The following is a 140821-nucleotide window of genomic DNA, read 5'->3' as shown; positions in this document are numbered from 1 at the left end:
TATAATAATGTATCATGTGTGTGTGTGTATATCGATCGTCCACCCGAAACGGTTAATGACTTGCATGCGAATACGAAGGAAGGAATGAAGAAAAGAAGTTGGTTTCGTACAAAGCCCCCAACTTTCGACAGCGATCGGCTTTTCGTGTGCCTTAAATGTCTGCCTTTTCTTAAACATGTTCATGATACTAATGATGCCGTCGCAAGGAAACACAGCGCAAAAAAAAAAACAAGTAGAAGACCCTTTTCACAAATCTCTTCTTGACGAGGAGAAATGCTATTACTATACAATCAGCTTATCCAGCATTCCTGCTGGATAGTGCCAAAACCTTTGAATGTGCCCTGGAAGTTGGAACCCAAACAGAAGATTGTGGGTTGAAATCAGCCCAGTATAGACTACCTTCATTTAGTGTATGGCCCAGGACGAAACTACTTCACTTGGTGTATAGTAGCCTAGGGCAAAAATACTTGACTTGACACCGACCCACGGCAAATTCGATTGAAAATTTCGTACGACTTTTTACATTATATGATGTACGCTTATATACCTTTTATTGTATTTATAAATTTTATTCATATACGCGGTATCAATGCATAAATATGTCTGTCCTTGGAAGCGTATATCACATTGTAGTACACCAATTGTGTACCTAAGTGGATCTAAATCAATTGTACTTGCCCCGATTCCACTTGATACATAGCATCACACGGCTACAGAGCTGGGAAATTGAGTCATGACAAGGCGTGATTATATCTTTGTGCAAAAGCAACTGATCTCGTTGGAGGTTATTTTAAGGCGTGGCTTCAGTTGTCACAATTTATACACGCTTTTTAAGTGTTCAATATTACAGCATCAAGATGGCGCAGCTCTTGCTTCACTCCACGTTTATAATTAATTTGCAGTATAGTTCAATGCAAAATTCTACTCTAGAAACAATTGACAACCCACTCATTGAGTCATGACGAGGGGTCGGCTTTCTTATAGGATTTACAAATTTTACATCCCGAAACACTGCACTAGAAAACATACGCAAACAAGAGAAGAAATCCACAGATGTAGGAGACGTTAATGTCCTAAAACATTATCATAACTTGCATCAGCCCAAGACCCATCCGGGTATTTCTTCAATTCCTGAAAGCTCCTTGTATGAACTTCGCAGATGTTCTGGACCTTCTGGTTGGTTCGCATCTACGCCTTACAATTCGGATCGGATGCAAGGCTTGTTAACCAGGTTGAATCTGCTATAACTGCTTCATCATCATCGTTCCTGTGCCATGTCCATCTTGCATGGGTTGCATTTATTACCTCAAACTCCCCGTGTCCAAAACTAGCCTCCCTGAAGGCAGAAATTTTTGGCTGCGGGTCGATGTACCTATTACAACAAAGATGCATAAGAAATGGACCTGCATTTCAGTTTTCAAAATCCGGGTGCAGAACTCAGTTTTAGGCCAACTTACTTTGTAGCTAGGCCTTCACGATTTCCACCATCCCCGATTGTGATGTGCATTGGTCCACACTCATTAGCTTCATTTTCATAAACTCGAGTCTGATATTGTAAACAATTAGGAAAACAGGGTTCGGAAGAAGGGTTATGTTACGTTAGTGTATTAATGCATGTGGACTCTTTTTCCATAATTTATCATAGTAGATGCAATGCCCATTAAAATCAACATATAAGATATCTATCTATCAACTGACGGAACTTGAACTCTTAACGAATTGATGAAATTTTTGCGCTGATATGGCATGGGAAATATGAGGGACGGGATTTAAACTTACAAATCTTTCGTATGCATGAACATGCCCTGCAAATACCACATCGACTCGAGCTTGATAAAGCAAGCCTTCCATGGCCGCCTTCATATTTACAGATTCAGCTTCCCCCTGATGAGCTTTATTTGAATTATACCAAGGTGCATGTATAAGAACAACCAGCCAAGGCGTCCTACTTCTGTCGACCTTCTTCAAGTCTGTCTGAAGCCACTTGTACTGCGCTGAGCTCGGATCAAACTCAGTATATGAACCCAACATAATCACATGAACACCTGCGACTTCAAAGGAGTAGTATAAGTTGGAATCAGAGCCGCTCTGCTCGTATGGCATATCCCATCTTGCATTGTAGGCCGTGAAGGGCTGGCTGTGTAGTATGGGGATTTTCTCAATCTCATGGTTTCCTTGTGTTACCATCCAAGGCCGCTTGCTTGCTAGGGGCTCTACCAATCTCCCAAAAGAGTCCCATGATGGTTGGTCTGTATCAGCATATGACAAATCCCCAGGCAATAGTAACATATCATAATTTGATTTCCCAATGTGCTCAAGAGTTGAACTGGTCCAATCTGTCTGTCCTAGATCACCTGCAGCATGAGATATCGCAAGGACAAATAAGCGTGACATATTAATGCCTCGAACCAAAGCAAACCAGAGTAGTTACTATCTCAAATTGAGGATGCCATGTTGCAAGCTTCGTCTACCTGCGACAGCAAATTTGATAGGAAACTGTGCCGGCGGAGTTTTCAAATTGAATTCAGGGCTTGAGTCAGATCCACAGCGGTAGTAGTATTCTGTGTTCGGCTTCAAAGGACCGATGACAACATCATGTATTTCTCCGGAATCATATGTCACATAGGTGTATGAGCTGGTGCTTCCGTTGGCCGAAAAGCCATAAGATCCTGAAGACGTACCATATTCAACAGTAGATGGACTAGGGTCATTGGTAATCCATGATATCCTAATCTTATCTTGTCCAACAAGAGATATATGCACCTAGAATTGTAGAATGACACTGGCCTTGTCAGACACCGGCTTCAAAATTGACCAATAAATGAAACAATTGCAAACAATTTCAGGAGCGAATTAGAGTGCTGTCAGTAATTCAATCAATCCGATTCATGACTTTTCTTTCAAATTTGAAAAATTCCGGTTCAATGCTATGGTAAGGGGCAAAACAGATAAGAAACAGGCTCCATGAAGCACTCGAACTGGCAAAAGTGAGGTTCTTGAATTTTTCCAGCAAAGCTCAAATAAAGTAAAAAAGCAACACTGAGGTTATCTCTATCCAGAGGTTCGAGGGGTCAAGATAGCAAGTGGCATTAGTTGAATTTTTCTTGTACACTTTTCCCTGGTTGGTAGTCGGAACTAATTCGCATGAACTAATTGAGACCGTGGTGAAGACGTAACTTGGAACAGAGATGCATGAATAGTTCACTAAAATTAAGGAATGGATGGCATCCATTAATTTATTAGAGTTTATCTCTTCACCGCCTCCCGCACTCCCATCGAAGTCGCTGGAAGCAAATGTAAGGTTTCGACAACAGGTGTCCAAAATTTCAAGCCGAAGTAGGAATTGACAGCAATTCAAAAATTTTACAGCATTGCCATTCCTCGCCATCAGGGGTAAAATTTAGTGTTCTTACAAGTTAACAACTACCCAAGAAGGGTTTCCTGTAACTGCACCTCGAAATAAACGGCGAGCTTCAATCTCATTTTCGTCAAAGGAAACAATCGGTTATTGGAATGTTGGCTCAAGATATGGGGCAATCAGGCCGAGTCCGACAAATTAAAACTTGGTGTTCGAGACAGGGAAATCCCCTAATAATAATAATAATTGAAACATATATAGGGGGTGTAGAAGAAATTAAAAAAAAAAAAAAGGGGAAGTCAAGGACAGGGGTGGTTGGGTAGAATAATTACCTGTTGAGGAGAAGTAGAATCAAGATCCTCAGAAGGTGCAACAAAGAGGGACTTTCGAGCAGGCGGTCGATCATAGGCTAGTGCAAACTGAAAATGAAAATCTCCGGCAAAGACCAGAGCCAATGCCAATGCCATAAACGGCCCCCTAATTGCAGCCATGCATGCAAGACCGGAGAGTCGGAGAATAGATTGGGGACAGAGGCTAAGCCCTGGAGTAAATAAAGATACTCGTCGCAAACAATAGAAGTACGTATATAAACGTGAGAGAGGGGGGGGAATTCACAGGGCTCATAGTCAAGGGTCTATCTTCCTACTAGTATGAACGGAAGTATGACGATAATTCCTAAATTTGGGGTCAGCGAAAACTGCAACTGCAACTAATACTTGTTGCGTTCTCATATTGTATTGTAGCACAGTACATTCCGAATTCTCTTTACGATACGGTCTATCCTCCTCAAGTGTCGTAAAGCCTGCGGCAATATCAGACAGCTGTCTGTATCTGAAGAAGCGAACAACCCATTAGAGCAAAAGGATCTTAATTCATTACAAGAGCTGCTCCTCCATCTCAAGGAAAATAAGTTAGCACTACTACTTTTTTTTTTTTTTTTTTTTAACTGGGTGGGCGAAAAAAATACATCTGAAAATGTCAGGATTTTGCTTTTGGGTTTGGTGCATGTTTTGGCATTGCGGCCACGGCTTCTCTTCATCAGTTATGCTACTACGTAACCGTTGAGTTATGCTATTCTACATGTCTTTGAAGAAGGGAGGAGTAAGTAATCAAGTGATAATCATCAACTTTGGTATTATTACTATGAGACTCTAAAAAATAATATTATTTATTACTAACCCGCTAAAACTCCACCCGGAATTATTATCATTTTATGTGATCTCAACCCCTTGTCTTCTCCTTAACCCTTATAAAGTTCAGAGTCTCTCTTGAATTTTAAAAACAACAAAATTCTACCTTTTATCCTGCGTATGGATGAGAACACATAATAAAAGAACCCCAAAACACATACTCTGCATGAAATTGAAAAAGATGTAGGCATGTGCTAGTTGTCCGTGGGTTTGGTCCGATGACGGTTCAAATTCCTCTGAATTTTTTATTAACCCCTCGAATCTATGTCTTTTCCGGAGTCTAGGGTAGAAGTACGAGTAAGTGTAAAATCTATGTGTCGGCAGACAAAAAAAGAAGTGCTAGTTGTCCCTGGGGAGAGGCAACCTCGCCTTGTCAACCATGAACTACCCGCGTTTAGCGTCTAATCTTCAGCCGACCTAATAGATCATGTATGAGCACTAACGACTCATAATGGGGATTATTTATTTAGTGGGTGGGTAATACAGTGCCGATTTTTCATTGTTTGATTCCCTATCACTGATGATCAAGGCAAGTCTGCATGTGTGCGAATTTTCGTGCACGTTTTTGCACAGCTTGATTTCACATGTACAAAATAATTTATTTGTAAATACTCCTGCCTAATGGAAATTGACAGATACGGAGTGAGGTCAAAAGAGAGATGAAGCTTTTCAATGCTCAAACAAGAGGGAATTCTTTTGAGTTTGGTTTGCTAATTAATCATTCATTACTAAAGCATCAAAAAGCATATGGTGTTGTCAATATTTCAAATTCGATGGAACTCATCTAAATCAATATCAAATTTAAAATAATATGATTAAAATCTAAGTTCCTTGAGCTTTAATCGAGCTCAACCGGATAATTATAATTTCACCTTCAGCTGCAAAATAATATGTCTTTTAATTCTTTTTCCTTTGATTTCTTCCTTGGGCCCCATTTACTTCAGTGTCACTACTGGCCTGCGCGATACACAAACGATGCTTTCCGCTCATTACCCACACACTCTGACCTCAAGAATGGGAACATGGCTCAAACGGGTGGGTTTTTAAAAGTTTGGTTACGTTACGCCTTCAGCCCAATGTCATAGCTTTCACATTGAACAATTAACAATTCTTTCCTTGCACGGGAGCCTGATCTCGTCACCCTTCTTGCCCTTTCGTGGTTCAGACCTGTCCCAATTTTCTGAACGAGTGTTTGGCTCATACTGGAATTCAAACAATTTGGAATTATAAATCGTTACGTGATTAAATGAAGTTTTCGTCTATTTTTGGTTTGGTAATATTTAATTTCGTCGTCATCGACAACAGCAGCCGCTGCTGCCGGGATGGTCGGAAACAAATTTGATCTAGTCTTTGTTCCAATGAATGAATTGTTGTTGTTTGGTAAAGGGGTGTCCGACACAGGATTGGATGTCAAGTTCAATGATACAGATTCTTCTTATTGTTTGGAAGGCATCTATGATTATTAATCTATCGTTTCATTAGCCCCTTCTATCACTTTTGTCATTAACCACCAAATAGGCCACTTTCAAAATGATTCCGCCTTGCTGTTCAGTATTTTCTTCAACTTTAATTGGTTAAAAAAAATTGATTCTCCTCTATAAACGATTTCAAAAATGCTCGTGGAAGCTTAGAAGGATGATGTAATGAAAATTCCATCGACGTATGGCTGCCGCCATTGATGGTTGAAAATGTGGTGGTAAATGGGTAGGCCTGTCAACGGGCCGGGACCGGGCCAGAATGCATATATCCGGACCCGGACCCGTTATACTAGATTAGTTCCGGATTCGGCCCGAATACCCGACGGGTCTTCTAATCTGTCACCGGACCCGTACCCGACGGGTCCCGAATCCGGGCCGGGTCTACCCGCCAATCAGACCCGTTAAAAATCTGTTCAAGTAACTTCTGGAAAATGCAAACTATTGAGAATGCAAACCTGTTCTACGGTAGTTTTACCGTAGTTTTTCAACAGAATGCAAACTTTTGCAAACTATTGAGAATGCAAACCTTGTTCTACCGTAGAACAAGAAGAAAACAGCATGTAGCAAACTATTTCATATAATCTAATCCAACAAACACAAGGATTTAAAAAGTCCAACATCCAACAAATTACAATTTCAATAAAGCCAATATTAGCAACAAAGCCAATATGACATCCAACAAATTACAATTTCTAAAAAGTCCAATCAAACATAAATTCCAAATACATCAACCAACTAATGAAGTCCTGTAGATTACAATAGTCTTCATGGCTCTCATGTTTCACAATTTTCTGCAACAAAAACAAGGATACAACATATTTGTAAACAAATTACTAACTAATACAAAAAAAAAAATAGGTAAGAAAGAAATCAAATTGGCCTTACTCAAATACATCACCCTAACTTGGGAACTTTAGAAGAATCACCCAAATCTTCTCCAAATACTTCTAAGAAAACAAAAAGAAAGAAAGTAGATTAGTCTTTCTAGAGTAACTCAACCAAACAAACTTGTAATATGGATTTAAAAAGAAAAAACAACAAAAGAAACATAAACATGAAGGACTTACTTCTTTTCTTTTTCAAAGGTAACCAATCTCCAGTTGTTATCAAAGCTTCGACCACATCAGGAAGCAAAGCAGCACGGGTCTCATCAATTACCCTTCCGCCAACGCTAAATGCTGATTCCGATGCCACAGTAGTAGCTGGAATTGCAAGAATATCACGAGCCATCTTGCTAAGAATTTTGGACTGTTTGCCTTCCACCAGCCTAGTATGTCAAAATCATCTTTTCTTGGAAATACAGGCTCGTCCAAGTATGACTGCAATTCAGATTTTTGGCTAGCAAGAATAGTAGAAGAACATGATTGCTGATACCATTTGTCAAAATCAGACAACTCATCATCATCATCTTCTACGTCTATATTTTTGTTACCACAACTAGAAGTCCCTTCTCCTATATTATCTCCAACATAACTCAAAAAAGGAGCAAGGTCACCTCCATATTCACCAAACAAGTCAGCAATAGCATTACGAACTCTATCCACATATCTTTCACCACCTTCTCCATAAAGTTCATTGTAATAATACTCTACTAAAGCCAACTTAAATCTAGGAGGATAACAAAAGAGAGGAAATAGAATAAGAAAAATTTAGAAAAACAAAAACAACAACAATCTTAGAATCCATATCTGAAGTATAAAATTACCAAATACTCTATGGGCTTTGTGAAAAACCCATTACCATTGACTAGTTAATCACATTCATAGTGATTGTGATAGACGAATTTTAACCAAACGGCTCCTGAGTGAATCAAATAATGCTTAGAGCTTTGATTTTTTGACAATAAAAAAGATGGTATAACATAATACGTTTTGTCGGGTATTGATAAATTGACTTTTTTTAAGAAAACTCTTCTCACCTTACCATCCAACTTAACCCTTTCCTTCAATGCATTAACAATTCTTTTATCATGTAAATCATTACAGATTAATTTTTTTTCAAAATATTAAGCATCACTTCTTTAAAATTTTTAGTATATATATTTATTATTCTGTACCATAATATATAAATATATATAATATTATTTTGATTTGAAATATAATCCCGTGCATGGTACGGGTCAAAACACTAGTGGTATAAAAAATCAACGATACTCTTAAACGGAAAACTGATAATCAGCAGATGAAAATTGTCGTGTTATTACCGTACTACATAAACTTTTTCGGGCACGTTTGCCTAAAAGGATCAACTTACGAGTACGAAAGAGTAGAGTGTTATTTGCATTACCAAAACAGTGCAGCAAAATGCGTCACAATAATAATACACCAAAAGGAAAAAAAAAACTATGTAATGCAAAATTAGTGGGGAAACATCAAAGATAACATGAAAATCAATTGTTTGGATTGAATTTTTTTTAAAGAAACATTTTTACGTTTTTCATTATTACATTTTTCAATCACCTTTTATTTTACATGTATCAAATCGTTATAATATATTTTTCTACAGATATTTCAAAAAAAAAATAGCAATTCAGCCGTGGCTAATTCCTATATTGATTCGCACTCTTTTAAAGAATATCCCGCATAAGGCGGGTCGAAACTCGTAAATGGGTGATTTTTTTTGGTTTGGGAAACGGATGGCGATTTAATTAAGAATGGTGTGAGTTTCTAGGACGTGGGGCATGTGCTGTCTAAGGGGTATATGCGGTTGAATATCCTAAGCTCTTTGCTTGAACTACATGAAGATTGACTGACTATAAAGAGAAAATAGTGTTGTATAGGAATTTTTCCCGTACTCAAAGCCACTTCATCCACGTTGACAACTTCATGCCAAACAAAAAAGAATAAAAGCACCCTTTTCCTTTTCTTGTTTTGATGCCTTACCAAAATCGGTCACTGTCAATGAAAGATAGTAACTCCGGTGAAAAATTTTAATAATTTTTGAAAAACTCAACAATCCCTAAGATAAAAAATTGCCACACGCCTTTGAACTAAAACTCAATAGTACAACCTTTTATCCAAAAACCAGTGGCGTGCGTGCTTGAGGGAAGGGGCGCCACAGAATAATTCAGGGTTTTGATTATCTGAATGGTAGGAATGTGTGCCCGTTTCAATTTATAATCTGCATACCATAGTTTTCTTACACTTCTACTTTGATTGGCATCAAGTAAAATCAACTACTACTTAACTAAGGATGTTCAGCTTTTTTTTTTTTTTTTTTTGTAAATCTCCTCTTAAAGCATTATCAACTCTCGATAAGACTATATTAGACTGATTAAAACTATCGTATAATATTAGAAATTTCGATATTTAGCATTCTTGAGATTTTAAAAATATCACTTACCTCTCCTGATAATTGTAAAATGATTATATTAACTCTCATTTGATATATAATTCACATATCAAATAAATGAAGTTAAAAAAATTAATGAAAAAAAAAATAAAAGTCACTTTTTTCTCTTTCCCCTTTCTCCAACATTCTCTCTTACTCTTTTTTTTTTTTGGGGATGACTATGTGGTTTTTTTTTGTGTAAATCATAGCAAATTGAATTTTCTTTTTCTTTTTCTTTTTACGACTGTAATACAGTGGGATTTTCTTTGTTTATTTTGAGTTGATTTTTATAGTGATTTAGTATAATTTAAAGGCTTGGACCTTGGATTGAGAAAAGATTGAAAAAAAAAATAAGGTTCATGAGAAATTAGTTTTGACCATATAAAGTTGAATTGGTACTAGTGTATTTCTTTACAAATCTCTTTTCTATTTTTCAAATTTATATTTTTATCGACTATAGTTTTATGTTATGGTGGTACTATTAGAGATTGTTTTTTAGGTGACGATTTTATTTTGAATCAAAGAAAGTGATTTATGAGCATTTTTATTTAGCAAAATGAGCAAAAGGGGTACTTTAGGGTTTTTAAAAATATTGTTACTTGGGGAGAGGGGACGCTAGATGATATTAAGATAAATCTAAGAGGAAGTTTCCGATATTATCCCTAAAGCTATTGTAGACTACAAAAATGGCCAATTATCAGATGAGTTGGTCTACGCATGTACACTTGCTTCACAGCTAGCTAGTTCGACATAGCCAATCTTCGAACTTTTCCCCCTCCATTAGATTAAAGAAAGAAAGAAAGAAAAATGGTGTTTACACGTTCAGGACTGGCCATTGGGCAATAGAATAAGGGAAAGTCAGAGAAATTGATTTTTTTTTTAAAAAAAAAAAAGGAAAAAGCGGACATCTTTTTAATTAGGCCAATGAGATGCAAGCATAGAAAAGATAGAATCTCAGCAGTGCATAATGCACTTCACGCAGTAGTGTTATCCATCTAATATTAGTAAAAAATTGTGTTCCCGAAATTCTATATCCGTAGTTCCTCGTATGCATTTTTTTATATATATAGTGGACCACCAATGGCAGATCCATACCACATAACATACCGTACAAAACCTTCTTTTTCCTAGCGTTCATTTGATCTGATTTTAGATGATGGAAGTATCAATACGACGTCTCCATTTCTTCTCGCTGATAACTCTTTTATCCTTTCCTCGCCACCTCCATGCATCACCGGAATATTCTCGTCCCCCTCCCCGGCCGATCATCTTCACTTCACACACCCGATCAGAATCTGATCCTCAACAGGTGACTTCAACTTATTGGATTCATGTGCTCTCAAGAGCTTCCTTGTCTGTTTCTTTTTCTTCCCTGAAGTTGACAATGTGCTGTGCAAACTTTCCTCTTTCGTACGAAATGTGTACGTTAGGTGCATATATCATTGGTCGGAGTAGATCATGTGAGGGTATCGTGGATTACTTCTCACAAGCATACGAAGTCAACGGTGGAATACGGGAAATCACCGGGAACATATGAAGCATCCGCAACTGGTGACCATACCTCGTACCACTACTTCTTCTATAGCTCAGGTGAGATTCACCACGTCGTAATTGGACCCTTGGAGCCAAGCACAACTTATTACTACAGGTGCGGCGGTTCCGGCCCGGAATCTAGCTTCAGGACACCTCCCTCGGATTTGCCGATTGAATTTGTTATCGTGGGTCAGTGGTTTCTTTAGCCTATCATCCTGGAAAAATCAATTTTACGCTTTCCCTTGCATTATATATTGCGTGCACTTCTTTCAGATGCTGTTAGGTTGGTTAGTTTACTTCCTTAAGTAAGTAACCCAGAGATGATGCGCTATGCCGGACTTTTGCCGTGTCTTCACGCTTTGCTTGATGCATTTTTGCCGTTTTTATGCTTTCTGCTGCTTTTTCTGCTGAAGAAACATCCTTACATGGATAGGCAGACAATACGCAATTTATGTTTTGTTTTATGTGCAAAAACAAAAAAAAAAAATTAATGCTCCAAAAGTAACAATAAGTAATGTGTGGAAAAAAGAAAAAAGGCTATGGACAGGCGTGGGGCTATCAAGGGATTGGATGCCTCGAATAAAATTATGGAGTAAATCGGAATTTTTTTTTATTTTTATTTTTTGGTTGTGGTTTAACAGGGGACCTGGGTCAGACAGAATGGACAGCCTCCACCTTATCCCACGTGGGGGCAAGGGATTATGATGTATTTTTACTCCCCGGTGACTTGTCCTACGCCGACACCCACCAGCAACTCTGGGACTCCTTCGGACGGCTGGTGGAGCCATACGCCAGTCGGAGGCCATGGATGGTAACAGAAGGAAACCACGAAATTGAAACCTTCCCCATCGTATACCCCCACGGTTTCAGAGCTTACAATGCAAGATGGCGAATGCCATACGAACAAAGCGGCTCCGAGTCGAATCTGTATTATTCCTTCAACGTCGCCGGGGCACACATTCTCATGTTGGGATCCTACACCGACTTCGATGCTGACTCCGACCAATACAAGTGGCTCGAAGCTGACCTGGCCAAGGTCAATAGGACGACCACGCCTTGGATCTTCGCTCTCCTTCATGCGCCCTGGTACAACTCTAATGAAGCTCATCAAGGGGAAGGAGAAAGCATGAGAAAGGCCATGGAAGAGCTGCTGTACAAGGCCCGAGTGGATGCGGTATTTGCCGGACACGTGCACGCTTACGAACGCTTTGTAAGATCCAAATCACTTCCTCATTTCATTTCCATTCATGAATCATACTACTATATAATTTCCATATATTAATTACTTCTTGATAACACATATATTATCGGACCACAGAGTATCAATGCTTGAGTTTGTGGTCGGACCACAGAATATAATTGACTGGGTTTTGATCATTTCACTGCAGACAAGAGTATTTGATAACACGGCCGATCCCTGTGGTCCTGTATACATAACCGTCGGTGACGGCGGGAATAGAGAGGGACTTGCTCTAAAGTAAGTGGAGATCGATGACTTACGTATTGATTAAGCGCCGTGGTGCTTTATTTCTTTTTCTTTTTTCTGGAGTTCTCAAGTAAGCATTAATTTCACTGGACATAATATTAATAACTATGACATGTGGTACTGATTTGCGTTTTTGTTTGCGTTGGTATTTGAAGGTTTGAGAAGCAAAAGCCGTCTATATCAGTATATCGGGAAGCAAGCTTTGGACATGGGCGATTGAGGGTTTACAACCAAACACATGCGCACTGGTCGTGGCACCGGAACAATGACTCTGACTCTTTCGAGGCCGACCGGGTGTGGCTACAAAACATCTACGCCTCCGCCACATCATGCACGGAACCCACTCCTCAAAGTCAAAGGGATGAACTCTGACCAAGTCAAAAATTAAATTTACATGCAGATGCAGTAGCTAGGTCCGTCATACTTCATTTGATCAAGCTTTATGATACAGTTTCCTTCACTTCAAATTTCTTTTGTTTCTAGACACTCCTAAAAGAATGTGGAGGCGACGGAAGTTAGATTTGGGTACTTGAAAGTTGGAGTTGGTTACCGAGTACTGACTTTTGAGTAACCTTTGCTGGATACTGTATACCACTGTGTGCAAAACATACTAGCATGTGTAAGCTTCAATCTCCGAATTCAAACCAGGAAAAATGTTGTTGGCATACACCCTTAATTTGTTGCTCAACAACCCCATAGGAGGCTTCAGTTCACATTGCCAATTTGATTCCTACGTTCAATAGGTATATTCTTCATATTCCATAGGCATCTACGTCCATTTGCTTTCACTTTAATAACATCTCATGATTATTTTTTGTTATAAGGGTTTTTTCATTTTGTTTCTTTAATTTTCAATTGTTTCTCGTTCATAACATGAGAGCATAATATATATGGGCCACGTACGATGAAAGTCTGCAACAGGCCTTTGAACATAGAAGCCTATACTTCTCTAGTGTGTAATATATCTTCTTTTTCTGGTTTTATTGAGGCGTGTAATTTCAATAATACAAAAAAAAAAAAAAAGTTTAAAAAATGACAGTGCTAGAGAGCATGAGGTCTTAAGCTCGAGAATCAGACGATTATTACTGTGCTAACGGCCACAGTGCGGTACCAAAAGCTTTTGTTTTTATAACAGTGAATTTTTCTATTATTTTGTACCCCGAGGAAATATGACAAAGGCTGGACTGAACTCTATATTCTGCTGTTGTCTGAGAAATTCTAAATTTACTACTATAATATTTTGTTGTATGAGAAAACTCTAAAATTTTCCAATGCAAAAGTGGACGCAATTTACGGGTAGGGCATGATCTTTAAGACTTGTTTTTCTTCAATCTGATTCAGAAGATGGGAAAATCGCCAATTTAGTCTCTAAACTTTTTTTTTCCGTCAATTTAGTCCCTATACATTATTTATAGCCAATTTAATGCCTAAACTTATATTTCGATTCCAATCAAGGAACTTAGCGGCGGCGCCACCTCATAATTTCCATCGGCTTCCAGATCTAGGAACCCAGAAGGGGTATTTTAGGGACTTCCATATTTTTCATATTTCCCTTTGACTTTCATCTTATTTCTATATGGTCTTCACCTTCAACGACACCTCCATCTCCTCTATCACATCAGAGCGTCTACTCCGGGCTATGCAGAGCGTCTACTCCGTCCTCTGCTCCCTCAACCTCCAGGACAAGGTCTCCATCACCACTGCCCACTCCCTCGCCGTCCTCCAGACCTCCTACCTCCCCTTCGCCTGCAGGTTCCACCCGGACCTCACCCCCTGCTTGACTGCCATCCTCAACTTCCATCTCAAGACCGGCTCCCCTTTCCTCATCAATGCCTACCCCTACTTCGCCTACAAGGCCAACCCCAAGCAGGTCCCTCTGGAGTTCGTCCTTTTCCAGCCCAACTCCGGGATCGTCGATCCCGCCACCCCTACTGTATTTATTCCAGTGTAAACAATTATAATAAACCCCAGTTTCCTCGAAACTTTGTAAAAAAATTAAAGAATTTCCATCTTTGCCTCCTCATCATCGGGATGAATTATGCAGAGTTATCTCCTTCAAAAGCTTGTTAAAGTGCTGGGAAGAAGATCAATGGGGTGCGTGCCATAGCTGCTTTGGCATTGTATAATGTATAGTTCTAATATATAGTATATCCAAAGCCTTACTCATCATTACGCACCACATACAATTTGTCTGGTGCTCAGCGAAGAAGGGCCGGCTTAGATTATGGGCGCACCAACTACGAATGCTTTGCAAAGTTGAATTCCTTCAGGATTCCGCTATAGGAAACCCGCAAGCGGGTTTCAGGCTATTTAACAAATTACTTAAAAAAAAAAATTTTTTTTTACATGCAAGCTGCGTTGAGTTGCACATGCCCATCGGAGGGCCCTAGGATGCCCAGCAAACCTCCCCTCTCATCCTCACCCTTCAGGTGAGGGTTTGAGAGTATGTGTTTGATATAAATAGAACAGAAACGCAGCTTTTAGTCATTTTACATAAGGGGGAAACCCGCAAGCGGGTTTCAGGCAGGCTATTTAACAAATTACTTAAAAAAAAAAAATATTTACATGCAAGCTGCGTTCTTCAAAAGGGTATTTTCGTCTATTCACTCAGGAAACCCGCAAGCGGGTTTCAGGCAGGCTATTTAACAAATTACTTAAAAAAAAAAAAAAATTTACATGCAAGCTTCGTTCTTCAAAAGGGTATTTTCGAGACCGGCTGGCCCTCCAAGGGGGACACCGACGAGGCCGGAGCCACTCCGGAGAATGCCAAGAAGTACAACGGCAACCTCATCAACAAGCTGGTGTGCGGGAAGAAGGGGACGCCCATGAGGCCCAACGCCGACTTGAACATCTATGTCTTCGCCCTTTTCAACGAGAACATGAAGTCCAGCCCAACCTCCGAGAGGAACTACGGCCTCTTCAAGCCGGATGACTCCTCGGCCTACTACATTGGCTTCAACAGCACCGGTCTCCTTTCCACTTCCTCCAATACCTCCACTACTCCTAGTAGTACTGGTAGTAGCAGCAGCAGCAGTAGTAGTGTTCCTCTTGGCTCCTCCTCCTCCTCCGGTAGCACCACTTCTTCCACAGCAGTAGTAGTATCATAAGATGAAAGTCAAAGAGAAATATGAAAAATATGGAAGTCCCTAAAATACCCCTTTTGGGTTCCTAGATTTGGAAGCCGATGGAAATTATGCGGTGACGCCGCCGCTAAGCTCCTTGATTGGAATCGAAATATAAGTTTAGGGATTAAATTGGCTATAAATAATGTATAGGGACTAAATTGATGGAAAAAAAAAGTTTAAGGACTAAATTGGCGATTTTCCCTTCAGAAGATTTCTCACTGTTTTTTGAGACTTCAATCCTTATAGTCATAGGCTAGCTCTGCCTTGATTAATGCGAGTTTGATTGGTCATTTGTCTAATGATGAGTTTCACTGCGGCGCCCCAAGGAAACCACAACGTTGAAGCCCACACCCATTGTCTCGAAGAAGAGGAATTTAATGGTGGCGCAATATAACGAAAGCCCATTCTCTAAATGAATCTTCAAATCTCTCGATCACCATTGGAAATTGCCATTCAAGGGACAGTCAGCACACAAGTTTGTTATGCTGGTAACTTACGCTACATTGATGTCAGCTCATGAGTCCCATCAACACGCCTGGCCTCTGCAACATATTTAGGGATAGTTTCAGAAACCTCGCCTGAGTTTTTTGCGTTTTTTTGATAATTTTACTGAGCTCTCTTGAGATTTAAAAAATTACACATAACTCTCTTGATTTGATCATTTTAGTGACAAAACCTTAAAATAATATTGACTTGATCAAATTTTTATATGAATATCCAAAAATACCCTTGTGTAATGAGTTTTAATTTACTTTCCTATACAATTATAAGATTATCTAGTATAATTATAAGAAAATGTGTCAAATTTTTCATGTCCATACCTACTATTTGATAAACAACCATAATAATAATTTATCACTATGACAGAATACTTTTGATGGTATTTTATTATAGATTTAAATTTATAAGATAGAAAAGAAAATATTGAAATAATTTATTTAGAGTTTATAAATTTTTCGAATAGTGAGATTATCATAATTTAGTAGTGATTTTGGGCCATTTTCTTTTGATTTATTATTAATTTTAATACCAAAAAATAAAAAATAAAAAAAAGCAAAAACACTGGATTGCATATAAAGTTAATTCATAAAAAATATTACTAGTTCGACATTTGGTTACAATGGAAATTAGAGGTAATAGTGGTAGTTTTATAGTTTTATTGGCAAAAAATTTTAAAAAAAAGGAATAAGAAGGAAAAAGAATAAAAAAATAATTTTAAAAGTCATTCTAAGTATAAACATACCAAACAAGGGAATTTCATCAAAATATTTAAGGATAGTATTATCATTTTAAATGATAAGGGAGGTGTGTGTAATTTTTAAAATCTTGAAAAAGCTAAATGAAATTTTTAAAAAACTCAAGGGAGGTTTCTGAAATTATCCCACATATTTAACTAAACCCGGTCTACGACCCTATTTGGTTAATATACTCGTCAAAGCAATTAATGTCAGCTCCACACATGCGCCAGTTGGCAATCTGATCAGGTTGTGAATCGTGATCGAGGGCTATTCTTGGTGGCTTCCTTCAATAGTTGTATATTCACTTTTGAATATTAGTTTGTTTTAGGGTGTTTAGGAATAGTAACGGAACGAAATTGAGGCGAGAGAAGCTTGCTTCGTCCCCCTTGAGCGATTCTTGTCTTGTTCCTCTTAATGCTTATAAGTTATAACGGCTAGCCAGAATTATTTCGGATTAAGTTCTTTTTTCTTATACAGATAATTAATGCACGTAATATCAAACTTAAACCCCCAAAAAAAAAAAACTACTACAAATAGTACTATTACTACTACTAATAGTCTAACCTAATGTGCTATACAAATGCTATACAAAACTAATTAATTTTAATTACAAATAACTAATTAAGAATTCTATTCTTACTTTTATATACACATAACATTTATTATGTGACGCAAGGTCGAGGCGAGGGTATCCTCCCCCGCTCCTACCCTTTTAAAGTAGGAGAAAAGAATTTTTCTTGTCCCTATCTGTGCGCCCACCTCGTAATTCCCTTCTGGGAGGGGTGGCGGACACCCGCCCTGCTATCATCTCTAACATTATCATATTCCATGATTCGTCATTACTTTTCCTTGCATCATCATATAAATATGATTCTTGCATATATTATAAAAAACTTTAGACCAAATTTACATTAATAATTTTTTTATTATTATTATTGGTAGGGTTAGGACACCGTGGATTATAATGTTGCTTCAGCACAAGCAAAAATGAAAAGGTCACAAGAATTTTTATACTACTGTAGCTGATATGGTACGGTTGCGGGTCATGCTCATGAACGATTTGAAAGTCTAGTTTTTTCTTGATTTAGGTGCAGTAATTTTGAAAAATCTGGCAAGAGGCCCATGAATCGTTTCTATAGCACGTAACTAGTCATTTTTACATACTTTTGCATGAATTTTCGTAATTTATTGCCTACATTTTCCTGGCAGCCGGTCCGTGTGGTCCAGTGTATGTCGACAGTCGGGGCGGGAGGATACAACGAAGGGATTGCCTTGACGTGAGCAAATTCCCCTAAAATTCACTCGCAGTCCCTAAACCACGACATAATGACAGCATCCAAAAAAAAAAAGAAGAAATCACATATCAACAGGTAGGAATTATCTATCACGTCATCATGTGTACATGTCGGGAAATGTTCAATGAAGCAAGACTAATAATGTACGAGAAGCTTTCCAATTTGCAACCTCCTTTCTGTTTTGGCTTCTTCTTTTGGGGGAAGTTTCCCTTCCCAAACTCTATACAAACAACGTTGTTGAAATGACAATTTATGTATTAATTTATCTTCTACCATTGGGGATGTAAAACATTTTTTTGGACGCTAACATGTTTGAATATTTAAGTCCAAAAATTTTTGTTTGGATCAAAAATTAGTTTTTCAAATATTATAAAAATGTTTAAAAAAATTCTAAAAGATACTTTAAATTTTTTTTAATGTTTAAAAATATCTCAAAATATATTTTTAAAACTCTACTACTTTTAAATATCCCCAAATATATTCTAAAAACTCTGTTACAGTAACATTTTTTTAAAATATCCTTAAAGCAGCTAATCCAAACGGAGCCTACTTTTATGTGTCATGCACTTAATTTTTGGTAATTAGGAGGAAATCTTCACATTAATCGTATAAAAGAAATGATCTTAAATAATAATAATAATAATTCAACGTACTTGATGTTCTCTGGTGGTCCGTCAATTATATGTACATGAGGAGGCATAAAGCCCGGTTGAGAATAGTGAACGGCCATGGAACTCCATGGCACCGAATCGACGACACTTTTACGGTCATGGCCGACGAGATCCAATCCAATAATATCTTTACAAATATAATATAATATGAGCAATGAAACTCCATCATCTCCATCTCCATCTCCATCTGCATACCACGACACGCTGTAGACTAAAACTGGGTACCATTCAAAGAATTTTTCAAATTCTACAGGGTACCATTGACTAATTCTTTGTTTTGTTTGGAGGAAAATATTTATCTTCACAAACAAATCCTTAGTAATTGAACAGAGTGACAGGATGCGTGTGATAATTTATGTGAAGTGCCAAATGGAAATACCATGCATGATGGCCCGATTCATTGTTTGGTCTGCTTATACTGTGCCCCAAATGTGTCAATTTGTTAGTAATTGTAAGCTCAATTACGTTACCCAAGGGCAACTTCTTTTTTTCTTGATAATGACCCAAGGGCAACTTTTTTGTGGCAGGGACGGTAAACAAAGGTAATATTCGAACATTTATATTGAAACGTTTATAATTAGGCAAATAATATTTAAATTGTGAACGATTGATTACTTAATTTGACTATGGAATTCATTCTCCTTTACAAGGTTCAGAATATCTTTTAGAAGGGGAAGGGAAAAAAAAAATCATCACCGAGTTGTCACCATACTCATTCTAGAATAACTTAAGTAATTAACTAGTCCCGCTAAAACATGCATATTTTGTTTTTCCAATAGTTAGGGTACGGCGACCAAAAGGTCCTTGCCAACTAGGGTTCGAGTCCTGCGTGCAAATGCTCGGTGTGGAGTGGGACCTCCTCTCCCGAGTCGCAGAAAATTAGTCGAATCATTAGGTATTATCAATCCGAAAACCCGGATATCTCTGTGTACGGAAAAAAAAAAAAAAGAATAGACCTCTACCATGTTGATCTAGTAGTAGTATATATTATTTGTTACTTTTGCTGCCTCAGAACGGGAATATTCTATTGTTTGTGCATGGTGTGGAAGGCAACTGCCCAATTTCGACCGATGTCCAGGGTATTCTGTGTACGAACTTTTTACTTGAACCAGAAGTGACTGGAAGAACCTGCATGAGCTTTCCACTAAAGCTAAGAATGCTGGATGACTTGGACGTTGGCCTTTTGTTTACCTGCCACTATCAACGTGCAAAATTTTTTTTCAAAAGAGCAACATGTAAAATTAATGAAGGTGCATCAGCTGGTCTGTAAAGCTTATCAGTACACCAGTTTCTTTGCACCAAATATCAAACGGAACCTTTTTTTTTAGATGACAATAACTAATCTATCTTACTCGTGCTCCTACTCTAATCTATCGTAGAGAAGGGAGAGGCCCAATGGGATCTAAAAAAAATAGATCTAACGAGACCCAGAAAAACATAACAGAATATAAAGAAATCAACCAAAACTGAACCATCATCAAAACATTTTTTATTCGGAAAATAGAACCCAACTTTTTATTCGGATATAAAAACATAGAACCCAACTTGCAGTGATGTTACTGTTATATTTAGAATTGCTAGTTATCGTCTCCGTCGCAACTGTACTGTTATCTTTATCTCGTTACTTCCTCCGCCCTCCATTGAAATTCTCAAGCTTTTCGTTTTAAAACTCCCTAAAATATTTATCACATTAACAAAGTTAAAGCACTTTTTACACTCTTCTTCCAATATAACTCATTTTTTTTTAATTATATACATATTACTAGTCAAATTCAAAATTTAAATTTATGAAGATAAAAATTGAAAGAACAAGTACAAATATCACAACTTAGGTTCCGTTTGATAAATCTGAATCTGAATTCTGAAGTCTGAAATCTGAAATCTGAATACTGAAACAATTAATTTGCTGAATTTTAAGCACTGAAAAAAATATATGAATGTCTGAATTTTAATGCTAAACCTATTTATACTGTTTGATAAATATTTATAACTGAATGCTTAATAAGTTTAATTTGACAATTTTGCCCTTATATCCTTTCATTCAAAAAAGAAATAGAATCTATGATTTAATTAGTTTAAATTTTGTTAGGTATGAAAATGATAATATTTATTTTGAAATCAAATTAATATGAAATATGAAATATATTATATGAGGAGTATGGAGAAGATGTGAAAGTCATTAAAAAGGGAGAAAGAGAAACTAAAAATCGTTAGATAGAGAATATTAGGTTGTTTAATTAAATAAGAATTTTGAACATAATTAACAAACAAGGGTAGATTTGGTAGATAAGATAAAATAGTTGAAGTAATTCTATTGATTATTATCAGAATTAAGCATTCAGTTAGGATTCTTGTGCTGAAAAAAATACACACAGGTTCAGCACTACTTAACAAGTTCAGCAAATAGATTTTTTTGTGTGTTTGTTTAAAACTTTACTGTAATTTATTGTAGAAGCTTTTAAAAAATGTTTTGAATTGTGTTATTTTTTTTGAATATTTTAAAGTATATAAGATTTGTTTGGATTGCGGTTTATTTGCCAAAATATATTTGCTTACATCATTATTACAATTTCCAACACACTTTTTTATCTTTCCAATTATCTTTTTATCTCACATACATCACATCACAAAAAATGCTACATAAAAAATCTCTAATAATTCACAATCCAAACAAACCCATAGTTTAAAAACCTAATTAAAATTTTTAAAAATTTGTAGCAAGATAAACTTGACAAAAAATTTATCTTCAAACTAGGCCTTGTTTTCAGAGCTCGTTGTAGCAAGACCAAACTTTTTATACTCCTTTTATCACTCGAATGTCAACTTCTAAAGCCCGTCTCTCAAGTCTCATCAGCAGCTGGGAAGCAAGAACCAAAGGCCTCTTTCAAGCTTTATCCCATTCAAGTAGACTAGTCGAATTGGCGGCTCCTCCTTCCCAAACCCCCACCCCAAAACATCCCCCCGTCCTCCGGCCCCTTCCTTCCACTCCACCCGCGCGGCTGATGAGTCGCAGTTCTTCGAAATTTTGCTAGACATAAGTAATCAGCGAGTCCTGCTGACCATATCGAAATTCCCAATTTTTAATTCTTAACACCATACCATTAAATTTTTTTCTACAATCAAGCCAGACCACATAATAAATTATGCTAGTTTTTAAAAAAAGCGAAAGGAAAAAGAAAATAGAAAACTACAACTACGAGTAGGAGGAGGGGAAAAATCCGAAAAAAAAAGAAAGAAAGATAAAAGATATACAGCACATATAAACATTCACACGTGTCTCGTGGGACGAATGCCCCGATGTGGACCCGATTCTTCAATCATTCCCGGCCATCGTCTCATCTATGGTCCACCGGAGACGTGGAATCCAAGGGCTCTGATTATATCTTCTCCAATTTCTCAGCTTTGATCAGAGGATTAGCCTTGGCAATGGCCTCCCTCCCCATGGACTTGAAATCGAAAGAGCATCCGTGTTGCTCCGGGTACCTATGGGTCCCACAGAATGTTATCCCGCATCTACACCTAAATCCCGTCAACCCCACCTTCCTCCGGCAGACCGAACACCTATTAGGCTGTGCCACCGGCTGCACCGCCGCCTGGGGTACCAAGCCCACGGTTTCAGTATCTGCGGCTGCCGCCACCGCAGAATTATCCGGCTTGAGCGACGCTGATGTTGGTGCAGAAGAAGAAGAAGAAGAAGGCAAAGCAAACAACGAATCCATCACCGGCTTTGCTTTTGAGTCGGCCTCTTTATTAAGGCATAAGTCACTGTAGCACTTGGAGCAGAAATTTTGGGTTGCCGGGCTCCCGAAGAAGCCGCAGTTATTCGCACACAATCGATGGCCTTCCGGAGCCTGAAACCCGTGCTCTTCCGCCATTTCTGAGTTTAAAATTGAGATATTCTTTTGCTAATAATTCAGATTGATTTTGTTGCAATACAGAGAGAGAAAAACAATCGATTGATAGGCTATATAAAGGAGGGTGGAAGAATGGGCAAGTGGGTGGAAGGAAGGATTGAATTGGTTTCTGATGCTGATGAGGAAAGGAGGGGGGGGGGGGGTTGTAGATTTTTTAACAGGTCAATAGTGTTAGGGGGAAAGGAAGGGACGGTTGAAATGGAATCTTGAAGAAGAAAAGAAAGCAGAGAATTAACAAGGAGGAAGGGAAGGAAGAAGGAAAGGGGACAAGATTGGAACGGAATTGAATAATGACAATGATAGCGATGATAATAAAGAAATATCAGGGGGTAAGGGACAGCCTGGAATGGCCCAAAAAGGAGGCCGAACCTTTTCTGCACCCGCTACCGCTCCAACCTTCAGCTGTTTAATACTGCTAAAAATTAGTTATCTAGAAAGCAAACGAGATGAGGAAAGGAAAAGATGATGGAGAATTACAGCTTTAGTCCCTGATGGCTGATGTGATGCCGGTGTTATGGAAATCCCATTTCAGCGTAGGATAATTTATTATTTGCTACCTATCCAGGCAATCAAAAATCCATTTAGACCCTCACAGGATTCGATGTCAAAAAGAACAAATATGTAACTACCAAAGAAAACACTAGTCTACTAGTATTAAAAAACATATTCACGACTTCTTTTCTTTTGAAAAATTCTTTGTATTTTTTCTCAGCTTCTCTTCAAAAATATTGTGCCATTTGAATGTCCAATACTCGTCAAAAGCATGTATAACTTCATGTATGCATATTCTGAATGAACAGCTGCATTCGACTTCAAGTGATTTATATGTTCTTTAGCTAATTAAGCTAAGACTAATATGGGTTTGACAAGTTTATTTCCATTTAACTAGGAGTCGCTAAACTTAAGTCACTTGATTTATTTTTCTACTCCATTTTTTTAAAAAATGTCTCAATTTCTCAGGCATAATTTGCTAAACTTCTTCGGAATGACTTTGTTGGGTAAAAGTCAATATTGAAACACGTGCAGTAAAAACTGCCAATAAAATGAAGATATTAGGGACTTGAGATATTGCCAACTTAATGCCCGGACAATTAGAATGAAACCATTGTTCTTTTTTTTTTTCTACAATGAAACCATTGTTAGATGCTAGTAAATGTAAAAGACCAAAAAGTGAAACTCACCGAAAAATTTAGGGTGCATCCCATAAAATTGAAATTTGAAATTATCAAATTATGGAATTATTAAATACTAAATTTATTATATTTGATTATATATCACATTCAGTGACAAGTGAATAGTTTATTATTTATTTTTTTAAGTAAAATTTATCTAAAAAATTCAGTGTAATTTAATTAATTAAAATATTTAAATTTTTTATTATCAAATGCGTCTCAATATGTTAATATTTGAATTCATCAACTTTAAATCATGAATTATCAAATGAGAGGGTTTAGTTTGATCGTGATGGGGTGGGAGGCTTGGCTGAGGGTGGAGTCTGGGACACGTGGTGAGGGTTATGTGGTTTGCGAAAGGTGGCCCCAGTAAGAGAGAAGAATAGGTGGGTGGGCGGATGCGTGTCGAGTGCATATTGGTGGGTTATGGAGAATAAGGAGATGAATGTGAAGGTTGTCTTTTGTTTTCTGGTTACGGTTACGTGTTTTGCTTAGCTGTGTCCATCGTATCTGGGATCTTTGGGCCAATTTGTTGCAACTCACTTCCTGAAGGCTGCCGTCAATTTGCCTATGCTTGGGAAGATTGCTGACTCAACCCGCACGCGCCATCAAGCAAATGGTCGGATGATGATTACCGCGGATTCTCTACCGTATTAACAGCTTTCGAAGATCTTTTGTGTTTCTTTTTTTTTTTTTTTCAAATTTATATAGATTCTTTCTTTTTCCTCCTCTTTAAATCAACTTCATTTGTATCGGCCGGTGACATCAGCAAAAGTCAAATTTTATGCTTTTTAAGTCCCCATTTGAGATTGTGATTTTTTTAAACACTAAAAGTACTTTTAAGATATTTTATAATTAATTTTTCATAATTTATGGAGCTTAATTTTTGACAATTTAAAAGCACCTCTGTTAAAATTACTTTGTATCAGAAGTATTTCTTTATAAGGTACCATATTTTCAAAGGAGATCTAAATTTCATAAAATGTGTTCACAATTTTGACTTTAGAAGACTTTCATAAAGAATATAGAGATTTAAACAATAAGAGTATTATTTGACATTCGTATTTCACCAACAATATCTCATACGACATGACATAAATCTCACTCATTCATTACAATGTATAAATTTAGGGAAGATGAGATAAATGTGAGAAAAAAGGTAAAGAGGAGAGGCAGTGACACCCTTCTCCTAATTTCATTTCTTTTTTACTTTTTTAAATTTTTAGTGTGCTATACACAATAATGTACCGTCATTTTAAGAAAATTTTTAAACTGTGTCTGGTGTTACTCTTGTTGCACGTGCTTCACAAGTAAATTGATGAGCTCTCATTTTAAGACTCGAACTCAAGTTGAAATATTAATATTAACAAAATGCCGCGTATAGAATGTCCATCCAAAAAAGAGGAGAAAAAAATTAGATTAAGTTGCAATGGACAAATTAAGGTTTTGTTTGGATTGTATTTTTCTGGACTTTTTTGTAGAAAAATTACTGTAGCGATTTGATATATGTGAAGTAAAAAGATGATTGAAAAATATGTCCAAGAAAAACGTAGCAATTTTTCTTTGAAAATCTGCAATCCAAACACACCCTAAGTTTGCATGCACAGATTAACGTAAGAGTTTATTTGAACTGACATACATGATACATGTAACTTTAGAAATATTTTCAAACTTTCTTATGAATTGTTCGTGTGAAATTTTTACTCCCTGAGAACGTAAAAATTAACATCCGATAATTATATTCATTCCTACGGCTTAATTGCACAAGATGTTTACTGTTTTTTCGCATCTTTAAATCAAATTCTTTTGCATCTTTAAAAACTAAATGTTTACTTTGTTTTTTTTTTATTGCATACAATGATTTTCAAATTTACAAAATTTTTTAATAAATTATGTGCAGTGCCATTTACGAAACGGGGTTAAAAACTAGTAAAAAATATTTTCAAACTTTTATACGAAGTATTCGTGTGAAATTAAATTACTTGCTGAGAACATATAAATTTAGGAAAAATTATTCAAAACGTCTTTCACATTTTGCAAATTGATTTTTTTTGTCCTTCACTTTTAAAAGTGTAATTTTACATCCCTTATAAATTCACATTGGTCAAATTTGGTCCCTACTTAAGTTTTTGATTAATTTTTGACTAGAATCCATCACGTGCCTTCCATGTGAACATTTTTGAATGGCAAAATTGCCCCTTAAATATGATCACATGGCATGTTATAGATTTCGGTAAAAAATTAGTCGGAAACTTAGGTAGAGACTAAATTTAAATAATATAAATTTGTAAGGGATGTAAAATTATATTTTTAAAATGAATGATGAAAAAAATCATTTTATAAAATGTGAGAAGTGTTTTGAACGATTTTCCCTTGATCCCCGAGAGATTTATAAATGTGTTGAATGCGTTAAAGAGGAGAAAAAATGCCATGAGGAGTCATGGTCGGTTGAGCGGTTGAGCCACGTGCAGACTCCCACCCGACTTATTGTATTTGGACCTGTTGGCTAAAATATGACCGGTGGGTGACTTGCACCCCTTGCTCACTCGGCAGATATGGATCTCCCGCCATTATTAATACGCATTCCATCTTCTCGTTTACCAGAATTAAACGTTATCCTTTTTTTAAAAAACTAATTTCACTACTGTTGTTTACTCGGTAAGTCTTTCCTTTTGGCTTATTGAAATCATAGCATCTAATAATCGTCTTGATGAAAAGAAATGTCATGTAACTTTCTGTGGATCTCTGACACAAACAAGCTAAACTGGACAAAGTAACTGATACTTCTCCTGCTATATTCTTCCCAGATACTCCAATCACGCATGACAAAAGCAATTTATTCAGATTCACATTTCCACTACAATTCTATGCCTTTTATCATTGTTTCTAACGTTCTGTGTTCTGGGTTCCCGTCAGCTTGGTGAGCTAGCCTTCTTTAGTTATGAACTTCTCCAGGAATAAAGACATGTGGCGGCTAGTATTTTTGTTGTTTCTTGGCCAAGTGGTTTCTTTTGAAATGGCATTAATGAGCTTCACCTCTTCATTGATAGCCAGTCTTGGTAAATTTTCTTCTCTATTTCATATATTCTTCATTCTTGAATGCCCTTTGCGATTTGAGCAGGCTTTAGATTCTTTTTCTTCATGGCACTGCTAAGTTTCTTGTTTCTTTTAAAAAGTATCCCAGAGTCTACTGAGGATTTCGCTAGTTCTGTTTCAAGATTTTTCTGATTTTCATGGGATTGGCCCTTCTCAGTGTGGACAAATATCTGAATGTCATAACTTTCCGCTAATTTCTTATCGTCTTTGGGGAAATCGTGCAGGTGCAGATACACCTCTTACTCTATCATTCTTCTCTTACTCGGCCTTGACTTTGGTGTATGGAGGCATCTTGATTTACAGACGACAGAAACTGCTGGTAGAATTGGCTTGTTAAGTACTGTTGATTGTTGACTTTACACAGTATCGGTAGCTATATTTTCTTGACAATTGCTACGTGTTATGCTTCTATTTCCTTATAGTTTGAAAGTAAAGGTTCTAGCTAAATCATGCTTCCTGGGTATTAACTGATTGTGATTGAAACTAATTTGCTTGCTTTCATATGGTGATCGGCACATACCATGTTGAGTTTGCAGGTCCCTTGGTATTGGTATCTTCTGTTAGGTTTTGTTGACGTCCAAGGGAATTATCTTGGTAAGCAACAACTAATCCACCTTACCTTCTCCGCTACTCTCTGAGGCCTACAGCAAGAGTTGCAAATGACATTCTTAGCCTTGCTCATGTTCCGCACAACAATATGAACACAAATAAAAGTTCCTTGTTTGATACTGATGATTCCTACGTTAGATAAAAGGAATCTCAAATGATATTTCTTAGAGAATGCTTATGGAATGAAAAAGTAAAATTAAAATCTGTGAGAAAATAGCTGGAATTAGGACGGATGCCACAATAACACTCCATGGAGAGCTTAGTAATCCCATTCGTTCTTATACACGATAGTCAGTACTTGTTTTGGCTGCCAGTTTCTGCTGTGTTGCATTTGTGTTATGAGTGATAAGCTTCTAATGTCTCTCTTGCAGTTAATAAAGCATACCAGTATTCATCAATTACCAGCGTGACAATCCTGGATTGTTGGACAATAGCATGGGTAATCATTCTGACATGGACATTCCTCGATACCCGGTATAGCCCCTGGCAGTTCTTTGGTGCAGCTGTCTGTGTGTCTGGTCTCGTTGTGGTTCTTCTTTCTGATGCTGCGGTGGGTGGTGGAGGTGATATATCTGTTCTTCTTTAAGAATTTTTCCTTTTCTTTTGAGGTTCATAAATTGACTGCATTGTTTGATCACTTAACTGACTATACTGCATGATTACTTCTGTAAACATCAAGGTCTTCCTTTTTTTTATGATGTCCTTGCAAGGCAATCATTATAGTTAATGGAACTGAAGTGGAGTATTGTTTAAAGAAAGTGTAAAAGAAAGAAAAGGAGACATCGCAAGAATATTAAAACTGCTCTAACTTGTATAGCCACAATTCATTGTTAGTATTGCTACGACTACCATTGTGTTTTCAGGTGGTTCAAGGCCTATTCTTGGTGATATACTTGTAATTGCGGGCACAGTTTTCTTTGCATTGAGCAATGTTGGTGAGGTTAGTAAATACTGAACTTTCTGCATGATTGTGTGCATCATGCAAATATTAAGAGGATAACAGCTATCAATTTAAGATTAATAGTTGTTTTCACTAGATTTTTGCTTCTTGGTTACTTTCTGAAGTCTAAACATGCAAAATGTGAAGCTGCAGAGTTATATCTAATCTTACATCTTACTTGTACAGGAATTTTGTGTGAAGAAAAAAGATCGTGTTGAAGTGGTTGCCCTACTTAGTCTTTTTGCAATGCTTGTGAGTATTGGGGAGATGTATCCTTCTCTTCTGATGATACATTGTTCTAGCTTATGCAGTTCCATGTTATAAATTCTTAGCACTCTTGCTATCATCTTGATGGAAAGAGTTTCTCTTCGTATGTGTTTCCATAATCCTCCTTCAGAGCTGTCATGGAGCGTAAGAGTCTGGAATCTGTAAAGTGGTCTGCAGAAATTGTAAGTGAATTTAGATGATTTCTTTGTATTCAAGCATTATATAGCTATACATCTCCTTTCGTTCATTTAATTGGTTGACTAAAGAGCTATATGAACCAGAAACTTGAAGTTTGCGTTATGGTTAAGGATTCTATCTGGGATCGTATGTCAAATTTAGCCTATCATGTGCTTAATCTTCTCGACTGACATTTTACTGGCTTCAATTAATCGGCAAAACCCCCTTAGAAATTATGTGACAAAATATTTCTTGCCTTAGCTAATCCACAGTTTGTCTTTTTATGATGTGCAGATTTTAACTGATGCATTATGATGAGAGTTGCTATTTAGAACACGTTGGCTGTGAATTCAGAGAAATCACAAGTGCAACTTTATAAACAATTGATATAGTGATAAAATTTTTTCAGTTGTCATGGAAATTAACATCTGATTCCAATACCTATCTGCATATATATGGACAGAAATGATATTCAAGGACATGAATGTGCGTGCTACTGATGTGACTCGTGTCCAGTGAATGCAATGATATGCTATCCCAGCTATTTTTAATTAAATTTTTGAAGGCCCAACTAACTGCCAAATTTATATGTGAAGTTTAACGCTGTTATACTTCCCACTTAGAATTGAAAAATAGGGAGAGAAACGAAGCATATGCTTGTTCACTAAGAGCTCCAATTTCAAGCAGGAAAACTCATATGCATCGTTATGGTTGGTGAAAGATATTCCTTTCTCCCTAGTATAGAGTTAAGGCTGTATTGATTAGGCTATGTTCACTAACATTTTACGAAGTAAACATGCTTTAGTGTGCAAAAATACACCGATCTGAAAATGATTACTACGTTCGCATTGTAGAGGGGTGAGTAACTAGGTTTGCAGCTGCATTATTGGAGGATGAACAAGTCAAAGTCATGTGAAGGCAACCTTGGATTATTGCATATTCACCAGGAAACTAGTACAAGTTAGTTATATGAGGGTACAATTCATGCCCCTTTTGGTATATTCACATGCTTTGGCATGTGAAGATATATAGTCAAAGAGGAATAAGTGATTGATTGGATTATGAATGCTTGTTGTTCAAATTAGAGAATCAGTTGATTTGTTATTTACTATTTTCAAGCCAATTTTGTATCTGAGGTTCTTTTGACTGATCTTCAGATATTGGCCTTCTTTGGTTACGCAGCCGCAAGCTTTACATTCTACTCAGTCGTTCCTTTCGTCTTGAAGGTCAGCTTGATGTTGGAGTATAAGTAAGGATGTGTGTTTCTCTTATATATTGAATCCCATCTGCTGCTTGACATCATCTTCTGCTTTCTCTGTTGTTTTTGGATGCGCAGATGAGTGGAGCCACTCTCTTCAATCTCTCTATTCTCACGTCTGACATGTGGGCAGTTGTCATTCGGATATTTTTCTACAAGCAGCAGATAAGCTTTCTTTTTCCATATACTCCTCCTCTACGGATGCCCTTTCTTTTCTGCTCCTTGGTTTCGCTTGCTGGTTGATTTTCTCGTGAGACTATGACATGACTTCTGATAGTGATGATTGGGATATCCTATCCCCACTCTGCTCGATAGACAGCAGAGAGGTTTGCAACTCAAATCATTCATTCATGATTCTTTTGCTGTTGCAGGTTGACTGGCTTTACTATTTAGCTTTTGCACTTGTGTTTGTTGGCCTGATTATATACTCTAAAAGGTATTTCCAATCCTAGACTGAACTCTTAGTCTAAAATGGACATAGGCAAGCGTTCCTTCCTGATCAAAGATTTCATAACAAGTTAATACATATTCTTGCATGATCAATATTCTGTATACCAAATATCTTGACTTTCAGTATCACTCTATGCGCCATGTTTGGTGAATGTATACGAGTGTATGATTGAAAAAGGAATGAATTTTATTCTCGTGTTGGTTGTGTATATGAATTTGGTGTACATACAAGTTAATGAATTCGTTCAGTGAAGGAAAAACGTTTTACGGCAGTAACTGCACATTGATCTTTCAGCAGTTGAATGAAGATTGTGAGACAAACTCGATTTGTAGGATTCTATGTAACCCCTCGATTTGTAGGCTTCAAATGACATTTCTTTGAATATATAGAGTTGCATCTTCGTGTAACTTTCAATGCCTTGGGGGATTCAACAGTGAGAAGAATCCAGCTGCTGCTGCTGCTGCTGAGGATGGAGACCCCAACTCACAATGCCGGTTGCTTGATGAAGAAACCACAGATTTCAGGAACCAGGCCGTGTCTTCATGAATTTGAATCAGAAGAGGCAAGAAGGGTATTCTCACTGCTGATAGACTGGGGTTGTGTGCATGTCCTGTGATCGACTGGGGTTTTACATTTACCATTTTGATCGAAGCATTAGATTCATTTGCCTTTGGTCTTAATTGCAGGATGAAGTTCAAAGCTGCTGCTAGGCAATACAATATGAATGTGCCTGAAGATATGAAAGCTCGAATTGTTGTTTTGATTGATGTAGTAGTGCGAAACTGCAAATTATATATTTACTCGTGTTATTATCTCCGCACATATTCTTTTTGGTTCTGGTCTCATATTTAAGGGACTGACATATGAAAACAAATAGTATAGCAATTTGATGTCGAAATCAATTCCCATTCTTTCTTGGCTAATCCAACACGGTTAGTTTGCCTTTCATTTTGGGATAATTTCAGAAATCCCTCTTTAAGGTTTCTAACAATTTAACTGTCCTCTTTAAAAACTGTCAGGGATTTGTCATTCTTTTTCAAGTTAGCAATTAAACCTAATCCCAAAGTTAACCTCAAAAGCCGGCAACTCTTGAGGCAATCTTGGAGACTTAACTACCCAACCCTCAAACCCCGTAGAAGCGATGTGGGACAACGGGAAGGTTAGTAGGGAAGCCTCTACTAGGCTTTAACTAAAAACCCACTTACCCCAGAATCCCCCCACCCCCCGATTTACGTCTTTTGTCTCTTTTTGTCAGACTTTTTCAAGTTAGCAATTAAATCTAATCCCAAAGTTAACCTCAAAAGCCGGCAACTCTTGAGGCAACCTTGGAGACTTAATTACCCAACCCTCACTCAAACCCCTTAGAAGCGAAAAAACTGTCAGGGATTTGGAACCCAACATTTTTACATTAACTGTCCTGTCAGTCATTTTATCACTTTTTACATACAATAAACAAACAAAACACCCAAAAAAAGTAAAAATAAAAGTAAAAGCACAAACAGGGAAGAGGCGACGAACCAAAAAACAATAAAAACGATTTTTAAAAAAAAAAAAAAAAGGCCTAAGGGCATACAAATATAGACGCTAAAATCCAAACAGGCCACAGCGCTGATTCAATGGAGCAGCAGACGCCAACACCACCGCCTTCCACTCCTCAACCACCGGAACTTCCGCAGCAACCACCACCATCACCCTCTCCTCCTACGCCAACAACCACAGCTTCCACCGCCTCATCGTCCGCCGCTCTTCCACCACCCATCACCGCCACCACCTCCACCTCTTCACTCCCTTCCACAACCACATCACCTCCTCTACTTTCTTTGCCTTCTCCTTCCCAAAACCCTCAACCCCCAACATCCACCCCAACCCCCAACACCCAAACAAGACCAGCAGCAGCAGCAGCCTTCAATAGAGCCTGGCAACAACCTACCCCTATATCACACTTCGCACTCCCTCCTCCTCCTCTTCCTCTTCCCCCTCATCATCATTCTTCTTCTTCTTCTGCTTCTTCTACTGCTTCTGCATCCAATTCTTCTTCTTCTTCTTCTTTACTTGTGCCGCCGCCACCGAGGGGCGGGATGGCCATTGGGGTTCCCGCCCATCACCCGGGCACTCCTCCGCCCCCGCCGACTTCCTTTTCATCACTCACTCCGCCTTCTTTTGTGCAACCCTTTGGTGGTTTGGGCCGCAATGTGACTGATTCTGGGCCTACTTCAAGCTCTTCTCAGGTACCGTCTATAATTTATTGGACTTCAAAATTTGTCTGTAAATATGTGAAACTGTCATGTATTTGCTAGATATATTTATTGTAGTGCAATGTATAGGTGAGGCCAACTGTGGGAGGAATGCAGGGAATAGGAATGATGGGAACGTTGGGTTCAAGTTCCGCAATGCGGCCACCAGGGGTTCCGGTTAGGCCTGTGCAGTCATCCCCTAGACCGCAGTCAAGTCCCAGTATCCAGTCCCCTGCTACACAGGTCTGTGCAAGTATTTCAAGAGCTAAGTTTATCCTCTTTCATCACGTGGGATGGTTTGATACTTGTGATTTGCTCAGTGGTTTCCTGGTGATGTTGTGAATTAATTTGTCTGGGAAGTAGATATTATGCTGCCCTTTGAATTTCAATATTTGAGTGTGATGCTTTTGTGAACATCCTAAGTCCAGACTAAGAAATAGTGGACGTTTTATACTACATTGTCACCTTGGAATTTAAAGTACCGAGTCTTAATGATATTCTGGAGGAAGAAACATTGTTATATTTTGGTTAATGCGTTGATGCAAAAGGAGATCTTTGATGAGATTAATTGGTTGAACACCGGTATCTTCCTTGTAATAATTCCTTTGGAGTGCTACTTACTTTATTAATTAGTAAAATGCAAATTATCAGCCAAAACGAAAGAATGAAAGGAGGAGAGTGCGGCCATTCCTTCTTATGGCCCAAAAGGGATCTTCTGCATCATTTCAGTTTATTACTACTGACAAACAGGATGAGATCCAATCTCTGACCACGTTGTGCAAAACAAAAATAATAAATACTAAATCATGATAAAAAAAAATACATCTGTAATCTCTTTGCATATCAAGAAGCTAATTTATTGCTCAGAGCTAATGAAATGCACTGTTGGTTATCTAAATTAAAGGAACATGATAGGTGCTTAAGCTGAAACTGCTTGACATCTCAGACAGAAGTCTCTCCTGTTATTTTCCTGAAAAGAAAATTCATTCCAACTAATATTGGTCCTTTCCCTAGTCATGTGTTCTTTCTATTGTTAGACAGTTGCTTGATGGATGTGTTAGTGTGCATTTTAAATTGGTTACAAGCTATCTGCATCCATGACTTGGGATTTTGAAAAGTAGGGCATCTGTTGTGGCTATGTTGTTGCTTATTCTTGTCTCCTCCACTGGCAGAATTTTCAGGGTCATGGCATGTTAAGAGTTTCATCAGTAGGATCTCCAGGATCACCGTCACCTGGTAGTTCGCAGAGTCCACAGCCTCAGAATCAACCCTGGTTGAATTCTGGATCACAGGTTAAGCCTCCTTTGCCACCATCAAGGCCACAGGTTAGCCCGCAATCCATGCAGCAGCGATCTCATATTTCTCAACAGCATCACCATGCCATGACAACAACTTCCCAGCAACAGCAAGCATCTTCCTCACAACAATCTCAACAACCTTCTACCTCGGGGGCTGGGACTCAAGAGCATTATGGACAGCAACTTCCACAATCCAGGATTCAGCAATCTTTACCTAATCAACAGCAGATTGCAAGGAATCTGAGTTTGGGAACTCAAAGACCTTCTCATTCAACAATACCTTCCAGTCCAGTACAGCCTGGGCTCCCTAACCGGGCACCCAGTGCAGAACCTGAGGAATCTTGTAACAGGATATTAAGCAAGCGAAGCATTCAAGAACTAGTGTCCAACGTGAGCATTAACACTTAGTCTCTCTTTAACATTTTTATATTCTTTTTTACATCTTCTTTGACCTACTCAATCAATCTGTGCTAGCTTGAGTTAGACTTTTTCTGGCTGTTTCAAGGATCAGTATGGTTTTCATGCAATTGTTTTGGAAATATGATCAAGTTCTTGCCTCTTTTGTTCAATGGTTTGCCTTTTTTCAGCCCACTCTTCTCAAAGTAGCAAATGGTGAATTTTGCTACAATTTTGGGTTTGTCAGCTTCTTGTTGGCTTAAGTTGTTAGGAGTTTCTGAATGTATTCATGGTGCCTGCTGCCCAGTCCTCATGGGAACAATGAGAAATTTAAAAATCTGGATTTGTCATACCTAGTCAAACTGTGTATCTGTTGCCATGTATCGATCCTTTAGTTTAATATTTTAACTATTCAAATCCATTTTTTTCTTCTGAAGTGGGACAATTAGGATGTCCTAGAATGGCCAGTATCAGAATTCAGAAGATGTGATGTCCCTGTCATGCTTGATCACATGCTGAATGTTGTCCTCTATAACATTTGATTCTATGCAACCTACATTATGGTTGCAGCTAGCCAAAGTGTGATTACTGTGATTTGAGTGGTGAAACTTGCAATTAATCCATCCTTAGATTGCATGGGTGAGGAGAAGTTGGAGCAAATTTTGCTTGCCTTCTTTATTTTGCATCTGATATTCTTCTCAGTTCCTTTTTCTCTTTTTATGTTATTTGCTTGAAAAGGTCTATATATGAATTTGTAGATTGTAAATTGTGCAGTCTGACTTTGGCATTGCCTTGTTCATACACTGGATATGAGGGCACTGTTGAGTTGTTTCTGCATACATCAGCATTTTTGCTTCTTTGTTGATTGTATGCATGTGCTAGTGGCTTTCCTCTGTGATGGGCACTGTGATTCACTCCACTCTTGGATAGGTTGATGCATCAGAAAAATTAGATCCAGAAGTTGAAGACATTCTTGTGGATATTGCAGAGGATTTTGTGGACTCTGTAAGTTGACACTGTTTGCTTTTTCTCCGGCATGCTTGACCTCTTGACTTAATTTAAGTTTTAGTGTATTCTGGCAGTAAACAACATTTTGGAATGTTTACAATCCCAAATTGGCGACTTTCTTTGCATGAAATATATTAACTGGAGGCATTGGATTTTTGAAATACGTGTTCCACTTGTATGGTAAATAAAGAGAATATTATATCATGATTGCTCAAACTGTCAATCCTATGACTGTTTGGAGAAATAGGGTGAACTAAGCTTTCTTCCATATTCAGAAGCAATATATTGTCTCTGTCTCTTTTTTAGATCACATAGCAAACCTATTCTTTTCCCTCGTATATAACTTGTCAGGTTAGATATTTTGGAACTGTGCTCTTTTGAGCAGTAGATGGGTGGTTACATTCCCTAATTAGGTTCTTTTCAATGGGAAGTTGCCAAGTATCTATAGAAAATGCTACTTAAACTAGGTGAATTTCAAAGAAGCCCTTCTTTGAAATTGGAAAATTAGTGGCTGGCTAAATATTATTCTCAACATGTCTGATAGAATCTTACCTGCATTAAGTGATCTTCTTGTTGTTTACTATTATGCTTACCAGTGACTTATGATTGATTTCTTTTATTTTCTTTAATATCCGGTTTTTACCTTTACCAGATTACGACATTTGGTTGTTCATTGGCTAAACATCGCAAATCTGCCACATTGGAAGCAAAGGACATTCTTCTACATCTCGGTTAGTTTTGGAATTCCCTTCATGGCGGTTGACCAAAATGCAGTTTTTAACACTCTGTCAATCCTTTCATTCAGAAAGAAACTGGAACACGACTCTTCCAGGATTCAGTGGAGATGAGATTAAGACGTATAAAAAGCCGGTAAAACATTTTGACTGCTCTTTTTGTGCTGGCAGCCTATAACTTATTTTGTCTCTAGAGTTTAACATGAAATATATACACTTTGGTCAAATTTTGGTTTATGACATAGCTTTGAGAGCTTTTCTGATGCTGATCATCTTATGGTTTTGCAGTTTACAAGTGATATTCATAGAGAGCGACTTGCAGTGGTATGTACTGCTTCATTTTCTATTGTGATTGTAGACACTTTTCCGTGTTTATACATGAATTCACACATAGAGACAGCATTACCTCGTGTTTTTGACAAATCTATCTCCTTTGACAGATTAAGAAATCAGTTTTGGCTGGTGAGACATTGAATTCTAGGAGCTCTGCTGGACAAGCGGGTGGACATCCTAAGGGTCATTTAGCTAAAGGTCCTACAAGTATTGTGGGTTCCCCCCCTGACAAAAGGACGTGAACCTGGATGAGGAACCTTTGAACTGCTGGTTCCATGGGATGGAGTAAGGGTTGTCGCTTTTCTCAAGTTTCCTGAGTGAGGCAGGCTTTTTGCACCACCATGAACCTGAGCTTCTAACTAAAGAGGAATCAAGTTTATTTATGCTAATTGGTGTGATTATTTGGGGATTAGATTTTCATTTCTTCTTTATCAATATTAGCATCCCCTCATTTCCACCTGTTGTATCTATGTATGGTGCTATTAGATATCCAGAGTTAGTGGAACACAGCTTGATGAGTTTTATTCTAAGTTTAACCATGTCAAACCACTGTATCATGTTTCTTCCAAGAATTCTGTAGCAGAAAAAAAGACAATTGTGAGAACATTTTGCATTTGAAGTGCATGTGCAGAATGTTCTGATAGATGCATATCATTTTTGAGCTTCGTTATCAAATCTACATGGGCATTGTTGACTTAATTCATAACCAAGAAGATGAATCGTTACTTTAAGCTTGCATTTCTGCTACCTCAAGCGACAGAACTCTAATGCTTACATCCAACTTCTTACTGAGCTTCTGTTCTTGTTTGCTTAACCTCTTGCAATTTATTATTCCTTTTTTAAAAAAGTCTTTTTAAAAAGTTGAGAGTTTGGATAACTAAATTTTGTTTTTCTAAATGACCACTAGGTGTTGCTTCTAAAATTCGTTTGTTACAGCTGAAAAGAAGCTGTGAAAGCAAATGCAAAAATCAAATAAGAGCACCTTAGTGCAACTTAAAGGTGCTAAATGCAATGATTAAATCAACTGGGATTATGCCCTGAAGGGGAAGGATTGGCTATCTTGTGTTTCGTTGCGCATTTGTCTTTTGCACAAGCAATTTATATTCTGTCGGTTCCACCCTGGTTCATTTTGATTTATGTGCAGAGGTTTGTTCTAGCAGTTGAAGCCCAAGGCAATTTTGTCCACCCGGTGTTTTAGTTGATTTTGTCTTCAAAAAATCACAATGAAGGAGTGGGATTCTGGCACAAACTTTGCTCTTTTAAGTTCCTCAAGGAATTGTATAGTTTTAAGCACACTGTACTTTGTCTTACAGGTTCCTTATTCTTCCAATGACTGCAGGACCATTTTGAAGAGCGTGATCTTGATGAAGGGGCTTGATACTAACAGGAATTTGTGGACAAGATGAGGCAGAAAAAGAAAAAGGGAATTTTCATAGCTTTTTTATCATTAAACTTGAAGATCCTGCTAGGGATTTTTGGAAAATTGTAATTTGACTCCGGTCTGCCTTGCATTTTAGCGGGCATTTTAGGTTTAATGTTTGCCTAGATAGAATTAGCTCCTCAGACCAACGTATTTGAGTAGTTCTGGGATGCTATTTATTCTAACAAGCGAAGGCGAAACATTTAAATTTTTTTCAATCTTAACGTGGCTCTCCTCCAGAAACAGATTGGCATTTGTGCTTCCCAGAAGGAATGATGGGTTGGATGCTTGTATTTTTTCTTGCAAAGATTATGACCTGTTCCCGGGGGCCGGATTTAAGGTGGGGGTACTGGGGGCACGCCTCCACTGTCCCCTTAAATTCCTATAATACTTATACAATTTTAAGTGTATCCCTAGAGTTTTTTTTAGAAAGGAAGGACGTGGGGCACAAATTTCATTTGAAATAAGTTAAAAAAAGCCTTTTCATTTTAACTAGTAAGTACCAATCATATTATTCACTTTCTTTGGATCCCACTCCCCAATTTCCCTTCCCTCCTCTGGCCCCCCATTTTTCCCCCACAATGGAGAGTCACTACCTTCCACAACCAAACAGCTAGCTACTCTTTCCCTCGATCAATTCATCCAATCATATCATTCACTTTCTTTGTCTCCACTTCCCAATTTCCCTTCCCCCCATTTTCCCTCCACAACCAGAGTCATTCTTACTTCCACAACCAAATTAGTTATCAAAATATAAAAACTCGCAGTGAATTAGTTTGTTTTTGAAATAAAATTATTATAAAATTAATAATTTTGAATTTATCTTTTTATGTTTTTCATGGAATATATGTATCATTTGTACTTGTTGGTGAATTTTTTTTTTTTTTTTGCTTAAAAAACTAGAAGAATAGTAGGTAAAAAATTTTAGTATTGCTTTTGCCCTCATTAATTTTTTGGGAGAACTGCATCAATCGTCCCTCACATATTATAGATGTGAAAATTTAGTCCCTCAGAACAAAAATGATCAAATTTAGTGCCTAACAAATAAAAAACGATCATCTTTAATCCTTTTTCACTTTTCCAAACAAATTTTGGCCGGAACTCATTGGATCCACATGCAATGCCCAATTTTTAAAGGGTAAAAATGACAAATCACTGACCAATTATGCGAAGGACCAATTTTGCAAACCTTTAGTTAAACATTCATTAAAAAAAAAACATAAAAACTAACCCACCATTATTTGCAATTCATCTCAACCCAAAACAAACCCGAATTGCAAACTCCCAACTGATTGAAATTCATCTGAAGGAAATTGATGATTGAAGACTTGTAAGAGAAAGGCTAACCAAGCTAATGAATGAAAAAGACAACACCAGAATTCCAGATTACGATATGTATTTTTTAATCCTAAACCAAAGAATTTGCAGCAATGGTTGTAATTGAAGCAGCAGCATTTTTCATACTTTCTTCTTCCTCTTCCTTCCCGTCAACTTCCCCTAAATGCTCTTTACACTTCCTTAAACTTCCCATTTTCACCTGTGCCTTTTCTTTTTTCTTAAAATGTTCACTATTTCCCCTCCCTCCACTGCACTCACGATAAAACCAAGATTCCAAATATACTCAACCTCTACAGTTGAAGAAGTTGTTACAGTAGAAGAAAAAACAGAGCCAACCGAAGGAAAAATAGAGTCAATCCCACAAACCAATCAGAAAAGAAAGCTTTTTGTGCTAAATTTGCCATGGTCTTTCACCGTTGCTAATATCAAGAACCTCTTTGCTGAATGCGGCACTGTTACTGATGTTGAGGTACTTCCATGAGTTTGGTATTTCTATTAAAGAATTTACTTTGGATACTTTTGTTGAAGTTGAAGAAATGATTTTAGTTGGTTGTTCTTTTTTCTTTTGGGTCTGAATTTGTTATTGAAGTGACATTAAATCGTGGGTTTTGTTTGTCCTACATAATTTGTTAATGAAGTGATTTTTAAATGGTGGGTCTTGTTTATCTCGATGAATTTGTTAAAGGAGTCATTTTGAATCATGTTTTCTATTTTTTTTTCTTGGATGAATTTGTTGAAGAAGTGATTTTGAGGGGTGGTTTTTGTTTTTCTTGGATGTGGCAAGTTATAAAGCAAAAAGATGATAAAAACAAGGGCTTTGCATTTGTGATAATGGCTTCTGGGAAGAAGCTCAGGCGGCCATTAAGAAATGAAAGCGGTGGATAAATTTGGACGGCAAGAACTTTATACTAGTGCTAGTATCAGTACATGCTTTTTTATCAGAGATTGATTTTAGTAAATTACTTATTTACTTGAGCACGATGGTGAGATTTATTAAGGCCAATGCTATACTGTTTGAATTGCTTGGTATTAAGGCCTTGTTTGGATTGCGGTTTTTCGTCGGAAAATTACGTCGTTTTCCGTGATCACATTTCCCTATTACCTTTTTTCCTCACATACATCAAATCGCTACAATAATTTTTCCATGAAAAATCATGAAAAATGCAATCCAAACACAACCTAAGATTTTGGGTTGAGATGAATTGCAAATAATGGTGGGTTAATTTTTATGTTTTTTTTAATGAATGTTTAACTAAAGTTTTGCAAAGTTGGTCCTTGGCATAATTGGTCAACGGTGATTTGTCAAATTTACCCTTTAAAAATTGGGCATTGCAAGTGGACCCAATGAATTCCGGCCAAAATTTGTTCGGAAAAGTGAAAAAGGATTAAAGGTAATCATTTTTTATTTGTTAGGCACTAAATCTGATCATTTTTGTTTTGAAGGACTAAATTTTCACATCTGTAATATGTGAGGGACGATTGGTGCAGTTCTCCCTAATTTTTTCTGGCTCTGCCCCTGCCTGTTCCTCTTGTTTAATTGGGTTTTTTTGTTTTTTTGTTTACATGTTTGTTTATCAACCGGAAAGGAACAGGTGAAACTGCGTAGATATAGACTACAGCCTGCGATTATATCGCTGCAAGTGCAGGAAAAATTAATTCGCATTCAATAAACTTATTTTGCTTAGTTAATTGGGAGAATGAGACCGATCGTCCCTCACATATCGCTGATGTGAAAATTTAGTGCCCTAGAATAAAAATGATTAGTTTTAGTCCCTAACAAACAAAAAATGATCACATTTAGTCCATTTCACTTTTCCAAGCAGATTTTGACCAGAACTTACAGGGCCGACATGACGTGGCCAATTTTTAAAGGGTAAAAATGAAAAATCAACTTGATCAGAATTTTGAGGGACTAATGGTGCATATCTTTAGTTAAATATTCATTAAAAATTATATAACTAACCCACCATTACTAACAATTCATCTCAACCCAAAACAACCCTAATTGCAAACTCACAGCAGCTGATTGAAATTCATCTGAAGGAAATTGCTGATTGAAATGCCAAATATGTTGGGTTCAGAGATAATGATGCAACAAACGCAGACAGCCTTGGTGACCTTGGCGTGATCGACGGATGCAACTTCCACAATTTCTCCACCTTCCAGCTTTTGAGGCATCCTGACTTTGACGGAGAATGGGTTCTTCTTGGCTTCAATAATTGCACTACTGTTGTAGATCATGACAGCACCATTGTCGGTCAGCATTGCAAGTGTTCGTAAAATGCCTAAATGAAATGTCTGAAGCCGTGGAGCACTGGGGAAGGCTCTGCATTTGCCTCTTAAGAGCCGAAGTCTCCGAAAACCCAAGAAACTCAAACACCAAAGATAAGTCCTTAAAAATCATAAAATGCCAGTTTCTTCTTTGCCCCGATCATCAGCCGACCATGAGCAGAATCTTGAGCCCCATCAAAAGCCTTGTTTAGACATCACACTTCTATCACAAAATCTCACTGCTTTTGATCCAAAGAGTTTCTCAAAGACACATCCCATACAATCCATGCCTTCATCTCCTAAAACTTTTTATTATTTTGCCATTGTCCTGTTCAACAATCCTAGCTTGAAAGCGGCATAGTTTCTTCACGAAAGAAGGGAAATAGTCCAATGGCGTGTCACTGTAACAAGAAAAAGATGGAAACTTTGACAAACCATTTCAACCCCATCCCATTTTCACCCAAAAAAGTGCAGTCTTTAGATATTGCAAGCCACCAAAGTTTGCTCTCCACTTTAGGCCTATGGGATTTTTTCCATCTTGATTTTGACCAGGAACTCCAGACAGACTTGCTAGAATGTTTTGGGCGAGGAAGCACATTTTCATTTTTCATTTTTCATTTTTCTTTTTGCATTTATCTTTTATAGCACATTTGCTTGTTATTTTCTTGTCTTTAATCACGAATTTCCTTCGAAAGATTTTCAATCAACTAAGAGGAGTTTGCAATTATGGTTCGTTTTGGGTTGAGATGAATTAGAGATTTTCAAGTAATGGTGGAATAGTTTTTGTGTATTTTGATGAATATTTAACTAAATATCTGCTCCATTAGTCCCTCAAATTTCTGGTCAAGTTGATTTTTCATTTTTACCTTTTAAAAATTGGACACGTCATGTGGGCCCAGTAAATTCCGATCAAAATCTACTCGAAAAAGTAAAAATGGACTAAATGTGATTATTTTTTGTTTGTTAGGGACTAAAACTAATCATTTTCGTTCTACGGGACTAAATTTTCACATCAGCGATATGTAAGAGATGGTTGGTGCAATTCTCCCTAGTTAATTCAAGAAACATGATCGTGAAAGTAGTCTATGTGAATGGCCAGAAATTTGAGGCTTTTCGTGCATTTGCTATTGGGGAAATTTCGAGACGGCTGGGGCACTTGAGTAATTCCGTCGTATACCGGTGAGAAAGAAGTTTTGCATTCTAGACATTTCATTTATCCCAAAAATATTTTTAAAAAAAAAATAGGTGTGAAGATTTTTTTTTTTTTTTTAACGACGATAACATTCTTATAACCTAATTTATTCTATCGTATTTTAAAAGAAAAAGAATGTAAAGAGGTTATGTAAGAAATTAGAACCTAACCTATCATATCCTATTTTACAAGAAAAGAGAATTTAAAAAAATTATATAAGGAACTAACAGATTTATGGATCTGATTAGATCAAATAGATGCTCTCTCACACTTTCTTTGGCGCAGGTGAAATTCAAACTCTTAACTTACGATCCAAGCAGAAATTTAGTCGGTGGATGGGTGCGAAGACTAAATAGCGTCCATGGTCCTAACGTGGAGCCGAGTCAGCCCACGGCAGTCAGCACTGCATTTCGTGTTTAATTAACTAGCAATTATTGTGTGGGCCACGGGGAGGCGTGTAAATTGTACTATCTAATTATCAAATACAATGGGATCACGTAGTTTAGATAAGATGACTGGATTTATTATTAATCGTAAAAAACAACTGAAAAAAAAATGGTGAAAAACAACTGAAGACTAAGATGAGCCCTTGGCGGAGCATTTTTGGTTATTAGGATTATGAATTATTAATTCCAGCCTCCAGTCATCTTTTATTCGACAAAACTAAACAAACAACTTGGACGAATTAAGAAAACCGCATGCTAATTACGTAGTAACTATGCCCCTCCTCGTCCAATTGCGTATGCTTAGTTGCTTACACAAACCTCCTAACTTTTTGGTAGGGGTGTCAATTAGACATTATGAGCTAGAATTTGGCAAGCCCGAGCTTGACTCAAAAAATAGGCTTTCGGGTTTGGACCTAGATTAAAAGTTTCAATCTCGATTCATTATTTAATATGAGTTTTGGACTCATAGAGTGTTCGACTCAAGTTCATAATTAACTAGATAATTATACATAATATATTAATATTTTAATATTATAATCTGTATAACTATATATATTATATATATAATTTAGTATGCAATTTTATATATATAGAGACACAGAAATGAACTGGCCAGGTCTTAATTAGGTTTGAGTCTAATGAGTCATAAACTTGATTCACATTTAATTCAGATCTATTATTTAAGGTTAAACTCTGCCCGATCCTCTTAAACATAAGGCTTATTGGTCTTTTTTGCGGGTCGCACTTGAATTAACTCAACCTTATTGACAATTCTATTTTTTGGTATAGTTAAAAAAAGGAAAAAAATTAGGCGAAAAGTTTCTTTTCAGGTATCTAAGCAATATTAGTGGCAACTAAGGATAACATGATACACACACCCCATCCCAATTAAATCGCCAATATATGGTAGTATAGTTGTTAAGAACGGCCTACTTTTTTGTGCTGCTAATGTGAGAATTATGTTGGTGAACGATTAAAAATCTATGTAAGCATTCTATAATTTCGGAGTCATGTCCAGATCTCCAAAGCCACTCAAACTTAAAAAAAAAAAAAAACAAAAAAAACAAAAAACTATCCCAATTAATCCGCATATTAATCGATATGCTTAACAAGGAAGTAAGCATATTCTACTAACAAATCGACTATCACTAAGTGAGTTGAATGTTCGGAATTCGAGGACTCTGCCAAATGTCAATCATACTCAAGCCCCAATCCACGTTACTCTTGCCTAGAAATGTGACAGTCTGTAAACTATGTGGTTAATTTAGTTTGTCTTTATCCTCCTTTGCTAAACAAATAAAGTGGACGAGGGTATGGTCCAATCTTTAATGTTAGTTTAATCACTATTGATAAATTAGGTCCAACTAAGTATATTTATTTATTTTTGTTTTTGGTTTATCTGTTGCTGCCATTCCAAACACAAACATTAGGTAAACACAAAACAAGGAGGCGTGGTGCGCGATGGCGTTTTAAACAAAAAATTAGGAAACCCAAAAACAGTTTAGGAAAGAGGGCATTTCCATACCTTCTCGGCATCTTCCTCACCCAATTCCTACACTACTCTTCCTCCATCTTTCTTTCACCACTAGTTGTCTAGTCTCAAACAAGAGTTGTTTGTACTAGACAACTAGTACTTGGTTTTCTTTTCTCTTTGTTTGTTAATTACTATGAATTTGGTCCCCAGCGGCTGCGTCTTTGTTTTCCTATAATTCTCTAATTAAGTGTGTGCCTAAGGCCCGCACTCCAATCCCCCTCCCTGCTCAATTCTGCTTTCACACTCTCATCTACCAATTTTGTATTACTACTACCGGAAAGATTGCAATCAACTGTACTGTGAAAGGGATGTCCAATTCCCGTGTGGTTAATGGTGGGTGCGCTAATGGGTTGGTGATGGCTGATGCGTTGGCCGAAGATTTTGCCAATTCTGGTGCCATGAAGCGTCACAAGCTCATCATTGACACCGATCCTGGAATTGGTCAGCCTTTCTTGTACTAATTACTAACTCATGAGTTTCAGGATTTCCTTGCTTTTGTGTTTCGTTGTCTGAGTATAATACTAATATCAGTTTCAGATTGAGCCCAGCTCAATTAGTCTTGGAAAGTTGATTCGATTTACTGCAACTTTTTGATTTATAATGCGGTATCTTCCTCTGAGTTTGTGCGTTTCTTTCATTTTTGGTGGCTACAGTGGGCCTGGTTCTGGAATATAGTATTATGACAGCAAAGTTTGATTGAAAAAGTTACGTACTTTTGAATTAGGGAAAATGCTATGGCTTTCTAGATTCTTGTGGTTCTATAATCTATGTCTGTTATTCCATCCTTCGGCGTGCCATTTCTAATTTTTGGCATTTTCTTTTCCAAATTCTACCTCAACGGGAGAAAAGTTCCCTTTGTAGCGAAAAAAACATATGGACTAAAATCTATATATTTTGTCTTGCCTTTTATACCTCCTCCAATCGCACATAGATATATTATATAAACATCGTGTATTTTGTAAAGTGGGAGAGAAATTTTTTTTAAAAAAAATGGGAAGTAAATTTTGATATTGGAAATCTAAAGAAAAATTTAGTCTTTGAGTGCATTTTCTTCTTTACTCCAATCTTTCGTAATAGTGGAATTGAAATAAGCATTACTGATGATAATATATTCGTCTTTTGCTCAAGTTACAATATTCCTGGTTTCTCCATCTTCTTTTTTTTTTTTGGTGTTTTTTGTTGGAGGGGGGGGAGGGATTGGGGGCTTGGGGGTAGTTAGAGGTTTCGAGATGCTTTTTAAAGACTGTTGATCCTTATTCATGTACTTATTTTGGAATTATTAGATGGACTTATGTTAGGTTCAACGGACAATCCAGCAAAATATATTATCAATGAGCTTTTAGGTGATTAGTTTTACACAGTTAGATCACGTTTTGTTTAGCTTGTGCAAACACGTAAATAAGCCCCTATATTCCCACATCTCTGGCTGTTCTGATCTTTCGAACTTGAGATTGAAGTGTGAGTTTTGTTGATGTGCAGATGATAGCATGGCTATATTAATGGCATTCCAATCACCTGACTTGGATATATTGGGATTGACAACAATATATGGTAATGTAACTACTGAAGGTGCTACTCGCAATGCATTGCTTTTGGTATGTTATATCTGTACTTTAGTTCCTCTTCTGCATGGTTATTTATGCTCCCGAAATTTGCAATCTTTCCTGTTTTTGGATTGTGTACATGATCAAGTTCTGTTTTTAATGTGCAAAAGGATAGTGTGAGATTGCAGGATATCCAGGTGTGCCTGTAGCAGAGGGTAGCCCTGGACCTCTCAAGGTAACCACTTTGTGTCATTTGGGTCAATTAACTGTTTGGTTTTTTTTCTTGTGAGCATAGTCAGTGATCTATAGTTGATTATGATAACTCATAAATTATTGATGGCTACTTGGCTAATAGAATAACATTTGCTGTCAACTAAAAAAAAATTATTCAGTGTTAAGTATGCTTGTTCAGTTTTCAGCTTGAGTGGTGTATTTGATACATCCTGCTTATGCTCTTTCCTTTAGGGGGGGGCACCATGCATCGCAGACTTTGTTCATGGTTCAGATGGACTTGGCAACATATTTTTACCTCCTCCAAAATCTAAGAAGATTGAGAAAAGTGCATCTGAATTTTTGGTTGATAAAGTATCTGAATACCCTGGCGAAGTATCTATACTTGCATTGGGACCTCTAACCAATTTGGCATTGGTAAGTTTTTGGAAAATTTTTCCAGTGAAACTTGCCTTGTGAATTACTTTCTCTGCTTCAATTTCTACTTCATTTGCTTGCCTTACTACATGTTTATCTTTTCTTCATTTAGGCTTTCAAGCGGGACTCATCCTTTGCAAGCAAGGTGAAAAGAATTGTAATACTTGGTGGAGCTTTCTTCGCTTTGGGAAATGTCAATCCTGCTGCTGAATCAAATGTATGCAACACCAGCAGTGCCTTCTATTTGACTGCATTGATATGGAGATAGATCATTAACTCTTATCCCCTTTAGGGTGTGATAAATTTAAATTAGCATTTACAGTACTTTAGATGTCTAAATTGTTGTCGCAAAAATATGTTCATTTGCTATCAATTCCTTTAAATGTTAACACTGTTGAACAAATGGCTCATGTCTTGCTGTGTTTCTTTCCTCTTGACAAAGTCTGCTTGAGCTTCTGGTGCTCGTGCTCCTCCACCAATACAGGAATACTTGGGTTGATTCCGTGAATATGATATCTTCCCCTTCTTTAGTTAATTGATTTGAGAAATCTATTATCAACTAGTGAATGTTGTCTATTTATATTTCATTAACTGAACCATTGTCTTTTAGAGAAGATCTACTTGATTTCCTTTGTAAGACAAATTACTTCGGTGCAAAACATACAGTCTTTCAATTTCCAGTCAGTCAAATAATGTGTTCAAGCTTTTGACTTGCAGATTTATTGTGATCCTGAAGCAGCAGATGTTGTGTTCACTTCTGGGGCAAATGTTGATGTTGTTGGCATAAATATCACAACACAAGTCAAAATGACAGGTTTTTCTTCCCTTTCTATTTACCACTTGCCTATTTTCCCACCTGAATCTTTTCATTGGAAGTTACTCTCTCATAATTGTTGTCTTGTGAAGTTCAGATGCTGCCTTTGATGAACTAAGACAATCTCATGGAAAACATGCTCAATTTGTGTGTGACATTTGCAAATTCTACCGTGACTGGCATGTCAAATCTGACGGTGTCTATGGTAATTTGGCTGCTTACAACGCTAGTTTCAATTTGTCATTGACCTGCCTTATTTTCAAATTCTTTTTAGATCTTCTCTTTTTGATGGTTCACATATTAATGTTTAATACCGGCCTGCGCAGGAATTTTTCTTCACGACCCTGTTAGTTTTGTAGCTCTAGTCCGGCCTGATCTCTTCACATACAAGAAAGGGGTTGTGAGGGTTGAGACACAGGGTATCAGCGTGGGGCATACCCTGATGGACCAAGGGCTGAAAAAGTAAGCTTTACCTTGCTTGCTTTGCACTTCTCAAGTGCTTTTTTTTTTGGGAAACCCAAACTTTGGGTCGTCTCCCAACTTTTGGGCACGACACATTTGATGTTTGAATTAATAATTTTTGACCAATGTCATTCTCAAACGGTAATTTAGCCAATTTTTAACGGAACTAGTCACGTGAAAATCACATGACCGTTAAGTAAACTTAAATCACATTTTTAACAAAACCTGTCAGTTTCCCATAAAGAGCTAGTATGTTATGGGCAATTTATTATTTTTTTTTAACTTTCGCATATTTAATTTATGTTAAATACAAAACATATTAGTTTTCCTTTGAGCGTTACTTAACCAATTGTTCCTATAAAGAGCTGGTATATTTCTCATAAAGAGTTGGTACAAAACATATTACAAAACCTGTCAATTTTTCATAAAGAGCTGGTATGTTATGGGCAATTTATTATTATTTTTTAACTTTCACATATTTAATTTATGTTAAATACAAAACATACTAGTTTTCCTTTGGGCGCTATTTAACGAATTTTTTCTATAAAGAACTGGTATGTTTCCCATAAAGAGGTGGTACAAAACATATTACAAAACCTGCCAGTTTTCCATACAGAGCTGGTATGTTTTGGGCAATTTATTATTTTTTTTTAACTTTCACATATTTAATTTATGTTAAATACAAAACATACTAATTTTTCTTTGGGCGCTATTTAACCAATTTTTCCTATAAAGAACTGGTATGTTTCCCATAAAGAGGTGGTACAAAACATACTACAAAACCTGCTAGTTTTCCATAAATACTTGGTATGTTATGGGCAATTTATTATTATTTTTTAACTTTCATATATTTAATTTATGTCAAATACAAAACATATTAGTTTTTCTTGGTGCGCTAGTTAACCAATTTTTTTTATAAAGAGTTGGTATGTTTACCATAAAGAGTTGGTACAAAACATACTATAAAACCTGTCAGTTTTCCATAAAGAACTGGTATGTTATGGATAATTTATTATTTTTTTTAACTTTCACATATTTAATTTATATTAAATACAAAACATACTAGTTCAATGGGTAAAAATATGTTATGAATAACTCAAAGTTTATACTTTTAATAATTCAATGGGTAAAAATATGTTATGAATAATTGAAGGGCCAAATTTTTACTATTCAAATAGTTCAATGGCTGCTCAAATAATTTGCTCTTATATAAATAGTAAAAGTATGCAAAGTATATGTAATTTTTAAATTTTGAGGGGAGCTTTTTGTAACTATTAAAAATCTCAAGGGATGTTTGTGAAATTATCCCCTTTCATTTTTCATGCTGATTATTTCTTTTCTTGCTTATTTTTTATTTTATCCTTATTTTTAGCTTTCCCCCCCCCCCCCCCCCTCTTACGTACGGGACGCAAGTGTTTATTGATGAATGCTTAGTCAAAATTGCCAAAAGTTGACTAATTGCATTCAGGAAACTGGCAAGTTTTGTTAAAAATGTGATTTAAGTTTACTTAACGGTCATGTGATTTTCACGTGACTAGTTCCGTTAAAAATTGGCTAAATTGTCGTTTGAGGATGACATTGGTCAAAAATTATTAATTCGGACATCAAATGTGTCGTGTCCAAAAGTTGGGGGACGAAATGTGTCCTTACCCAGTTTGGGGATGAAAACCGGCATTTTCCCTTTTTTTTTTGGGTCGTAGGTTCTTGTTTAATTAACTTCAATACTCTGATACAGATGGAATTCAAGCAACCCATGGACAGGCCATTCACCTATTTCTGTAGCATGGACTGTTGATGTGGATGAAGTGCTAAACTATGTCATGAAAAGCTTGATGAAACCTTGACCATAAACATTACCTTTTTCTGTGCATGTTGGACCGGTCATGAAACTCCATTATGGATGGTTAATCGCTGCATATCTATGCGGCAATTGGGTACTTCTCTGTTCAAGATAGGGCAATGGTGGACTTATGCTGCTCATTATCTTTGATTTATTTACACCTGATACATGTTCATTTGATGACGTAATAAAAGATAATTTATCCGGGATATGTTGCAAGTATTCTTTATTAAAATTAGAGGTGGCAATTTGTTCCAAATCCCAATAGGTTACCTACGCCCATGGGGACTTTGGGCGATATGGGTACTGGAATTTGATGTTGGGTTTAAAATGGGACAAATCCCAATTGTACCCATTAATTGATGGGAAATTTTGGGAAATACTTGGGTACCCATTGGGTTCAAATAGCAAGGGCTCCGTTTGGATTAGTTATTTTTTGGAGTTTTTGTGAAATATTTTATTGTAGCAGTGTATATGAAAAATTTTTACTATAAATTTTTTTTGAAATATTTGATATACTAATATGGATGGGATGTTTTTTGAGTTATTATATATTACTGTAACATTGTATTTGAAAAAATTATTTTTTGAAAAAATAGCTAATCCAAACGGAGTCTTAGATTAAAAAATTATCTTTAACAATTTTTATAGTCATACCAGTGAATATAAACTAGCAGTCTTCCTAGTTATTATTCACAAGAATTTCCAACATTTCAGTCAGTTTAGACCTGTCATCCTTGGACAATGATGAGTATAAATATTCAACACCCTAAGTGCCTTGGCCATCTTGATATATATTGAAATATGGCTGTATATCTATCTTTTCCTTTATTGTTAATCCAATTTTTGGTCGGAATCTTGAGTATAAAGCACTTGCATGTTTATTTAATAAAACTAAAAGAAATTTAATAAATAAAAAATTAAAGTTATATAAAAAATTAAAAATAAATTAAAGGAAAAAATATATAAAAAATAGATTTGGGTATTGGGCGGGATCAATCTAAACCCATCCCAAAGTGATCCCGCCCAAGTTAGTCCCAAAACACATATGGGTAAGGTTGGGCCCAAACCCATATGACTCGGTTCCATCTCAAATTCAAGCAAATCCTGCCCATCCCGCCCATTTTGCCACCTCTAGTTAAAATACTATGCAATTGCGGATAGGTGGCACTTGAAATGGATGGTTTTTTTATTTTTTTTTTTCCATTCCTGTTGAGATGTACTACTTGTGGCATAATTAATTTACTAGGGAGGAGGATTAAATTTACATGTGTGCAAAATTCAAGAAATTGTGGAGGGTGAGAAATTAAAATACTTTGAAAGTAAAAGGAAAATGGGAAACCAGACTTAATGGTCTATAATCATTCACTTTGGTATGCGACAACACAAAAAATGGGGCTAGATAGGGGGTTATTCGAAAAAAGTATCTAGAATAATATTATAGCAATTTTTGTGATATGTGTGGGATATAAATGTGATTAAAAAATGTATTTATGATGCCGAACGAGCAATATTTCAACGGAGCCGTGTAAAGTGTGCTTCAAGTTTACATACCAACTTAGTATATGCACTAGAGTTACGGTGCGTTTGGTAAAATTAAAATCTTAAATTTAAAATTTAAAATTATTAAATTATTAAATTGATAAATACTAAATTCGATACATTTCAATGTATACTTATTTTTTGATACAAGTTTTATTTAGAATATTTAGTGTGATCTTAATAATTTAGATATTCTAATTTTTTTAGTTCAATGTAATGTATTAAGATTTAAATTTATTAAATTTAAGCACTAAATTGAATTATTAAATGCGGCCCCTCAGAAACGAGATTTTGGAATATCCGTTGGTCTGTCAAAATCCGAATCTGAAGTTAAACCAGCGATCTCTCACAAGATAGGTTTGAGTGTGACAATTTGGCAAATGACATTATTGGATTAATCAAAAAATTCCTGCTGGCACTCAGCATTCAGCCATCGTTCTGTCTGCAGGCGCATCATCATCAAGCCAAAGGTTCGCCATCACAGAAAAAAGCTGTGAATTGAAAAGTCAACCATATAATGCGGTTCCGTTGTTGTTACTACTATAAAATAACCTTCTTTAATTACCAAACATAAAAAAAAAAAATGCTCCAATGTTTGGAGTGTGATAAAACACCTTTGTCTATGTCAAATGTGACATTAGCGTATTATTAGTGGCATAATAATACTGCACGATTTAGGTATTCCGTTGCCAGAGCAGTACTTATTAAATACTCTATTATAGACTTGATTGCCAATTCTTGGCGTTTAAAGGAGGACGAACATTGTCCCCCACACCTCAATTCTAATTCATAAACGTCAACTAACAAATCAAATTCAGGACTCCCCCCCAAACCCCCCCTCCAACCAAAGAAAAACCCAATCACCTGCTCACTGCTTTTGTTGGGTGAAACTGAAAATTGATTATTGACCTGCGAATGACCAACTACTACTCCCATCTCACTATACTAACTAAGCTGGCCTGCTACCAAAACGCATCGTTAAAGGACTCTTATCTCTCTCTCTCTCTCTCACACACACACCCCCCCCCCCCTCCTTCTATTCTACTAATGAGTATATAATGACTTGACCCCTCTAATTTTCTAACTTGTAATTCCCGCAACAAAAAGTTGAAATTAGGGGCAACATTTCCTTCACTCTTTTGGCATCCAATCCTGATCAGTCCTCGTTCTCATAATTATCAAGAAACCGGTTTTGCAAGTCATGCACCCGTGTGGTTCTTCCTACATAAAAAAAAAAAAGAGTAAATTTTATATACACTGTGAGTGTATATACTATCATGATTGGATGGATGACACTTGAGTAAATTTTAAATTTTAAATTTCAAATTCAAATTTTGCGCATGTGTCATATATCTAATAGTGATAGTGTATATAAGATTAATCCAACAAAAAAAAATGTTTTACGTTCCTTAATTACATAAGTATTTGACAGTTTTAATATTTCCTGCGCGCACACAGAGAATCTGATATAAACAGTTTACTGATATCTGTAAACACAGAAGCTATGGCTAATTGTTGCAGGTAATGCGTTGAATGGCTCTTCATCCTTCTTTACAACTCCATCGAAATATGCCCACAATTGACATTCAAAGCAAATGGGTTATAGCCTTGTAGGAGTAAAGATTGGGGCATATACTGCTACTCCATATGTAGTACTAGTCACGGAAACAAACCTAAAAAAAGGTTGGTTGAGACTTGAGAGCAAGTAAAAAATGTTGAATGATTGCTTTATCAACTATGGTCAAGAGATATCTCAAGTCTTCACTACCATTTAATAAAGCAGTTAAACCAACTTTCCCTCCCTCATTTTATACGTTCCAATATTTCTTCACTTGAGACAGTTACCTACCACCCCCCAAGAAACGAACCCGTCTCAATCCTCTCCCTCCAGCAGGAACACTGCTGCTTAACCACTCCAATGACCTGCACTTGTACTCCAAAACGACCACCATGCCAAATCAAACATCATCATCTCTTTAGCTTACTTCGCAACAACAACATTAACTCCTCCTAATCCTCGATACTAAGAGTCCTGCAAATACTCTCCTCCAAGTGAGACAATTTTTTGGTACATGTGCATGCACATACTTGCTATAGAGAGAGAGAGAGAGAGAGAGAGAGAGGGAACAATCATCGCTACGAATTCGAGGAAGAGTTGAGTTTAAAACATAACATGTCAGGCCGCATCCATCCATCGACAGCTCTAGCAGAGACGGTGTCCTGGTACTGTGCCTTGTTCCTGGCTTTAATGTTGGTGTTAAGCTGCTGTGAATCAACTGAGGAGGAGTTTGAAGTGCAACAGCAGAAGCAGCAAATATTATCCTCATTACTACTTGAACAGCCGTGTGATGAGATTTATGTGGTACGCGAAGGAGAGACTCTGCATACTATCAGTGAAAAATGTGGGGATCCTTACATCGTTGAGCAGAATCCCCATATTCATGATCCAGATGATGTTTTCCCTGGGTTAGTCATCAAGATCACCCCTTTCACAAATATGTAGATGTTTCTCCTTTTAATTTATTCTTAAGCTCGTATGTTTGTTGCTCTTCTGTTTTGTTGAACCGGATGTTGAGGTTCAATGCCAATAGCCCCATGGCCCTCCCTCCTCTGTTTTTCTTTTTCAGGCAATACATTATTTTGATTGTGCGTGAACCACGGCCTGTGGCAGCTTGTCTTGCTAGTTTCTATGATGAAATATGCAATTGGATGTTACTATTTCGTCATTTTCAACTTTTTGCTTCTTTCTCGCGGGAAGCCATAATTTCTCGAGAATAGGTTCAAACTTGTACTGTGTTTTACGGTATTGTCCATCAAGCTTTTGCAGTAAAATGAAGGATCAATAGACATAGTGAGACAGAGTAACGAGCTCTTCTTTCGCTTACACTACTATAAAAAAAAAGGGGGGGGGGGGATTATAACAAAGTATGGAGCCACTATAACAACTGGCTTGAGTTCATTAATATTGTCAACAAAATGGCTACGAAAAATGAGTACGAACTTCGTCCAACAACAACATTTAAGAAGGGAAAACTATATCAATGTTTCGATGAATTATACGCGCTTCAATTAATAAGCAAAAGGTCAAACTCATATGATATGCTGCACAATTAGGTGATGTCTACTTGTATTCTTAACCATCTAGTACTACTTGTCAACATGGTAAGTTGTTTCTTCTACAATCCACACCCAAAATGCTTAAAAGGTAGGATGAGGGTTTGAAAATCAAAATCAAAATCAAAGGTAGGTGCTACGAGCCCAGGACCATCTCCCGCTCTCTCTAATCTCTGCTGGGCCCAATGTGTCCAAAGTGGCAAAATATTCGCCAGTGATCGAGTGGGCCTAAAACTAAGAACTGGGCATACACTACCTTCTTTAAAGCCCTAACAAATAAGCCTCTGCAACTTTCCCCCTGCTTCTCAGCTTATAATTCGCAGTTGGGATCGTTGGGAATTTCATTAGTACGCCGGTATATGCTTCCAGACGAGCGCCTTTTAACGCACGAAATTTCTCACATGCATGCAAAGACTAATATTTGTTGTTCTTCTTGAATTTATCACCCAAAATAAAAAAATACTTTTAAATAATTTCTTATTCTTTCTTATGCTTCTATGCACAATTAAGATGGACAAAGGTACGAATTTGGAACGAGTAATAGGGAGAAGAGTTAATTATTATGAAACAAATTTAGCCTTGTTTGATAAGTGGGTTTTTTAGTTGTTTGTCTAAAATTTTACTGTAACTTACTGTAGTAGAAGTTGTAGAAATTTTTTGTTGGATATTTTGAAGTGTATGATTTAAAATTTTTGAGAAATTTTTTGAAATTACTGTAGTTATAATTGTTAAAAAATTTGTAGCAAACAAATTGGGCCAAAACCTTTTTTGGCAAACAAGGCCTTAAAGAAACAACCACGTGTTTTTACATACGACTGTCTTCACACCAAAATATAGCAGATTTTACTTAAAACCGTACAAGTGGTATGTGTTGAAGCTTGCCAAGAAAAACAGGAGATTTAAACTTTCGAAGGGTGCCATTTCAGGCTTTTGGATTAGAGACCTCCTCCATCGTTTCGTTGTAAATTACCAGAAATACGTTCGGAATTGATTATCAGTATTTGAAGGAAGTTGTTTCTCCAGGCAGCCCGCCCCCTGCATTTGACTCGGATTGGAGACCTGTCTTGCTGAATTGTTTAATTGCACTGGGCCACTGAATCTTCTCCATTTTTCTTTCCTTTTAGGTCATGTTTGATAATCCCATTTAGCGATTAAATTTAATGGGTTCATGAATTCATATCTTAATAGGTTGTTTAGATACGTTTGATAACTCAAAATTAAGCATTTGAGTTAATTAAGTGGCACTGAATTTTCTAAATAAAATTTGCTTCCAAAAAATGAATGATAAACTATTTATATATCATATACAATTAAATGTATCAAATTTATTACTTAAGAATTCAACAATTTAATGATTCAAATTTCAGACTTCAATTTTCAAATTTTAGTTTGATCAAACGCTTCATTAATCGCCTTAACATTACAACCCAAAAACAATTACTCGACTAATAATTCACGCTCTTGGCCTCCGACCAAAAAAACCAAAAAAAAAAAAATGTGCTGATTGTTTCTATTTTGTCTTTCTTCCTTTGGGTCAAAGGCAAAATTAATCAAAGAGTCTGATGGCCATCCCTTTTTTTTATTTATTTAAATTTTCACCTCTTCTTCTACTTTGAACCTTTCCTAGTCCATTGGTCATCGTCTCCTCCTCTGGAATAGAATATTGTTGGCCTCAACTGGTATTCTTGAAGGTATAATACAGAAGACGCCTGATTTTATCAGCAGTATACGGCACCTGCAGCAAAAAAATTTCGAACCTCTTCTCACATTCTACATTCTTAAACGTTCCGACTACCTCTTTAATAGTCTGAACAGAAGCAAAATCACATGCACACAAACAACATTAAAAAAAGCGAAAATCACCTTCCAGATGTAGACTAATTGGAGAAGGTTGACCCAAAATGTTGTTGTTACTTGAACAGACAAGTTATCCGTTCAAAACAAAAATTTTTTAAAAAGAGAATAGAGAGGTTATTTTCAAAGCATTATCCCGACTTCAATTCACCATTACGTTAATATCATTCACCGGACGGCAAAGATTTCTACCCAACAAGCTATAGGTCAAATCTGCACCGTGGTCCATTTTCCCAGTACAGAATCGGGGTGAAAAAACGAAGAACACAACAAAAAAAAAAAAAAAATTTTTTTGACAAGACACTGCAGTGGACCCCAATATCGGGCCATATTGACCATGAGAGTTGTTCAAATCTTCACTCCCTCATTGCTGGCTCATTCTCCTCTTCTCGCGTGGTGTGTTTCTCCATTTCATCAGTTGTATTTAAAGGACCCGAAAGCACAATCGCAGTTCAAACTTCCAATTGCGATTTATTCCAATTCTCATCTCTAAACTAAGCGTACCCCTGTCGCCCCTTGCGTTATCAGGACCGCCTATTCAATCTTTCTGAATCTGAGGATGGGCCTCCCGAAGTTGCTCCTCTGCTCTTTTTTCTTCCTTTTCTCAATTCTTGCCGCAGGTACGCGGTACAAAATACGATTATAGTACTATCATATTTCCCTCTCCCCATATCATATCCTTGGTTAATTTGCAATAAATAGCTTTAGAATCTCCAATTTAGTGTCAGCTCTTTGCTGTATCCAAAATCCCACTAGTAGCAGCCTTCTTGATAATTAACTTGTACTAGTAATATGCTCATCATTTCATGCTCTCCATGCATGGTTTCCGTGCCATGTTAATTTTACACGATGTAACTAGGCCTGAGAAACGATAATTAATGCAGGTGTTTGAATTTTCTCTCTGTAATTTTACGAGCTATCATGGATGAACACCACCTTTTTTTTTTCTTTCTTCCTCAGGGAATGCCGGTGTCCATGCTTCATCACCTCATCATGATCGCCGTCACCACCACCACAAGAAGCAGCGATATGGTTTCCGACCCACAAAGCTATTTGTGTTCGGAGACTCGTACGCCGACACTGGAAATATTCAAAAGTCTGTAGGAAGTTCGTGGAAGGAACCATATGGAATCACTTTTCCAGGGAAGCCCGCTGGCCGCTTCTCGGATGGTCGTGTCCTTACTGATTACGTTGGTAACGCTTCAGCTTCTGCCTTTTCTCTTTCTCTTTTTACCGCTCAAGTGCTCATGGTTTATGTTTCCTTTGCCTGGCTCGAGAATTATTATTATCATGGAGTATTTTACTGTTGTACCATAGCATGGTCTGGAATGGGCTCTGTCATCATTCTGCCGCACTTTATCTTTCGCTTTCTCTTTTTTGGAGCATAAACAACTGCAAGCTTACTTTTTGCATCACATTTGTACTACTAAGTGATCACCATAGTGGGTTGGTTGTGACAACTGACTGGTGGTGCCCTCAGCCCTGCCCCCCCTCCCCCGTCCCTATCTTGCTTTCCTTTCTTTCCTTCATTATTGAACAAGAGGTTATCAGATTGTCTAATGTTTTCTTCTTTTGTGTCTGTAAATATTGCATTGTTGACTCCTGTCTTTTCCCTTTTGTCAGCCTAGTATCTCCCATCTTTCTTTATCTCACTATCTCACCTTTACTTTCTCACATGATCTTATTACTTTCGAAGATAAGGGGGAAAAAAAATCCATTATGGCCATAATTTTCTATTTTCTCTCTTTCTCGTTAAAATCTGGCAGGTTTATCTGCCCGTCTAGTCGTGTTTGGCGCATTTTCATTTGTTGTGGATATAATTTGTTTTTTGTTGTTAGGGAGCTAGGAAGCGAGACACCTAGGATGCTTATGCTCATAAAATAACACTAATCAATTTTAGTGCTTCAATGACTCGTCCAAATCTGTCCTAATCTTGATTAGCCTTTTCCCACATGCATGATTGTCCAACCAAATCACCCTTTCGCTATAAAATCCAAATCTTCATCCCTTTCCATGCTTGCTTGCGGTGTAATATATATCATTTTGCACGACATTTGTTTTTCAAATTGTGTTTTTGTTAAAACGCCTAGATCGCATTTAATTTACTACTTGAATACATACATTCACAATTATTGCTTCCTTACATTTAGATTTTTTTTTTTAATTAATTTCATTCTTACCTAAAAAGATTAACACTTAAAACTATTCTAACGTTAGCCAAACCCAACTTACATAGCGTAACGACTAAGAGATAAAAGACATCTAGTTTATTAGCGCGGTACCCTAACTTTGGCACTGATATCTAAATGAACTTCAAGTAATGGTGTCATGCACCAAGTGAAATATGTAATGCTTTACTTGCGATTCTAGTGGTGGTTCAATCATAAGCTAGTAAAGATTTAGGGAAATGATATTTGCGCTGCCTTTTTTTTTAATCTTGAACACCATTTTCACTTTTTTTATTCTTAGCAAACTACTTTTACTCTAAAGATGTGGAATGAAAAAACTAAAGCGGTGTATAAATACCATTTCTCCTATATTTAATTACTACTATCAAACGAAGGGGAAAGTAAAAGAAGGAACTGACTGTGCATGTTATTTTCACTTCCTCTTAGCATAACTAGATTAGGTAGGATAAATTTGCATGACAGGCAAATTGACCTTTTTTGTAAACGAAATTGATGTGAACAGCTAAATTCTACGGAATGAAGTCCCCAGTAGCGTATAGATGGATCAAGTATGCAGGAAACCGGTTGCGGTATGGAGTGAACTTTGCTTATGGAGGGACTGGCGTCTTTGACACTTTGGTTTTGGAGCCTAACATGACCACTCAGATTGATTTCTTTGAGAAACTTCTCAAGGATTTAGTTTATAACAAAACTGACTTGGACTCATCTTTGTTTCTGGTCACTGTTGCTGGCAATGATTATGGTGCTTACAATGCCAAAGGTGGCACTGCCCAGGTGAACTTACCATCTGCCTACTTTATTGAGTATCTATCTCTTTTAAATTCATTGAGGTTTTCTGGAGTACATTACAAGGCAAAAAAACATACAAAATAGAAAGAAAGAATATAAAACTACGGCCGGGAGGGTAAATTGTTTCTATTGTATATTTCATTTCATTTCTCACCATGTTACTCTAGTTGTAGTATTATTTAATTTAAGGGACTTGTCGTCCAAAAGTTGGCAGTCAGTTAGAATGAGAACTCTTAATACTGTTTTCATACTCCACTTTCCTTCACATAATATAAAAAGTTAGAATGGAGTTTCAGGAAACACGAACTCGCGTAAAGGAATTGTCCCTGGCTTGTAGTTCTGATTCTTACTTTCCAATTTGATCGAGTGGTAGGACAATAATTTAGTGTTTGAACTAATGTATCCTCCCTTAAACGTACAGGGTTTGCCTGCCTTCACTGCAAGCTTGATTTCCCAGCTTGCCGTGAACTTGAAACGCCTTCATGGATTGGGAGCCAGGAGGATAGCTGTGGCAGCTTTGGAGCCCCTTGGCTGTCTCCCTCGAAGCACAGTTCTCTCGTCATTCCAACAATGCAACGTCACGCAGAACACAGCCGTCAATTTTCACAATCTACTATTGAACCAAGCTGTGTCAAAATTGAATAACGAGAGTAGGGATTCTGCGTACCACGTTCTTGATCTTTATACCACCTTCACAACCTTACTAGAGAACAAAGGAGATGTATCAGGTAATCTCACAACTTCATTTTTACTCAAATGTTCATCTGATGAGATGTAGCAATTAATTGATTCAAGTCATGCTGCTGCTGCTTGTCGATTACTGCAGGAACTTTGAAGTTTGAAACTCCTCTGAAGCCTTGGTGTATGGGACTAAGCACTGCATATTCGTGTGGAAGCGTGGACGATAAAGGACGGAAAATGTACACGGTGTGCAACGATGCAAAGTCTGCATTCTTCTGGGATGGGGTGCACCCAACACAGGCAGGGTGGCATGCTGTATCTATGGCTTTGAAACCTTCTCTTCAGCAAATTTGCTAGCTACCACTTTTTAGTCATTAGTCATGAAATGTTGTGGTGTGACTTTTTTCCTTCGTTTCTTTTTCCTTTTCGGTCACTAGTTACCACTTCTTTTCTAATTTTGGAAATTGTACCTTTTCTAGCACTGAAAATTTGTTGGTCTGCATATTCTTGGACGATCAATTTAATGCAATAAATAAGGAGAGAACAAAAAATTTCATTTGGATTTTGTATGTGTCATCGTGCTTACAAAAAAATGTACGTGTCCTTGCAGTGGCTTGTAAAAATTGTTTATTGTTGTTGAGAGTCATGCTCAAGCTACAACTGATCAAACCGAGAAACCCAAAGAACACGTAGAAAACCAAAATTGCACAAAACTTGCCCAAATTATTACGTGGAGCATATTTCATGCTACGATTTTACTCTCCCAAATTCAGAAAGAATGGCCTCCTGTCTACCTTTTGCTTTTTTGTTTTAATGCCTAATGGAGCACTTATATCTTGCTTTTCATGTTCCTATATATGCTGGTGGGAGTGGGATTAGGTGATAACGAGTACATATTTTTTTCTTAAAAAAAAGAGTAAATTTTATGTATACTGACAATACATACACTATCACTAGTGTGAATACCCGTACTACGCACGGTATTGATATTATTGAAAAAATGAAAATAAAAGGGTCAATTAAAAAAGGTTAAAAAATTATACTAACACAATTAAAATATAATATCTGTCTAACAATAGTTTGAAATATGATAGAATGTATATATTATTCAAAAATTACCTTTTTTCGGAAGATAGATCCTGAAAAAATAATAGAAATTTATACTAGAAAATGAATGATATATGAATAACAATAAATGTAATTAAATGTTGTTAAAATGAAATACTTACAAATATTATGCATTCGATTTGATAATCTTGCACGAAGGTGCAAACACTCTTCACACCAATCATCTTTTAGTACGAAAGCCAAAATTGGTGATTTAATTAATTCTGTTGAATTTTGTGGAATGTGTACTACAAATGAAAATGCACGATCTTTGCATGAATTGATTCGTTGGTTAAACAATCTATCACCATTGTCCTGAGAATTAAGTATGTGCAAAATTCAAAATTAGTGTATTTTTTTTACATAGTTTATAAATAGCATTATAAAAAATGAATATATATCAAGAAATTCTACCTTCCTTTGTAATTCTCTAAGATAAGAAACATCACAACCAAATACGAATCGTGCATGTCTGTCCTGTAGATTAAGATGCATCTTACCACTGGAATCTTTAATTTGTATATTAACATTATACCTGTTTGACAAATAAAATATTATATACAATACAGAAAAATTTGTTGAAATTAAAGGTACATGAAATTAATTACCTAACAACAGTGTCGACCACGTCATTACAATGCATACACACTATTTTTGAAAAATGACCTTCACATAATTGTCCACAATTTTTGCATAGCTCATAGAACATGTTTTCTATGTTAATACTCTAAATGTAAGCAAGTATTCGAAAAAATTTAACCTAATAAGAATGAAAGAAAATATAGGTTAGGATTATAAATTTAAAAAATGTGTACAGTAATTAAATTAAATAGAGTAAGTTTACCGTATGCATGATTGTATATTCGAATATCCATATTCTCTTTGAATTTGCTATCAACAATGCCTGTGATGTTGTAAAATTGCTTGACCTCAACCACGTAACTAACTTTCGAGCACATGTATCATTTTCAAACTTACAATTTTTTGAAATACATGTTAATAAGAGTATAAAATAACATTAAAAGTTTGATGTAGTGTTACTGATGGAACTCACCAACTGTGCAGGCATCGAGCAAAATCTAAATTGTGATTGATATACAATTTGCTAACTCCAATTGTACAAAGTGATGGTCTTGCATAGTATGATCATATTCGCTAAAAAACTATTCAAATTATATAGAGTATAAGTAAAAGCATTTGATTTACCTCTGAAATTTCGTATGCAAATACCACATGCTAGTAAAATATTATTTTTTGTAGGAGACTGATATTATAGGATTTGTATTATATTGAATAACTTGATACTCAAATCACCGATGAGACAAAGTTTGTCTAAATAAGTTTTACAGTATCTTAACTCCTTGTAAAAACAAAAAAAAACACACTAAATAGTCCTAATTGGCATTGCAAGTTACGGTAACGTGCCAGTGGTATCTATGCCTAATTTTTTTTTTTGGGTCAAAATTTAGTCCTAATTGGTTCTGCTGTTTCTTGATCATGTTGTATGGTTTTGAATTAAAATTGTATTAAAATAGCATGTGAAAGAACATTTGTCTTTAATTAAGGAGTAAAAAGAATTTAAAATATAAATAACAAATTATAAATGGTTTATGAAGTAAATTATGGAAAAGTTTTAAATTTTAAATTTGACTGGTGATAGAGTTGGTTATAACCCATTACTTTTTATGTATTAAAATAAATACAAAAATCTATAACCCACTACTTGTTCCGTTTTTGGGATTTTTTTTTGGGTTAAATATAGTAAATTCCTTAACTTTACATTTAGCTGCACTTTACCCCCTCAACTTTACATTTAGTTGCACATTTGTGATTTTTTTGAAACGTGATTGTAATTTGCAAAGCTCATTTGTAGGGGTGGTTATAGGGTTAGTGTGGTGACAAATATTTCTTAATTATAAAAATGTAACATTGTATTAAAATAGCATACAAATGAGTATTTGTCTTTAATTAAGGAGTAAAAAGGATTTCAAATATAAATAACAAACTAAAAACGGTTTATGAAGTAGATAGTGAGAATGTTTTAAATTTTAAATTTGATTGGTGATAAGGTTGGTTTTAACTCACTACTTTTTATGTATTAAAATAAATACAAAAATCTAGAAAAAAGAATGAGAAGTTTGGAAACCATTGAGAGGGTTTCTGCTAAAAACCCCTTCTGTAATACATATAGATATAGATGGTTAGATGAATGTTACATAAGTAAAATTTTGATTTGAAATTCAAATCAATATATGTGGCATTCATCTGAACACGACAATATATACACTGTCAATGTGATGAAGATTAATTTTAAAAAAACTATATAAATCACTCAAATTTGCAATCACAATAAAACTATAAAAGATTATTATTACTTTACCCTCTTAACGTTTGATGTGACTAAAATATAACATTAGGGAATAAATTGATAGTAGTGATAAAGTTGGTATGACTGTCACAAAATATAACATTAAGGGGTAAAACTGATAGTAGTGTGACTAAAATATAATATTAGGAGGTAAATTGATAATAATGATATAGTTTAAGGGGATAAAGTGATAATAACCCAACTACCAACTATAAAGGACAAGGAGACTATATGAATAAAAATCAAAGTCTCGAATACAAGCGGGTAACGACACGCTATCTCTCGTAAGCCTGGTTTTTAAAATTTTTTTTAATAGTTAATGGTTTCCAGGTGTACTAAATGAAGGAGCATTCAAGTATTCCAAAAGAAAGAGGCCCGTCAAGTGGTTATTGGTGCCAGGCCTGATGTCAAGTTAACACCAACTTTCAGTGTCGGACTCAGAAGGCCCAATAACCAATCATATGGTAGTACCTCGAGATCAATTAATTTGACAGATTTTTTTTTTTTAAAAAAAAAACCACAGGAATAAAATTACGAAACAAAAAAAAAATCCCAAACAAACAATATTCATGACATTTGAATACAAACTAGGATATTGGTAGGTAGCGAAGAGGAATAAATAATTTATAAGGCGGCGGGGGAAATTTTATGTTCTCTCAGGTATATAAGAAATCAGATTGGAATTGAATCAATAGTTAGGGGATTAAAATTTTAATTACCCCTTTAAAAATGTGTGTTAAAGCAAAGACTTTTTTTTTTTAGTTTTTTGTTTCTCCTTCCCAGTAGTCGATGTTGACATCTCAAACCAAGACTTACCGGTAAATATTAATATGTAATTTCTTAGCCTATTTCAAATGGGAAAAGATTTAAAAGGCAAAGGAAAAAAAAATCTTGCAATTTTTTATATTTTTCTATCCAGAAAAAAAAGTACAATAAAAAACGAACTAGACATTGGACTTACGTGTCATAAGCTGAAGCTCTCACTTAATATTTTGATATCATCTATCTATCTATGGAGTAAGTTTAAACAATGAACCTAAAGGATTTTTTTTTTTTTTAAATCCAAATGGCCTTTTTTTAAAAATTCTTTTTAAAGTATAAGTGGTTGGAATTGAATTTTAAAACCTTTCAATTACATTCTCTGTCCATACTACAACCCAATTTATCCCCCAAACAACCTTGAATGCAATCAAATATGCAAAAAGACAACAACAAAAAAAAAAAATCTGATTATGGATCAAGATTACGTGTACACATCCAAGCTTGCAATTGTCAAGATACACAAAGAATTAAACCATTATACTTCATTTGTTAAAAACAAAAAAAAAAAAAAAACACCAAATAATTTGTTTTATTTATTACTTATTTGTTTGTGTTCTCTCTTCCTGAAACACAAAGCACGGACGGACGTTGCCTTGATGGACCCCGAAGGCCGAAAACGTACTTGCCACTCGTGAGTGTCTACTGTTTTATTTCGCAGAAGCAGAACAACTTGAAAGAAGCGCCACTCTCTGCTTCATTCGCTTGCAGTGGGACTGGGAGAGGAACAGATTGGTTTCCGAAGAGACAAGGAGTCAAGGGCAAGGTTTGGTTTTCAATTTTCATCACCATTAATGTTAAACTAGCATTATTGTCAACTTCTTCTCGATTACAAAGTCATAATTCTGCACTCAAAATATTCTGCCCATACTCGTACTACAAAGTATTCCGCACTCAATCATTCCTATAATTCTTGATATTAGCCATTATATTTTGTACACATTAATGGGCTAAATGTATTCTGATATCTTTCTTTCAAGTATTAAACATTTTGTTCAAAGTACTCAGGAAACCGCGATCTTCGGGTTTTTTTTTTTTTTTTTTTATGTACAACGTCCTGGTGTATTAGTTTTACTGTGTTTTTTTTTAGTTTATTTGTTTTTATCTTTTATACGTATGTATAAACAATTTGAAAATGGCATCTGAAGTTGTTGAGCTGGAATTATTTGATTAATGAGAGAGATTTGTTAAATTTGTCTGCAGAATTTGTATAGTTAGATCTGATTTGCTGGAATAGCCTGTGTTTTAGCTATTGTAGCTTGTTTATTACTGAGTGGTAAATTCTAGTTGTTAGATATGTTTTCTTATATTCATAAATAAAATGAGTTTTATTTTCCTGGGAAAAAAAAAAAAAGAATGCACCATTTACAAATGTTGGAGTCTCTTTTGCTAATTCTGTTTTCAAGCTTTCGATATATACCTGGTACACTAAAAACTATCCATGAAAAATTGTATTTCTTCATTGAAAGGGTTTGAAACAGCAATTACGATCTATCTGAGCTACAATTCAGATTTATCTTAAATGGGCTATTTTAATTCAGATTTATTGTATTTAGATTTATCTCAAGCGTAGAATAATTAATTTGCTATTTTAATGTTTCCATTAGAGTTTAGTTTATTCACATTTTGTACTGAATTAAGGAGAAATATGGCAATGACGCCTATGCAGCTGCCCCCATGGAGAGTCTTACTGTTAGTTTTTCCTTTCTTTCCAATTTTTTGTGCTTGTTCAGGTGGATCTATGTGTCTCTATGCTTTTGTATTTTGGATTCTTGCTATTTGAATGTGTGGATAACCATTTTGTTTTTATCTTTATTTATTGGCTGTAAATCTAAGAAGCAAAATTGCACTTTTCTGTAAGTTTTGAATGTTTAGGGGAACATGAGTGCCCTTAAATACTGGACATTTCATGTTACGGGTCAATGCCTGAAATCTTATTGAAAACTACGTTTTTCTTGATTACACTTCATAGCTTGTTAGTGAGGATCAAAAGCTTAAAAGTTTTGAAGTCAGTAATTAGTGTACATGCCACTGCCATAAGTTATCAATCGTTCACATTTCTTGTATGCAGCGTGTCGAGGATTGCATTTTCTTATCTTTAAGAATACAGCAACTAGTTTGTGCATTTTAGCTTATCTTGCAACTTAACTATTAAAATCTTGAAGTCCTTCTAAGTTGTTTTTTTTTTTTTAGCTTTATCTGCCAAGTGCACATTTCCATGTGCTTACTTAGCTAAGAAATGAAGAAGCAAGATTCAGTGTCTATTGTTCTATTACGTTCTTAATTACCTTAAACTAGATACCGCAATTCAAAAGCATATTCTGGCAGGGGATGGGCATATTAAGTAGCAAACCTTGTTATATTGTTTTGGCATTTTCTTATGTTAAACTCTTTGTTTTGTCATATTGAGCTTCCAGAAGACTGCAGAATGATACGCCAATTGTAGAGATTAATATCATTATTTATGCTCGCTAATAGTTCTCATTACTGCATGCACACAGAAACTGATGCTGTTTCTAGTACAATATTCTGATATAAAGCAAGCTTGATTGAGGTACACTCTATTCATATTGCGTTTTACCATAATTCTGTACTCTACTTTATTGTTGCCCACATGATCTTGAATAAAATCTCATCCTTTTCACTTTGTTTCATCTCTTCTTTAGTTCTTTCCTTGGTGTAATTGTGTTTGTCAAGGAAGCAAGGTACACTAAGGCAAGAAACCCTTTGATTTTTCACAAGGCAGGTCTAGCTCTTTCCCTGTGCAAGTTGTTTGCAACATGCAATATTGTTTCTTGTTTACTTGGTTGAATCCAACCTTTATTTTCTCTTTCCTTGGCAGGTAAGAATTTTCGTGTCTGAGTTATAGCACATTTTGTTTGAGGAAAATTATATATCAACTTGCATTTAATAGATGACTATCAATGAAGATTATCTAGACATATGGTTGGCCTCACGTGTGTTTTGGTTTCTGATTTGTGCACTAATCTGCATTTTCTGAATAGCAAACACAAGGCCTTGCCCATTTCTTTGTTTCTTGGTTCATTACATGTAGCTTATACTTATCCTTACTTTGGTCTATACTGCTCTCTTTTCGTGACTAGCCGCTACACTGCAGAGAACCGTTTCAATTGTTTTAGAAAGACTATTTTTGTTGGTTTCATTAGAGATCTTGATTGTTTCAGTTAGGTCTAAAGAATCTTATTGAAGCATCAATTTTTTGTGTCAAGGCAGAGAAATATACTCTAGTTCACATTATGGGTAGTTGTCTTTGATTGAAGCATCATCCATTCCTAAATAGGGACATCTTTGTCCACCTATGAAATACAGTTGCCAAGTCAAAATTACTACCACCTGTCATTCTTTGAAAATTGGAAGCATAAGAAGCAATGTCATGTATTTATATACTTATTTAATACGCAAACAGACATATAAACATATTTTTGTAAGTACTTGTGTCCACTTTCTGAACTACTTGATTGAGTGTTAAAAAAACTGTCGTTGTCTGCACATGAAAAGTTTATGGATCTAGTGTACTTGTGCTTTGAGCTTAATTAACTCCTTGGTTGGCGTTTCACCTCTTGAACTGTAAAGTGTAGAGATTTTTTAATGATCCAATATGGGAAGCATCTTTTTTGGACCTTTTGAAATTCTACAAGTTTTTAATCTTATAGTAATTCTTAAGTACCTTCGAGAAGTGCCTTGTCTGCCAGTTGGAAAGACTTTGCCAAAAGTGCATGTATTCTCTTGCTAGCCTGGATAAATATTAGAGATTGTTTCTTGACTCTTGGAAATATATAGCCCTTAAGTTATCTTCAGAGGTACTCTATATGATACAGGCATCTAACGTTCTTTTATTAAGTATATGTGGCTAGAGGTGGATGAGTAGACTTTGGTGAAAAATACACTGTCTTTATGATTATCAAGGTACATACAGACTTCTTGGTCAACTGTTTTTCGATGATTCTCCATAATTTTAACTTTTTAAGATATTTCCTTGTCTAAATTGTAGCTTTTGTTCATTGTTAGGCTCATTCCATAGATTAGAATCCCCTTTCAACCAATATGTAAAAGCTAAAATTGAGCAGTTAGTGTTGCACATAATAGTGGAACTAAAGCAATGTAGTCTGCGACTCCATTTAGTGTTGCTCTGATATAAAACTTTGCTTCATGAGTTCTACATTATACTTCCAGTTAATTCGGACTACAATCAACAATTAAAACTAAGCTCGAAACAACCGTTGAAGGCATGATGTGTGTATAATTATTAACTGTTGATTGGAAGAAAGTTTTTCAGGTCAAAAATCCATGTCCTGTATTCAGATGATTTGAAAATTATGTCCTATCTTTCAAACCTGTAAAAAGTAACTTACTAATATTTCTCCCTTGAGGACATGTTTGTTGAAGTCAGAAAATGGGACTGCTGTTGATGATAAATCATAGATAGAAGATATTATTGCACGCGATGCAATGCAAATAAATGAATAACTAAAGTTGCCTGTTTATTTTGTACTTCAGCATGTGTCTTTCTATGTCTTGTCTTAGAGCATTTGATGAGAACTTTCGAGAGAATCATATTTCTGATCACTAACTTCAAAAGAAAAGCCTTTGGTTAAAACAAAAGAGCAATTTTCACAGCAGAAAAACTTGTCTTGCTTGTTTCAAAGAGGTTTTGTGAGCTAACCACAAGACTTAATGATTTACATAATGGATTAGAAAACATGCCCAGCATATGAAGTTTCCTTTCAAAAAAAAAAAAATTTTATTTATGTAGTTTGCTCTTACAGACATCCTACTTACCTGTGAATATTTCACTTTACCAGTGTGTGTCTATTACTATTATGTTTTGTTCATATCTGTCCAAGAAGATACAGATCTTTCTTCTTGGTGGTTGTTTCTTTCTTTTTTCAGTAAAGCATAATTCACCAGCATTAAAGAGTATCTGTTTTCAAGGAATTCATTCATCAAAATTCATGAGTATAAACGAACCGAAAGCTTGTTTATGATTTTTTTGTCTTCCATTAGGATGGATAAGGATGTAGAGGTGTGATTTTCATTTCGTTGATGACATATTTAAGTTCGTTGCTGTACTTGAGTGGTTACTTTTCAGATCTGTCATGATGATTTTAGGAACCATAGCATGTTTTAAGACACAAATCAGCCAGAGACTTTGAACTTCGTGGAAATATTTGGGTGCCGTAGGATCTAAAACGTCCATCATACGATCTTCCTTTGAAAAATGGTGTCATGAAGTTAGGGTTTACGAGTCACGACCACTCATACACCTAATTTTCTATATTTAGAGCTCTTCATGATTTCATGCCTGTTTATAGAGGGTGGTGGCAATCAGTAGATGTATTAAATATTAAAAGTGTTGAGCCATTTGGATTGTGGGTGTGGAACGGCATATCTTATCTGATTTCTTGGATGGTAGAGGAGGATCCGATGTTGATACACACTTATTTGTCTCATCCTGAACTTCTCTCATTATATGCTAATGAATTCTTTCGTACTGATAGACACGCTTTTAAAAAAAAAAAAAAAAAAGAATGAACTACAATAGATGACGTGAAGTCAGTAGTTGAATGAATAATGTTATGTTGTTGCTGGTGTGGAGGTTAACGTACGGTACACATAATTCGTGCGTCTATTTCGGCTGAGCAGATACTTTGGATCGACATCTTCTACCTGAAACCTGCTTTGTCCTCTCGTTGAATGCTGCGTCATTTGCCGGCCTCTTTAAACTCCTGTTTTGGCGTTTGCTTCTGTGGATAGTCAGTAGCCCCTCATGTATTGTTTAACACAAGTGATTATTACATTAGCCAATAGATTTCTGGGAAAGTGGTAGGTCGAATGGATGCATTTTTTATGCAATGATCGGTTCTGATGCATATCATCACTATATACAATAAACAAAGAAGATTTCTTAGATACTTCTGGTAGCTTATGATTTGATAAACGCCATTGATAATAATGCCACTTTATCGCTCCCCTCATCGTAAATAGCGCGACACTTCTTCCGCCTTCTGTGAAAGAAGCGTGCTGCTTTCAAGTACGCTTTCAATTCAGAAGTGATGTCAGTTTGTTATCCTGTAAAACAGTTACTCCATTTTGGGAAGGTTGATTAAAACGAGTTTTCAACGCGCAGTAGCAGAAAAGGCATTGACTGAACGGACCAACTGGGGGGGTTGATTATTCTGGATTGGTCTCCTGCTTCAATTTTATCATCGTGGGACATACGCTGCCGTTTTTAGTAGTGATCGATCTTTTAGTGCGGGACAGGGTGCGTTTTTTTAAGATACCTTATAGGATGGATGCCATTTTAATATCTTCTGTAGATATGGCAGACCAGCCGTTATGAAAGATTGACGTATCCCATAACGTTATGTTGAATTTATGTGGCTAGAAGATTCACTCCTCCATAAAACCTTGGAACGGGGAGCGGGTTGGAGCAAGTGCGGGGCTCCGGTTTTTGTTCCATAAATAAATGATTTTGGTAAAAATTTCATTATATTTATATGTTCTGCGTTTGATAATTTAATATACCATTAGAACTTGGAGAAACTACAGCAGCACCAATTGCATTGCATCAAAAATTAACGGTAATGAGTCGAGGTGCCCTTCTCTTCCAGTCGACTTGTGGATTAGCGTTTATCCATTATTTGAGAGTTAATTGTAATATGATTTAGTTGTAAATCCTTTGTATTTGATCGCATCAATGTGGTTAATTCTAATCTTGATTAACCAGAAAAAAAACCTTTTCTTCTGGAAACGGTAAGCAAACAGTGGATCTCTCTGCTGGCCTACCGTTAAGCACATTCGACCAATCATATTTCCAGGTAGTAATTCATCTTATGGTATGGTGCTTAGGAAATGGAATAATACCTACAGATTAATTGTGAGTTGTGATGTGGAAAGAAAAATTAAAAACCAATAATTGGGATTTCTTTATGCAATAATAGAAAGGATAATGGAATATTCCAAGAGATGCCACAATTATAAAAATTTTCTCCCCATTGTGGAAAAAAAAAAAAAGGGTAGTAAGCTGATGTAATGTTGGAAAAAAAAAAGTTTTTTAATGCACTTGGAAAGTATTTTCCATTTCTTTTCTGACTGCCGAATAAGATGGAAGAAAATATTACCACTTGTCTCCTCTTACTTTTTTTTTATTTTTTTTCCTCGCTAGTAAGAACGTGATTTATTAATACAATGCCATTCTAGGATACGAGAGTGCACACCAACAAAAAAACATTAAAATAAATGAACAAATTATTTAGGTAGTCGCTAAACTTTTTTAATATTTAAGATTTAGTCATTTAATTATTAATAGTATATTTTTATCTATTAAAGTATTAAAAGTGTAAATTTTGGATCATTTCATTTGATTCCACTGTAAATTCTCTACCAGATCTAAGGGTCCGTATGACTCATGAGACATGTTATTAATGATTAGATCTAAAATTAAACGAAATGGTCCGAAAATTTACACTTTTAATGTTTTAGCAGATAAAAACATACTATTAATAGCTGAATAGGCAAATTTGACTATTCAGAAAATTTAACGATTACCTGGATAATTTGCTCTAAAATAAACTGTAAACTGAAATTATAAATTTTGCTAATAAATTTTGAGTGGTTAAGAATAACTCGTTCGTGTATATATCTTCCTTTTCATTTTCCTTAAAACCATTAGCAACCATTGCGATTCATGCTTTATAAGAAACTAAAAAGAACGAATCTTTCCATCTTCCGAATGTAGCAGTATCACGGTAGTAATAGCGACTCAAAAGATAAAAACATGACCTCGTTCAGAAGAAAAATCTATGGTTAAGAACACTCTGTAAAGTTGAGACATCCATCATGGATGATTAAGATAGAGGAGGAGTTAGTGGGAAAGACAATCATGTCATGAGTGTCGCTTTTCTCTCTTGGTTGATCAGCGTACATATATAACATATTCCTATTTTTACTGTTCATTTGGGTAATTGACGGTGCGACGTGTATCAATCAGCAGGAGCCCGTTTCTTTGTCCTACGTAAGCATGGATTCTTGGGGCATTCATAGTGCGTGTAATTCACGTGCTACGTTGATATTTCAATATATTTTCATTCGTAATGAATTACACTCCATATAGTATAATAGTACGAGTTCATAATTAAATCAAATATTTATTTTAACAATGTACAACTTATATCCTGTAAATGAATACAGTAATTTTTTAAAAATAATTTTTTTATTTTCTAAAAAATATTATTATTAATTTCTGAGTTTGAAAATATATCTTTTTCTGTCTCTCAAAAAATAATAAATTGTTATTTTCTGAAATTTGGGTAATTTTGGTGGTTTTGATTTTGTGAGGAGAATGAATTTTCTATATTTGGAACATTTAACATATTTCAAAAACTACTAAAATTATCATCCATAATTACAAAATATTGAAATTTTAGAAAATTGTGCAAAGAGGTTGAGAAAAATTAGTGAGAGATTAAGAGAAATAATAAAGAAAGATAGTGAAATAGGAAAAAAAGAAAAAAAGGTGTCTTGTATGTTTATATAGAGACGGGTGCAAACGAGCCGAGCTCGAGTCGAGTTTTGGCTAATCGAGCCGAGCTCGAGTTAATTTTGTGAAGCTCGAACTCGAGCTCGAGCTCGACGAGCTCAAAATATCAAGCTCGAGCTCGAGTCAAATTCGAGTCGAGCTTAAAAAATAAAAAAAAAATAATTATTATTTTATTTTTAAAAAATAAAAAATAATTTTTTAAAAAAAAAATGAATAAAACAATAATTTTTTCAACAAATAATAAAATATTAGGGATATATATGTAATTTTACTATTAAAATAAAAAATAAAAAATAAAAAATAAAAAAATATATATAATTGAGCTCGCAAGCCAACGAGTTTAATGTTTTTGAGTTTGAGCTCGAGTTCGAGATCGACTTAATTAGCTCGAGCTCGATATTGACGAGCACGAGTCGAGCTCGTATTCGAGCCGCTCGCGATCGACTCGATTCGCAAAACACCCCTAATAGAGAGAATCAAAAAATGACTGCTGAAAAAAAATTTGAACGTTAACTTGCACCATAAAATTTTAACCGTTATCTATGTTTAACCAAATTTATCCGTTGCACAAAGGGACTCACTATCTCCTCTTTTTCACCAGCATTTACACGCATCATTGTAATGTTCATTAGACGGCCATTGGAGTTGCTCCTTGGAAGCAAACAGGGGAAAAAAAGACATGGAGTAATTTTATTCTGGCCTCTAAGTAAACAGATTACTTTTGTCACTTTCCTAACTCACCGTGCGGAATTTTCGTCCAATCCCAAAGCTTATATTGCCCGTGCATTCTCGGGAATTAAAGACGACTGACAAATGGATCACATGTGCATGGACAAATTTTCTTGTTTTTTTTTTTATTATCAATTTACAAATGCTTTATGCTGTCTCGGTCGTCCTTTTGGATCTCGATAAATGTAATTACAAATTCTATCTTCAGGATTTCAAGGCACTAAAAAAATAATAATAATAAATTCAGTGTGTATGAGAAAATCGATGCCTGCGATCGACGTGGAATTTTTTTGTTTTTGTTGATTGGAAAAGTAGTCTCGTACAAACTGGAAAGCTCAAATTAAAGTCTTAAATCTGTTACAATTAAATACTGCGATCTGCAAATCGTTGCTCAACCACAAGAAACCCAAAATAAAAAATAAAAAATAAAAAAGAAGGTGAAGGTAGGAGTAGTATGTTTCAATATATATTTTTTTTAAAAAAAAATTTCATAATTTACTAATTATAGATGAAGCGTCAAATCAATTAAATTGTGTGCCGTTGTCATATTCTAAGTATTAAAGAGAAAGAGCAAATATTTCCTTTTATACTTTAATGGGTGGGCCCGGTTACATGTGTTAGGAATCTTTAAAGACTATATTATTATTTTGCTCGCAATTCTAATGCTTATATATATTTTACTCTTATTGCGCCACGTCAGTATGAGGAGGATGATCCTAATGGATGCGTCTTGCCATTATGGGTTAAACTTATTCCCGTCCCGTGTTTCTCTTTCTTTGCTATTTGTGTTCCATTAATATAATTGTTTTCGTACAAGACTGCTTGGCATTGTTCGTTCCCTTGGGTATCCGAAGAGATCGATTGTTTAGCAATTCACGAGCTAGTCAAACTCAGTAATTAATCCCTAATATCATTTTTCTTTCAACAGAAACTGACAACAAAGCTAATTGCTCTCTCTTTAACCGTCGAATAACTCTTTCAATGACTTATAGCTCCTCCCGTCAATAATTCTCCGCTTTCCTTTCCGTGAGGACGTTTTATTCGTTACAACTCCTTTCTGGATTGTAATTTTTTTTTACAAAAAATATAATAAAATTTCGTTTCCTGTAAACATATTTTTCAATCATTTTTTTTATCTTGCAATTGCATACATCAAATTGTTATAATATTTTTTAAAAAAAAAATTCGTAAAAATAACAATCCAGGTGGGCTTTCAAACCCTAGAATGGTGTCTATTAGAAAAAATAAACTAAAAAGAAATCTTAAATAATTTGCAAACTTGCTGCTGGCTTAATTGAAACGTGGTACCATTAGAAAAGAAATCACAGGTCGTTTCATATATATGCACATGTCATGTTGCTTCCGTTTAAAGAAAGTACAGTCAATTTGAAAGAGCTGTCTAATTTGTCCAGAACGCACTTCAGCCTGTTTCCTTCTCAAGTTGATGTATGATACAAAATTTTAATGGTTAAAAATTATTAAGAAAACATAAAATAGAAAGATTCCGCCCTTTTATTTTTGTGAAAATTATAGCAGATGCCGCCGCTATGAAGTTGAAGGCACCTGCGTTTGGCATTAATCAATTTGAATGGGTGAAGTGAAGGTGGCAAGAACATGCATGTACATTTTCTATAGGCGTCATATACTATACATAGCAATTAGCAAGCAATCATCATTTTACTTAAATCGTTTATGTCAGGTAGCGAAACTAATCTCGTGATCCGCCGATTTAATAATTGGCCGGGTTTACTTGCTCGTGAAACATAACATCACCTGACGGGACTGCTCTGGCCTCAACTCTCCAATGAAATTAAGCCGGATACCATACTTAACCAAACTTGTCGAGCTTCATCTAAAGTCTTGTCTGTGAATAACAGCCATGTAACCTAACCCGTATAGGATGTGGGAGTGTCACCTTAAAGGCCAAAAACATGAATGTGGATAATTACGGGGTGCCCAAAAATTCTGATTAATTTGTCGCCATGGAAGAACACCAGTTTGGACCTTCTGAAATTGCTATCGCCCCGCGTCAGTTTCTCCGTTCCGGTTACCACATTTAACAGTTGAGATGTAATTAGCGTACATACTGCATAACCGGAAATCGGTTGCTTTCTGAAAAAGTTTACTCCATGCATGGAATTATGGCTTATCCAATTTGCTTCAATCAGATATGGCACCAATGACGAGTGGCCTCACCTTGTGATTGCATGGTTGACGATATATTATATACCACTCCCTTTTGTCAAAACACTACACATGTACATACACACTGTGTGTGTATATATATATATATATCCCATCCCATGGACATAGACTTACCGTTGCAAGGTCGCATCCCAAGAAGATTCATCTGAAAGCTGCCCACCAAGCGATAATTATGGCGAAAGAAGAGGTATAGAAGCTAAAACAGATCACAGTTAATCTCTCAATAGAGAAGGTACTGGTACATGTTTGCTCCACTAGAGTCTCAAGAACTTTTGTGTCTGTCTAAGGCTATTCTGCTTAATTCTTTATTCTTTTCAGATAAATCTTCTGTCACACATTTTAAATCTTCATAAACATCATATTTTAATTCTTTTTTATTTACTGTCGAATAACTATTAATACAGTAAAAAATAAATACAACAATCTCAAAAAAATAATTTTTAATAGAAAATCACAAAATAAAGGACAACATTCACAAAAAATCTCATTTTTTTTTTGTGTATTTTGATTTTTTGAGTCTGTTAAATTTTGCATATTACTCATTTAATAGTTATTGAAATTTAAGGAAACAAAAAAGAATTAAAATATAATGTTTATGAAGGAAAAATAGCAATATAATAAAAAATAGATCATACAACGGAACAGAAAGTGGGATTTTAAAAGATTCGTTGCATCAAATAATCGTACAAATAAATTAGCTTACCCAGATTCAAATCTTGAATGTATGACTTAGAATCCATTAACTTACCATAATTCAGAATTTACTTATATAACATGGTACAAGATTAGTTTTTTGAGAACTTCAGAAAGGGATTCTGTTTTCTGAATCACATATTAATAGTTTGTATCCTTTGCACTTACATACTTTTTTTTTTTTTGGTCCTCATTTTTATGAATTGAATAACTTCAGAAAATTTGCATTGTTGTGGGGAGCAAGACCAAAGCCAGCCATTATGAAGTCATATGATTCGACCACACTAGCTGGAAAGAGGCAAAATGGCGTTAGTTGCAGTTTCTCAAAGGGAAAAATAATTCAGTGAACACCCATAAACATGACAACATGCTCCCATGAGTCGCCACGCTGCCGAGCCCAATATTATACCCATTGAGTGGGTACAAATGAAAGAATATGAGCACGTGTTGGAATGTGTACAAACTATATATTGCATTAGCTTAGCTTAGATATAGTCTTATATACTGTTTGGTTGGATGGTGCAGAAGGATGCGTCATCAAACTGATTTTTTCCTTTAGCCCATGCGTTATCCGTGCTCTCACCTTTCTTTTTTTCTTTTTTTTTTTTGCAGATATAATTTTGTTTCCTACCTAAAGATAACGAAGAACAGTGGAACCTGGTTTTGTATTTCCTTGTTCAACTGTTGGTTCATTATATATGTAACTCTTTCAAAATAATACATATTGGTCTCTTTCTCCTTAGTCCATGCTAGCTACTCTTATTGGCCTTCCATTGCCCGCACCCTCTTTATCTTCATAAAAAAATCACCCATCCATGGAGTCTACCCAATTTTCGTGCTTTATCGTGCCTAAGTTTCAAGCTTTCTGTTTCCTTGTCTTCTCTTTGGCGATGGCTTTTGTATTTCTTATCCTGAAGTATTTTGTTATGAGGCCAAGAGTTTGGTGCAAGTGTGTGATTTGCCAAGCTTATGTTAGCTCCAGTTGGTCAGTCAAATTCAAAAACTTGTGCGATTGGTACACTTATCTCCTCCAGGATTCGCCTTCTCAAACTATTCACGTACACGTACTCGGCAACATAATCACTGCTAATCCCGAAAATGTTGAGTACATACTCAAAACCAGGTTTGAGAATTATCCCAAAGGCAAACCTTTTTCGACCATCCTAGGGGACTTTCTCGGCCGGGGCATATTTAACGTTGACGGTGACTTATGGAAATTCCAGAGGAAAATGGCCAGTCTTGAGCTGTGTCGAATCTCCATGAGATCTTACGCCTTCGATGTTGTCCAACACGAGATCGAAAATCGCCTTATTCCTCTTTTCTCCTCCTTCGCAGCGGGTAAAGAAGATCGCGTTCTTGATTTTCAAGACGTTTTCCGCAGATTTTCATTCGATTGTATTTGCAGAGTATCGTTTGGGTTGGACCCCAGGTGTCTAGAAATATCCCTGCCGCTTTCAGAGTTTGCTGTCTGTTTTGACCTAGCATCCAGATTGTCGGCGGAAAGGGCCATGACCGCTGCACCAGTTACTTGGAAGGTCAAAAGGATGCTGAATATAGGCAGCGAGAAGGAACTCCGGAAAGCCATCCAGATGATCAACCTACTAGCTAAAGAAGTCATAAGGCAACGCCGAAAATTAGGTTTTTCCGAACACAAAGATCTTCTCTCTCGATTTATGGGCAGCGTCACTGATGAAACCTACTTAAGAGATATTATAATAAGCTTCCTCCTAGCAGGTCGCGACACAGTTGCCTCGACTTTGACAAGCTTCTTCTGGCTTGTGGCTAACCACCCGGAAGTCGAGGCTGCTATTCAACGGGAGGCTGATCGAGTCGTGGGGCCTAAAGAAAAGCTCACCAGCTTGGAACAACTAAGAGAGCTTCAGTATTTGCATGCTGCAATCTTTGAGAGTATGAGACTGTACCCACCCGTACAATTCGATTCAAAATTTTGCCTGGAGGATGACATCTTCCCTGATGGAACCGCTGTTAAGAAGGGAACACGAGTTACTTATCATCCTTACGCGATGGGGCGGATGGAAAATATCTGGGGTTCCGATTGCTTAGAATTCAAGCCCGAGAGGTGGTTGAGAGATGGCGTCTTCTTCCAAGAAAACCCTTTCAAGTATCCGGTGTTTCAAGCTGGACTAAGGGTCTGTCTGGGGAAAGATATGGCACTTGTGGAGCTCAAGAGTGTAGCAATTTCATTGCTGCGAGACTTTCACATCGTTTTAGCTGAAGCCCATCAAAGCCCGCGCTTCTCTCCTGGACTTACGGCCACTTTCCACGGTGGTTTGCCGGTATTGGTCCGAGGAAAGAAAAGCTCCGCCAGCACCGAGTCAACTGCAGCTCAATAAGAGTATCAAGCTCGGGTATTCTCTAGGTGCGCATCTCTCTATAACCCTAAACTTGTAAGTAATCTCCATTAAGTACGAGCTCATTAAGATTTTATTTGCAGGTAGATGGTGGACTCAGGACAGCTAGATAGCTGTACCGTGAATTTGTTGAGAAAACGAGATTCATCAAGCGTTGGCTGCCTTCGTCGGCTCCAAGTATGTATACTTGATATTGTCGGTGGTTTTTTATTATCATGTACATCCATTGTGGGGATATGGCTGTTGTTTTTGTACTGTAGTTCTTGTACGGGTATTTTGGTGTTTCTAGTGTAGGATTAGCTCCTCAGTTTCTGTACACCATGTCCCCTATATATGTATATATGTTTCCCGAAATTGTGGAGGACAAAATTGTACATTAATTGGTAGAACTCATTATTGTCATATCGAAGTTCGTAAAGCATTTGATTCCACCCTCAATACCTACCTTGTACCTCCCATGCTTTATTTGCCCTGATATGCTGCTACTCCCTCTTTTTCTTTTTTCTTTCTTTTTTTTTCAAAAAAAAAAAAAAAAGTTCCAGCGACTTCATTACTTCTTTTCCTATTAGTTCGCACCGATCGATCACGAAAAGTTCTTGCGATGCAATTGAACAGGTGGTGCTTGATTCAGATTGTATCATTTCTTATTGTTGCATCTCCTTCCCATTTAAATGGTTAACTTGGAAATTCTATTTGTAGATATGCCTCGTAAGAAAAAGAAAATTTAGAATGCGGATGTTTTATGAGCTAGCTAGTGATTCAGAATTCTAGATTAGAAATGGATTCCAAGTCTGAATTGTACTTTTTACTACGATGTAGCCTAATTGTTGCATGTGTTTGATGGAGTCTAGTGAACGTCCAAGTTCCACTGTTTTTTTTTTGGCTGGAAAAAGATGAAAGCTTTGCGGGCCAAGACGGATTGTTAGGCACAAAAAGATTAATTATCACAACGTAAATTGAGAATGGCAAAATTACAGATATAGCTATAAATTGGAGTGTTACTGACAACTCTAAACCATTAATCATATTCTAATTTAACTAATTATTGATCTCCACTCTGGTTATACCTGAACCCCTATAGAATAGATACTCGGGCGGTCTCAAATGTTAAAAATTAGCGCCTGTAATGCTACTATGATTCCGAACAAGTTAGTTGGCAAGATCATTTACCTAAAAGTTCTCTGAATCATCATCAAGCGTAGATGAAGAATCGCTATTGATTTTCTTTAAAATGAAAGAAAAAAAAAATGCCACTATGATCACTGAGAAAGAACAGAAGGAACACGATATCAGAAAAATATACTAGACTAACTGATTCTGTATTTACATGATAAGTAACACAATATCGACCTCAAACATTAATCTTTTATAATATGATCTTTTAGTGCATTTGTTGTGTTACGTATCTCGTGCAACGACTACATGTGAGCTTTGAGCTTTTTATGATTTTTGATATTAGCACACAAGCAAATCAACTTTATATTATGATCAACACAAAAATTAGAGTCCGTGCCCGATTGTGACGCTTTTAGATGGAAATACACTATTTTGTCTCCCGGGGGGGGGGGGGGGGGGTGTTGGGCTTGGGGTTGGGGTTGGTTTCAGAGCTCGACACTTTTTGAAAAGCTTTGGCAGGAAAGTTTGCGGGCATACAAGCCACGGACGAGTCTGAGGTTTCTCCTACGCTTGCTCTATCCCACCGGAGTGTATATGCGTGCCGCCACCACAAGGGATTCAGGCGGGTAGGAAGGCTATAGAGGGCTTTTGAGTAACTTGATTGACTTGGCAATATTAGCCAATATAAAGTTCGACTTCGCTACCAGAGGATTTGGGAATAAAACCTGACAAAACACAAACATTCCTTAATGGAGTTTTATGTGTTTGTTGAGTAAATATTGGTCGGTTCACAAGCAGTGTAGCTTTTGAACACAATACTTGTTGATGTGCTAACGATTAGAGCTGCGGCTTACATATAACTGTGCGGGCAAGTAGTTTCGCTGATCGTGCTTTTGGATAATTTCAAAAATCTCCCCTGAGATATCTAACAATTTCACTGAGCTTCTCTGAGGTTTTAAAAATTACACCTACCTCCCTTGATTTGATAGTTTTAGTAACAAAATCTTAAAATAATATTGACTTTGTCAAATTTTTAAATGAATACCCAAAAAATGATCTTGTGTAATGAATTTTAATTTATTTTCCTATAGAATTATAAAATTATATAGTGTAATTATAAGAAAAGCTACCAAATTTTTCATGTCCATATCTACTATTTGATAAACAACTATAATAATCATATAGGCTGTAGTCATATATGTAGACTATATGTAAGTAGTCTATATGGACTATATGATAATCATATAAACTGTAGAACCACTAGTATAATCACTACACTTCCTTTTGATTTACGGGAAATTATGAAATGTCTATATGATTGCAAAACCACTACTTATTTTTTGAAATGTCTAAACGATTATAAAAGGTTACTTTCCTGATTTATGTAGTTCTACAATTTTATTGACAAAAAAAAATTTTTTTTTAAAAGAAAAATAATAAAAAATAATTTTAAAAGTCATTCTAAATATAAACATACCAAACAAGGGAATTTCACTAAAATATTTAAGGGTAGTATTGTCATTTTAAATGACAAGGGAGCTATGTATAATTTTTAAAATTTCGAGAAAACTAAATGAAATTGTTAAAAACCTCAAGGGAGGTTTCTGAAATTATCCCTTTGGCTAATTAATAATCATATGGACATTTCAACAGCACAGATTGGTTCTCACAAAAACCGATATTACCTAAATCAGCCTTGATCGTTTGATCTGCAATATTTCCCATTGTTACCAAACACAACATGCGCGTCTCCCCTTTGTAACTAACTTGTATAACTAACACCAATGGTCCGGGACCAAATCCGTAAATTAGACACGTGGAGTACATATATATACAGTTGTAGCGGGAAGGTTTGGTACCAACCATAGTTATTAAATTGGATCCAGTGCTCAATTTAGAGAGGTGACTGAATCACTAAGTTACGGGTTCAGCCAAGAGTTGTATATTAGTTACTAATATTATATAATATAATAACATATTTTATATTATAAAATTAGTAAATTTTTTAAGTTGGTGTTTCAACTAATGGTTTGACTAGCGATTTTTTCGGTTCACCAGTTGAGCTCTCAAGTCTTTAACAGGTCAACGAATTTGTTGCTTAACTGATTTAATTAGCAATCCAATTCAATCATATGATCGATTCATCGATTGATCGGTTCGACCATCGGATCGAGCCAAGTTTTATAACTATGATAGCAACTGGTACTAAATTAGCAAAGTGTCGATCTGCCGTGATTTGATAGCTCAAATATGATACATGTAAAGATGTGATGTGTTGTCGGAGAGGTTGTTGCTATTTTCTCTTTTCGCTTTCGTACCCTTCTTGTAATTCTGTAATGTTGGTGATAGTAAAATTTTATGTTGGTCCGAAGTAGTTATTGGACATTGTCTAATAATTATTCTCGAATCAATCAAGTAGTTTCAACTAAATATTTATTTATTTTTTACAACGATAACATTATGAGGGAAGGGAGAGTCGACGGAATTTTTCTGTCGAAAAAAATCACAAAGTGGCAAGGTGAAAAACCCTTGCCTCCCATTTCCACCAAGACTTTGGTGGTACCAACGGCCTCTTAGGCAGTTGGCATTTCATGTGGCTTCACTTGATTTAATTTAACATGTGAAGTAGACTAGCATAATATGTGAATTAATGAGTCTCATGTGGTCCTACTTTCTGGTGGAACATTTAGTCGGGAATCGGCTCAATTTGAACTTTGAAGGCAATGACACTCTTGCTTCTAGCCAGGAAATTTTAAGTTGTCCCACCCATAACTGAAAGGCCTTTTCCTTCAACCACACGAGGTTTCAAAGATCTCATGCCCACATATTCATGGGCAAATGAGAACAGAAGGCAGCTGCTTGAGCTATAGTTTTTGCAATTAATTGATTGAGTCCGTACTAAACCAAAAAAAAAAAAAATTGGCCAATGATTCTTCGAGTTTTTAGGCGCCTCCGTTTTCCATGACAGCCGACAGAATTGTCACTGTTTAGATTGTAAATTATTTGAGATATTTTTACTGTAGCACTTTTTGTGATATGATGTATGTGAGATAAAAAGGTAATTGGGAATGTAACAAGGTGTGTTGGAAATTGTAATGATGATGTAAGCAAATAAATTTTGACAAATAATTCTCAATCCAAACAAACCATGGCCCCTCAGCGGAGTGAATGCACGATATATATTTGAAGAGCCGATGGATAGATAGCACCATAGTTGTCAAAATCGCGATCCGGATCGTAGGATCGTACGATCCTACGATCCGGATAACCAAAATCGATCCGGATCGTATGCAGAGTCGCAAATCATATTAATCTTTGTAGGATCGCATAGAATCGTAACAGGATCGGTAGGATCGTGTAGGATCGTAGGATCGGTAGGATCGTACGATTTTACATTTTTTTTGTAAATTTGTGAAATACGAAGCTCCATTTTGCAAGTAAATGAAAATATTTGTGGTATATTTGTAATTTATCAAAGAATTGCAACCTTTAATTGCAATTAAGAGCTTTTGGTAGGATCTTACGATTCTACGATCCGATCCTACGATCCGATCCTATGAAACTAAAATCGATCCTATGTAGGATCCCGATTTTACAAACCTTGGATAGCACCATAACTGGCGTACTAATTAAGTTTAATTTCATAGCCTGTCCCTGTTTTTTTCAGTGCTTATACGAAGTGTCATCTCCAATCCCCAAATCTTTGATCAGTTATGGCCTTCCACGAAGAAAAGAAAAGGCAAATGACAAGATGGCATTTAAACAAAAAAAATTTCTTCCCAACTATATATAGTATATTCGACTGTGGTGTTATAATTTTTTTTAACAAATAAAACAAATAATGCTAAATTCAAAAATATCTAAAAGTAATTTATATGGATTCGGTTAAGTATAGAATTAGATTCAAATTAAGTACATTAACCTATACTAATCACGTAATGGAAAGGTCCATGAAAGTTTAGGTTAAATAATGATCTATTGTTTCCACTATTCTGTGTTCTGTTGTTGCAACTCCTCCTCAGAATGAAAATCTATCTTTATTCATGTCTATTATCATAAAATTAATTTATCAAAAAAAAAAAAAAAGAACGAACCGGAATTACTGCTTATTCTTGGCATGTTGTCTTTTTTCATGTCTATTACCATAAAATTAATTTAACTTCAAAAAGAACGAACCCGGATTAGTGCTTATTCTTAGCATGTTGATTTTTTTAGGTCTAAGATTTTTGAAGATAAAGAGAGAGAAGTATGGCAGATTGGTGAATATGCTAGAATTTTTATAGAGGAGTACTGGAGCATACACTCAAAATATGGGGTGTGCACCCTTTTGAATCATGGCAAATGGGTGGGTGGCACCAGAAGAAAACATGCTAAAAATCAAATACGTGGATAGAGCCTTCACGGAGAACGGAGCTGTAACGGGACTAGTGGTGAGGAACCACTGGGGTCAGCTAGAAGCAGCTATGGTTGAGAGAATTTCAGGAGCCCTGAATACGGAGCATGTAGAGTGTCCTACTTTCCTTAAAGCACTAAAATTTGCTAGAGATTTTGGAATAACGCACTTTATTCTAGAGGGTGATGCTTAGTATGTATTATACCATAGAAGCTAAACAACAATGGCAGGGAGCTGTCTCTTCTTGGGAATTTGATACATGGCATGAGGTCAATGTTGGCTAGTTTCAAGTACGTCAAAATTAGTCATGTGAGGACTGAGGAGGACCAATAATGTTCCTGTCCACATCCTGTAAAAAATGTCTCTATCTTTTAATGGGGTTAGAGTCTGGTTTATTGACTTCCCCAAGAATGTCATTGATGCTGTAACCACAGATTCATCATAAATGAAATCCTCCAAATTGTTTATCAAAAACAAAAAAGATTTCCTGAACTAAGCAGTGAGGAGAACTCTAACAGCTTTCTTCTGGTCACTCTGGACTTATCCTAGTGGTGCTATTGATTTTTCTATTTGCTTGAATTATATCAAGCTTTGTTTGGATTTTTCTATTTTTCATAAATTAATTTTTCAAATATAATACTACAGTAATAAACAAACAAAAATTACTCCAAAAACACAACTCATACAATATCTCAAAAATAACTCACAAATATATACAAAAAATATATATATACACCCCATTTTCTCCTTCTACTTAACACCAACCCCCCCCCCCCCCTCTCTCAAACCCCGAGGCCCCCCCCTCTCTCAAACCCCGAGGCCGTGTGGGTTGGGGGATTATTTTCCTTTCCCATGGGTGGGACAAAGCTTTCTTGCAAGTTTCATAAATGGCAAAATAAATTGCGTGGGGGGGCCCGCATTGAGACTCATAGCTGCAATCCCACAGCAAAGTCCGGCTGGGGCTACATATTTGAGAATTGACTGAACAGCTTGGCTAATACTGGAGGATTTCATGGGGCAAGAGCTGAAAGCTTGCATTCTGGTCTTAACAGTGTCTACGGGGGACATGGCCATGTGTTCGGACACGCCATGGACGGAGCCGGAAACCATGAATTGCCGGAAGCGAAGGCCATCGTAGGAGTGGCTTGGCCATGGTAGCTTCTGGGTGGTAAGTTGAGGATTAATGGTGGGTAAAACATCGGAGTTTTGGAATTGGGCAGAGGCAACAACTTCAACAGTAGCAATCGTGGGAGGGGCCACGAAAAATATGTGGAGCTAGAGATTGTAACACCTGAGTGATGGGTACAAACAGGGACACGGATATTAGGAGCAACCTAAGTCAGGTTCAAAAAATTCCATTGGCGAATGACTGTCATATACCCGTAACAAAAATGGAAAACATTTGAATTTTGTTTGGATTGTAAGTTATTTGGGATTTTTTTACTGTAGCACTTTTTGTGATGTGATGTGATGTATGTGAGATAAAAAGTTAATTGAAAAGATAAAAAGGTGTATTGGAAATTGTAATGATGATGTAAGCAAATAAAATTAGGTAAATAATGCTCAATCCAAACAAACAATTGGTTGCGTCGATTTGAAGTAAGAGAGACGAGAGGATAAGGGAGGGAAAAGAGAGAGGAGGAGAAAGGAGGGAGAGGGTGGTGGTATCAATTTTAAAAAATACTCCAAAAAATTTTAAATCCTTAAAACACTTCAAAATATGTCCCAAAAACACCCTTAAAAACATCTTATAATATAATAATGATTTTTCATATACACTAATACAATAAAATATTTCAAAAACACTTTAAAAAACAACTAATTCAAATAGAGCCATCAGTTTTCATCTGGTCATTGGGCTTATCCTAATGGTTATGTTGATTTTTCTATTTGCTTAAATTATATCCTCAAATAACAGTATGTAATCATAACCAGGTAGGATCTTATTATGAAAAACTTGGAAGAGATCGTTGTAATGTCCCCAAAAATTTGGAAATTCCTTTTTTTTTTTAAAATTTTACCTAGCAGTTTGTTGTGTAGTTTCTTCGAAAACAGAAACCGATGTCAGATGAGATGGGCCGCAATGGATATCCACCAACGTTAAATTGGGCTTTGGAGTCTTGCTTTTCGGTCTGCCCACACTGCACATAAATAATATTGATCAACAAACTTTTAAAAGGCCCAAAACTATCTCACTCTCGAAACGCGGGTTCGAATCCCCACTCCTACACTCACGCGCCACTGATAAACGCCTGCCGTGGCGGTAGTGTTTTGCCCTTTGAACAAGCCAAGAAAGAAAAGGGAAAAAGAGAAAAAGAAAAATGGAGGGAACTGGAGAAGAAGCGCCAACCGACATCGACATGGACATTCCAATCGCAGAAGCGTATAACCGGATGAAGAAACTGAAGCCGAAAAGGAAAGCGAAGGTGAATAAGGAGGCCGCTGTCGATGGCGAAGACGAGGGTTTTTCGGTCCGCAAGGAGAATACCGGCGGCGATAAGAGTGAGTTTCCGCATGGAATTACTGTTTCCTTATTCGATGATTCCGTGGAGAATCACTTCAAAGCAGTGGATAATATCTCCAAGCTTTGTGGAGAGACGGATATGGACGATTTTGATCCTGCTGAAATTCAACGCTTGTCATCTTCCATCACATTCTTAAGGTTAGTTTTTTCGAATGTTAGATTCATTTAAAAAATTTATTGTGGTTTCTTTTAGTTATTTATGGACCTGATAACAAGAATCATGCTTCCTTACCGTTAAATTGATACCGAGATACATTTATCGGATAGAAGTAAGCTGAAACGTGCTGTTTAGCAAGACATAATTGAATTGACTGGAGTTTATATTTTGTTATGTTTGGGTGGAGAAGCATGCTGTTTTGATGAAGTGTGGTTTCCAGGCTATGTTCCCTAAGCCGTTGAGTTTTAGTTGCTAAGTTTGGGTTTTCTTTAAGAAGGGATTATGATGAATCCGTGCTTGCAGAGAGTGGAGGGAATTTAATTACCCATCGAGGAATTTAAGGTTTTCTTGTCAAAATCAGAGCAAGGAGGGGAGAGATTTCATGGGTGAAATAAGTTTACCGCAGTTTTCATCAGCTACTGTTCCAAAGGTATGCGACATTATATGTACTCGTTTGAATGTCTGCCTTTTTTTTTCAGCATTTATTTTTTTTTTAAATGTGAATGATATAACACTGGACTTTCTTGATGCTGCAGAAAGATATACAAAATGGGGATGTAACTTCTTCAGAACTCAGGTGGCTACTTATTTGACAATGATGTTTAATTCATTTTTATGCTTTATTTTACCACTTATCTGCTTAGATCTTTGTCTTCCTACCTACTCTCTAGGTACCAGTATGAGATTAAACATGGATGGGTACCAGAAGTAGAGGGTAAACATGAGTAAATCCACAATTCAAATCAGTTGATAACAAGCCAAATTATCGCAGTTATTATGTATTCTCAATCTGTTTGAATGTATACCATTTTTCTAATTTTCTTCTGCAATATATATAGTTTAATGGTTTAAATATGTTCGTGGTTGGCTTATTGACATTTTTGTTGTGCAGAGTGTTTCAGTTGGTCTTTTGCAAATCTTTCCTTTTGTCTGCATAATGCTTTTTGCCACCTTTGATGATATATTACATTGTTAATTTATTGAGTCTCTTCATCCTGTGGATTTCCTATAAGGGATCCAACTAAGAAGTATTGCCAAGGATTTTTAGTGCTCTTTGTCTGATTTTGTGTTACTACCTTTTGGAGAGCTTCTAATTTGATATTTTGCAGCAAAGATTTTGTAATGTATGTTGGAGGTTCAGTTTGGGCATTGGACTGGTGTCCAAGAGTCCATTCATATTCCGACTCAAGTATTAAGAGTGAGGTAATTCTGTCTGATGCTTTCTCTTGGTTTGCTTCCATGTCTTCTTGATTTCCTCCTTCACTGGATTTTAAATGGAAATCTGTATATGGGAAACTTTCAGAGAGGTTCTTAATTGGAATTTTAGAAAATATCTAATGGGTATTTTAATAAACCTCTACTATTTTAGATTGGTGTTAAATCTTAATTGAACAGAAATTCTATGGTATGATATTCATGCATTAATGGTTGAATTGTGGTTTGGGTTTGGGATCTCATGTCGACAAAAATTGGAAGAGTATGACTGTGTCAAATGTCTGATTATGGTCCTAAGCCTTAACAGACTGCCCTTGCAATAATTTAGATAAGAATGTTTGATAAATCCCAGTCTTTTTTTTTCCCTTTAATTACAGTTCATTGCTGTTGCTGCTCATCCTCCTGAATCTTCATACCACAAGATTGGTGCACCCCTTAGGGGCAGGGGATTTGTCCAGATATGGTGTGTACTGGGTACAAACATGAAAAAGGACATGCAATCTCAGGATAAAAAAAAACGGAAAAGAACTTCAAGGAATAGTGAAACAGTTATAACTGAATCATCTGAACAGCGGAGACCACGGGGGAGACCAAGAAAACAAACTGTAAATGGATCTTCAAATAATACAAATTCTCATAGTGAAACAGTTACAACTGAATCATCTAAACAGCAGAGGCGGCGAGGGAAACCAAGAAACCAACCTATAAATGGATCTTCAAATAATACAAATTCTCATAGCGAAAAAGTTCAAACTTCTGCTGTACAATACCTTCAAGATTCATCCGCAGTAGTTTCTAGAGATGTGGCTTTGGTTGATACTTCTGATCATGAAAATGTTAAGACCAAGTTGCCTAAACAGATGAAGCCACGTGGCAGACGACCAAAAAAAGCTGTAAACAATAGCGAAGTAGTGCAAACTCCTGCTACCAAATGTTCATCCACATTGCTTACTGGAGATTTGGTTTCTGGAAATACGTTTAATCATGTCCTTGAGGAGAATTCCCAACTTGTGCTAGAAGTATCTACCATGAAATCCAAGTCAGTGATTGTCCCTTCAAAACGCATAAGATTGAAGGATAAGGGGAGCACAAGGGTTCAGGTTTCCAAAGATGCACAAGAAGCTGAACTGTTCCTTGCAAATCCTCCAACAGAAGAAAACTTAGCACTTAACATGATCACATGTGATTTTGGCTCAGCTAACTGCTCTATTTCCAATGATGTTGCCTTGCCTAGAATGGTATTTTGTTTGGCTCACAATGGAGAAGTTGCCTGGGATGCAAAATGGCGTCCATGTGATGTTTCTGACAAACAAAGAATGGGTTATCTTGCTGTCTTGCTCGGAGATGGTGCTCTTGAAGTGTAAGAATTGTTTATTAAATCATAGTGCTTGACATCTAAACTTTACACATTTTTTATTTTTGCTTGCTTGGCTTATTGGTTGACATCTAAACTTTACACATTTCTTATTGGTGCAGTTATACTTGACTTTATGTGTTTTTCTTTTTTCTTTTAGCTTGTTTGATTATCTGCTCTTAAGAACATAAGAATGAGCATGAGACTCTGCTGTATGCCTGGATGCTATGAAGCTTTATATGTGCGATCAAAGTAATGAGCTTTTTGTCAGTCTTGCATGCTTCTTTTGGAAACTAAGTCTAATCTTGTGATGCATAGTTTCCTGAAGATAAGAACTTATATGTAGGAAGGGGAGAATTTAAATGAATGTACCCCTCTAGGATAACAAAAATGAAAAACAAACAGTATCCAGACACAAGCATTGTCAAGCATATTGTCATTTTTCTTTCTTCCAGAAAGGGAAATATCCTCTGTAGATGTCCTACTGCTACACTGATATTTTAGCAACTGGACCATCAGTGCCTTGGGAAAATTGTATACTGACTCATGGATACTGGTTTCCTTTTTCTTTTTCTTCTTTTTTTTTTTGGGGGGTGGGGAAAATAGGTGTTCTTTATGTCAAATTCTTGTAATTACTTTGTGGCACCTGCTAGCATCTTTTATTGTGTGTTGTACTGTAAATAGAGATGCTATTCTGACCATTTGTCATGGACCTAATTATTATATACAGCTGGGAGGTTCCTTTTCCTCGTACCATGAAAGTTATATACTCAGCTTCTCAAAAGGAAGGTACTGATCCTCGCTTCATAAGATTGAGACCAGTATTCAGGTGTCCAACAATAAAGCGTGGCGGTAGGCAAAGGTAGCTTGCCATTTATTCTTCTTAGTTTTATAACATTATTACACCTGCAAATGAAAGAACTATTCTACTCTCCCTGTCCTTGTTGTATAGACAACCAGTTAAAGGTCTCACTAAAATGGTGATTGATTCCAAAGATTTTACTTGAGCAATAAACACTCTTTTATTTTGAGCCTCTATCAACAAGTAATTCTTGAAATACTTCCAAGGAAGATTCCAATGAAGATTTTAATGATTGACTTGAAATAGATACTAACTTTCATTTGTCCAGAAAAAAGTTATTTGACGACTCGATCTCCCTCCTTGTGTTTCTTTTCCCTTTTGTTGTTCCCTGTGCCAAGGTTTTGATCCAAAAGAAGTTGAGCAATTTATCTTATCTAGTTGCAAAACCATAATACATCTTCAAACAGCATAGCTTTTAAGCTGGTGAAGGTTGACTTGAAAACCATATTACATCTTCAAACAGTGTAGCTTTTTAAGCTAGTGAAGTTTGAGCTTTTGGATGTTTGTTCTAGCCAAAAGATGGGCCTTGCGCTTTTAGAAGCCTGAATTGGCATGGACTTTATTAGGGATTTGTTATGCGATTTGGCTTGCCATGTTTTCATTGGGGATGTAACGGATGTTGACATCATTGTCTGACTCAGTAGACAATGCTCAGTCGTGCACTTTTATTAGGTTTAATTCATTTACTGCAACCATTGAACAGTATTCCCTTGACGCTAGAGTGGTCGGCATCCTCTCCACATGATATGATTCTGGCTGGATGTCACGATGGAGTGGTACATGTTTCATTTGCTACTTCTACTGTTTGTCATTTTGGTCTTCGCTCAAAGATTTAAAATCCAGTATGCTATGCAACCCCACCCCCTTGTCAATCCCCACAAAAAACCCTCCCAAAAAGGTCGGCTATGACATGGGAGAAAAATAAAACAATTGTTGCAGATGATTCTGTAATGTGATTTTGCATTTCATATTCTAATTACTCCTTTATCATCTGTTTTTGGGGCAATTCCATTATTCTTATGTTAAGTGGTACTAAGAATTTGGCTGTTTCAGGTTGCCTTGTGGAAATTCTGTGCTACTGGTTCATTACAAGGTATTATCTTTGCATGATTACTTTTACTTTTTGCTTCATCTTTTGCTGATATATTAGGTTATGAAAGGTGATTTTGCATTTGGCAAATGGTGGGCGTTCCAAACTAGTGAATCCTAATGTGACCTTTTTTATGCATAATTTAGAGACAAGGCCTTTGCTTTGCTTCAGTGCTGACACAGTTACTATTAGAGCACTTACTTGGGTACCAGTTAGCAGGTTGGTAATGCTGGAGTTACCTTCTTTTAAAATAATAATAATAATAAACTGGTTTCACTGGGTTATGAGTTCCTTAATATGTATAGATTCTTTTGTACGAATTTGTTGCTGCACTTCTCTGTCATTCTTTGATCCCCAGGTTGGTGGATCAATCCACCCCCTTGGCTTCAAAAACTAGGTTTCACTGAAAGATCAAAGTGATGCAGCCTGTTTACTTTGTGTTTGCAGATTTTGGAAATTTAAACTCCAAAAGTAAGATAATACAGCACTCTCTTGCTGAAGTATGTGATTAGTTTCTTAGAAAAGTCAGTAATCAAATCTGATGATAATAGAATTGATGGGCAGAATAAGTCTCAAAATGATTTCTCAAAAGTGCAAATCATGTCTACTTCTAGACATTTTAATTTTAATTTTAACTTGTTTTGGTAAATATGATTGTATGATTTCCTTTTCTTGCATTGATTTCTCAAAATGATTTTACCCCACATGTCCCCACTTGACATATCTGAAATGATCTTGGATAAGTACAATCAAGATTAGTGACTGCGGATCATCTTGGTTGTACCTGCTTGAGATGTTATTAGTCACTATGCTGTCCAAATTTGTTTGCATCGAAAGAAAAATGAAGTTGTTTTGTCAGCTTGCTGAAACAACTTTGAGGGATGCTTTTAAGGTGTGCATCTTAAGAAGCTGCAGAAAATGATAATTATAATCTCCTGCGCTCTTTTGTTGTTGATCTAACGCACCCGCATACCTAATTGTCAAGGTTATAAACTATCGAATTGGGTTGGAAACAACTGATATGGAGATTCACAGTGATGACATTCAGACATTGGTTGAAACACAACATAGACTCTTAAAAAACAAGCCTCATTTGAGGAGGCTTCACACCTTTCCAAATGCTAACAATCTTGACGCTATAATTAATCCACTGAAGTCCTTGCATGTAAAGATGGTTCATAATTTTGATTTTACCATGTATTGTCTCTCAACCCTGTTTGGCTCCCCCATGTCATGACATGCAGATCAAGCTCTTGATGGCCCCTTTTTTTTCCACCTTCATTCCCCATTAAGATATGCTTTCATACTTACTGGGCTATTTGAGTATACTTTTGCAGCTATTCTGAGAGTGCAAATATTATTGTAACTGCTGGTCACAGAGGCTTGAAGTTTTGGGACCTACGGTAAACATAATTTCCTGCTATTTTTGTTGTTCTTGTTTTTTATTATCTACAGCTGTAAGTGGACTACTGTATATTTCTTGTTTGCTATGAAATGGAGATTTATGTTATTTAGACCATAATATCAACAGTTAGGTTGCTTCTTGGATTGACAAACAGCCATCAATGTTATGAAGCCTTGTTTGGTCACATATGATCATTTAGTCTTGTGGCATTTGAGATCTAACTGCTGGATTGAGAGGCATATGTACATTAGCCTTTCTTATTTAATCTTCCAAATGCCTCCTCCTGTGGCCAAGAATTCTTGGATTCAAGACTCAGTAACTTTCCTTAAGGTACATCTATCATTTTGGTGATGAGGTTAAATTAGAAACCTAGTTGGAGAATAAGGCTCTAGAAACACATAACAGCTATTCATTGGAGACAGTATATAGCATTGGAAATGGTCATGGGAAGTGAAGGAGGTTTGTGTTTTCTTTTTTTTGTTTGGGGGGGAGGGGGGGGGGAGAGGAGGCTCTTCAGGAGGGTCGGAAATGGACTGAGAGAGAGAGAGAGGGGTTCATCAGCTATCCTTTCAGAGTTCCCTTTTGATCAATTAATATGTTCTTGCAGGATGTGTCTTTATCTCTTGGTTGCATTTGATTTATGGATAAGAGCTTAAGCTTTACTTGGAAGGAGATATTGAATATATGGGGTTGCATGCAATTTTTTATTTAAAAGACCTTGGTTCATTTCATGTTCCGATTGAAGGTTGCTAAAATTTGTGAGATTTGTTCAGTTCACTGGTAGCATTTACTGCTCTGTTAAGCTCGCTGGAATGAATTGTCACATTGGGCCAGTTGGTATTCGGGTAATGAGGTTTGGATTGTGAGTTACGTGTTCTCATTCATTTCATGTAATTGGTAACTAATTTAAAGGCTTTTAGCAGAATATAGTTGTCTGTTACAAGATTTTATTGTTTTATTCCTCTTTGTTCTTCTTCTTTTTATTTTCATTCAGGCAGGTAGAATCTGGACTATCTTTTCATCTGGATACTTGAGATTGCTCTAAGATCTTTTGTCATGCTCTGTATAAATAGGTTAAGTAGTTGTATTTTGAAGGTTTAACTTTGTGAGTGCAAACATTTTGGTGAATTTAGTTGTGCAGCCCATTGTTGGCGTTGGAATAATATTGGTGTAGAAATTTTAAGACATTCTTAAATTCCTGCTGCATATGATTTATGTCTTCTTATGCTTTCATTTTGAGCTTTTGCATGTTAATTTTCACATGAACTATCCAAATGTTGTCGTGATGTATATGGTGCCCAGAATGCTGGTCATATATAGCATGCTCTATCTTCTTAATAGCCATATTTGTCAAATTGGGAGATTTTCTGCATTACAAGTGGAGTTGATATAGATGCATCTTTTATGGATTGAGTTTATTGCTTATATACTTTTTCTTTTGCAGTGATCCATTCCGTCCCTTGTGGGATTTTTATCCTTTTCAAAGGGTTATATATAGTTTGGACTGGCTACCAGATCCAAGGTGTGAGTTTGATTGTTTTAATGGAGAAGAAGATAAATTAAATTTCTTTTAACTATAATATCATTTTGTTTTCTTATTAAATGAATGACTACTTTGCTTCAGATGTATTATTGTATCCTTTGATGATGGAACGCTAAGGATTCTCAGTCTGTTGAAGGCTGCAAACGATGCCCCTGTTACTGGAAAACCTTTTGAAGGTGCACAACAAAAGGGGTTTCACAGCTACTTATGCTCTCCATTTCAGATTTGGAGCGTTCACACATCCCGGTTGACAGGTTCTAAATTATGTCTTAAGTTTTTTATTTCAGTTGATTGAACCACATATTTGGGCATATTCATCCATGGACTATGTCAGAATACCCTTCTACTGCTTAAAGTGGTGAAACTTAAATTGAACATGCATCCCTTCATTCTTGGTGTATTGCCATAGGCTATGCAATGCGTACCAATTTTGGTGGCTTTTTTGGGGGTGATGGCAGGGCTTGGGATGCCTGCTTTTACATTTCAAGACATAAATGTGTTGGGATGGATGTAATCGTTTTGAAAATTTTCAGTTAAAAAATAAGTTACCGTTGAACTAATGTAAAAGGCCACACTTTCTGTTTATATAATATTCCACCAGAATTGGATGATTATTCTCTGTACTAGACTGTTATCTTACTTCCTATCTTTCCTTAACATCTTTTATTATGGTTTATTGTATTGCTGATGGCATGATACATCTATCCTCTTCTGCTATATTAGGCATGGTTGCATATTGTGGTGCAGATGGTACTGCTCTTAGGTTCCAGGTCTGTATTGGCTGATCATTTTGGTCTCAATTCAATTTAACACTTCTGTTACATTGGTTTGACCTGAAGGAATTTATTGAACTTAATATGTTTGATGTGAATCACGCTTTTACGTTAGTAAGCATATAGTGGCTATGACTTGTGACCTTAATGGTGTAATCTGATCTACCTCTTGCGAGGAGGTAGAAGATAATATTGCTTTGATTTGTGAGTGAGATTTTCAGGCATACTATAAGAGTTAATAAGTCTGAGAATTTTGATTAATAAATCGACCAATTAGCCTAAAACATGAGCAACTTGGTCTCACTTAAAAAATATAACAGATTTGAGGACTGGCTAAGCACGCTTAGCATGTATGGATTGAGCTATCCATTAGCTATTGAATCTGCACAACTTAGCAGACTTGCAGTACCGTGTGTGTTTCTGATTTTCTCTGTGAACAATTGTACACTTCCAGCACACGTACCCCAAATTTTTCTGTGCTTAAAATTTGGTGTTTCCCCGGTGATCAGCTGACTACCAGAGCAGTGGAAAAGGATCCTCTGCGTAATCGAGCGCCACATTTTCTTTGCGGAGCATTAACTGAGGAAAACTCAACACTCACAATGTTCACTTCCTTGCCTAATACTCCATTTCCAATGAGGAAGTCACTACGTGAGTGGGGTGAAGCCCCAAGAACTGTGCGTGGATACATATCTGTCTCTAATCAAGAGAAGAGAGCAAAACAGAAGATTGTAAAAGTTCGATCAGAAGAAAAGCATAAAGGTATTACTCCGTATTACATGGCTATTTTCTGAAATTTAAGGGTAGCCGAAAACATTTCATAGTAGATGTTTATCGAGTGTTTCTGACTTTAAATGTGTACGCAGCTTTGTGTAAGAGGGGTGATCTGGATTCGGAATTCGGACCTGATTGCATGGCGGTGACCGAGACCAGAGAGGCAGGCAAAGTGAAAACAAGCAGCAACTCAGAAGCTGATCAGCGACCTATCATGGTTGGAGAAGACAATCCAGATATTATGCGTGGGGAGGTGGAAGAAGTTGAAGTGTTCCCGTCTAAGACAGTAGCTATGCATAGAGTGAGATGGAATACAAATAAAGGAAGTGAAAATTGGCTCTGCTATGGAGGTGCTGCTGGAGTTGTACGCTTTCAGGAAATTGACATGTGCGGTGAGTGAATAATAATCTTTTGTCCAAACAAGACTTTGGAGGCTGCATTACGAGTTTCCGCCTGTGCGCGACTTTAATTTATATACACACGGTTATATTCTGCAGAAATATTTGGCTCCGTCTTCAGACTTTATTATGCAAGTGTAAATCTTTATGTGCAATTTAATCCATATTATGCCTGAGTAACTGATGGGAAATATTTCGGATAAAATCGTCCGATGTCATTATTTAAAGACCACCGCGACCAGACTGGCTGTCCGTTTCTTCCCCATCTTCGGCTGTCCAAAACAAACCCGCTACAACAATGTGTTCTTATAATAAATAATAAAAAAAGGGTAAATTACTATGAAGTAAAACCGTAGTTACAGTTTTGTCGATGAAAGAGTAAATTATCATAGTCAGCGGCACGTGGATTTTGTAATGTGAATAGGTGATTTTTGGTTAGATAGTCGAGCTGATTTAATCCAACTCCCTCTCTTGTTGAAGTGAAATTTAGAGACAGGAGGGCTATTCCGAAGTGAAAGGCGGGACTTTGTCCCCTGGGATCACTCCAACGGTCAAATTAGTATAGAGAGAGAATAAAGAGTAATGAACAGTATGAGCACAACAGTAGTTTTACTTGTGAAGAGTAAACAGGAGGTATTTATAAAGTGGGAGTGGGCAGGACAGGACGATGGGTTCATGCTAGCGGGTCCCACGTCCTGACAGTTACGGCTCTGTTCTGTGCTTGGAGGTCTGTCCCTGACACAATAGCAGTCTGGACCTCCTGACAGGCTGCGCTGTGCGGCCGCCATTAAGAGCAACAGTAGCTTTTCAGATAAAACAATGGCTTTCAGTGGGCTATCAAGTAGGTTGACATCATCCGTATGCAGCCGAGACGAATGCCTAAAACATTAAGGTCGTCCGGGATAGACCTGAAATGAGACTGAGGTCAGGGGCGGGAGTCACGGCCAAAGGACATCTCCTCGGTCCGTGTAACGGACGAGGTGATATAACCTCGGGCTTGAAACTATTCGAGGTAAGCATCCTCAATAAACCCCCCAAGCCTCAGGAGCGTAAAGGCCCAAGAGGTTCCGAGACTTCTAGGTACTGAGATCGTTCAGATTCTGGGATTTGAACTTATTCCAGATAATGGCGGGGCGTGACATGTGGGCAAGTTAGTTGAGGGGACGTGGTAGACAAGGCGGTTACGGGTAACTGAGGCGACGTGGAGTAGTGGGAGGTTATATGCAGGGAACATGTCAGTGGAAGGGACGAACCATTAATGAGGAGAAAGAGAGAGACACCTTTTTGAAATTTAATGTTGCCGCCTCTTCGCGTTCCCTCCAACCCCTATAAATAGGGGGTCCTTTTCAGCGTACTATTCTTCACCATTTTCCTTCTTTGCAGCCAAACTCTTGCAAACTCGAGAGCATTGCCGAGATTAATTTGTTTAGCCGAGGCACTGTGAGATAGCCGAGATCTCCCTTCTCGTTCAACCACATTTTCCTAACCAACAGTAAGTACCCTTACTCTTCATCTTATTTTCAATATGGCTAAAGTGGCTAAGACGCACAAGGAGACCGTAAAATCGAGTTATCAAGCCGAGGAGGGGCCCGACCCACCGGAAGAGAGCACTTCGTCCCGTTCCGAGGGAGAAACGTCCAGCTCAGGGGAAGAATCCGCCGAGAACTCCCAAGTAGGGGAGTCTCCCGAGGCGAGCGAGGGGAGCTCGGAGGTCCTTTACAATGACGAGCTCGGAGTCGGAGTCCCTCATGATGAGAGAGTGGCAGAGCCAATAGCTCCCGGGAATCTCTCCGATATTGACTTCGGCCATCTTCCATCGTACCGAAGCCGGATCGGCATGGTGAAGGCTAATAGGATATTGCGGAAGTACCCCTTCAGAGAGGGGTACAACATTGGGACTCCTGGACCGAACCACACAGCTGAGAGGCCCCCGATAGGTTCCGTAGCCGTCTACGCGGAGCAGCTAGAAGCCGGGATCAGGATGCCCACCACGAGGTTTTTTCGAGATATACTTCGATATTTCGCAGTTCGGATAACTCAACTCGTCCCGAACGCGATCCGAATATTGGTGGGGTTTGAAATGCTCTGCCGAGAACAAGATGTGATCCCCACGGTCAATCTCTTCCACCGATGTTACACCATCAAGAGGCACGGATGCGAAAAGGGGTGGTTCTACTTTTGCAATAGGAATAACACCATCCCAAAACTTGTTGTCGGCGCCTCCACCTCGATAAAGAACTAGAAACGCGACTTCATGTTCGTCACGGCCGGGGACTTTCCCTGGGGCTTTTGGTGGAGGCTCGGAATACAAAAAATGATCCTTTTCCGGGGGACCTGGACGAGGAGAGCTTTCAAAAGATAATTAGGTCGGACCTCAGAATCTATAGTTGGGACTATCCCGAGGCGGTGTTAGTGGAGGGGGTATTAGTTGAGTTGTCATTAACCCCAAGAAGACACCCTTCTTCTCTACTAGACTTCAGAAGCCTTGTAAATTTTCGTTCATAGTCTGGGTCTTTGTTTCGGCTATTCTCAATAATAATGTTTGTTTCTGATGCAGTGATGAAGGTTTCTGACATTATCACTTCGGCTCGGCGGCCGTGATCAAGAGGCCGAAGAGAAAGACTTCAGGGGAAACCTCGGCACCACCACCGAAGAAGAAGGCAACCTAAGCGTCAACTGTCAAGACCTCGGCAGCAAAGAACACTTCAGCTGGGGCAGCCACCGAGTCCACCTCGTCTGTGCCAGAAGGGGTGGCCACTCAAAGAGTCACAGTCGGGCTTCCCCCTCATGGCCGAGGCAAGCAACTGAAGTCCTCGGTCATGCCGGTCACGGAGTCTTCGTTGTAAAACCGTTTCCATAGCGCACCTCGATTTTCCGGACAAGACAAGATACACCCCGGTGAACACTGGTATCCGAACTGGCAGCTCTCAATCAATGACCGGTGCACCCATCCTTGTGCGGCACAAGAGCTGGTTATGTTCTCCAACTTGCCGAGGGAAGCGGAGTTTACCGAGAAACTGGCTCTTCACGAGGTGATCCAGTGCCTCATGGTGGCAACAGCCTCTTCTACGGCATTCGTTGCCGAGATGGCACGTCAGTATAGCGATGTGCTTGAGAAGCAGGACTCTGGCAAGTTGGAGGATAAAATCTCCAAGTTGGAGAAGCAGCTTGCTGTTGCTGAGTCCGAGAAGACCCACCTCCAAGAGCAACTCGATCAGGCCGCGGCCAAGGAGGAAGAGAGTGAGGCCACAATCAATAGCCTCAGGTCGGCCTTAGAGGAAGAGCAGAAGATGGGGGAGGAAAAGAAGAAGTCCCACCAGCAGGCACTCGAGGGTACCGGGGCCTCGGCTGTGGAGGTTTTCAGGAGGTCCGAGACCTTCACCAAGGATCTCGGGGAGCTGACCCTGCCGAGATTCATGTTCGGGTATATCTCGACAATTGATGAGATCGCTTCTCATCTCTCTTCCGAAGACTTGGAGTCTTTCAAGAACAATGCCAATTATAATGAAGATTCCAAGGAGCTGTCTGATTGGATGGCCGAAGGCATCCAATCTGGGAAGGACTTGGTCGAGATCCGAGACGAGTTCAACCGGTGGCTGTCCGAGCTCGACCAGGAGCTGGAAAGGGAAGAGAGTGCCAAAGAGTAGGGCCAGGTCGGCGAAGGAGGTGAAGGCCGAGAAGAGATCGGCCCAGGAGGGACCCAGGAGGTCGCGGGGGTTGATGGGAATACCGAGGTGGGAAATGCTTAGGAGCATTTCTGACCTCGGTTATTGTACCTTTAAACTTTTGTAATCATCAATGAAATGAATAGAAGTTATTTTTTTCTCATATCGACTCTTTTTTCTTTTTCACTTCGTCCCCTACTTGTCCCTCTTATTTTTTAATAGTAAGTACATGATATGAAGATATTAAAAAATAACGAAACGGCTCAATTGATAATAACTCAATAAAATTCTCAAGGATAATACAATCTTAGATTTTCGGCGTGCCAGGTCCTTGGCACCATAGAACCATCTCGGTAGCCTAATTTACAATACCCATTTAGGTTAGATTCCACAACTCGATAGAGGCCCTCCCATTTTGGGGCTAATTTTCCTTGCAGCTCAGCTCGACTGACCGAGTTTTTTCGGAGGACCAAGTCTCCTGGTTGGAATCGGCGATGTTTCACGCGAGCATTGTAATAACGGGTCAAGGTGTTCTTGTATGAAACAACTCGAGCCGAGGTGACGTCTTTTTTTTCTTCGACAAAGTCAAAATCCATCCGTCTTTCTTCTTCATTTGCCTCAGCCACGTAGGCTGCAATTCGGGGATTGGGCGTAAGGATCTCGGCAGAAATGACCGCTTCGGAGCCGTAAATCAAGGAGAAGGAGGTTTCTTGCGTGGACGACCTCGGTGTGGTCTGGGAAGACCACAGAACATTGGGAAGTTCTTTCACCCATGATGATCCAACTCAGTGTAGCCGAGTCTTGAGGCCGTGCAAGATAGTTCGGTTAAAATTTTTCGTTTGTCCGTTGGCTTGAGGGTGGCCTACTGAAGTGAAGTGTTGCTCGATACCGAGACCCTCGCACCAAGCTTTAAACGGATTCTCAGCGAACTGTTTCCCATCTTCCGAAATGATCATCCGGGGTATGCCGAAGCGGCAAATTATGCATTTTCAGATGAATTTTTTGATCGCCAATCCCGTGATGGTTCTTAGAGGCTCGGCCTTGACCCACTTGGAGAAGTAGTCCACCGCGGTCATAATAAAAATATATCTCCAGACAGCCTTGAGGAAAGGCCCGATAATGTCTATTTTCTATTGCTCAAACGACCAGGGTGAGGTGATAGGAACCATGAGATTTGTGAGCTGGTGGTGTTCGGGGGCATGGACCTGGCAGGAAGAGCAGCGAAGGACAAGGTCTTGAGCATCTTGTCGGATAGTTGGCCAGAAATACCCGAGGAGTAAAGCCTTTCTGGCCAACATCTTGTGGCCGACGTGGGCCCCACACAGGCCTTCGTGTATTTCTTGAAGGATGTGATGTCCTTCCTCGGGTGTAGTGCATCACAGCCATAGGCCAAGATAGGATCGTTTATACAGCTCGCTATCTCGAGGGGCGTAACGAGCTGCCTTGCGCTACACTCTCCTGGCTTCGGCTCGCCTATTCTGTGACCGAGGTATTCTTTGGATTTGAAATGACTTGAAATATGCAGCGAATTGGTGAACTTTAAAAAGATACCGTTGCATGGTCTCTTTCTTGGTTTCGTATTCGCCAAGCACTTGGCATACCACGAGTTGAGAGTCACTGCAGACTTGGATTTGTCGAGAATCGAGTTTGCGGGCTAGTCGAAATCCCGCAATCAAAACCTCATACTCGGCCTCGTTATTGGTTGCAAAGAAGTCAAATCGAAGGGCGTACGAACATACCACTCCATAGGGATCTTTTAGGAGCAGCCCTGCTCCACTGCCATCACTGTTAGAAGATCCGACCATATACAGCGTCCAACTTTGAGGCCCGGATGGTGCTGAGGTGGCGTCTTGACTCAAGGAGAACGTGAGTTCGACCAGAAAATCTGCTAACGCTTAGGCCTTGATTGCCGTACGGGGTTCGTACGACAGGTCATATTCTCCTAATTCGACAACCCACTTGATAAGGCGCCCGGAAGTCTCGAGACGCACAAATATCTGCCGAATAGGTTGATCAGTTCTGACGGAGATAAGATGAGCCAAAAAGTAAGGCTTTAACCGCCTAGTGGGTTTGAACCAATCCTAGCCCCAACTTCTTCACTCGGGTGTACCGAATTTCGAGTCCGTGAAATGCGCCGCTGACATAATAGACGAGCGTTTGAGTACCCTCATCTCGAATTAGTACAGCGCTGATCGCTTCGTCCGCCGCGGACAAATAAAGGTACAGTCTCTCCTCGGGGCGAGGCAAAGCGAGGGTGGGGAGGTGATGCAGGTATTCTTTCAACTGGTCGAAGACTTGCTGGCATTCCTCGGTCCAGGTGAATTGGTCAACTTTTTTCAACACCTTAAAAAAGGGTAAAACCTTCTTAGCAGATTGAGACAAAAAGGGGTTCAAAGCGGCTAGGCGACCATTTAGTCTTTGGACTTCTCGGACATTCCGGGTGGGGACATGTCCTGGATGGCTTTTACCTTGTCTGGGTTGGCCTCGATGCTCCGGCGGGAAAAAAGATATCCCAAGAATTTTCCCGAGATGACGCCAAAGCTGCACTTTTTAGGGTTTAACATCATTCTAGAATTTCGAAGAATGTCAAAGACCCCCTTCATATCTGACAGGAAGGCCGAGGTGGTCCGGCTCTTCAGGAGGATGTCATCCACATAGGCTTCCACATTTCGGCCGATCTGATCTTTGAAGAGTCGGTTGATCAGCCTCTGGTAGGTTGCCCCGGCGTTCTTGAGTCCGAAAGGCATTGTGTATAACAATAGACACCTCGGTCAGTGTAGAACGCCGTCTTCTCCTGTTTCTCTTCACTCATTCCTATTTGGTGGTATCCTTTGAAGACGTCTAGGAAGCAGAGGATATCATGCCCCATGACTGAGTCAACGAGAGCACCTATTTTCGGCAGTGGGTAGCAGTCTTTGGGACATGTCTTGTTGAGGTCAGTGAAGTCCACGTACATTCTCCACCCACCGGCGTCCTTTTTCACCATTACGGGGTTGGACTGTCAGGTGGGATATTGGACTTTCCGGATCATCTTGGCGGACAAGAGTTTGTCAACTTCGCCTGAAACGGTTTGGCTGCGCTCTGGGCCGAAGTGCCTCCTCTTTTCTTTCACAGAACGGGCCTGTGGGTCGACGTTAAATCGGTGAATCATAAGTTCGGAGGGCACTCCGACCACCTCATCAGCGACCTTATCAAGTTGATCATTTCTTCCCTGAGGGGCGAGGGAAGACTTGTTCCCACTTGGATCACATGGTCGGGTCTCACCTCGTCAAGGACTACCTCTCCCACCTCGTCCCTGGCCTCCAGCCTGCCGAATTTTCCGGCGTCCTGAAGGTCGATGCAGCCTATGGAGAGGACGTCCGGCATCTTCCCCTCAGCCTTTGATTCAGCTTGAGGGGTGACTGCGGCCTGTATGGTGGCGAGGTAGCACTCCCTGGCCGCGCTTACATCGCTACTCACCTCGACCACTCCAACAGGTGTTGGGAACTTGAAACTCAGGTGGTAGGTGGAGTACACGGCCCTCAAAGCGTTGAGTGTGGGCCGACCGATCAACCTGTTGTAGGGGGAATCGGCTTTGACCACGGCAAAGCTTACAGGGACGGTCCGGCAGCGGGGATTGCGGCTAATGGTTACCATCAGGGAGACCATCCCTTCAGGGTGGACCACGTGTCCCCCGAATCCCACAAGAGGGGTCCTGACGGAGGTAAGCTGCTCCTTGGTTAGCTTCAGACTTTCAAAGGTTCTGTAGTACAGGACGTCTACAGAGCTGCCGGGATCGACATAGACCTTATTGACTATATAATTATTGGTGAGAACTTCAATCACGAGAGTTTCGTGATTGCTGGAGGCGGCAGGGATAGGGTCGTTGGGACCATAAGTGATCACCTCGGATAGCCTGGAGCTCGACTCGGCAGCCTCCATGCCAGCTTGACAGTAGGTCCGTTTCCGGGAATTCTGACTGTCTCCTCCTGTCGGATCACCCCCAATTGTGTTGATGATCCCAACGATGTTAGGGTCGTAGCTCGGGGACCTGTCTCGGGGAGACCTTTGGTCCTCCCTATGGTCCTCAGGCCCACGGCAATAACTCTTCGTGTCCCGTCTGTCTTCTCGGCGATGGCCTCCATTATCTCGGTGGGAAGCGCTTCGATTGAAACCTACATTCTTGCGGACGAACTGCTTCAAGTATCCCTGCCTGATCAAGTTTTTGATTTCTTTCTTCCAATCATTACAATTCTCGGTCTCGTGCCCAACATCCCAGTGGTAGGCACAGTAGAGGTTGGGGTTCCTCTTCTCCCTCCTTCCCAGAATCTCGGGAGGGTCTCGATCGAGATGGTTTTGTCTCATTACCGCCAGAATGTGAGATTGGCTGGAGTTGAGAGGTGTTATCTCGACATCCGAGGTGGACGACCTCCCTTTCGCAATTCTTTCAAAAACGCTCCGACAATCTCGGAATGGGTTCAACGAGCCGCTGGGGCCCTGTTCGACTCTGCTGATTTCTTTCTTCCTTCGGGACTCTTGTCCAGTGCGGGCTGCTTGGGCTTCCCGTTTCATGCGATTCAGGTCCTCACTTCGGATATCTCGATCCACCCTTTCCCAGAGTTCCCGAAGTGTCCGCGGGTAGTCCCAATGAATTTCGATGTGGAACGTTCCCACGATCAACCCATTGGTGAAGGCAGCTATGGTCACCTGCTCGTTTTGGTCAGGTATCTGCACGTTTTCTTCGTTGAACCTCTGCACATATAAACGCAGAGACTCCCCGGGAGCCTGTTGTATGTTCAGTAGGTAGGCCGAGGTTTTCGTAACTGGGCGAGACGATACGAAGCGGTGGATGAACCTATCAACCAGCTCGTCCAGCGAGAAAATGCTCCCAGGTTCCAAGCACCAGAACCATTTTCGGGCAGTACCCTGCAGGAAGATAAGGAAGGCTCGGCAGATCACGGCGTCGAGGACGCAGTACAGCCGAAATGTCGAGATGAAGGCGCGGAGGTGATTCTCGGGATCACCTCGATCATCGTAGGACTCCAACACTGGGAGTTTGAAGTTGGGGGGAACCATTTCCCCATTAATATCATCGGTAAAAGGCGGAGCTCTCATGTAGTCGGCTGCCAGCCCCTTGGGCTTCCGAGGGGCGTTCTCAGCTCGCCTTCCCAGCAAGCCCCGGGAAAACGCCTTGGAAATGGACGCGATTCTAGAGGTGGCTTTGGAGGAAATGTGTTTCGAGGTGCTCCGGACGGGATGCCCGTCATCAGAGTCTTCTCCGGAGGTCATCTCAGGGGACTTGGCTGATCTCCTTTTGGAAGATTCAGCTTTTTCCTTCCCCTGCCGTTTGAAGTACCTCCCAAGTTCCTAAAAAATGTTGGAATTTTCTGCCACAAACTCGGCCATCCGGGCGATGGCGTCTTCGTTTGTGGGCGGGGCCCTGGGGACTCTTGCTCTTCAGATACACGGTCTTGCTGAGCAGTGGAGCTGGGCTCAGGTCCAGTAAAGGGAACTCTTCTACTCCTAGATCGCGTAGGTCTCATCTTAAGAGTATTACGTTCTCACAGACGGCGCCAATTGAAGAGGTGATTTCTGGTTAGATAGCCGAGCTGATCTAATCCAGCTCCCTCTCTTGTTGAAGTGAAATTTAGAGACAGGAGGGCTATTCCGAAGTGAAAGGCGGGGCTTTGTCCCCTGGAATCACTCCGACGGTCAAGTTAGTATAGAGAGAGAATAAAGAGTAATGAACAGTATGAGCGCAACAGTAGTCTTACTTGTGAGGAGTGAACATAAGGTATATATAGAGTGGGAGTGGGCAGGACAGGACGATGGGTTCATGCTAGCGGGTCCCACGTCTTGACGGTTACGGCTCTGTTCTGTACCTGGAGGTCTGTCCCTGACACAATAGCAGTCTGGACCTCCTGACAGGCTGTGCTGTGCGGCCGCCATTAAGAGCAGCAGTAGCTTTTCAGATAAAGCAATGGATTTTAGTGGGCTATCAAATAGGTTGACATCATCCGTATGCAGTCGAGACGAATGCCTAAAACATTAAGGTCGTCCGGGATGTAAACCTGAAATGAGGCCGAGGTCGGGGGCGGGAGTCACGGCCAAAGGACATCTCCTTGGTCCGTGTGACGGACGAGATGATATAACCTCGGGCTTGAAGCTATCCGAGGTGACCATCCTCAATTTACAACCAATGTTTTAAAAATCGGACCGTTAATTGAACCGGTGAAGTGAAAGGGTCGAGATTCAACCGGTCGGACCGGTTCAACCCCGGTTCAATGAATTTTTTTAAAAATAATTTATATAAATATATATATATATGCACAAAATAAAACATGTAATGGACTAATTTAATACTTTATATGATGAAAAGTTTACTATTTTTTAATAACTTGGATTTTTAAAAATAAATTTTTTAATTATAAGTTAAAACAATAAATTTCATCTCAATTTCAATTATATCTAAATCCAACCCAAAAATATCACAATATTTTCGAATTATACAAAATTCGTGTCTATGAGAATTTAGACATTGTGAACTTAAATTTTAATGTACGTTTTGGGATTTAGAGATTGTAGTTTAAAAAAGGAAATTTGAAGTTCGAAGGAAGTCAAGAGAATCGAAAATAGAAATGTAAACTTGATAAGAAACAAAAAATGAGATAAAAGTGAGTGGTTGTGGCATTTAATAATTTGGGTTAAAGAAAAATAATTCTTTTTTAACTTTTTTCAATTTAATGGACAAAAACAAAATTAAAAGATAGAAGAAAACATCAATAAATTAAAAATAAAGAGGTTTGATAAAAAGGGAGTGATAAAAGAAAAGAGGATAAAGAGAGACAAAGAGAGAGTTGAAGATTAAAAAGAAAGAGCCATGAGAGGATGAGATTTTGTAAGAAAAATGAAAAAAAAAGAAATATGAGTGTTTGTTTTATATAAATAAATTATCAAAAAAAACTAATAAGATGTGATGGTGCAATGGTTGATACATTGGTCTTCTATTACAAAGGTTTTAAGTTCGAATCTTGATAGCTGCATTTTGCAAAAAAAATTTTAAAAAAAAGGTAAAGTTGAAAACCGAAAAATCGCCGGTTCAATCCGATTCGACAGTTTTCACTGTTCAACTGAGTTTTGACCGATTTTCTGACAAAGTCAACAATGGCATAGAACCGGACCGATGCCATGGCCGGTCCGCGGTTCAACCGGCCGGTCCGGTCCGGTTTTCAAAACATTGTTTACAACTGATACGATGCGCGTACAAATTTTATGAAGAATTAATTAGTTGCTTGTACTGCGTACGCTACTACATGTGTATTGTATATTCTAGAGTTCAATTATATGAATCACAATATAATAATTGGTCCACTATACTATTAGGGATTGTATTCTTAACACTTCTTATTACCTTTATGAGTTGATTGATATGCATTGCCTGCGCCTTTTAATTTTATCCTCTTTGACTTTTCATTCGATTTCTTTTTTCAGTTTAGAAAATTATTAGATTTTTTTTTCAATTAACTTGTGTTTAATTAAGTCTTACAAAAATGTACAAGATGCAGGGGACGTAAAACTGTGCCTCCTAATTACAAGTTTCAATCTTAACTAATTAGAAATTAAGGCAAAACACATAATAGGTTTGTATGTGATTTAGAAAAAACGGTTTGAATCTTTTTTTAGCATACCAAACTTCTCTTCCCTTCACTTGTTTATCTCATTAAAGCATTTCTTTATCTCGCTTTCTTTCCCAAACTTACAACACTGCACTTAAATTTCCACTCCCAAATTGAGGACATTTACTTGTTATGTGTGGATCTTTTTGGTTCGATACAAAGTGAACGAGATGAAATTTGGAATAAAATCATCATCAATCTAGATTAAAGAGCGTGAAAAGATGAAATTATAATTTGCCTAAAATTAAAGAGCATGAAATTGTCATCTTTCCACCCTGATAACTTATTTTTACCAACCTAGATCCATTTTTTATTTCCATTATACCCATATTAATTAATTGAAATTCATTGTATCTAAAATCATGCCTTTATTCCATTTTTTGACTTTATATTCAGGTTTTCTTCTTTTGGTCTAAGAAATAGCTACCTATATTAATCTTAATTAGATAACATGAACAAAAAAAACATAGTATTAGGTATGCAAATGATTGACAAACATGACTTGAATTTTTGTTTATCACGACCACTTCCTTCTTTTTTTCTTTTTTTTTTTTTTGCTTTGATATATCCATAATCTCCTTTTGTGTTACCAAATTTTTAGAGACATTTTTACAACTCTAACAAGAATTGCAAGGCTAAAGTTCAGCTTTTTAAATTAAATGACAAAAATAATTTAATATATAGAGAAATAAATTTTGTTTCTACATAGTGTAAAATTAAAATAAGTTATATTTTTACATAGTGTAAAATTAATTAAGTGATTGTTGAGTATTCAACTTTGTTAAATCCTATTTTTGTTTCCTAAATCGATCAATTTTAAGATGATCAAGATGCCACATGGTTCGGTATTTGGCATTAGTTTGAACTTTGAATTATATCTCAGTTTTGACGAGAATGCAAAATCTCCAAATAAATGACTCCGCTTTGTGAATTACATCATCTATTTATACTTAGTATGTAGCTTCAATATATGATACTTAACCTAAATGACTATTAAAAGCTACAATTCATTATTTGTTTCTAAGAGATTAATGTTTTTTATGTGTCAATATGCATCTTTGTTTAAACTTTTTATATTTACAGAATAATGATGTATAATGCACTTTGATAGGAATGAAATTAATGAAAATCAAGATTTATTAAAAACTGAAAAATATGTTTTATACATGCATAGCACGTGCATTTTTGCCACTATATCACAATGTTTTAGGACTTCGTCAATGTCCCAAGACAACCAGACGAAGAAATTATTTTAGGTTGATATTACATGAAATTCTGAAATATTATGCATAGAATTAAAGACAACACTATCCACAAAAAGAAGAAGTCATGGAGTTTCCGAAAACATTGTCCAAGTCACTGAGGGAAGGGATCTAGTCACTCAAGAAGATCCTTAATTGGAGCCACCAAATTCTGGTTCTTGCATTCTTTGCTCCTTGGTCAAATCTACCACTCTCCATCTCTTGCATGTTGAAGTTTTGAATTGTCCTCCTGTGACCAACTACTTATAGCCACATGCTCTTCCGAATCGATCAAACGAGAGATAGAAGTAATAGGACAGTAGAAAGTTCTTGTCTTGCATAGGCTGCGAAGATGAACTCAAACAACGTACTATTATTATGTTTCTGTTATCTCTCGCTAGCTACATTCATTAATGGAGCCAATGACAATGAAAGAAAGGTACATCTTTACTTGTTTGGGCTTTTCATGTGCCACATAGAGCTGGCTGCAACAACATTATGCCTTCATTCTCACCAAAAAAAAAAAAGTTAAGGAATCCCTCACAAAATATATGAATAAATAAAATGTAGCTCTGTTTCATATGAAAGTGATTTTAAACTTCACCACCCAATGATGCTCTAAGATGAAATAAAAAGTTCATTCTTCCGTTTCTGAAATTTGTGACAACTTTTTAGTAGTATCTCATCCTCATGTGATTGGAGACTGCTAACATAACTGCTGCCTATAGATCCTGTAGGCTAACGTACGTAGTAGTCCTTTTCTTTTATCTTGTTGAACGTAACGATTTTCTTGATCCACAGACATACATCGTGTACATGGGAGAACTGCCGGAGGAGGGGATATCTACAGTGGATGAACACCACAATCTTCTGCAAGAAACAATTGGAAAGTAATCACCCTAACATTAATTACACAGCGTTTTCATCTCTTGCATGTTTAAGGTCAACACAATTTGTCATCTTTAATTGTAGAAGGATTTATTTAGTTAGCTAGGGTATGAAATGGGATGGAAAACAAACTGTCCTCTAATCTTTTTGATTTGTTCGTTCAACTCTCAGTGAAAGGATAGCTAGAGAATCAAAGATACACAGCTACGGACGAAGCTTTAACGGGTTTGTGGCAAGACTGTTGCCTCATGAAGCTAAGAGCTTATCGCGTAAGTTTATGCATGGAATCAGCTGCTTCCGGTCATCAATTTCAGTACTAATAATTTATGTTTTCTTCAAGTTAATCGCTGATGTGATGCAAAATGTTGATTCTGCAACATTAATGCAGAGAAAAAGGGCGTCGTTTCAGTGTTTCCTAACACTGTACAAAAGCTTCGAACCACAAGATCGTGGGATTTCATTGGAATGCCGGAGACGGTTGAAAGAAACCATCAAGTAGAGAGCGAAACCATAGTTGCTGTCCTGGATACAGGTTAGGAAATGTAGATAATTAATTGGTTAGTAATTCTGACGTGTTTGTCCATAAATTAAAGTTTTCAATAAATTAATATGTACTTTCATGATTGCAGGAATATGGATTAAGTCACCAAGTTTCAACGATGAAGGCTACGGTCCTCCACCTCCAAAATGGAAGGGCAAATGCGCCAAGGGTGCTAACTTCACTGGATGTAACAGGTAACTCTTTCCCCTCTCCAGAAAAGGAAAAGAAAAAAGGAAAAAAAAATGCAATGAACTGTATGACCATATATGTCTTACTAGTACTTTGAGATCGTTATGCACGGAGTACTTCATTCTCCTTGGCACGCATACGCGGTCCAAAACAATTTTTTTGCATGACATGACACTCGAAATATGAAACTATGTTTTGTACATATCTTTTAATTGTATTTATAACATTTTTTAACCATTTGAAACTTTGTCTTCTCTCTCCAACCTCAAGCTTTCTGTTCGTCATCTTTGTTTGTTTTAGATTTTGCAAATTTCATATTACTGGAACATTTTTAGTAAAGAAAGGTATTAAATTCTGGACTTAATATGGAGATTAATGGTTTACTTTCTCATTAATTAATCTTCAACATAGAGAAGTCAGTGAAAAGGGGGGAAAAAACAATATTGCTACTAAGAATTCCCAATTAATTTGACTAAGATGCCAGTTGAACTGGTGAAAGAACTAAAACAGCAAAATAATTTTTCTAGATGTTGTAACAAATCAAATTTATTCTTGTACTCAAATTTCCCCAAGTTGCACATCTCGGCACATACGTATGATCGTGCATATAAACGGAAAATCAAGATTTTTTTTTTGGTGTTGAAAGCTAGGATTAAGCAAAATTTGTACTAATTAGTATCGCGATGATCATTTTCTTCCCATGCACAGAAAGGTGATTGGCGCACAATACTTCAATCTGGGAGGAGGTGCTTCGGACGGGCCAATTAGTCCAGTGGATCTTGTAGGACATGGCACCCATACATCCTCGACTGCTGCTGGCGTACCCGTTCGAGATGCGAGCTTGTTCGGCCTGGCCAAAGGGACTGCACGAGGAGGAGTGCCTTCGGCCCGTATTGCCATGTACAAAGTCTGCTGGGGCGTGGGATGCGACGACATGGACCTCTTAGCAGGGTTCGATGCTGCAATTGCTGACGGCGTGGACATCATATCAGTGTCCATCGGAGGACCTTCAAGAAGGTTCTTCGAGGATCCAATGGCAATTGGATCCTTCCATGCTCTGAAGAGAGGAATCTTGACTTCTTGTTCTGCAGGAAATTCCGGGCCTGATTTGCAATCCGTTGAGAATGTCGCCCCATGGATCATGACTGTAGCTGCTAGTAGCATAGATCGACAATTTGTATCGACCGTCAAGTTGGGTGAAGGAAACACAATATCTGTAAGACTTTAAATTTGCCTTCTTTTTGGTCATAAAAACATACTTTTTGATGTACTGTATCAGAAGGTCTTCGGCTTGGTTTTTTGGCAGGGAGTTTCTATTAACACTTTCACACCCAAGAAACAAATGTATCCTTTAACAAACGGCGATCGTGCAGCAAATAGTAGCACGGCGAATTATGGAAATGTCAGGTAATTAATGTTATGGGTCTGAAAATATCTGTTTGAATTGTGCTGTGTGGATTGCAACATGCCCAGATAGTATTGGTCACGTTTATTTGCACATGCTCTGTTGCAGTGCTTGTGATTATGGCACTCTAAGCGCGAGTAAAGTGAGAGGCAACATAGTATTCTGCCGTGGACGAGGCCAAGACTCCACCATTCAAGAATTGGGAGGAGTCGGAGTAATCATGTCAGCGGATCAGTACACAGACATGGCTTTTGCTTACTTGATACCTGCAACCACTGTAAATTTTACCGACGGCGAACTGATTGATCACTACATCAATTCGACCAAGTACGTTTATTACGCATTTTTCAATTGATTATCCAACTATATATGTAGATTGGTGAACCAGGCGTGGTATACAATAGCATGTCAAGAAGTGTTAATTAACATGCAATTTGACAATTCAGGGCCCCCAAAGCTGTTATAGACAAGGCAGTAACAGTTAATATGACGGCACCATTCATTGCATCCTTTTCATCCAGAGGGCCACAAGTGATTGCGCTCAACATTCTCAAGGTAAAATGATCCTTAATTTTTATCCTCGTTCGCTCTCCTTTTGTCTCTGTCTGATGAATTTTCGATGAACAGCCTGATGTTGCTGCACCAGGACTCGACATACTAGCTGCTTATTCCCAATTGGTTTCCCTGACTGGTGATACCAGCGACAAACGGATTGTAGAATATAATATCTTGTCAGGAACATCAATGGCATGTCCTCATGCTGCTGCAGCCGCCGCCTATGTGAAGACGTTTCATCCCAAATGGTCTCCTGCTGCTATCAAGTCTGCTCTGATGACTACCGGTAAGAAATGAGTCGGATGTTGTAAAAAAAAAAAATGGGCCATCATCTAGGTTAAATTATTAATATTGCCTAAAGCTCTAGCCTCGTGCAACTTATATCGACCATATTGGATTTATTACTCCTAATCAAGTCGTTTCTTCAGCTTGCTAATTGCGTGTTCGTGCCTGTGTTCCGTATTGTACTCAGCAAAATCAATGAAGATCAAGCCAATAGGTCTCGCATTAGCCTCCGGTGCAGGCCAAATCAACCCGAGAAAGGCATTGGATCCCGGGCTAGTCTATGACCTCGATGTCAACTCTTACGTAAGCTTTCTTTGTAAAGAGGGATACAACGACTCAGCCATTACAGCAATTACTGGTGACAGGACAAGCAACTGCTCAAGCTTCCCACCTGCCAAAGGAACTGATGGCCTGAACTACCCTTCCATGCACTTGCAACTGGTGGATCCTACGTCGAACAATACCAACATTTCTGCAATTTTCTACCGCACGGTGACGTATGTTGGGGAAGGTAAAACAGTATACAGAGCAAAGGTTAAGTCGCCTAAGGTTCTGTCTGTCACAGTTGTTCCAAAGGTCCTGTCTTTCACCAAGCAACACCAGAAAAGGTCTTTCAAAGTGATGGTGAAGGGGAATTTTGTTCGGCGAAAGTCATGGTTAATGTCAGCATCACTTGTGTGGAGTAACTGTAGGCACAATGTCAAGAGTCCTATCTTAATATACCGGCCACCAGTTTAGGGAATTTCAGTTGGTATTTAATTTGATTATGGATTAAACGTCCGTGTTGAAGAAAAAGGGTTAAAAAAAAGAAAGAAATGACTGCTCCTTATGAATATTCTTTTTGCTGTACTTAACCAAATTTCGAGAAGATGAAGTTGGTGCCTCCGAATTCCTTTTTCGATTAATACATTTCAAGCTGCATGAGAACCATCCCATCACGATAAGTTCCTCTAATGTTACCCCGCTCTCCGCCCCATTTTTTAACAGAGAAAAATGCCCCCGCCCCGCCCCTTCCCCGTCCCATCACCTCTCCACGGGGCGGGTGCCCAACCCTAATTATCAGCTATAAAAAATCGCATTGCACCTTATGTATTCGCAGTAATAGTATACGTAGCAAACAATACATTAATTAAGTAAGGAATAAATTTTATTTACATTATCAATGTATATAGTATCACGATTAGATTAGATATATGACGTATCAGTAAATTTTATATTCAAATTTTGCACGTGTCATATATCGAATGTAATAGTGATATTGTTTACATTAATAGTGTATATAACATTAATTCTTAAATAAAATTTCATGTTACTGTTAGCTAGTAGCGGTCTAGCATTACAAATCAATAAATGTAATAGACTAGTAGTAGTGAACAAAAGCATTTAATCCAAACAGAGTAGTATCCAAGTGAACCACACTAAATATAAAAGTAGAACTTGAGAAAGATAAGGAGGTAAATCACAGGTAGAGGGCGGCTGTGATGGTATTTAAGGTGGGAATGAAGAAGACCCATAGTTGATCACTGGCGGGGATTCCGGTTTGTTGGCGAGCTAAAGCCGCCGAAGCTTCTCCTCCGAACATGATCATTTTCTCCTCCGAATCCTGTTACGACCACAAATGATCACCATGGGCATTTCTTTAATAAGGAATATTTCCTCCTTCGTCGTCAAGAGGTGTTCCCCATTTTCATCTCTTCTGGTAGGGAGTTTTTGGTCTCTTTCTGCCTTTTGTATCAAATCCCCAATAGTCGTTTTACACGCCGCCTCCTCGCAGCACTTTCCAAGTCCCAGGCGCCGATTTGTGCTGCCGCCACGCGTTACCCATTGCCCACGTTAGCTGTTTCATGTGTGGAGACTGTGGACTGGAGGGTGTTGGCACGGGCCCCAACCAGCCATTGCTGATTAGGTCCTCCTCTTTTTTTTCTTTTTTTTTTTTGGGGAGCTTTGGGGCGGGGGTGAGTATTCAGTGTCTCGACCCTTATGGGATTTGCTTATGAGGCACCTACGTGGCTTCTTTTATTTGCTGACACGTTTTCCACAAAAACTGTGGAAAAACAAAAAAAAAGTACAATGCTAGAACATATGAGAATAAGCAGTACGACGGCGTTCCGGTTGTAGAACATTTTTTCGTCATTTTACAGGGGAACGATAGCACAGGTAATATGACAACGGCATCCTGCTGGTACAAGCAATCTAGATAAACTCAGATGCCGGACAACTTCAAATCACCGTTAGTGAGTTCTTGCGAAGGCAATCTAATCGGCGAAGGAAGAGTACCCCAAATGGGTGTAGCAGATGTAGACGACAGTCTTGGTGAGAGATTAGTGAACTCTAAGGCCTGTATCCTCAGCTCTATAGGGTAGTCAGCAATACAACCAATTCTAGGCCCAGCACCGGTCGACCATTTCAGAGAGAGTTGTTTCCCCAGTTGGTAAGACCTTGCAGCCTTCTTTGAGTTGATCCTTTGCAATATTGACGTCTTGGGCACCTCTGCTTTTGGGCTCTGAAGCCCACCAGAGAGAGTCCTCCGATAGTTGACGTTAATTTCAAGTTTTGGAGCTTCAATTGTTTCCACGGCCCCTTCATCTGGAGCATTAGTTTCGCAGGAATCGGAAACTGTTGCAACTTCAGAAGTTGATTCATCTTTTGTCGTTTTCGCTTCTCCAAAATTCTCATAATCTTCATTTGCTTTACTCATCTAAACACACAATTTTCAAAGCAAAACATTGTAAGTTCTATATGGAGATCATAACCAAAGAAAGCTCCAAATGCGCATGACGAATCTAAGGTAGAGCTACTGGATTGGTGGAACATCTAACATGGCAGAGTCAAGTAAAGAATCGATATCTTGAATTCTCTCACATCTGTCTAGCCTGTCGAATACTTGGTGCAAATTCCTTTTGGAGTAGATTGAACAAATTATTCTGACAAGAAGAACTTAGCAAAACAAGCAAAGCAAATGAGATACCTCAACTTCATCCAGATTGACTCCGTGTGCCTTCAGAAATTCTAAGAAAGTATCAAAGCTATCATCAGTGGGTCGATAGTGTCCACTGTATGGCGATATAGACTGCAAAAATGAACAATTGTAATCAAGTCAGATCAGATGCTATGTGAAAAAAGTATCAGACAACTTATAGTAAGACACCACAACCGGTTACTGTGGGTTTGACTGAAAGAACAAGTCAATATCAAGCTGGACGAAAGTCAAACCACTCCTCTAATACGAGACAATAAATCCATATCACGCAACCTAGAAATAAAATTTTCTGAACAATACGCTGGCAACTCATTGTCTGTTTTCTTGAAGAAAGGTAAATGCATCAATTTATCCCACACTCTTGTAGGTATGCCAGTTTATAGTTTCAAGGTAAGAATACTTCAAATCATATCATTTATGAATAATTACCTTAAATGCCTGTTAATGTCCACTAACGGAACTACCAGACCCCAACATAAAATTTCAGGTTGAAGTATGAAAAATACTGTACCTGAAGTGTTCCATCAATTACCACCAGCCTCCCAGCAGCCAAAGTAACGCCTCCCGCAAGAAAGCTGGAATGATGGAAGGTTCCTTTCTTTTTCTGCAGCATTAACAGTACAAGATTAAACAGACTGACATGGAAGTTTGAGAGCACATCATCAAAGGAATTAGTAGTTTTGATTTTAAGGCTTAATTCTCACCTCACCAGCGTAGAGTCTCTTAGAGGTGCTCATCACAAAGATCCATTTTGCTCCTGGTGAACCTTCTGTTGTGTCAAGAGGTTTCCCAGATTGTTCATGCAAAATTTTCCCCTCAATGACCAAATATTCATAATGTTCTCTTTCTTTCTGATAGTAACAACATTTTTTAAAAAAAAATCCAGTTTAAGAAACTGTTGAAAATATTTGAACAATTTGGAGAAAGAACATCAAAAAATACTACTCCTATATTGCAAGTGTTCAAGTTGCAAGATATCAGTTCAAAAGTATCCCACTTTTGATTACAACATGCAAATATAGTTTGGAACTAATGACATACTAAAAAAACAGATTGAACATAAACATTTTTTTTCAACCACTTACTGGTCCAAGATACTTAATATGCTGTTTACGAAGCTTGGAGCGTGGGCATGCTGTGAGATCGACCTCTTTGCCATCTCCAAGATCCAACCTGCACAAGGGAAATGGATATCCAAAGCTTTCAACACTCAGTTTTGTTTTTATTGGAACACATATCAGAAATTTGAGGAATTAAAACAGTAGCACAACAGTGCATAATTTAGATTTGCATTTGCAGTGGAACTTCTGACTTTTAACATTATCATCACTCTTCACTAGTACCACAAATTTTGATAAGTGTACAATGGACCTATGAAACTTGCAGACTACAAAATCTTGTCGATGTTGTTATTGGTATAAACCGAGAATTTTATCTCAACAGTCATGTTGGGAGACTCTTGTAACTCTTATCCACGCATGGCAAACAGTTTATTCCTCTCTTACAGTTCTAAGCAAGAATATGAAGAGGGAACCAGGCAAGTTTCATGACACATATTGAACTATTCTTGCCACGCCCTCGGGGCGCTGAGGTTCTTTTTCCAACAGTTGCATGTTGCTTGGCTAATCACACACTAAATATCCAAATGACATAGCGACAAATTATAGCCATCATGTATGACCAAATACATACTGAATAAATGGTGAAAATCAGAAAAAAAATTAAAAGCCTAATCCCAGTTCTCTTACCAAAAAAAGAAGGGTTGACCAGCATCACCTTTACACCACTCTTCGTAATATAGATGCAAACTATGCCCATATCGGTGCCGGGGGTCAATCTAGATGTCAAATTACACGGAATCAATATTAAAGCATAACCATTGGCTCAAACACATTTTACGTCTAAATTAGACTTGGTAAATCAGACTCACACGGTCACAGCCCGCAAGCAGAGGTCACAGCTTAAAGGTGGGATTATTTTAGAGAACACAGTTGTAAAGGGAAGGAAGGAACAGTAACTTACAGCCTCAATCCAGTGTTGAAAAGCTAATTTCTGTGCCTTGGCGTCCTTAGACAAGCCTTTACCCACCTAACCACAAATGTTAAAACTCCAATTATAGCCGACTTTTCGAACTAATGATCACCATTTATATGTAATTAGCTCCTACTATTACACGGATATTTGTAATCCTCAAAGTATATACAGTGGTAATTATTAATTAATTCTCAGACCACTTTCTAGTAAACAATTATTATTACCAGTTACCACTTTTACCTTGGAAGCATTTAAGCTGACCCGATTCCACCGCGACGCAGCCGACTCCGGTTTCGAAAAATTGAAGAAAGATACCGTGCTGTGGTTCAATCGAGCAAAATCTAACGCCTGCCACCTACAAATTCAAACGCAGATAACGCATTCTATTACTTTGGAAGCAAAAAATATATATATATATATACTGAGAAACAGATGGGACCATAAATAAGTGCGGAATCGCAGTTTTCCAGCAAATATATTTTACTACTTCATAAATGAAATGAAAAAAAAAAATCACTGTGATAATCTACCAGAGCTCTTCGGCAACCACGGCGCAGTCAGCTAACATGCGTCGGGTACGATAGCTCCTGTAAACCTTCTGCAGCTTCATCGCCGCACGCGAAGGACATCTTCCCATCTTCTCCGGGAGAGGCTCCTCTCCGGCCAATGCATTGGCCACCGGAGAAGCGGAGTCTAGAGTTGAAAAAACGGGAGCCATAAGGTCACTGCCACCAACGTCTTGGCATTTACCACCTGCGGCGACAGGAGATCCTAAATCCTCGCGTACGGGAGCATGATCGGATTCGGAGTAACCAAGAAGTTCGGAGCTCCGGAAGGGCTGAGAATTTCGGAGCTCCGGAGGCTCACGGGCAGCGGTGGTAGTAAAAGGGAAATTATCAGGGGAGGAGTTGAGATCAAAGGAAGAGAGTGCGTGAGCTTCGACCTCCATAAGGGATGGGACTGGGTCATCAACTAACCCTAGAGACTCGGAGTCAACTCGGAAAATCACTCGGCAAGGGTTAATGGCCAGAGGGAGTTCAGAGTCGTCGATTGTCGGAGCGCTTGAAGAAGAGTGGTGCTTGGCTTGGGATTCGTACTCAAGTAGTTCCCGGCAAACCTACCTGTCAATTTGTATGGATATTATTAGGAGGAGGACTAATTTATATTTAATGCAGCGGTTGAAACGTCCACGCGCCTGAGTGATTTAGCTGCATCGGTTTACGCCAAAAAAAAAATGTTAAATACTAAATAAAGACAATTTTCACTTCATATTATGGGTTGGTTGTGCTGGAAATGAATATTAAACTCCTAAAGAAATAAGCAAATATACGATCCTCAATATATATTTTTCTCTGTTGTGGTAGTTTGAGACAGTCAACTCGAGTCCTACTCTCTTCTTATCCGTTCATTTAAGTTTTTATATCTTATGTTTTGCCAGATCATTCAAATCTTGCAACTAGTAACGAAAATAACAAATTTCACTTTGGAGTCATAGATATTTATTGAAAGCTTCTTCCCTCGTTTTTTTTTTTAAAAAAAAATTGATATTACAACTTGAGATTTAATTAGATTTATCTTAAATAAGTTAGTTATTAAATAGGTAAGATACTCCATAAAATTTTTGTGGTTTGCGAACCTTCAAAAGCTGTTTGAACTATCTCTTAGGTTCCATTTGGAATCGCAGTACTTTTAGTAAAAAAGCAATTTTAGATGTTAAAAGTACTTTTAAGACATTTAGTGAACAATATTCTATAAAATTAGGAGTGGAGTTTTTGGTGTTAAAAATATTTTAAGCAAAAACTCAAATTTGGTGCTTTGGATTAGCTTTTGCAATTTAAAAAATAAAATATTAAATTTAATCCTTTTATCCTATATTATGAACTAAATAAAGAGATAGATACATTTAAAAACTTTCAAATTACACATTATCTAATATAATAAGTACTTATTGAACTATATTTCTAAACAATGTATTTAAAAGCACTTAAACATTTGATAAGTATTTTTATTGAAAACTTTATTAGAAAAAATACTTGTTAATAAGCTGCTACAGCTCCAAACGAGCCCTCAATTCCATTCTATAGTGCAGTCAAAAGAATGAAAATATTTTGACATACTATTTCTTCAATATGTTTGTCTTAATTATGATAGTAATTTGAAATTTAAAGTTTTAAATTTGTTATAATCTGATTATAAAAGGTAATTACTTCACCAACCAAGGTATGAACCCCTTTCTTTTTTTCGGTACAAAGGAGGGCGTTATAATTTTTCGGTATGAACCCCTTTCAAAGAAACGCAATCCTCAACATTGCATGGTATTTGATTGTTTAAATTCTCATTCCCAAATCTAGTTGGACTTCTTTTGGGCAGGATAGTCACAGTTGGCTTTAAAAAAAATAAAAATAAAAATAAAAACAGAGAGGTGATGAACTGAGCACAGCAAAAGGCCTTATTCCTCCCTTGAGGTTTTTAATAATTTCACTGCCCTCCTTTGATAGTTTGAAAACATCACTTACCTCCCCTATAAGCTATTTGGAACCTAATGCTTAACTCGTAGATAGTCAAATGACTTCATTATCCTTACAAACTTAGGAAATATTGCGTACTTTATAGGGAGATAAACAATTGAGTCACTTATACTAAATTAACCATGATTTGGAAAATAAAAATTTTGAAAATCTTGAATACTAAATTTTATAGCAATAATTGTTAACATTTTAAAATTATTGTTTATATTTTAGTAGTTCTTGTAATTTCTTTCTCCTAAAAAAGATTAAAACTCCTATTAAGATATTATTGTTTCATAAATTTTTCATAATAATAACAAGATGTATATGAAAATACTCAAAAATAGGGCAAAGTATTAAAATATGTTGACAATTAGATTTTATTAGGTTATAGATAAAATGTAACTGCACATAATCTATTATTTCCTTTCTTTTTCAAAATATTTGTTTTTTTCTTTTATTTGTATACGTAATCCAAACAAGATGGTTAGAAACAAATGTTTCCATTGATTTATTTGCTTTTCCATTAAAATCGTACCATTTCTATTAATTCAAACATTGCTTGAGAGTTGTTATTTTTTTAATTACAAATGATGGAAATTTCTTGTTAATCATGTGAAATAATGGATCCCATAATTTAAAGAAATAATTCAAAAAATATAACATATTTTTAACATATTATATATATATTTTTTATCATTAGCAATCTATTGTGATGTTTTTTTTTCCTGAAAATGCCACACTTTGTTTTGTTCAATTCTTGTTCAAAATCTTTCAATTATATTATTAAGAGTTTAGGAATTTTATGTGTAAATCTTGACTCCAAATTAACAAATTTTCGTCTCCAATACTTTGATGTTGCTATTTTATGCAACTCTATGGAAAATAGTCATTGTTACTAAACTTTATTGTACTCATGCTAGAGTTTAGTCTTTATTTTTTATTTTTAACTAATGTTTCCTTTTGATTCTAAATCAACCAACTAGTAATAAGTTGAGGGGTACATTTGGTATGAAATATTCTTCTCACTCTTGAAATCATTTTTTATTGTTGATTTTTTTTTGAATTGGATTAATTTGTACAAGAATATTAGTTTTAAGGAATGTTTTTAAAATCTAAAGGGAGAGCAGTGAAACTGTGAGAAACCTCGGGGAGGTTTCTGGAATTATCCATGTCTTTAATTGGCCTGAGCAAAAGAAACCACGCCCGTTCATTGACCTTAAAAAAAAAAAAAAAAAACAACAACAACAACAGCAACAGAAATAAAGAATGATTTGGGTGAATGTAAACCGATGGTGCAGTCACGCGCTGAAAAGTGAATATGAAGTGGAAGCAAGCAATTACTATTTACTACCATCGTCATGGTTGATGAAACAAGATTGATTTATATGCAAATAAAGAATTAAAAAAAAAAAGTATCTATCCGCTTCCACAAAAACGACATGAGTAGCTTTTTTTTTTTTAGTTATCAATAAACAAAAAGGCGAGAAGGGGACAATAGACGGCTAGCTTAGCTTTAAGCTAGGACCATAACGCTATTCGAACTCAAGTCGACGTCGTCGCATGCAAAAACAAAAGTCCAAGTCCAACACTTCAACTTGCGAGCGAGCGAGCGTGAGTGAATCATATATAATCGCCTTGGCATTGATAAAATTTCCTGCTAGCGTGGACGGGATGTTTCTGGCTACGATCTGTGCGGATGACGAGGGTCAATTCCATTTTTATAATAGAGGGCCTGTTTGGTAGGTTAGTTTTTTGGATGTTTATATAAAATTTTAATGTAGATCACCGTAGAAGTTGTAGAAAAATTTTTGTAAGATGATTTTTTTTTTTCCTTTTCCTTTTCTTTCTTTCTTTTTCTTTTTTTTTTCTTTCTTTCTTTTTTTTTTCCTTCCTCCCTTCCCGCTTCTTCTCCCTCCCTTGTTCCCTCTCCCGAGACTTCCATGGCAGCAACTAGCAGGTGATTCTTTTTTTTTTTTTGCTTTTTTTCTCTTCCCCTTTCCTTCCCCCGCCATCCCTCTTCTCCCTCTCCCCTCCCTTTCCTTCCCCCGCCACCCTCCTTTTTTTTTTTTTTTGCTTTTTTTCTCTTCCCCTCTCCCTTTCCCGCCACCCCTCCCCTTCCCGCTCCCCCTTTGCAATCTGGTCGAGCAACCTGATTGGTCAAAGGGGGAGGCAGAGGCGAAGAGGGGAGGGGGGGAGGGGGGAGGGAGAAAGGAAAAAAAAAAAAGAAAAAGAGCACCAACAGATCGGTCAAAGGGGAGAGGAGAGGAGCAGAGCAGGTGAGGAAGAGAGAGAAAAAAAAAAGATGGAGGCCGGAACTGGCTGCCGGAATAGTGACCGGCGTCGGCAGCGGTGGTGGAGGTGGTGGCCGGCGACGGAGGACGTGGTGGGTTAGGTGGGGGAGGAAAAAGAAGAAAAGTTGAAGGGAAAGTTTTTTGTGTATTTTTGAAGTGTGTAAGTTAAAAACTTTGATTAGTTTTTTGGGATTCCTGTAGTAAAAGTTGTTAAAAAACTAGTTTTATACAAATTTGGTAAAAAACCAAGATTCCAAACAGGCCCAGAATTAGCTGATATGATATGCCGTAGACATAATACAAGATGAGGAGCACATTTTTGTAATTAGCTCATTTTTTATTTTTCAATGTTCAAGTATATTGATTGTATAACTCTTTCGAGTCTTTGCTCGTAAATGTACAACTTTACAAATCTATAAAAGTTACCTATTGTTTTGACAAAAAAATAAAAGTTGACTGATCTCAACGTGGTTATCCGTAGTTGAGAATTCTCTTAGCCTCAGTTGATTGTAAGTTATTTTAAGGGCGAAACAATTGTTTTGAGTTGTTTTGATTTGCTCATCTTTGATTTTTTTTTTTAATTGTTAGCTTATTCAAGGATATTAGTAATATTTCAGATCAGCCACTTTTAAGGACTTGGGTGAGACTTTTGAAAGTAAGGCCTTGTTTGCAAGCAAGTTATTGGTCAAGTTTGTTTGCAATAAGTTTTTTAAAAACTTTAGCTATGAGAATTCCAAAAAAATTTTAAAATTTTAAAATTATACACTTCAAAATATCCATAAATTTATACACGTTAAAAATTTTTCTACAATTTTATAATAAATTATAGTGAAATTTTAGACAAACATTCAACAAATTCATTTATCAAACCGGGCCTAAACTTTGGCAATCTTCACAGGCACAGCTACTACTAAAATTGAGAGTTTATCAAATGCTCTTGCAACTTCGTAGTCGGTTTCCGAAAAGGAGAGAAATCAAACGATACAAATATCATAGCACAAAAGGACGGCACTTCTTAATTCTTGTTGCAATTTAATCGGTGGATCGTGACGAGAGGACATGAATTTGTTTTTCGATGCCTCAATTTGTCAAAATCTTGTTGGGTTGGTGATGGCTTGGCACTGTTTTGGTATGCTACAAGTAGTATATGTTAGCCAACAAATAATATACACGTACAGAACTGCAATCTCCATGTTTAACCACTTGGGAGTTAAGAATATGCGCTTGGCATAGATTTCTCAATCTTTGCTGGCATGAAAATTTACTGTAATGACAGAGCAGAGATGTATAGGACTCGGGAACCGTCCTGACAAATTTTCTCTTCATCAACAGCGCGTAACTTCTTTTGTTCACCGTGTAACTTTTTTTCCACAGGTTGTATTTTCACAACAGATAGTGGTGGACCCCACACTTGGCGCGGAAATCGAGTTACCACTTGTTATCTGAGCCGCACATTTTTTTGAGGTCCAATCTGGACCATGAACCGTGCAGGGACGGTCATACCGATGACCGTCCCTGCCCCAAATCCAGATGTATACATCATAAATCTCTCTCTCTCTCTCTCTTTTTTTTTTTTTTTTTTGTGGGCCAATCTACACTGCATACGTAGAATATACAATATACGAAGTACATCGAGTAGTTTCGCAGATTCAAAGCGTTTGTCCTGTTGCGTGTGAGCCCATCAGGCGATAATGATCGTGCAATTACTACATCCGTATCAAAGGCCAGGAGTGGACAGGAACTCATTGTCAAAAGACTCAAACCACAATCACAATTTCTCTTTTACACCATTCTTCGTAAAAGAAAAGGTTGTGGATGGCAATGGCGTATGATGGGTTGTTCTCAACAACTTGGACTTAGTAGGAGTAGTTTTCTCATTTCAACATAAATAAATTTGGGTTGGCGATGAGGTAAGAAATGAGCTGTGGCATATTATCATTTGTCAAAACATATAGTACTAAATAGTTATATAATCCTACAAAAAGCATATCTGAGGACATATAATTCAAAAGTTAAAGAGCCACTCTTATGGTCTAACGAAGCATATCTGAGTAACCTTCTCTATAATTTCTTTTTAGTTGTATGAATAAAATTTCTTATAACATTTTTTTTAGTGAGAGTTCCATCTGTCTTAGGGTTGCATAGTAAGAGTTTTCATTTTTCTTAAACTTTTTTAGCGAGAATTTTATTTTTTCATAGGGATTTCTAGCAAGAGGTTTGGGTGGTTTTTTTATCTTTCTTTTATTAGATCTGAGTTTTTTTTCATATTTTGATTATCATATTTGAATTTTTTTTGGTCTATTTGACATATTTCACCATAATATATGGATGTGAAGCAGCTAATTAGCAAATTTGATGATTGAAAGCATGCACAGATATTCGTAAAGTTACAATTATTTTATCTTATTTTTTTAAAATTTGAAGCTTTATAATGTAAATTTTTTATCTATTCTTTCGATTGGTAGCATCTATTCTTCAAATATGTTATTTGATATCTATGTATATGTTTGATAATGTAACTTTTGCGATTAGTGCAAATTTTAATAAAATTATGATATTTTATCCCAAAAAAAAAATAAAATTCAAAGCACATAGATGACGCTTCAGTCCGCTGTATAGTATTTTGTAGTAAACCAACTGGCCCTTCGTGCCCCCGCTAACTCAATCACAGTCTATCACCTTGTAAATTTATGGACTACAATATGTGACATTTTTTATCCACCAAAAAAATAATAAAAAAAAGGTGTGACATTGTTTGCTATCTATCGTCAATCAAAGAAGATGTGATTCATTGCACAGCGGAAGAGTTGAAAAACTGAACGAAATGTGAATGTCGAGTAAAGAGTTTATGGTCATTCGATTGGTGCTAGTTAGTGAGGAGGGTGTTTTTGTTTTTGATTAAGCGTAGATTACACCTGGCTAAGACTCTATCTATCTATTCAATATTACCACTCAATGACGATCAAAAGCCATTCCTCCAAGTGAGAGAAATGATGCTAATCTTATAATCAAGAAGTCACCCAATTCTTCTCACCATTTACATTTGCTGATCCTACTAAAGTAGGATTTCTTTACTGGCTGATCTATACGGTTTGTTTGGATTGCTTCATATTTTCCCAATTTTATTTGCTTACATCATCTCTACAATTTTCAATACACCTTTTTATCTTCCCAATATCTTTTTATCTCACATACATCACATCACAAAAAGTGTTACAGTAAAAATATCTCAAATAATCCCAAATAACTTACAATCCAAACAGACCTAAGTTGTTGGGTCTAAATCTCACAATGAAGCTTCATCGCTGATTCTGTGGATTGTTAGTTTTATTTACATCGTGTTTGTGCATGTCCACCTCACCCGAATTTGCTACTATAAAACAAATATACCGCTTTTATACGTTATAGACTAGTAAAAGATATACTACTATTACTGGTCTTTTTATAGTGGCAAAATACAAAAGTCACTCGTGTTTGGTGGCTTTGATTATTTGCAGTCAAGCTTCCATGTTCCCGGTAGTTTCTCCACGTGGCCTCTTTTATGACTGGCCAACTTGTGCTGGCTTCGTGGACATGGTTCATTGTTCCCATGGTAGGAGTTACTCTAACATACTCCTACTCTAATATCTTAGGGTAAGAAAAGGTTAACGGAATTTAGAGAAATCGACAGAAACTGAATCATCATCGGATCAGACAGATGCATTACACATTCATATGAATTTAGAAGAAATCACATATAATGACACATTGATAGGAGATAAGATTTGAATTCTTAACCTCCCACCTTATCAAGACTTAAAGTTTTTAGTAGTGACCAACAACTTAAATGATCGTTGGTTTTCATTGTTGGTATTGGTAGCTCAGAGTGAGAGATAAAAATGGTGGTCGGTGAGGGCTCAAAATGTAAAACTTATAGTAGTCCCAATTTGTAGTAGGAAACTCCCTTTTGCACTTGTGTTTCTTGACTTCTCCTATTTTGAGTTTGAAAGTAATCTGTATCCTACTTCAAGCATATACCAAGAAGGCAACAACCAAGTTCGTTCTTCATGCTCCCCTCACAGCATGCAAATGCAACACAAGTCTCCAACGCTTTCATCATTCACAACTTAAATGTTGCAGTACGAAATTTGATCTGCTCAGCAGTCAATTCTGCTAGTGGCAAAGGCGTTGATCCAACAACTTATCTATTATGAAGAAAAATTCCACCAATTAATACCAACTCAAGAATACTTGGAATTTAGCAGTGCAGCCAAGACTTACCCAGCATTAAAGTCAAATCAAAAAGGAATTTTGATTCTTAATGTGACAAAAAGAAATAAGTAATACTACTAGTTTATCTGTCTCAATCAAAATAGTATATTAAAATGAACACGCTTTCTTTTTTTTCTTTTTTTGTAATCTCATTCACAAATTTCTTGTCCAAATATTTCTTTGTAATATATATTCACAATCAGGTTAACGTTTCCATCACAATGAGTATTCTACTAGTAGAAGGTTCCTGGTAAGTTAGTGGCCGGTGACTACACGGCAGTCAAAATTTGTGAACCCGATGAATATTCAGGAAACAACTTAAGGTTTTTTTTTTTTTCTTTTTCTTTTTTTTAAGGTGAAGTTTTGAAAGTTGGGAACGCCCAATCAACTGATGGCGGCTGGTCAAAAAACTCGCAAAATCTTTGAATAGAAAATTTCTACTCAGTTCTAAGTTCTTACCTTTGTACTTTTACGGTCGGCCCATTGATTAATTAAACCGCTTGTGGTTTTACTTGGCGAGGATCACGTGGTTCTTTTTACTGTTGTACTCAACGATTCGGTTGACCCGACGAACTTCATAAACTGTAGTAATTTGTTTTTTTCTTTTGGGTCATCGGGTTTTGGTTTCTGAGTTGCTTCTTGGTTCAAGACTTTTACTTTTGGTCTCCGGTGACAGCAATATATTTTTGTATTATTTTTATCCCAAATTTGTTTGGATAACTTGTTATTTGCAAATATATTTATATTTAATTACATCATATACATATTTTTAATTATTTTTTTATTTTTTCAATCACTATTTTATTTTACATACATCATATCATATCGTATAAAAGTGTTACATTAATATATAAAAAAATTATTTCAAATAATATCCTACCCAAACAGACTAATAATTGAACCAAGCAAACAAGAGCAGTTTTAGATAGACAAGAGGGGAGACCGCTAAGCAACAATTGCTAATTTCTTATGATATGAAGTAAGAAAGGGAAAAAAAAGTATGGTAGGATACTGTGCAAAAGATATTTGATTTTTTCCCTTGAGTACGCATGCTTTTCATTTAATAGTGCGTAAAAAAAGGATTTAAGCCGAGATGGGGTTGTGGTCTATGAATGATTTCTGTTTTGGAAAATCATAACCAGCAAAAAAAAAAAAAAAAACAAAGAAAAATAACTTTTGTCAACTTCAAAGATTGCATGGCAATATTTTTGGGGAGGGGGGGGGGATAGAGTTGGGTATTAAGGTAAAAGAGATTGTAAATTAATCTACTTAAACAAAATTTAATAAAACTTTCAAAGACCAAAAAGATCATAATTAACAAATAAATAGGGATTCTCCTTAAATAGGTTTTTTTTTTTTGGGGTAAGGGAAGTAGGAATGTTTTAAATTAATGTCAAAGGTTTTAATCAAAAACTAGTCCAGGAAAAATGAAAAGAGAAGCACGTGCGGATATTTGTCGGTGGTTGTCGGATAAATACAACAATGATAACATAATGATTGGGGTCCCACTTCATTAATAAGAGAGGTGAGAGATATTTTTGAAACTTCAAAACTGCTAAGCGACAAAACCTAAATCATCCCGAGAGAAAACGAAGATGGGACGGGACGTATGCGTATCCACGTGGCCGACAAATTGGGTCCATGAAAGAGAAAGCAATACAATGGAACCCAGACCCAATGCGTCATCAATAATTATGACGGCAAAAAATTTAAACAGCCATTAATCACATTTTGTCAGTAAAATATTTTATCCCTCAAATCGCTCACTTAATTCACGAGGAATTATTGGGCAACCAAGTGCAATAATAAGAAAATGAAAAACTGAAAGTGAAAAAGAAATTGTACCATATAAATGATAATATTATCACAATAAAAGTTTTCTTGAATCAACGTATACCCAACTGATCAAATCGTATTCCCAGCATTTTCATTTTCTCGACTTGGGTTCAGTCTAGGCTTCCCTCCACATAATCCACAGGAATTGATGAAGTGCAGCCTGACCGACCGGCCAATCTGCCGGGTGAATGCGCTTCGACCGTCTGGAAGACAATAATTTTAGGCCATAAAACTATGCACTTTTCTGGAAATAAACTGTCCCACGGATAACTAACTATCCACTTCACCCTCTTCATCAACTGTGCAGAAACCTTATCGTCAGTGCATTTCAACTTGCATCTCGACTTTGTATTCTTTTCATGAGCTGTCTATCAAGTTCGTCTAGAGTTATGGCATTTGCACAAATTTCTCTGTAAATGATCAATGCTTTAACACGGTTTTCTGGAATTTGGGAGCAAATATGCTTTCTACATTGGATGCTTTGTTACCTTATCAAACAATTTCGAGAAGAAGAAGCATACCACAGCGGCAACCGGGCACCTCTCTTGCTACTTATTTCAGTAGCCCGTTGTCATTCAACCCAATTTTCTCGGCTTTTTTATTCTCTTTGTGCTCAGCCATTCAATCAGTTGTCGGAATTTTGCGCTACAAGCCTTAGCTCAGGGTCTTAATGATACGGCTTTATATTCTCCTTTCCCACGAGATGCAGAATCCAGACGTGTCTTCCCCACAAATCCTTTTGGTACCCAACATGGTCAGGGCACGGTTAGCTATTCTTGTTAATCTAAAGGACATTTCGCATATCAACTATCCAAACCATAAAGTCGTAGACAATTGCAGACAACAACACACCTAGTTTTGTTACATTCGCAGCATATTCAATTATAAATCGTGCTTGTATTATTCTCTCTGTTTCTTACTACAAACCACCATGAACTGGAAATCCACATTTAACGCCTCGAATAGCCATCCATCATATTACACAAAATTTCTATCAGTTAAAGAACCAAGGAGAGCAGGGAGTTGGTAAAATGCAGAAAAAAAACTTTTGCAAGCATGCATCCCACTTTCAAAACAGTTTGCCTATTGATTGGGTTATACTTCAACCACTGTATTACCAGATACGAAATGATAAAAAGATGAGTAAAAGAGCAATCCTAAGAAAGAAGAGCTTCCATTTCTACAGCAGAAAAATAGACCAAAATTGCGTCCTGTTGCACTTTCAGCTTTGTCGTAACTTCACCAACTACTAAGAAAACCAAAAACTATAGTCACTCTCCAAAACCAAACGAAAAAAAGAATAAGCTCCCGCTTTGTCCCTAATGTAGAGAATCCATAAACACTGCAACCCCCCTCAGTCAAAGAGACTGAAGCCCATATCCTGCAAAAAATTGGAAGGATGGAAATGTCAGATGCCAAAACTTGAAATGATAAACCTAAAACAAGGGAAAATTAGTCAACGGCAAAAAGAATAATAGTCAATAAATGTAGATAGCCTGCTGTAAATGGGTCCGAGTGCTAACAGGCCTCTTGATCAAGTAGATGGAACTAGCAAAACCATTTCAATCAAGTGAGAGTGAAGGTTTTGATATCAAAGAAGAGGTGCATAAACAATTTAATCATCTCAGCATAACAACTTTTGCGGATCAAAATGATATAACCGCACTGACTATCATGACCTCACAATCCCATGTCATTTGTGTCAACAATATTATAGCAAACCAAGCCATATAATAGGCAAAAATTTTAACAACTGTGATCGGAGAGGAAAAAAAACTAGTACCGCACGATATGAGAATTAATCATACCTCATCAGATTCCTCTTTCTCTTCCACCTTCTCCTCTTTCTTGGACTCTGCAGCTGGGGCAGCAGCAGCTGCACTACCACCACCAGCAGAAGCAGCTGCTACTGCAACAGCCCCACCACCACCAGCAGGTACGGATGCCAACTTTTCACGGCCAGCTGCAATAAGCTCTGTGATATCCTTACCATTGACTTGTGACAAAAGGAGCTCAATCTTATCCTCATCAGCTTCAGCTCCAACTGACCACCCACAATAACCCCCAGTTAGAAAAGGAAAGATGACACAACCCATGCAACAAATACAGATGGGGGAACAGGCAATTCCCATGGCAACCCGCACATTATTAATGATTGGAACCTCATAAAAAAAAAGCCCCAAAAGCGAAAAGCATGACACACAAACTAAAATATCTCAAGGAACCTCAGTACTAGCCCAAAATGATATCAACTTCCATATGGAGCAAAACATTCTCCAACAACAAATGTATCTACTACAGGCCGTAATAGCATACTATCAGTATCCAACCATACTGCGCCCATAACAGACATCAAGGAAAGGTCATTCAGATATTGCCATTGTTTTGCATGCATTCAAAAACTAAGCACTGATTCCAATATAACTTTAAAAAGTACTTACATTTTGCTTTAAAAAAATGGAATTCCCGTTAAAGTATCATTAATTAGAAGTTGGAATCCTGGTAGAGTTTGCAACCATCTTGAAAGTAGCAAAAAAAAGTCCAGCAATTTAAATTTGTCAAATTTATACACACATGTGCATAACGAAATACAACAGTCATTTGAAGTACCAGAGCACAAGATATTGGTGACATGCTCAGCGGAGGGGCAGGTGTTGCCGCCCAAAACAGCGAGCAAATAAGCTGCTACCACCTTCATCTCTTTCTCCTTTTTATTCTTTTTTTCTGCTCAATTAAATACAAGCGTTGAAACATATGTCAATCCTCAAATAAAGTAGATATTACTTAAATGGCACACTAATTAAAACGACACAAAATCACGCAAGAGTAATCCTGTTGGAGATGGGGTCTGTACCTGGGCAGCTTTGGATCTGTGAAGGCAATGGAGCTGGAAATTGTGAGGATGATGCTCGGGATGTAAACCCTCGAACTTTTGTATATATAGCTAGGGTTTCTGGTTGGTTTTTAATTGCTCTGCGGGACTAGGAAATTGTGGTCGGGTCTGATTGGACCCGTATTCTTATCCGGGCCAGGGAAAGGGTTGGTTTTAAGCGGGTCACGTTTTTCATGGCTTACGCCTTACGGTTAACACCAGCTAAATTATTGTACTCCGATTTTCAAGTTTTTATTTCTTTTTTTTTTTAGGAGGATAGTTAGTTACACATCATTTATTTCATACATGACTAATTGGAAAAATAGTATATGCAATTCAAAAATAAAAAATTTGATGAGCGAAAAAAGGTTAATTCAATTTTGCACCTTGAACTGTCGGGCTATACCCCATTTTCGTTGCGGTCCTTAAACCTTAGTTCCATAAAGTTTTAAACTCGCTTCAATTTAATCTAATGATCAATGAAATGCACAAAATATTAATAAAATAATTTTCTCTCTCAGTTATTTTATTACTAAAATCAGAGTACTCTGTTAATGGGGAATGACAAAGTATTTGTTAATTTTTTTACTAGCTTTTTACAGCGCATGCTATGCACGGAACTACAAAATGATTAAAATTAATTTAATCTTGAGACGAAGTATTTGTTATTATTTGTTTGTGGAATTTGAAAGCGGTGAGATTTGGTAGAATTTATTAGAACTGTTTCTAATTGGCGAATACAAGGACTTGTAATGTGGTCAACCTCTAAAATATTTCAGATAGACTTTACTTGTTTTTTAACTTTTAGCACCTAAAATAAAATGTAAACCTTCCGTATAGAGGTATCTTATCTGTATAAAATATGAATGATTAGCTTAAAACACATGACGTGGAACAAATATAGACTTGTTTGCATAAATAAAAAATTTCAAGTTGCAACTTGCGCAATTGATTAAATAGATTTAATCCAAATGGAATACCAAGAGTCCACAAACTTATTGTTAATTTCTTTCCCAACATTTATTACTAATATCTCATACATACATTTAGCGTCTTTTACTTTTTCTCATAAAATGACAAATTCTTACATTTAACGACGTAATGTGTATTAACTTTTCATACGGTCCAAGTACATGGGAAAGCATTTTGCTAGTTATTCTTTTGAGTTTCAGAAAAGAAAAGGAGAATTACATAACTCCTTGTCACAAAAGCAATGTATCAGAGTATCTCCTAAAGTTGATAACTTGGAGAAAATATCGATGATGCTAAATGAAATATTTTTCAAATTTCACCAAAGGGGCGTAACTGTCATAAAGCCTAAGCATCTTAGTACTGCGGTAGAGTTCTCCCATACTTCATGCTTGGTTAAGCACCGAGCATAGAGTCACATCCCAGATTCCACTGTCCACCGGCTTTAGAAATTGTAAAAGATCAGATTTCTTCCCCCCTTTATTGGGTGGGGAAGCATTTAAGCTGGGATTCCTATTACACAACAATGTATACGGCTTTTGGATGGTTGACATTGGTAAAACAACTTATATAGTTTGAAAAAAATTTCAGTCATTGACTAAAGAGGTCGTGCCCTAAATTCTCAGCTCGTTATTTCATTCACCGGAGAATATTCAGTAACAGAAAATACATCACACAAACAAAGAGACCTGGTCAATGACTTTAAAAGCTCGTAGTTTACATATAAATCCTTCCAGAGAAAGGGAAACAAGTTGTAAGCACAATTGGATCCGTAATATCCAACTTTACACTGGGCAAAAGCCGACCATCGACTGCAGGGGACGTCGTCAGCTCATAAGAAAAACTACGGAGACCATGTATAGAATTACCCTGTAGAAGCCCCCGATCATACGTAATAAGACCTTCAAATCTTACTTGCAAAAGTGAGACCCTCCTTTGCCAACTCATCCAAGTTGTCGACTGGGGGCTGCACCCTTGCAACTTTGGCAATTGCCTTGTTTTCTTCAGGGGTGCCACTCTCCAAGAATGCACCAACGACCTTCCCATCTTTGATCCAATATGATCCAAATTTGTGAGTAGAAGAATCTGGACTGCTGTCTCCGAACAGCACTGTGTCTCCAACATTGTCACCATAGAATTGCCATGACAAATCAAAGGCACGAGAATAGAAGTATGGGAGATAGTCGTACTCATCAATAGACTTCCCTTGTTCTCTTGCAAAAATTGCCTGCTCAGATAAGACGTCTCTTATCAGTTATTGGCTTTCATTTGTGTAATTGGAAATGCACAAACTTTTTTTTAATCTTTCTCTGGGAAATATTTCATGGAAAATGTGACAAAATGGAAGACACGGATTTTTAAGGTTCATTGCTATTAAGACATCCGAAAAACTAAAAAAGTTGCCTAGAGCAAGTCCTGCTGCAAGTTTTCATCATCAAAAGAAGAAAGTAGGCTGTCTTAGGAAACTGTGGACATTTTAGACGATTTCCAGAGTTCATCAAATGAAGACATGAATCAAGAGAATTGAATCGGAAGGGAAGAGAAAGAAAGATGATACTTGTCACAGTTTTGGGCTTTGGCAAACTCTTTTTGTTTCAGTCTAATGACATTCAAATAACCCACATAAAAAAAAATGTACATTGAATCAGAGCAGAATTTAAATTACTAAACTCAGAAAAAGGTCAACAAATACCTTCACAGCCTGTTCAGCAGATTTGCGAGCATGATCAACATGCTCAACTCTCCTGATCTCATTGTAAAGTTTCAGAGGGAAAGTAGCAACATCACCCACAGCATATACATTAGGTATGCTTGTTTTGAAGAATCCATCAGCCTGCAACAAAAAGGCAATCTCTATGTAACATCCACACTGTTTGTGACATACTGACATTAAACTGATTAAGAAAAATATTAATCTTTTTTATATTCGAATAACTAAGAAAGAAAAACTCATTCAGACCATGCAATAATCATGAACGTTTGTGACAAGGACTTCATGAAATGCTTGGGCCTATTCTCAACTGATTCTAAAGTTAATTTTTAAAAAACCAAATTCAGAATTGAAAAAGCCAAAAGCAGAAAGATAAAGCAGTTGAGAACATTGTATAACAGATTCTCTAGAATCAGAAGCTAAAGCAGTTCCAAAAAATCAGTTGAGAACAGGCCGATAATCAAGTTTTTACCACCACTACCACATTAAAAAAAAACCATGTGATTTGATGAAAATTAATATCATAACAGGATATGCCATGAATTATAGCAACAGTACTTCATATGTTTTCCAGCTTCCAAAAAGGAGAGAACATGACATCTGGCAATCTATTCAAATGTGCAAACAAGACATAGACACTAAATCTTTTATCATATAATCTAATTTCAGAATCTACACCATGAGGAAACACACAGGGCAAGCCAGAAAGGTTGGAACATAAAAATCACAAAACATTGAAAGGAGACAGCGCACCTTAATTCCACCTTTCTCCTCTTCAACTTGTCCTTTAAACAGAGTTATCAGTGGTCTTCCTCCCACACCAACAACAACTATGTCAGCTTCCAGAACCCTACCATCCTTCAGCTTCACTGCTTTAACCTATAAAAGGGCGCATGATTGCAGTGTTTGATTTCTATAATGCTCGTAAATAAAATTCTTTACTGGAGAATTTGGAACGGTTCATAAGGATATGTATTATACCTCCCCATTTTCATGTGCATCAAATCCAACAGCTACAGTACCCTTGATGATTTTGACTCCCTTCTTCGCATAATAACCCTCATAGAAGGCAGCTATATCGGATGTAAAAAGCCTGGGCACTACAGAATCATATGATTGACTGGGTCAAGCAGAAACAACTAAGAGTACACAATACATGCTATAAGTTGTACTTCATTGGCATTCAAAACAAGATGCCCCACTTTCCTCTATAGCAGTGACGAAGTAAATGCCCAGTTCTCCAAATAAAATATGTTTGACCAAGTAGTGGCCTACAGAAATTTTATGTCCTATTTCACCAATAATAATCTTTCAAGTCCCCTTGATATTGGTTCCAGAAAAATATAGGAATTCATTAACTAACCATGAGTATAAATTTCAAAAGTTGGACGGTTATAATAAAGCATGAGATGATGAAATAATTTCCACTTACTGCACCAGGGCTCTGGGTAAACCATACTGACATCAATGTTGTTGATTCTCAGTGCTGCACTAAGCTCAAGACCAATGTATCCTCCTCCGACAATCACAGCCTTGCCATTTTTCTTTTCCTTTATTGCTTCTACAAGCTTATCAGCATCATCAATTTCTCTCAAGTATAAAATATTTTTGGCATCAGCCCCTTGGACACCAAAGTCGGACAACTTTATCACCTGCAGAAATGTTGAATTGATATAAAAAGCATGGGGCACAAAGTCAAAACGTAAATAATTCCTTGTTTAGTTGTAACTTTGCAGATTAGGGACTTACTGTTGAACCAGTTGCAATGATAAGCGTTTCATACTTAAATGTTTCCCCAGCTGCACTAATGAGTGTCTTTGAAGGAAGGTCTGCTTTTACTATTTCTGTGCTCAGGATCAATGATATCCCTGGAACATCAGAATAAGCTCTGTAAACAGATTCAACTTCATTCTGAAGCTATGGATGAAGAAATATACAAAATAATGAGAGCAAGCCCTGGCACTTGCATTGTTACGCATAAAAAATAGCAGATAAATCATGATTCCCCAGAATTCTACCTTTCTCCGGGTACCACTCAGGCAGCAGTCTCTCCCCTCCACTGCCAACACAAACATGAAAACCTGGGAGTCTAGCAGTTCCTGAAGAAATTGAACTAGTCTCAATTAAGAAAGTTTCAACATATAGAGAGTCAAGAAATTCAAGTGACAGTAAGACTTCTAAGCTAGTTATCTTAAAATTGGTTCAGATAGTATTCTGTTGAAACTAATTTCCAATAAAGAACTTACCCTCAGGAAAAAGGTATGCTTTACTTAGTGCAGGGCGCTCATAGGGAGCCACCTGAAAATGCAATATAATTGATTAATTCTAATTATAAGCAGGTAACAGTTTAGCAAATAAACAGCACGCCTGGTAAGAGCTTTTAGCGCCGGGCTAATTTTTCTTGCCTTTTCCCCAACCAGCTACAGGCACAATAATAATATGATATATCTATGTTGAGAAAATTACATCACCAGTGGTAATTATTTCTAAATAATTGTTCCTAGATCCTATAAAAACAACAAGAAGAACATTATGGGGCCTAATTGTCACAAAACATTTTGCACTTCTTTTTTCAAAATTACAGAGTTGGGTGATTGAAGGAACCAAGAGACATTTATAACATATACACAGAACAAATTTCCCTTTCTATTTAAACTACACGGACAAGAGTCTATAACTTCTGACAATGTGAAAGACTCAATTTGAAAAGGCTTCCCCAGTTGGCAGTCATTTGATCAAGAAATATCACAAGTCTTGCAGTGGAAGTTTTAGTTTTCAATAATCATAAGCAGGTGTGGATTCACTAAGGCAAAAGAACAAACAATAGAACCAAGCAGCCCAAGCTTAAATTTATTACCACCTGATTGATTATACATTCCTGGAGTTATGATATTGATTCTTCAAATGCAGCTTCATGAAAAATGGTAGCCAGAACTTTTAACTGCTGCCTAAGAGCATAGGTATGGAAGATGTGTGTTGAAGGACCATAGCCTTGTAAACGACACCCAATTTGAAATGTTTAATAAAGACATATCACAAACATAAATAATAAATATGCCCTTATTTTCTAAACTTAATGCAACTGAATGAAGGTTTAAGACACCATGAGTGTGTACAACATGTTGTCGTCTTCTCTTTTTCTCTCTCCACAATTATGAACTCCGGATAAGTTTTCATCACAAAAGTGAACGCCTTGTACACTTCACTCTACATACTGATGCAAAGCACACATACAAGGTATGTAGGAATTCTAAACAGAAAAATTCAAAAAATAAACATTAGTTGAAAGATGCATACCGCCTCTTTTGAAATGATTGCCAGTTCACCAGGTTTAACTCCCTGTTTTGCGAATTCCCTGGCAGCATACCCCTACAGTCGTAACCAAATTCAATAAATGCAAACTATCAGCAATAAACTTCGAGAAAGAGAGAGAGAGAGAGAGAGAAGAAGAAGAAGAAGTTAATAGATGAAATCTAATAGATGAATTTGACCTAGGTCATATAACATGAGCAATTGAAGTGCAAAAACACCAAACACTTTGAGGAATAAACTGGATTCTCAGCACCTTTTGGCCGATTAGATTTTCACCATTTATGAAGTTTGAAATGCAGTAATCTTATAAAAAGCGTCCAAGAACATATACTGCGGTAACCGAATCTACACAAACATTGTATTTAAATCAAAGGTAATGTTTCATCAAAAAAGAGCCACAGTTTTACACAAAAAATATATCGAGTATTTTGGCCTTTTTGTTTTGGCTCAAAGTTCGCCTGACCGGGCAATAACTATAAATTTGATTCAAGTTAAAAGTGAAAGGAACAAAACTACCAGACAGTTGAATTGGAACCTGAGGCATCTATCATAAAAATCTTTGTCATAGGAACATCGTCGTCGTCTTATACAAATTAAATAAAACAGCTAATAAATAAGTAAAGCAGAAGCTAGGGCAAATTGTGTTGCTCAAAATTCTGACCATCTCCATTTGCACGGAAAATTAGGGCAAAAAGTAAAGCGTCAGTTTTGTAAATCACGAAGGCTAGCATAAAGAGAAACATGGCCATCAGATCTCATACCGTAGCAAATTAATGAATAAATCAAGTGAATACTCTCATGCAAACAATAATTTTCTCATAAAACTTCGGAATTTAGAATTGAAAATTAACACGACATGAGCGATCGAGGATTGTACTCACAGCAGAAACGCCGCCTCCTAGGATCACGTACTTGAATGACTTCTCTGCCATTTTCGTTTTCCTTTAGCTCTTTTTTTTTAATATATATATTTGATCAGGATCTAAAGTTTCGAGTCAATAAATAGAGACTTGGGGGGTCAAAGACGAGAGCAAAATGCGGATTGCGAATTGCAACTATCAATACTAGTCGCTCAATATAAAATGAAGCCGGCGACGGAGCGAGAGTTTCTTCTCTCCTTGGGGCTGGGGCCTGGGGGGAGGACGATTATGAAATTGGTGGTGGTTTAGAGGTACATACAATACAGGTGGACTGATGAGCTGAGGGCTGCTGCTGCTTTGAGTGGGCTTGGCTGGTGCTGTCGTAAAATGGGAACGTAGCGCAAGTCAATGGATGTCGTACACGTGGCGGATCACTTGCCGCTTTATTCTGCTGACTATATATTCGCCACGACAGTTTCTTCTACTGACTGTCTTGCCCTTCTCCAAGAATGATTCAAAATATTGTTTCCAAATTAAAAAAAAAATAACAACAACTGATTCAAAAATTCATGGGTCGTCTTTTTTACTCCATATCCTTTTCTCATTTTTTTTGGCTTTTAGTACAAGTTCTTGGCTAGTCTTGTTTATGGGTCTTGGGTTGTAGCTAGCAGCTCATTAAATAGTACTCCAAACCCCAAAAAAAATATATATATATATTATTCAAGTGTCACATTACATGACAGCACATTAATTTGAATTTTTGGATAGTGTTACTTGGCTTCCATTAATGGAGTTTCAAGGGAAATTTGATTTGTATAACTTAACAGGTAAAGTGATGCCAGATGGGAGGGATAGATTAGATAGTAAGAGAGTGGGAATGCAAGTGAGATATCTTGAGACTTCTTACTTACAGAATACTAGTAGTGTATTTGATGGCAAGAAATGCGTGAGATTGAACTTAATGGAAAAACGAGTTGCCAAAAAAAGTTTACTTTTCGCAATGTGTTTGCCCTCATAATTGCAAGAAATATCTGAGATTGAATTTGAAGAAAATTTAGTTGCCAAAAAAAAAGGGTACTTTTCGCATATATTTATGTGTGTATCCTCGTGCTTACATTTTTGTAGGCTTTGATACATTTTATACCTAGCAAAATATGTAAAATTGGAGAAAAATGGATACTCAGACATAAAAATCTTTAAAAATATCATTAACATTAAAGACAAACTCTCCTTCAAAAGTTTTTTAAATTCTAAAAATTTATTAAATAAGACTAGATGCTTAAGGCAATTTTAGTGGTCATTTAGAGAAATGCTGTATATTTTAATACGAAAGAGTACTGATTTAGTCAATAATTCTTTTTTTTTCTTTTAAGAATGGTATTTTGCTTAGTCGAAAAAGGAAATTGTTTTGTTTGAATAGTTACAGTAACAGGATTTATGAGATCAATTCAGTTAAAATGAAATAAGAACGAGAAAGGGAGAGTTTAATGATAGTCAATAAGAATATCTGGGGTTTGACAAAAAAAAAAAAAAAAAGAATATCTGTGATCCAAAACAAATGAAAAGAAAAAATGAGATGTAAATTTAGACCTGTAAGTCTCGTGTGAAAGGAATCATTGCAAGGCATCATCGCCCAAAAAAATAGAAGGACCAAACAGTTTTTGCCATATCAGCGTCAGCCGTTACGTCTACGTGTTTCAGCCATATGTCACTATGTCAGTCTCTTCGGGCCTGCAAGCTAAGCGTAAAAGTCCAGTCTAGCCCACTGCTTCTTGGACCCTGTTTGTCCGCATTGTGCTTGCTGTCGACCAAATTAGCACCGCCCCTTCCCCCCTTTTCCTGCGGGGGGCGGCTCTCTCTTCTCGAGGAAAGGTTGCCCGTTTCAAAATGGAGGAAGTAAGTATTTGGGAACGAGAATAATGCATCTTCTTATTAAAATTAATATTTATTACACTGACAATAATATTAATCTTCTTATTAAAATTTTAATTTTTATGCATGTATCATGAATTCAACAATAATAATATATAAATAAAATTTACTCT

General features: G+C 37.2%; 15 protein-coding genes and 2 long non-coding RNA genes across 25 annotated transcripts; 10 read left to right on the top strand and 7 right to left on the bottom strand.

Moving 5' to 3' along the window:
- Window positions 1–844: 844 nt before the first annotated feature.
- Window positions 845–4047, bottom strand: LOC113695446 (probable purple acid phosphatase 20). The gene is made up of 5 exons (XM_027214542.2): window positions 3691–4047; window positions 2472–2763; window positions 1780–2354; window positions 1458–1546; window positions 845–1372 (listed from the first exon to the last, which is right to left on the bottom strand). The coding sequence occupies exons 1-5, from the start codon at window positions 3847–3849 to the stop codon at window positions 1189–1191; spliced, it is 1299 nt and encodes a 432-aa protein (XP_027070343.1). The 5' UTR covers window positions 3850–4047; the 3' UTR covers window positions 845–1188.
- Window positions 4048–6587: 2540 nt separating this feature from the next.
- LOC113695509 (uncharacterized) lies at window positions 6588–7815 on the bottom strand. Its single transcript, XR_011816759.1, has 3 exons — window positions 7094–7815; window positions 6912–6973; window positions 6588–6817 (listed from the first exon to the last, which is right to left on the bottom strand). It is a non-coding gene; the product is annotated as an uncharacterized lncRNA (long non-coding RNA).
- A 2569-nt stretch (window positions 7816–10384) lies between these two features.
- On the top strand, window positions 10385–13198 carry LOC113697606 (purple acid phosphatase 22). Its single transcript, XM_027217290.2, has 5 exons — window positions 10385–10665; window positions 10787–11078; window positions 11531–12099; window positions 12278–12366; window positions 12531–13198. The coding sequence occupies exons 1-5, from the start codon at window positions 10510–10512 to the stop codon at window positions 12745–12747; spliced, it is 1323 nt and encodes a 440-aa protein (XP_027073091.1). The 5' UTR covers window positions 10385–10509; the 3' UTR covers window positions 12748–13198.
- An 8164-nt stretch (window positions 13199–21362) lies between these two features.
- LOC113694621 (zinc finger A20 and AN1 domain-containing stress-associated protein 4-like) lies at window positions 21363–23019 on the bottom strand. Its single transcript, XM_027213469.2, has one exon. It carries the CDS (start codon window positions 22577–22579, stop codon window positions 22082–22084), a length of 498 nt encoding a protein of 165 aa, XP_027069270.1. The 5' UTR covers window positions 22580–23019; the 3' UTR covers window positions 21363–22081.
- A 3277-nt stretch (window positions 23020–26296) lies between these two features.
- LOC113697368 (uncharacterized) lies at window positions 26297–31511 on the top strand. 7 transcript variants are annotated; one of them, XM_072054585.1, is made up of 13 exons: window positions 26297–26448; window positions 26707–26849; window positions 27111–27205; window positions 27423–27480; window positions 27867–28058; window positions 28359–28435; window positions 28622–28704; window positions 28833–28884; window positions 30037–30105; window positions 30216–30302; window positions 30509–30573; window positions 30978–31150; window positions 31275–31511. In XM_072054585.1, exons 2-12 carry the CDS (start codon window positions 26732–26734, stop codon window positions 31132–31134), a joined length of 1053 nt encoding a protein of 350 aa, XP_071910686.1. In that variant the 5' UTR covers window positions 26297–26448; window positions 26707–26731; the 3' UTR covers window positions 31135–31150; window positions 31275–31511. The 7 variants fall into 7 exon arrangements, 6 of the variants coding, with proteins under 6 accessions (XP_071910686.1, XP_027072763.2, XP_027072762.2 ...); XR_011816758.1 differs by having other exon boundaries at window positions 26298–26448; window positions 30978–31184; XM_027216962.2 differs by having other exon boundaries at window positions 26298–26448; window positions 31023–31150.
- A 154-nt stretch (window positions 31512–31665) lies between these two features.
- Window positions 31666–37210, top strand: LOC113694601 (transcription initiation factor TFIID subunit 12). The gene is made up of 8 exons (XM_027213445.2): window positions 31666–32816; window positions 32913–33065; window positions 33995–34510; window positions 35447–35521; window positions 36177–36255; window positions 36330–36394; window positions 36547–36582; window positions 36699–37210. Exons 1-8 carry the CDS (start codon window positions 32205–32207, stop codon window positions 36831–36833), a joined length of 1671 nt encoding a protein of 556 aa, XP_027069246.2. The 5' UTR covers window positions 31666–32204; the 3' UTR covers window positions 36834–37210.
- Window positions 37211–44686: 7476 nt separating this feature from the next.
- On the top strand, window positions 44687–50311 carry LOC113697217 (uridine nucleosidase 1). Its single transcript, XM_027216733.2, has 9 exons — window positions 44687–45233; window positions 46272–46387; window positions 46512–46571; window positions 46802–46984; window positions 47097–47201; window positions 47702–47798; window positions 47896–48003; window positions 48125–48260; window positions 49996–50311. Exons 1-9 carry the CDS (start codon window positions 45101–45103, stop codon window positions 50102–50104), a joined length of 1047 nt encoding a protein of 348 aa, XP_027072534.1. The 5' UTR covers window positions 44687–45100; the 3' UTR covers window positions 50105–50311.
- Window positions 50312–53815: 3504 nt separating this feature from the next.
- On the top strand, window positions 53816–54145 carry LOC113697466 (uncharacterized). Its single transcript, XM_027217098.2, has one exon. The coding sequence runs from the start codon at window positions 53816–53818 to the stop codon at window positions 54143–54145; it is 330 nt and encodes a 109-aa protein (XP_027072899.1).
- A 2848-nt stretch (window positions 54146–56993) lies between these two features.
- LOC113694590 (GDSL esterase/lipase At5g03610) lies at window positions 56994–60831 on the top strand. The gene is made up of 5 exons (XM_027213435.2): window positions 56994–57230; window positions 57571–57804; window positions 59302–59573; window positions 60010–60316; window positions 60415–60831. The coding sequence occupies exons 1-5, from the start codon at window positions 57170–57172 to the stop codon at window positions 60624–60626; spliced, it is 1086 nt and encodes a 361-aa protein (XP_027069236.1). The 5' UTR covers window positions 56994–57169; the 3' UTR covers window positions 60627–60831.
- Window positions 60832–65151: 4320 nt separating this feature from the next.
- On the top strand, window positions 65152–70494 carry LOC113694856 (uncharacterized). The gene is made up of 3 exons (XR_003449492.2): window positions 65152–65329; window positions 67065–67117; window positions 67230–70494. It is a non-coding gene; the product is annotated as an uncharacterized lncRNA (long non-coding RNA).
- Window positions 70495–77448: 6954 nt separating this feature from the next.
- Window positions 77449–79560, top strand: LOC113695406 (cytochrome P450 94C1-like). Its single transcript, XM_027214493.2, has 2 exons — window positions 77449–79130; window positions 79206–79560. The coding sequence occupies exon 1, from the start codon at window positions 77566–77568 to the stop codon at window positions 79102–79104; it is 1539 nt and encodes a 512-aa protein (XP_027070294.1). The 5' UTR covers window positions 77449–77565; the 3' UTR covers window positions 79105–79130; window positions 79206–79560.
- Window positions 79561–86822: 7262 nt separating this feature from the next.
- On the top strand, window positions 86823–96881 carry LOC113695802 (uncharacterized). Of its 3 annotated transcripts, none has more exons than XM_027214959.2 (15): window positions 86823–87293; window positions 87616–87742; window positions 87849–87889; window positions 88422–88515; window positions 88905–89887; window positions 90612–90743; window positions 91447–91519; window positions 91797–91836; window positions 91980–92052; window positions 93171–93236; window positions 94683–94760; window positions 94863–95035; window positions 95505–95551; window positions 96064–96316; window positions 96421–96881. In XM_027214959.2, exons 1-15 carry the CDS (start codon window positions 86953–86955, stop codon window positions 96726–96728), a joined length of 2829 nt encoding a protein of 942 aa, XP_027070760.1. In that variant the 5' UTR covers window positions 86823–86952; the 3' UTR covers window positions 96729–96881. The 3 variants fall into 3 exon arrangements, with proteins under 3 accessions (XP_027070760.1, XP_027070763.1, XP_027070761.1); XM_027214962.2 differs by having other exon boundaries at window positions 86913–87293; window positions 87503–87742; window positions 88427–88515; XM_027214960.2 differs by having other exon boundaries at window positions 86916–87293; window positions 87503–87742.
- Window positions 96882–103538: 6657 nt separating this feature from the next.
- Window positions 103539–105659, bottom strand: LOC113695741 (uncharacterized). The gene has a single exon (XM_027214879.2). It carries the CDS (start codon window positions 105657–105659, stop codon window positions 103539–103541), a length of 2121 nt encoding a protein of 706 aa, XP_027070680.2.
- A 4444-nt stretch (window positions 105660–110103) lies between these two features.
- LOC113695740 (subtilisin-like protease SBT4.15) lies at window positions 110104–113995 on the top strand. The gene is made up of 10 exons (XM_027214878.2): window positions 110104–110177; window positions 110347–110444; window positions 110564–110707; window positions 110805–110910; window positions 111614–112121; window positions 112212–112312; window positions 112419–112637; window positions 112757–112865; window positions 112938–113151; window positions 113338–113995. Exons 1-10 carry the CDS (start codon window positions 110104–110106, stop codon window positions 113886–113888), a joined length of 2124 nt encoding a protein of 707 aa, XP_027070679.2. The 3' UTR covers window positions 113889–113995.
- Window positions 113996–114517: 522 nt separating this feature from the next.
- LOC113695874 (IQ domain-containing protein IQM3-like) lies at window positions 114518–119320 on the bottom strand. The gene is made up of 9 exons (XM_027215052.2): window positions 118695–119320; window positions 118405–118519; window positions 118153–118218; window positions 117879–117967; window positions 117216–117303; window positions 116835–116981; window positions 116642–116734; window positions 116119–116220; window positions 114518–115848 (listed from the first exon to the last, which is right to left on the bottom strand). Exons 1-9 carry the CDS (start codon window positions 119111–119113, stop codon window positions 115354–115356), a joined length of 1614 nt encoding a protein of 537 aa, XP_027070853.1. The 5' UTR covers window positions 119114–119320; the 3' UTR covers window positions 114518–115353.
- Window positions 119321–130113: 10793 nt separating this feature from the next.
- LOC113694826 (large ribosomal subunit protein P2B-like) lies at window positions 130114–132125 on the bottom strand. Its single transcript, XM_027213715.2, has 4 exons — window positions 131907–132125; window positions 131663–131776; window positions 130861–131096; window positions 130114–130433 (listed from the first exon to the last, which is right to left on the bottom strand). The coding sequence occupies exons 2-4, from the start codon at window positions 131748–131750 to the stop codon at window positions 130407–130409; spliced, it is 351 nt and encodes a 116-aa protein (XP_027069516.1). The 5' UTR covers window positions 131751–131776; window positions 131907–132125; the 3' UTR covers window positions 130114–130406.
- A 1378-nt stretch (window positions 132126–133503) lies between these two features.
- Window positions 133504–139100, bottom strand: LOC113695334 (monodehydroascorbate reductase). The gene is made up of 10 exons (XM_027214381.2): window positions 138798–139100; window positions 137902–137973; window positions 136851–136902; window positions 136623–136703; window positions 136354–136472; window positions 136037–136256; window positions 135586–135704; window positions 135358–135483; window positions 134587–134727; window positions 133504–134121 (listed from the first exon to the last, which is right to left on the bottom strand). Exons 1-10 carry the CDS (start codon window positions 138846–138848, stop codon window positions 133798–133800), a joined length of 1305 nt encoding a protein of 434 aa, XP_027070182.1. The 5' UTR covers window positions 138849–139100; the 3' UTR covers window positions 133504–133797.
- Window positions 139101–140821: the final 1721 nt, after the last annotated feature.

The sequence above is a fragment of the Coffea arabica genome, chromosome 6e, assembly GCF_036785885.1.
Source record: "Coffea arabica cultivar ET-39 chromosome 6e, Coffea Arabica ET-39 HiFi, whole genome shotgun sequence".
In the NCBI taxonomy this organism is placed as follows: Eukaryota; Viridiplantae; Streptophyta; class Magnoliopsida; order Gentianales; family Rubiaceae; genus Coffea; species Coffea arabica.
The sequence above is the reverse complement of the archived record's forward strand: the minus strand, read 5'-3'. Positions and strand labels throughout refer to the sequence as shown.

Coding starts and splice junctions, on each gene's coding strand:
- LOC113695446 (XM_027214542.2), bottom strand. CDS start 3,849: ATGGCTGCAATTAGGGGGCCGTTTATGGCATTGGCATTGGCTCTGGTC. Junction 2,764..3,690: donor ATTCTACTTCTCCTCAACAG/GTAATTATTCTA, acceptor CTACAATTCTAG/GTGCATATATCTCTTGTTGG. Junction 1,547..1,779: donor TTCATGCATACGAAAGATTT/GTAAGTTTAAAT, acceptor TTACAATATCAG/ACTCGAGTTTATGAAAATGA.
- LOC113697606 (XM_027217290.2), top strand. CDS start 10,510: ATGATGGAAGTATCAATACGACGTCTCCATTTCTTCTCGCTGATAACT. Junction 10,666..10,786: donor CAGAATCTGATCCTCAACAG/GTGACTTCAACT, acceptor TGTGTACGTTAG/GTGCATATATCATTGGTCGG. Junction 12,367..12,530: donor AGAGAGGGACTTGCTCTAAA/GTAAGTGGAGAT, acceptor TGGTATTTGAAG/GTTTGAGAAGCAAAAGCCGT.
- LOC113694621 (XM_027213469.2), bottom strand. CDS start 22,579: ATGGCGGAAGAGCACGGGTTTCAGGCTCCGGAAGGCCATCGATTGTGT.
- LOC113697368 (XM_072054585.1), top strand. CDS start 26,732: ATGAACTTCTCCAGGAATAAAGACATGTGGCGGCTAGTATTTTTGTTG. Junction 27,481..27,866: donor CGTCCAAGGGAATTATCTTG/GTAAGCAACAAC, acceptor TCTCTCTTGCAG/TTAATAAAGCATACCAGTAT. Junction 30,574..30,977: donor CTGATTATATACTCTAAAAG/GTATTTCCAATC, acceptor TTGAATATATAG/AGTTGCATCTTCGTGTAACT.
- LOC113694601 (XM_027213445.2), top strand. CDS start 32,205: ATGGAGCAGCAGACGCCAACACCACCGCCTTCCACTCCTCAACCACCG. Junction 33,066..33,994: donor TCCAGTCCCCTGCTACACAG/GTCTGTGCAAGT, acceptor CTCCACTGGCAG/AATTTTCAGGGTCATGGCAT. Junction 34,511..35,446: donor TTCAAGAACTAGTGTCCAAC/GTGAGCATTAAC, acceptor ACTCTTGGATAG/GTTGATGCATCAGAAAAATT.
- LOC113697217 (XM_027216733.2), top strand. CDS start 45,101: ATGTCCAATTCCCGTGTGGTTAATGGTGGGTGCGCTAATGGGTTGGTG. Junction 48,004..48,124: donor CAAATCTGACGGTGTCTATG/GTAATTTGGCTG, acceptor CGGCCTGCGCAG/GAATTTTTCTTCACGACCCT. Junction 48,261..49,995: donor ATGGACCAAGGGCTGAAAAA/GTAAGCTTTACC, acceptor ACTCTGATACAG/ATGGAATTCAAGCAACCCAT.
- LOC113697466 (XM_027217098.2), top strand. CDS start 53,816: ATGTCAGGCCGCATCCATCCATCGACAGCTCTAGCAGAGACGGTGTCC.
- LOC113694590 (XM_027213435.2), top strand. CDS start 57,170: ATGGGCCTCCCGAAGTTGCTCCTCTGCTCTTTTTTCTTCCTTTTCTCA. Junction 57,231..57,570: donor TTTCTCAATTCTTGCCGCAG/GTACGCGGTACA, acceptor TTTCTTCCTCAG/GGAATGCCGGTGTCCATGCT. Junction 60,317..60,414: donor GAACAAAGGAGATGTATCAG/GTAATCTCACAA, acceptor CGATTACTGCAG/GAACTTTGAAGTTTGAAACT.
- LOC113695406 (XM_027214493.2), top strand. CDS start 77,566: ATGGAGTCTACCCAATTTTCGTGCTTTATCGTGCCTAAGTTTCAAGCT.
- LOC113695802 (XM_027214959.2), top strand. CDS start 86,953: ATGGAGGGAACTGGAGAAGAAGCGCCAACCGACATCGACATGGACATT. Junction 89,888..90,611: donor GGAGATGGTGCTCTTGAAGT/GTAAGAATTGTT, acceptor TATTATATACAG/CTGGGAGGTTCCTTTTCCTC. Junction 91,520..91,796: donor CTGGATGTCACGATGGAGTG/GTACATGTTTCA, acceptor TGGCTGTTTCAG/GTTGCCTTGTGGAAATTCTG.
- LOC113695741 (XM_027214879.2), bottom strand. CDS start 105,659: ATGACCTCCGGAGAAGACTCTGATGACGGGCATCCCGTCCGGAGCACC.
- LOC113695740 (XM_027214878.2), top strand. CDS start 110,104: ATGGGAGAACTGCCGGAGGAGGGGATATCTACAGTGGATGAACACCAC. Junction 112,122..112,211: donor GTGAAGGAAACACAATATCT/GTAAGACTTTAA, acceptor GTTTTTTGGCAG/GGAGTTTCTATTAACACTTT. Junction 112,638..112,756: donor CACTACATCAATTCGACCAA/GTACGTTTATTA, acceptor TTGACAATTCAG/GGCCCCCAAAGCTGTTATAG.
- LOC113695874 (XM_027215052.2), bottom strand. CDS start 119,113: ATGGAGGTCGAAGCTCACGCACTCTCTTCCTTTGATCTCAACTCCTCC. Junction 118,520..118,694: donor GTGGTTGCCGAAGAGCTCTG/GTAGATTATCAC, acceptor TTGAATTTGTAG/GTGGCAGGCGTTAGATTTTG. Junction 116,735..116,834: donor AGAGACTCTACGCTGGTGAG/GTGAGAATTAAG, acceptor TTAATGCTGCAG/AAAAAGAAAGGAACCTTCCA.
- LOC113694826 (XM_027213715.2), bottom strand. CDS start 131,750: ATGAAGGTGGTAGCAGCTTATTTGCTCGCTGTTTTGGGCGGCAACACC. Junction 131,097..131,662: donor CACCAATATCTTGTGCTCTG/GTACTTCAAATG, acceptor GTGGGTGGTCAG/TTGGAGCTGAAGCTGATGAG. Junction 130,434..130,860: donor AGAAAGAGGAATCTGATGAG/GTATGATTAATT, acceptor AATTTTTTGCAG/GATATGGGCTTCAGTCTCTT.
- LOC113695334 (XM_027214381.2), bottom strand. CDS start 138,848: ATGGCAGAGAAGTCATTCAAGTACGTGATCCTAGGAGGCGGCGTTTCT. Junction 137,974..138,797: donor TAGGAGGCGGCGTTTCTGCT/GTGAGTACAATC, acceptor TTACGACTGTAG/GGGTATGCTGCCAGGGAATT. Junction 135,484..135,585: donor ATGCACATGAAAATGGGGAG/GTATAATACATA, acceptor GCCCTTTTATAG/GTTAAAGCAGTGAAGCTGAA.